Source organism: Acipenser ruthenus, chromosome 29, assembly GCF_902713425.1.
Source record: "Acipenser ruthenus chromosome 29, fAciRut3.2 maternal haplotype, whole genome shotgun sequence".
In the NCBI taxonomy this organism is placed as follows: Eukaryota; Metazoa; Chordata; class Actinopteri; order Acipenseriformes; family Acipenseridae; genus Acipenser; species Acipenser ruthenus.
The window spans coordinates 8,208,521-8,347,410 of NC_081217.1; the positions used below are offsets into that span (position 1 = coordinate 8,208,521).

A 138,890-nucleotide genomic window follows, 5' to 3' on the forward strand; every position below is an offset into this window, starting at 1 on the left:
AGCTGTTTCCCTGTCTTAAATCTAGTTTATCAATTTAATCACTCTGCACTTACGTTCTCCACATTCAACACTCCTGCCACCTCCTTCTTACACTAAGAACAAAAGGACAGTTTATATAGCACAGATAATTGCAAACACTCAGACAATCAACACCCTATCTACCCAATTAGCCAGGTGTTTCCCTTTTCTGGCTGAATGCCATCAGCCCTAAAGGCTTCTGGGAAATGTAGTTTCCCCAGCTACTTCGGCCATGACGCCTATCATGAACTACAAGTTTTTCACCTTAACAGGGGAACATAGATCTTGTCAGCCTCAGACTGACATACTTATTAGCCCTCACTGCCCCACAATATATATATATATATATATATATATATATATATATATATATATATATATATATATATATTATTATTATTATTATTATTATTTATTTCTTAGCAGACGCCCTTATCCAGGGCGACTTACAATTGTTACAAGATACCACATTATACATTATTTCACATTATACAGATATCACATTATTTTACATACAATTACCCATTTATACAGTTGGGTTTTTACTGGAGCAATCGAGGTAAAGTACCTTGCTCAAGGGTACAACAGCAGTGTCCCCCACTGGGGATTGAACCCACAACCCTCCGGTCAAGAGTCCAGAGCCCTAACCACTACTCCACACTGCTGCCCTTCATATATATATATATATATATATATATATATATATATATATATATATATATATATATATATATATATATATATATATATATATATATATATACACATACATATATATACAGTGCCTTGCATAAGTATTCACCCCCCTTGGACTTTTTCACATTTTGTAGTGTTACAACCTGGAATTAAAATTGATTTAATTAGGATTTTTTGTCACTGATCTACACTAAATAGTCCGTAATGTTGAAGTGGGGAAAAAAATCTACATAATTTTCAAAATTATTTACAAATAAAAAACTGAAAAGTCTTGATTGCATAAGTATTCATCCCTTTTGCTGTGACACCCCTAAATAAGCTCTGGTGCAACCAATTGCCTTCAGAAGTCACATAATTAGTTGAATGGAGTCCACCTGTGTGCAATTAAAGTGTTACATGATCTCAGATTAAATACCCCTGTTTCTGGAAGGCCCCAGAGTTTGTTAGAGAGCATTTCTAAACAAACAGCATCATGAAGACCAAGGAGCTATCAAAACAAGTCTGGGATGAAGCTCTGGAGAAGCACCAATCAGGGTTGGGTTATAAAAAAATATTCCAAATTTTGAACATCCCCCGGAGCACCGTTAAATCCATTATTAAAAAAATGGAAAGAATATGGCACAACCGCGACTCTGCCTAGAGAAGGCCGTCCACCAAAACTCAGTGACCAGGTAAGGAGGGCATTAGTCAGAGAAGCAACGAAGAGGCCAATGGTAACTCTGAGCTGGAGAGATCCACAGCTGAGATGGGAGAAACCATCCATGGGACAACTATAACCCGGACACTCCACAAAGATGGGCTTCATGGAAGAGTGGCGAGAAGAAAGCCATTGCTGAAAAAAACTCATATCAAATCCCGTTTGGATTTTGCCAAAAGGCATGTGGGAAACACAGCAAACATGTGGAAAAAGGTTCTCTGGTCTGATGATACCAAGATTGAACTTTTTGGCCTTAGCGCAAAACGCTATGTGTGGCGCAAAGCCAACACTGCTCATCACCCTGAGAACACCATCCCCACGGTGAAGCATGGTGGTGGCCGCATCATGTTATGGGGATGCTTTTCATCAGCAGGGACTGGGAAACTGGTCAGGATTGAGGGCAAGATGGATGGAGCCAAATACAGGGAAATTCTAGAGGAAAACCTGTTTCAGTCTGCAAGAGACCTGGGACTGGGGTGGAGGTTCACCTTCCAGCAGGATAATCACCCTAAACACACAACCAAAGCTACACTAGAGTGGTTTAAAAACAAGAACCTGAATGTCTTAGAATGGCCCAGTCAAAGCCCAGACCTCAATCCGATTGAGAATCTGTGGCAAGACTTGAAAATTGCTGTTCACCAACAGTCCCCATCCAACTTGACAGAGCTTGGGCAATTTTGCCAAGAAGAATGGGCAAAAATTGCAGGATCCAGATGTGCAAAGCTGGTAGAGACTTACCCAAAAAGACTTACAACTGTAATTGCTGCCAAAGGTGTTTCTACCAAGTATTGACAGGGGGGTGAATAATTATGCAAAATAAAAAATATTTTGCACCTTCAAAGTGTTAAGTATGTTGTGTAAATCAAATGGTAAAAATCTCAATTAAATCCATTTTAATTCCAGGTTGTAACACTACAAAATGCGGAAAAGTCCAAGGGGGGTGAATACTTATGCAAGGCACTGTATATATATATATATATATATATATATATATATATATATATTCACTACCATAATGGAAAGCTTCTTGACCGTAATTTAAGAGCGTCCACATGAAAACAAGGACATTGGATATGCAATTATGCATATATTATTATAAAAAATAAGCTTTTGCATACACTTCAGGATCAGCTTCATTTAAAAAGATGAGACGTGGGAGTTCAAGGCTTAGGATACAAACACTTACTGAGTAAAAATACGGTATGCGTTAGATCCATTTCTTTGGTTGCATTGCTTACAGTCCTTAACTATCTACTGTCTCAAGACACACTCTTTTATAATTAACAGTTTTTGGTGTTGTTTGGAGTCTGCATAGGATGCTTTACTCAATCATAGGATAGGTCAGTAATACTAAAACTAGCAAATGTGGATTTGTTTAACTTGTGTGATGCATTGCTGTTACTACTCTCTAACTGCTTTTAAGACTGGATCTTTTGTCCAGTGGTTAAAACATGCGGTCGTCTGTTCCTTGGCAATGTCTTAATTAAAGTAAAATAAATACTGTGTCTAATTTACTCATTTATATCAGTAACATACAATTTCCCCAAAATGGGCGTTTAGACGTTGGAAATGGGCATTTAATAGAACTACTGCAGCCGTCTGTTTGTTTTGTTTATTTGATGTATTTGTTCAATGAATAGATCAACTGGCAATGTTCAGGATGCAGTAGATGCCTTACTTCCACCAATGCAGACAACCTTATGAAATATGCAGTTTACAAACTCTACCTCTCCTGTACTACCCATTCCAGACTCACAAGGTGCTTCCAGAACCATTCTTCACTTTTAGAACAATGACACATTTTTAAACTGGCTGCCACCATAGACGTAACCACTGCAGAAATAGTATACTGCATTATAATATTATCCACTATATACAGTAGATGATAAAAAATGTACCCTTACATCTAATGTATGTAGCAACTAACTTAACTAATTTTTAGGTCATAGTGTTGAAAGACAAGTGTTAGTTTGTTTGAAATATTTTACAACAGCTTGTGTGGGTGTCTTTGGTTAACACAGATGAATCTCTCAAGTCTATTATTAAAAGGGCTGTCTTTCTGAGAGAGAGAATACAATGACAAATCGAGCTTGGAGCTTAAATAATGTGGTATAATTAAGAACCGCATACTGAGTGCTCTGAATAAATCAGTGAAACATTCACCCTTTGTCCTGGGCAAATGGAATGGTCTCTCCCCTGGTCTTCACTGTACCAAGAGAGGGATTCAGGTATACTAAAAAAATAATGATCTCAATGCAAAAATAAAATACTAAAGAATTGGTAAGAAGAAATAAAAATGCATCTGGTGTTTACTGACTAGGGAGTTCAGTGGATGCTTTCTTTGGTTATCCCACATTTGGGTTTCACTCTATGGATGACTTTCTAAAGCACCAGAAAATACAAGAAAATACTATTATTAAAAATAATACCATACAGTACATTCAGAACATTTCTGAACTGGAGGAAGTAATTTACTTTGAACTATAGCAGTAGCAGCAGCAGCCAAAAAATAAAGTGAGTTGGTGACAAACACTTATCATTAGTCAGCAGTTGGCTTAGAAATGCTAAGCAAAAAAAGACCATCTCATCATAATAATAATAATAATATTTTATTTGTACAATGAACACTTTGTGGACTTGGAAAACAATGACTAGACGTTAACTTTGTAATTACAGTATGCCATTTCATTTGAGACAATTTAAAACATTGTAGTCCTGCTTTTTTACTTTTTTCCCAGAATCTGCCTTTGAATCCATTGCCACATATGTAACAATAGAATGACAAACCTTCTGTGATCTTAAATGTAAAAGTATGCATGAAAAGACATTGGCTTTAAGATCATATCCTTTATAGGAACCCCAAGGAAATAAATTGCTTTGATTAAAAATAAAAATCAACATGTGGTCCCACCAGATAAATGAAACCCATCATGGAAAGGTCATAAGGTTGGCAGTTGTCTGCTTCTGTGTTACAGAAGACCATCTGCCTGTAATCTTTTCCGTCTTGAGAATAATATACCAAACAAAATCTGCCCCAGTACATAATTGCAATTCATCTACCAATGACTGATGCACCTCAGTAATAGGATTCCAATGCATTTGCTGTGTAAACGCTGCTAACTAGAGCTGGGTATGATAAGTGTGGATAAGTCCCATGGGTGATTCTTTGGCATGCAATTTCTTTGAATGAGATGGTCTGCAGATCTTGGGATACTTGCACACCTTAGCAGAACTTACCAGAAATGGATTTGGAACACATTTTTGGACAATGATCCTGATATTGCAGCACAACTGGCAGCATAGCATTGCAATAGATTAGTAGAGGTGCAAATCAGCCAGCAATCTCCTAATCAAATATCGGACAGGTAATACACGATAATAATCAATGTATTGATTATTATTCAAAAGCAAGAAGTGTCTTCACTCTTCACAAAAGCCTTCAAATACAACTGAAAACATGCACATGCTAGAAACATCATATATATATATATATATATATATATATATATATATATATATATATATATATATATATATATATATATGAGGCTCCGAATAGGGCACCAGTGCAATTTACTGACAATCAATGTTAATTTCAGACTCACAAAACACAAGCCTGACAATCAAGAATCGATTAATTCTTGCATCTCTACAGATTATCAGGGTCTATTGGTTCATAACATTGATATAACATATCATTGCCCCCAAGTACAGAACAATTGTAATGCAATGGCATTGTTAATGAAGATCAGTTAGTAAGGGTGTTGTAACCTACACCGTCCTGCAGGAAATGCCAGCTAAACTGCACAGCTTCACAAAGTATGTCTAGCTCTTCTATTGTAGTGGCTATAGTGCTTGTATTGTATATATTTCTCATTTATCCAGTATTGCAACAGTATGCTGCATTTATTTTAACAGGAAAGTATTCTTTTAAAATTGAATTATATATGTGAAGGAGTCTCCAGCTGTAATTCTCACTGAACTTGTTCTGAAGGGAAATTAAAGGTATTCCTTCAGCTCCTGGGTCAAACTCATACTTTACTGCATGTTTAATTATAATGGACAAATTAGTAAGAAGATGATACTATTATCATTTGTGAGGTCAACCAAATGTTTCAAATATTAATAGGCTTGGCAGTATTATTTAATTGTACAGGAAGATGAGAAGCTTTTATGTGGATTGTTTATTTTTTTCTGCCAGTACTGTATACTCTGACCCATTCTATTTATAATACAGGCAAACTAACATTTGGAGTTGTTTTGTAACATTTACATTTAAAATGGAAGTACAGTGCTACCCCATCAGGGTCCGTAATTGGAGGCCGTGTTATTTGTATTTCACCTTATAACGAATATTGGCATTTTTGTTCCCAAAATTATTTACAGTCGCCAAATTAATATTGTAGTGTACCGTGGAAAATGAAGGAAGGAGACACACACAATTTGCAGGTACTCGAATCCACGGTTTATTGGGACGATTATTCCCGGCCCCTGTCAGCCTGGGCCACACCAAAAACAACAAACAGTCTTGCACATTAACACAGCAGCTTGTCTGACTCAGCTGTCAACTCTGTCTGCATTGATGTGGGCTTTGATGTCCCCACCTACCCGGACATCAATCACTCCCGGCTGAGGCAAGCTTACTGCTTCCCTGCCTACACACACACACACACACACACACACACACACACACAGTCGTGTAACAGTATAAATCCCGGGTCTTACAATATGTACAGTATAATAGAAACTGCTATTCCACCAGTTTAAAGTTTACACCACGCTTATTTAAATTGTATATGTTTTATAATACATGTTGTAAACTGTAAATAAATAACACAGAATCCAAGGACATTTCTACACACTTGTATTGTTTCATACTTATTTTGTAACATTAACGGACAGTTTATTTTTACTTTTAGAAAAACAAATACAGAGCAATCACGGGAGGTTTATAAAAACTATGTAACAGTTTCAACTTAAATGGTTTTAAATACGGTAATGTAAAACAACAATAAAACCCGACGTTTGTGAGTCAAATTGCATTATGAGGGAAATGAGGGCCTGTTATAACCGATTCTGCACTATAAAGGGTCGCGTTATAATGGGGTAACACTGTATTAACTTAAAAAATGTAATTCAGCTGTATAATTGAGAGACTTTCAGTCAAGATCGTCAATTAGGAGGCTATTAATCCAGTTGTGGTATATCCCAACAGCGTATAGGTTGATCAAATCAACCCCTTAGTCAAGTAATTAAGTTTGAACAAGTCTTGCGTTGGCTCCACAGTTATCATGCATTAACCGTAATTTGCCCCACAGAAGCATGTGCAGCATGAGCCTGCACAGGTGAGAATGTGTCTGTGCATTATAACGGGATAGAGCTGTATATATTATATATCTGTATTATTCTACAGGCAAATAACTTTGGTAGAACTCAACAATATATTTACCAAACTTGTATGTTTCATTTCCAACAATCTTTTTCTTCCAAAACCACCAGTGTGTAGTTCTCAAATTCCACTGATCCATAGACCCTGGCTACAAACATCTTGACTGATTAGAGGTTATCTGCTAGCTGATCCAAACAAAGGTCATGATGAATGACTCAGTGGAGCAATGAATGTTGCCTGCCTCATCTTAACAGCTACCGGCTGTTCAGCTCTGCACTATGTAATATAATTAGTTTTGTGGCAGAAGTGTTTCTGCAGAGGTAAATTGAGATTTATGTCGCCAACATGGGAACATATAAGTAGTGGGGATTACAAAGAAACTATATGCCAGGCTATTATAACACTTAATTTATTGAGGGACTTTAATTAATGCATAACGAGAGCTATGTCACTTTCGAAGAGATTCTATTGGCTGTTCTGGATGGGAAACCAAACTGTGTCACATTATTCTAATTTAAATGAATGTTTTTGTACTAACAATGTCACGTCTAGCATTACAGTTCTGATACCTTTCAACTGAGTAACACAAATACATTGTACATGTACAAGCACATGTGTAAACATTGTGTAATTAATTAATTGTGTAATGAAGCATGGAGGACTTTCATTTGGCACCTACGTAACCATATGTGACATTCGCTTGCTATTACAGTATTATAACAGTGCAGTTAGAGACACTCATCGTAAAATGTTGAATTTCCTGTTTTGTTCTTCTATCCAACATCCATTCATTTCACTTCAAGTATGCTTCATATCCAGATTTCCAATTGCTCTGTGTATTAGTGATTTGTGTGAGCTCTTAGCAAGTGACCCTTGGAACTACTCCCTTTGGTACCCCCTAGCAACCACATAAACAGCAATATATACTATACTATACTACAAAAAAAACAGGTATGCAGTAGATTTTGTTTGTTTTATTTCTGTTTTTCAAGATGAACATCAATATACACAAGATTTAGATGCTATTCAGTAAATAGAAAATTAGCAAACAAATATATTTTGGAAGACGCAAATACAGTCCTTTCACAAAACAATATATAGGAAATAACGCACACAGTTAGACACCTTAGAAAATATGCAGAAGGTTGGATGTATGTAAGTCTACTGTAGCTTTGTTCAGCACTGTCGTTTAGCTCCCTTTTAAAATAACTCTGCTGCCCTACTAACCGTACTAACTGTATTTTCTGGTAGAAGCACTCACATATCAGTAATTTAAACAGGATAAAGGGAGTTGAATTTGCATCACTAGCAGCATAATTATTATTGTATATTCAACACCTTTTTATTCAGTGTCCTCTCTATAAAAAAATAAAAAAAGTGATTTGTTTCAAAACTGAACCTTTGTACAGGTTTAGGACAGACAACAACACTCAAAACTGAAGACCTCTTTAGAAGTGAAGGAAATTCCAATCCTAACAGCAGACAAGCAAACTAATATAATATTATAAATATCTCTACCAAGTTTTATTTATTATTAAGAGGTATTTAATTTGTTATAGTCAGGCAGTCTTTCTGTAGATTTACTTGCTGCTGAAAGGGTTAATATTACTGTATAACAGCTCATTTGTTAGTGATTTTAGTTGTTTTAACTTTTCAGATAAGTCTCACCAGTTATCTCCATTTTCATTTTAAAACATCCAGCTGATATGAACCTCAAAGCACTTACGAGAACGTTCATTGATCACAATTGTTGACACTTTAAACTCTGGCTGGCATGAAACATCTGACTCTGTGTGACAGAGAACGAATAAATCTTGGTTATAAATCTCCCTCCCGACCTGTGAGGGCGCTGTGTAAAGGGAACAGTTTGCCCTGGATTAATTCCAGGGAAAGGTGGAAGTTGGCCATCTAGAAAGGGGGTGGAGCCACAGTACACCAAGTCATCGCCCTAGACGGGAGGCAATCGCGAATTGGAGGAAAAGCGATTGCACTCGCTAACCAAGGGGGCGTGGCTGAAGGTAAAAAGGGGGATGTGGCCAAGCGAACTGCTCCTTTGTTATGGTTGCGAGAGAACCGCTTAAGGACTGTAAAAGTTACCATGAATGTTTAGTGTTTGTTTGTTTGCCTATGTACTTGTTTATCATTATTAGACGGCTAACACATTCTGGGAGCTGTCGCTAAATGCCAGCACTAACCTGGACAGTACTGAACTATTGTACATGAATAAATTGTAATTCACCACTTGCACCAAAGCACTCACTCTGGACTTGTGATCGTGTGTGTGTCTTTGTGTGTGTTTATACCATGTTTATTATTTCAGGACTGTACCCCGTGGTTTAAACTGTGCAGTACACATTGTTGTGTATTGCCAGGGATTATTATTTATGGTCGCCAAAATTACCTGGATTAAAACAAATAAATAATTGTTTGGACCGTGAGCTTTGTTGTTTGTCATCTGTTTACGCATTGCATCACCTCTACACCTGCGCACTGCAAACCATTTTGCCACACTCTGGCATCATTTAGACAAGCTATCGAATGGGAAGTCTTTTGTGTTTTGATAACAAATTCCAAAAGAAAACTTAATTGCTGTCGGATGAATTGTCTATTAAAAAATGATGTGATCTATTCAGTCATCTGTTGTGGTCCATCGGTGTTCTATTTCTATAGTGGTATCCTAAATTGATTCAATTGTAATGCATTGCTTTTTTAACTTAATATATTTTATTTCTAAGATGTAGCTTTTTATGTAGGACACAAAGCATGGACAAGAGTTCCATTTGCAGAACAATAAAAATGTGACACCTTATTTAAACAAAAGTAAAAATCGGTGCTAAAATCATACAGCACAGGAAACGGCTGTACAACATTAGGCTCATCCTAGATGAAGAATCATAGTGTCATCGTTTAGAGATCATTCAATACTTTGATTCTTCCTCTGAAATAATATATCTTATTTCATGCTGTTTAGAAAGTTTGTTTGAAGATTTAGCTGCAGGTTATTTGAAGACGAAGACGACTAATGGGTTTGTTTAACCTGTCAGAAGTTCTATTGACACACTGTCACCTCAACTGATATTTTACAGCTGCAATCTTTGGAATACATGGAGTGGTTCAGCTTGAATGGCTCACATCTCACACACCGATTTGTTTTCAGTTCTGCAATACCAATCCTGTTAACAGAACTGTCAGTGCCGCTGGCTGTATCTGCATGTCAGTGCTGTGTGCTGTCAGTTGACTGTGAAAGCAATCAGTCACTGAACATTGGCAATAAACAACAACACCTGTATCATTCGCTTACTCTTGCAAGGAATATTGTATTTTAAAAAAAAATAATGGTACCATGGGCTTTATTTAATGCATGCATTGTCAGATGATGGCAAAACAATGAACCTCTTTTTGTTTCCCTAGTTTGTTGTACGCTTATTTACTTAAAATCGATACTGAAATTTATCACAGTACATTATTTTTGTATTTAAATCATAAAAAAAGTTAATCTTGTATAATATTGTCCACATTCAATTTATGAAGCATGGCATATCAACATTGTAATATGACAGAACTATCTTTACTGAAATCGATTCCTCACTTTGCTTGGTGTTTATGCATCTAAGGCGACCTCACTAAAACTCCACCCTACTTGTGTTTTATTTGCAAAGCTTATCTGCCTCAAGGACAGGTGGTGTAGCAGATTAAATCACACGCTTTCTGTGCCTAGAGGCCTTTGTTCAAAGTCCTCTCAGGTCTCAAATTAAATTAGTTTGGAGACCTTAAAACCAACCATAGTGCACATTAGCTCAATCAAATATAACAGAAAAAAACCAGTAAAACCACTTTGTCATTTTTTTCTTTTAATTAAGCAAACATTTCAGCACAAAACCATGATCACAAAATATAACATAGTACTGAATTCTGCATAAACACATGGTCTGACTAAAGCAGAAGGTTATCAAAATGTTGCACATGATCAACACACAAACAAACCAAAGCTAAAGCATTTTTAAATAAAACCATATTGAGATATATAATCGTACATTAAATATGAAAATATACAACAGTTAATAGGTACAACATGTAGTTCTGTGAAGTTGACTTTTTCAGCTGTTTTACTCAGAATATACAGTATCATGAATGAAATGACAAGCACTTTGATGTTCACAAAAATATATATGCAGCTGCTATAATAAAACACATAACAAAATAAACACACCTTCTAAATGACATATAATAGACTGATGAACACTGTACATAACATTTGTGTTAAATCAATGAATTAAATCAAATTTACCAGCTGAAATGAACTAGTTTTCTACTACACCATAAATAGACAACTGCATAAGATACAGTTTTATTAATGTCACTTAAAATTAAATGTTACCAATTAATAAAGAGACTGAAAAGAAACATTTCGATAGCCTGGTATGTAACTTGTTTATAATAATACAGAACAGACTTTCATGTAAGTTCTGAAAACAGACGTTATTTATATTTCATTGATCATGTCAAAGAAGCTGTTGTGTCTGTTTTGGCAGATGGCGATCAGCATATGAATATGTCACTGTATTTATAGAGCTATATACAAATATTTGTTTAAACATTTTGGTTGTTAAGACCTACTGGGAATTGGAATATGTCGATACAGACAGGGATAACCTGCGGATACATCTTAAATTGAAGGATGCTTTGGAATATTGTGCAATACTCCAATTAGTGATACACATATAGTGACAGCTCAACTGAATTACTGATAAGTTGTAGCCTAGATAGCTAGTGTTACATCATAATAAAGGATATTAGACTATAAATATTACTTTCAAAAATCAAATACAGGTTTACTATTAAGTTGTACCTGTTACATACTTTCATTCACTGCTGTACACACTGTAGGTCTTAACGGTGCAGTTTTTAATAAACTTTTTTTTATAGCAAACATGTATTTCCATTTGTTGCACATCAAATACTGTACCGCACCCTGTCAAAGCCTTCTTTCTTGTCATTAACCAATCCTCTGCTTTCCTATTGGCTGACATGCTTTGCAGCCGATAACATGCTTTGGCCCTGAAGATACTGCTAAGGTTAAATGAACTAACTAGTGAGACAGTAACAGAGTCAGACAAGCAAACTGATAACTTTCTTTAAGTGCAAGACCATTGTAACGAATGTAACACAACAGGTAAGATTTATGAACTATGTTGTTCCCTGCAATCACTTCAGATTGACTACAGATGTAGAAGAACCTTCTCATTCCTGAACTGTATACTGACAAGATGAAAGGAACACGACTCACTTTTTATCTTGTGCCCGGCTAGATTCCTACTGTTCTTGGGTGCTGTATTCTGAAGCAGCAATATAGCTCTTGCATACATATTGCTGCATTGTCTTTCCACCGGCACCACCCAGGGCATACAAACTATATACTGTATATTGAAACTGACTGAACGTAAACTAGAGATACAAACACAATTACGTTCACAGAGTCAAATATGTTTTGAAGCAAAAATAGAGCAAAATATATACACTTTTGTACCTCATTTACATTGTAGTAGTTTACATTATTTTTCTCAATAACACTGCAACCGAGACTGAAGCGTGAACCTTAAAGAAGAAATGAATCATTGGTGTGCTGAACATTTCTAAAGAGAAGCTCAGTGGGGGCTCCCGAGAGGCGCATCCAGTAAAAGCACTCGCTAGAGTGCATGATGCACACTATAGCCTGGACGTCGCCGGTTCGAGTCCAGACTATTCCACAGCCGACCGTGGACGGGAGCTCGCAGGGGGTGGCGCTCAATTAGCCGAGCGTCGTCCGGGGGGAGGGAGGGTTAGGTCGGCCAGGGTGTCCTCGGCTCACCGCGCACCAGCGACCCCTGTAGTCTGGCCGGGCGCCTGCGGGCTTGCCTGTAAGCTGCCCAGAGCTGCGTTGTCCTCCGACGCTGTAGCTCTGAGGCGGCTGCATGGTGAGTCTGCAGAGTGTAAAGAAGCGGGAGGCTGACGGCACACGCTCAGAGGACAGCGTGTGTTCATCTTCGCCCCTCCCGAGTCAGCGCAGGGGTGGTAGCGGTGAGCTGAGCCTAAAAATAATTGGGCATTTCAAATTGGGGAGAAAATAATAAAAAAACGAATTGGCAACGACTAAATTAAAAAAAAAAAAAATTAAAAAAAAAAAAGAGAAGCTCAGTGAATATGTAAATGTTACCTGCAGACAGCGTTGGTTTTGAATTTCACTTTTGAGCATTTTAGAATTCTGTATCCTATATGCAAGCGCAGACATTGGTAAGCATAAGCCCTGTGTATGTCTTATCTAATCAGTAGCAGTTCATGTGCTGGCAGTAAAGCAATGGTTGTCAAGAATTTAGTTTGCACTTAAACATCTGATACTATTGCATCAAAGCTGGTCTATATACTGTATATATATATATATATTAACATAGTTATCAGAGCAACATTATTCTGTACAGCAGTGATTCCATGAGCAATATTTCCATATGCAATAGACACAACTAAAAAAAATGTAACTAAAATATCAATCTTACTTACTGTACTGTACAATATTTACACAGTAAATATTTTCTCCATTGATAATGTCAAGCGTGTCTGTCTTCATTTGAGTATAGATGCACCAATACTTTAAGTAACACTTGACATTCTCTAATTACTGTGTATTTACATAGTAGTGTGATAGTAAATACATGTGTACGCACACATAATCACAGTGTTATTATGCATTGTTACAATGTACTTAATGTGTAAATCTTTTTGCACAATATATGTAAGTACACAATTGTATCAGAAAAGGATTATGGTTAGCGATCCTATGGTTAGGTTTATATCTTGTAAAAAGATGTACACATTAAGTACATTGTAATCGTGCATAATAACATTTCAACCAATTGTAAGTACACATGTGTTTACTAAGTAACTACTATGTAAATACGCAGTGATTAGATGCACTTAAAAGTGGTACTTACTTTATCATGTCAATTTAGGTGCATTTGATATAACATTGATACACAATTTTCTTAAAACTGAGGGCACAGACTCACAGCCAAATTGAAAAAGGGGAGCAGTCTTTCAAAATCTTTTCCACTAATAAAATCCCTCAAACCAAGAATGCATGCTACAAACCTAATTACCCTTAATGAGAGAGACTTCCTTGATGGAGGGACTGTTCAGCTGTTTTCAAAATGAAGCTGAGGTATTAAAAACACAAACTAAAAAATCTTGTTATATTCACAAATGCTGTACAATTTGAAACCAACTGTGGAGAGAAAAACACATTGACTGTATTCACAAAGCATTTACCACCGTACTACATTTGCACCAAATACTAATGTTACAGAACCAGCAAAAAACAACTCAGGAGCTCTTAAATTAATCTCCTGAGTTGATTATCTGAAGCTTTTAGAAATTGATTTAGAAAAGTTCACCATAGTAAAAGTATAGCAAAGTGTAACAAAGCCCAGAGAGTTAGGGTAAGGCATATATAAAAACACATGGCACACCATGGCAAACTATTGTCAATTCATACTTGAACCATGGGGAAAGGAGGGAAAAGCTGCAGAAGTACATGCACATTTACTGTGGTAAACTTTTATAAGGCATAGCACAATGGGTTATATTTTATAAATGTGACCCTAACCTTTAAAAATCTAGTTTCAAGATGCAGTAAAATCTCTTTGTTGTCATGCTTGTGGAAATGCTCAGGCGATTAAAAACAAAACAAAGGAGCAACAACCTGACACATCTTTTTGAGAAACGACCCACTATGTGCATGGAACGCTTTATTTGAAGTGTCATAAATAAGCATTTCAGGCCACACTAAATGTTGTATTGGTGTCATTGCATTTGTCAGTAAAGTTGACTTTCCTGCTTGGCATTGGAAAGCCATTCATATCCTCCTGCTCTGTGACATCATGGTCAGGGCTTTCATGGGAGGAGTCCTTCATGACGCTGTAATAAACAGGCACGTTGTATTTGGTCACCTTCTCAGGCCTCTGCTGCTTACACTTACACAGTTTCTTGAAAGCAGCCCGAAACTTCTGGGACATCAGATTGTAGATGATGGGGTTGATGGCGCTGTTTGTGTAAACACACATCCTGCAGAAGAGCAAGAACCAGGTATTGAGATAAGGAGGGTCCATAAAGGAGTTGACCACCACCAGAGTGCGGTAGGGCATCCACAGGAGAGCGAACAGGATCACCACAACAGCCAGCATCTTTGTTACCTGCAGTAAAAATTACAATAGGGAAACGTTCAATTACATCTACTAGGTAATAATGCAGTAGGCAGTTCAAGATCTGAGAAACCATCCGCTACAGGAAGACAACACAAGATACCACAGAGCTCTGCACTGATGTAGCGTGCTTCTCTGAATCCCTAGGTCCTTGATGGTGTTTGTAACAGCGGTCAGGTAGTACCGTCTGAATAACAGTTTACCTGCTTCACCACTGACGCTAATCTGCTATTGTTAGAAACTAAAGGTAGCTATAAGTACCCAATAACCAGACTGTTTTAAAAGAACAACCCACCCATATATATTTTTGCTACCCTGCAATCAACTGTTCACGGTTTAACAGACAATTGCCACCAATTTGTTTCTAGCCTACTGTAGCAGTGGTTACACTTGGCAGTGAAAGCAGGGACTCTCATAACAGATCTTGTTTTTTTTTGTGATTATTTTAATGCTGAGTTCTACAAACCTATACAAATATAAAATACAGTAAAACTTCAAATAATTGCCAGGTCTCAAATAATCGCCGGTCTCCCATACGCGTCGGGTGTGCTGGGAACTATTGTAAATAAACGCCTGAGGCATTTAATTGAAGTTTTAAGGTAATGAATTAAAATAAATAACCCTTTTTTTTCAGAAAATTGCGTCGCCTTGGAATATACATGATACAAATTATGTGATTTTCTATATTATTTTGGTTTAATTTAGCAATATGCTAGTATATGGTATTTAATTTAACATTTAGTGAAAAAAAAAATGCTAGAACAGCAATTAGAAACCAATACCTAGAGCTAGAAAACAAATCCAGTAGCAACACAATTAACATTGAGCGCAAACAATGCTGCAGTATGCTGATGTGTTAAAAGGATCCAGCCCTTTAATGAAGCTAACATACAGATTCGTGGAAGCTGCCTGCTGGAGATGTAATAAAACTGTACATTAACACACATTCTTGCAACAGATCATGCAGTTCAGTGTGGCTCTGCCCAGCAACTAACAGTTGCAGTGGGCAGCCTAGTTATTCTGGTGCATGTATTGGTAATATGGTATATCATTGTTGTTAAATTAGTATTACACCACCAGTGTGTGTTTAAGGTATCGTTTCCTGAATTACATACAAATCAAGTAATTTTGTGTGCAGGAATTGGGTTGTAGAAATAATTCACTATCCTTTTTTCCCTTTTCAGTATCAATCACCTCCATACGTCTAGAAAAAAGAAACCTTGAGGCTTTAAAAATGTACTGTATATAGTTTCTGCAATTATCAAGGCAAGAGACTAGACCATCAGAGAAGCTGAAATAAATACCTTCCATGTATTTCAAATGGACTTGGCACAGATCAGAACCCTTAGTAATGAAGACATTTCAGTAGTAGTTATAGAAATTAATTAGCACCTACGCTGTGCATCTAAATGTGCATCTCAAACTAAATGTGCCACCATAAAAAGAACAATTTGGTGCTATAATCCCATGAAACTTCACAAGAACTGAAATGAAACAAGCATGTCAGTGACAATCATTCATCTGCCATGGCTGTAAATACAGAATAGAGCTACAGTACTGGTAACAGACAGATGGACAGATGCCTCAGTATACTGACAGACAGACAGTACGCCTCCCTATACACCCTGATTTAGATACTAGCAATAGCTTGTGCTATGCTCTCAGCAAGCTTTATCACAATTACAAGGTGTTCTCTAGATATATGTAACATCTGTATGTCTAAGTGACTCCATATACCCCCAGATTATGATGCACTCAAAAATGTGTGCAAAAGAAGGTTCTTAGCAAGTTTCAACACAATAGGACAAGTGATTAGCAGGTTTATAATTAGCTTAGAATAGACAAGTAACCCCTGAAGTATGCAGATTAAAGAGGTGTTATTTAAATGAGCCCGGATTTCTACCTACTTAGCCTAGCATGCTAATCTCAAGTCATTTTATAATTTAGACTATTTTTAATGGATTTTCAAACTGGCATTAAAAAAAATATTCAAACTGGCATAAGATGTAAACAGCCAAAACAATCAGGATGTACAGCATGCTTCATACCACAGAGATTTGAAAGGTGCATTTACCATTCTTCATTGATCTCACACTTACTCCAAATTGTAAGCATTGACAGAAATAAAATCCCTCAATCAATATAACAAGCACTGCATGTATTTCAAGTTTTCTGTGACGTTCAAAATATTAAATGGAATTTGGAACACCAAGAGTGTTTATGTTATGTGCCTCTATCATATGATGTCATTGTGAGATGGACTACACTAGTGCCGCACCTCTTTGATGATTTGTAAAATATAATAAAGAAAGCAAATGTATTCGAAAGAAATCGAAATATGAAAAGGTAACACATCCACTATTGCTAACCTTGGATGAGGAAAAACTATAGGAATCAAAGCCAAGTAGACAAGCATTTCCACCAATGCCTTCATCAGTGGTTGAACAGTCCAGTCTTCATATCAGAAGACACTGGAACACATTTCATTTTTCCAAACAGCCTCTTTAAAACATAAGTCAGATCCAGAATCTCACTGAGACCAGGCACAGTGGATTCATTAACCACTGTCTGGCTGAACAATAAACTTGGCGACAGAGCTTCAGAAATTGAAGCCCTCAGTCTTTAAACAAATTGTAAGTTTTGTCATGGCATTTCTAAAAATATACATGAAATATTCTTTATTGTATTTATGTTTAAATGTGTATACTGCAAGACAAATAAGTAAAATTGACCTTGGTTTTATTTTGTGTGGTGAAAATAAGTTGTTTTTTGTAAATACGTTGTTGTTTTTTTGGACTTGTAAGCGAGTGTGATTGTGTTCTGCTGCTGTCTTCAAGAACCTCTTCTGGGAATGAAATTCACTCCCCAAAGTTCAAACAATATATCATTTAATTGAATTGAAACACGGAGCGCATTGTAGGTTTAATGGCAAAGAATCAATCGATGAGTAGTTTAAAACATACATTTAAAGCAAACCAGGCAGACAAAATAGTACAAGAAAATACAGACTGTAAAAGCGCTGTACCTGCTTTCTTGACGATATGGCACCCTTGTTCGGTTTACAGGAGAGCTTCATGGCATTTTGAGATCTTCCTTGGTGAATCGAATCTGTGCCCACTCTGTCATGAGGGTTAGCAGGAAGGGGGTTCATGAACAAAATCCTGGCTATCAAACCATACAGCACAGTCGCTACGATGAGCGGTATAACATAGAACAAGGTAAAGTCCAGGAAATAGATGGGCATGTAGAGGTTCCTTGAGACACGGTAGCCGCATTTGACAACCACACCGTCAGCGTAGATGGTCTCGTTGGTGTCCACCAAGAAGAACCACATAATACAATAGACAGAGGTGAAAATCCACACGCAAGCTATGATCTTCTTTGCCCTGGAGACAGTGCAGATAAACTGGGCTTTGATGGAGTGGCAGATCGCTATGTATCTCTCGATGGTGAAAGCTGTTATTGAACACGAAGAGACGTTAATGCCCAGGTATTGTAGGTATGTAATGCAGAGGCAACCTGTATAGCCGTAAATCCAAGAGGCGACCACCTCAGAAATATTTGGAAGTCCTGCAGCCAAAAGGACAATAAGGTCAGCTATAGCTAAGCTGACCAGGTAGCAGTTTGTTGGGGTCATCATATGCTTGGTTCTGAGAACTACCAAGACTACCATGATGTTACCAGCTATACCAACTCCACATATTAACAGAGCCAGGAGAATAGTGACAACCTGGACTTCTATAGAGTCCTGGGGCATCTTCTTCAGTGCTTCACTTAGGGTGGCATTTAAATCCATCCCCTGGGCTACAGTGCTGTTCTCCATTCTCACTCTTCTACTGAAATGTGTTTGTCGGGTAAGACATTTGGTTAAAGAGTAATTTTATTTTCTAGATGTGTTGAAAACAGTTCTGCAGAAAAAAAATGTAATTGTTAGATTTTATGAAAGAGTGATTATTATTGAAATTAAATGTAAAGATTCTTTCTTAGGTTCCACCAGTGATTTTACAAGCACATCTATAAAAACTGTAACAAGGTAGTTTGATCAAAGAAATTAATAACCACATTCAAATACTTTTTTTTGTCAGAATAAAATAATGATGTGTTATTAATGAGGACATACTCCAAACTGTTGTAAATTGGAAAAGTAAATATGAGCTCTATACTTACCATAGTCAGTTCAGGTGTCTAATCTCTCATAGCGATCATAGTAAAATAATACCAGCCTCTTCAGTGAAAACAAGTGCATGAGGTATAAGCTCTTCCCTGTGCCTGTTTGATGCTTGTACAACGCCAGTGAGACTCAAAGGGATATGTTCAACAGCCCAACTGCATTTCAAGGGTCGGACTCTGCAACACATTCCCATTCAAATCATGGTCCTAGAGACTGCCCTTTAAACGGCAATGATAGAGCCTCTATCCACTGGATAAGATAATGATCTGATTATCAACAGCATTCTCCTGCCTATTTGTTCATTGGTTTCTTGAATTATGAATGTTGCAAGGTAAATATTTTTGTTTTGTTTTGTTTTGGTTAGGATAGCATGGATAATACGTACATCTAGTTTCATACTTTATATGCATTTATTAAAGATGTTTATTTAGACATGTATTTACTGCACTGATGCATAGTACACAAAGTCAATGGATGTATCAAATAAATCATTTCAGTTGTCTTGGGGTACATTATAAAAGTACCCCAAGACACACATAAATCACTTGAGAAAAAGTATTTTCCAAAAGTCATTAAGATATATGAGCCTGATTCCAAATGAATATTCTGATTTTAAATCAATTTGGCCATTCACGAGTATTTGATTAATAACTGAAAGTTTTTGATGGCTTGTAATTTATTAATGATGCCAGTATTGGTTTATAGAAAATTCTGAAAATGTATGTGTCTGGTGTTCAAAAATACACATTAATTTCCAGCAGCATCTGTGAAGGGATCTCAGTGATCAGTCTTTATTCCTTGCAGACACCAGCAGTTCCAGAACCATAACTCCAGGTGATCCTACAGAAAATAATGGACTGTAGTCCCTACAGGGCGATTTATACATACAGCATTATCAGGGCAGTGACTGACTGTGTCTGTGTCTGTGTGTATGAGGAAGATAAGTTGATCTGCCTTCCCCACACCTGCAAACTAAACAAGACGTTCTTAGCGTCCAGTAATTTAAAGCTTTAAAATACATTCAGTACTTAAATGTATAGTGTAGAGTATTTGTTGACGATATATTCAAGCTGTGTTTATTTAAAATACATACTGTATACAGTGTGGCAGAGTAGGGGTTTGCTGTAGGACTACATCCCCCAGAATGCCATAGGGTTGGAGCAGAGCCAGCAGTGGAATCCTCGGGCTCTAATTTAATGAGGAACAGCTGCCTGGGATTAGACAGGGAGGTATATAAAGCAGGTCAAAATGTTGGGTTTTGTCTGTGTGAAGGCTGCCGGGGGAGTTTGAGGAGTGAGGCCTGTGAGTATTGTGTTTTGGTGAATTGTGAGTGAAACAGTTTCTGGCTGATGACGAAGAAAGGATTTATTGACTTCTGCTTGTATGAAAACCACCTTTGTGTACCAACTTGTTTTGCTTGTGACCCTAACAATGAACTGTGCCACGTTAAAAATTAAACTGTTACAGGTCTTAAACCTGTTGAACAAAATCTTTTGAGTATTTCTCCCCTACAATACTGTGTGGAAGGTCCCGAAAGTAGCAAATCTACGCCACTTTACCACAAGAGGTAAAACATCCCATTGTGAAGATATATCTCTTAGGGATTCCTTGTCAATGGCAGCACGTAAAAATAAATAACATTAACTGCAAATAAACATACATTCAAATGTAATATGAAGTTTATATTAATGTGCCTCACTACTTACATTTTCCAGAAGGAGGGTACATGACAAAATAAATAAATAAATAAATAAATAAATAAATAAATAAATAAATACATTTTAATAGCAATAGTACCCTCTCGATGAAGGCTTGTAGTTGATTTTGAAATATAAGCTCTATAGAGTTCTTGGGAAGTATTATCAATATTTCTAATGTGTCTTGGTTTTGATTTTTTAAAGAAGATTGATTTGTTTTACTTCTGCATTAAAGAATACAGGGCAGACATGATCCAGCTTGCGATTTTGAATGTACCATATTCATCATAAAAAAATGAAGCCATTGTAAATGCCATTTAACACTGAACCAACAACTGCAGCAGAGAACATGACTTTACCACTGCTTCAACGTGACAGCTATGTAGTGGAACTAAAACTGTACTGCTTTATCAGGATATTGATTGGAGGCAGTAATTAGTTCTCATTTCATTATTATGGAACAAAATGTATCTAAGATAATGAATGTACAGGTTTTTTCTTGGCTGTTAGTTATAGTTAAGAGATCAAATAAGTGGTGCTGTGAACTTTTAAAATCAATACTACTTGATGCCCGTTGTACTGTACACTGAAAGGAAAAAAATTTAAAAAATCAGCCCATGAATGCACTAATGAACACTAATGCCAGCACTAAATCAAGTCTAATTTTGTTCAGTACTGTGTGGTCGTTCATGCTTTACAGGACAACACTTTGATGTACAAAACATTTTTTTTTTTTAAGCAGGGTATGTGCTGGAAGTGATTTCAGAGAATTTGATATACCGCCAGTCTCACTGTAACACCGTTTTCATTTCAAACAGAAAGTAGCTGTTTACCTCACTGTATTTTCTTATTGTATTTTAATTAGGTTTGTCACCGGCTGTCTTCCATATACTATTTAAATAGTCTTCACTTCACTGATCCGTGGAGAACCAAAGCTGATACTATCCTCTGAGACCCATCAGAAGAAAACAACCAGGAAAAACAATCATTTACTTGTCAGCTTTTTCTAATGCATATTCATAAAGTAATTTCTAGGCAAATACAGGGGCATACCACATTACACAATGGTTGTTTATCAGCATTACATGGGTGAATGCTTATGAAATGGTTGTCCATTAGGATCTTGATAAAAGTTTCTCTTTAAAGGTTTTCAAGGACTCTTTGAACCCATCATCAATGTGCTACTTCAGAATCTCTGAGAACATCCAGGACTCACTGTTAGAGTACATTTATAAAAACATAAGAACCTAAGAAAGTTTACAAACAAGAGGAGGCTATTCCGCCCATCTTGCTCAGTTGTTAGTAGCTTATTGATCCCAGAATCTCATCAAGCAGCTTTTTGAAGGATCCCAGGGTGTTAGCTTCAACAACATTACTGAGGAGTTGGTTCCAGACCCTCACAATTCTCTGTAAAAAAGTGCCTCATATTTTCTGTTCTGAATGCCCCTTTATCTAATCTCCATTTGTGACCCTTGGTCCTTGTTTCTTTTTTCAGGTCGAAAAAGTCCTCTGGGTCGACATTGTCAATACCTTTTAGAATTTTGAATGCTTGAATCAGATCAGTCTTCTTTGTTCAAGACTGAATAGATTCAATTCTTTTAGCCTGTCTGCATACAACATGCCTTTTAAACCCGGGATAATTCTGTCGAAAGGTTGATTGTGCAACAGCTTTTAGGGTCTACTTTTAATGTATTTTTTGCTTCTGACCAGCCGCTGACCAAAAGCAGCTGGGGCAGGGATATCTAAGCTAAGGAAAATCACAGCAAACGAACAGGCTGCAGATGCTTTCCTATTGTTGACTTTGGATACTAGTATCTCCGCCCCACTCAATCACAACGTGTTGTCAGCTCAGCTGTTCAGAACAGACATAAACTGTGGAAAATCCTGTTGTATAATTAGCAGGTTTCTTGATGAAGTATAATACAATCTTTGTAGCGTACAGAACATACACTGGCAATGTAGCAGGGAGGAGGCTGGCCGTGAACTGGCAACCCTGTGCACCTCAAGCAAGAAACTTAACCACAATGCAAAAGAGCCGGACTCATCTGCATTTGTGCGTTTAGAGCTTTCATGCTCATCTCATCTCACAAACTGGACAGAATCCGTGACTGCAGTGTATCACACAACACACTGCCCGTTACACCAACGCATATTAATTCTGTATGTATACCGTATGCCAAAACTCTTACAAGCTTTACAAGATTAGTACATGTACAGTTATAAAAAAAAGAATACTGAGCAGCTCACATGCTTATCACTGATAATAACTTGACAACCAACAATTTCATTTTCGTCAGATCATTTATATTACATTGAAAGTCGCTGATCATTATTTTATGCAAGGTGAATCTGAAATGGTGGGATTTCAAGTTTTTACAAGACAACCCTTTTCCAAATGTTTTGGATTTGATTGCACATTTAATAGGTATTCACAAATTCAATAAAAAAAAGCTTCTCCCAGTGAAATCAAACTTCCAAAGCAATGTCTTATAATATGTTTTTCTTTTTCATCTCTACTGAAGCAGAAAGCTGATATTAGGTTAACATTACCAGTTAACAGGCATTTTACACTGCAGGGGATAAAAGACATTGGACTAAAACCCAAGGAGTATGAATGGCATCAGATCACCCGTAGAACAGCTGTGCCCAGGGGCATCATTGAAAACAACATTAGATGGCTACTGCAAGAGTCGTGTTTTGGTGGGGGATTAGCAAATGGATTTCTTGGTAATGGACATCACAAAATTTGTATACCCCTTACCACTACTGTTTAATGTATATTTTTCTTTTTATTATCATTTTTGTATCAGCATCTAGCTTGCTCAGCCTGAGGTCCCCATTGCAGGCTTGTTTTCAGTGGTTCTGAAGAGTGAGAAACAGAGAATAATGGTCCTACACATCTAAGAAGAGATTTAGAGCTGACAAACAAAGATTACAAAATAACAAATTCAGGTAGATGAATAAACATGGACATCTGGATGCCCTACTGAGGGTGAAGCAAGAGTAAGGTCCTGAATTTGTGGATGTGGTCTTATGATCGCTATTGTCTATAAAAACCAACATAAGTGAGGCGCCTTTTGGGATCCCAAATCACTCCAAAAAAATATATATAAAACATGCATTAAAAAATGTTTGAATAATCAGATATTTCTCTCAGCACTACTTCTAAGTCAATAAAGTAATTGGATTGCCTCATGTGCAGTCTGTTGTGAAATTAAATATGGCAGTTGTGATAATGTATACAGTAGCTACGTATTAACATACAAATCATTGTTTTATTGTTCAAATTGAATGTCTAAAAACGTACATTGTATTCTACTGAAAATGTGACTTCCATCTGTAACATGTAATTTGTGAAACACTGTGGCATAGCTTGGAGAATCCATCTTTGACTTTAAGCGGTGTGTTTTCTACAGTCGCCACCACTCGCTTTGCATCTGTGAATGGTTGAGTGGGACGTGCCTTTTGGTAGTGTGGAATATACTCACATATGTACACTGCACGATTAAACATGTAATTATCCATGTGTGTGTGTGTGTGTGCATAGATACAATGATATTATTGGTAGACATGGCAAAAGCCAGTTCCTTTCAATACTAATTTGGTTGTCAGATAGGCCAGCTTTATATGATACCTGAGGTATCATATCCAACCCCAGCCACTCTGCTGGATTCCTCCCTCTCCTTCACTCCTTCGACTTCTGTCTCTCTCCGTCCCCTCCTACCCACAAAGCTGGCTGTCAACTGGACCTCACCTTCTCCAGGGCCTGCTGCCCCTCCACCCTCTCTGTCACCCCCCGGACCTCTCTGATCACTATTTAATCTCTTTTTCTCTGTCTCTCCCCCCTCTCCCTGCTCCTCCTACCCCCACTATCACCTCTCGCCGTAACCTCCGCTCTCTCTCCCCCTCTGTCCTTGCCTCCACTGCTCTCTCTCACCTCCCTCCTATCGACTCCTTTTCACAACTCTCCGTAGACTCTGCTACCTCCACCCTCTTCTCCTCACTCACCTCCTCCCTCGACTCCCTCTGTCCCCTCACCTCCCGACCTGCTCGCCCCTCCCCTCCCCATCCCTGGCTCTCCTCTGCTCTCCGCTCGGCAAGAATCACACTGCGATCTGCTGAAAAGAAATGGAAGAGAACCAAACTCCCTGCTGCCCTAGACCTTTACCGCACTCTCCTCTCCTCCTTCTCCTCTACTCTCTCCTCTGCTAAATGTGCTTATTTCCAATCTGTAATCCAAGTCTCCAATAACAACCCACATAAACTATTCTCTACCTTCTCCTCCCTCCTAAACCCTCCCCCCTCCTCCTCCCTCCTCTATCTCCCCTGATGACTTTGCCTCCTTCTTCTCTTCTAAAATCTCAGATATCCGCAAACTCTTTAACACCTCTCCCTCCCCCGCACCCCCTCCTGCTCCAACCCCTACACCCACTACACCCCCTACTAACTCGCCCTCCTTCTCCACCTTCTTGCCCCTCTCAGACTCTGACCTCTCCTCCCTGCTCCAGGGTTACAAACCCACCACGTGTGCCTTGGACCCCCTCCCCACTCACCTCTTTCAAGCTGCTGCACCTGCTCTACTCCCCTTCATCTCCTCCCTCCTCAACACCTCTCTACTTTCTGGTATCTTTCCCTCTGCCTTCAAAAAAGCATCTATCACTCTCCTCCCCAAAAAACCTACCCTCGACCCCACCTCCCTCCAGAGCTACCGTCCTGTCTCCCTCCTACCCTTCCTCTCCAAAACCCTCGAGCGGAATGTACACCGCCAGCTCTCTGCTTTCCTGTCCAACCACTCTCTGCTTGACCCTCTCCAATCTGGCTTCCGCTCTGCCCACTCCACTGAAACCGCCCTCCTGTCTGTCACCAACTCACTTAAGTGTGCCCGAGCTGCCTCTCTCTCCTCTGTCCTAATTCTCCTCGACCTCTCTGCTGCCTTTGACACTGTTGATCACTCTATTCTACTATCATCTCTTGCTGACCTGGGGATCTCTGGCACTGCTCTGGCCTGGTTCTCCTCCTACCTCTCCAACCGCACTTACCAGGTAACCTGGCGTGGAGCAACCTCCACACCTCACCCTCTCTTAACTGGAGTCCCCCAAGGGTCAGTCTTGGGTCCTCTCCTGTTCTCTCTCTACACCCGCTCCCTGGGCCCCCTCATCGCATCCTATGGTTTCTCATACCATTTCTATGCTGATGATGCTCAGATTTTCCTCTCCTTCCCCACCTCTGACTCCACCATCTCCTCCCGTATCTCTACCTGTCTGTCTGCTATTTCCTCCTGGATGCACTCGCATCACCTCAAACTCAACCTCTCTAAATCTGACCTCCTTTTCTTTCCCTCCTCCTCCCCCTCCTCTGATCTCTCTATCTCTGTTCCTCTGGAATCTACCACACTCTCTCCCTCTTCCTCAGCTAAGAACCTTGGAGTCACCCTGGACCCCTGCCTCTCTTATTCCCAGCACATCTCCACTCTGGCACACACTTGCCGATTCTTCCCGAGCAACATCCGAAGAATCCGACCCTTCCTCACCAACTATGCTACCCAGCTCCTGGTCCAGGCCCTGGTACTCTCCCGCCTAGACTACTGCAACTCCCTCCTGGCTGGCCTCCCTGCGTCCGCCACCCGTCCGCTCCAGCTCATCCAGAACTCTGCTGCCCGCCTGGTGTTCTCTCTGCCTAGCTTTGCCCACGCTACTCCACTACTCCGCTCGCTCCACTGGCTCCCGATCACCGCTCGCATCCAGTTCAAGACTCTTGTACTAGCCTACAGATGCCTTGACCAGACTGCACCCAGCTACCTCCAGACCCTCATCTCTCCCTACACCCCCACTCGACCTCTCCGCTCCGCCTGCACTAGAAGACTAGCTCTACCTCCGCTACGCTCTCCTGTCTCCAGAGCCTGCTCCTTCTCCACCCTTGCTCCGCAGTGGTGGAATGACCTTCCTACAGATGTCAGGACTGCCCAGTCCCTGACCACATTCCGGCGCCTCCTTAAGACTCACCTCTTCAAACAGCACCTGTAGAACTCCTCTGTTTGTATCCTGGGACACTATCACCCTTCATGTAAATGTGCTTTATTTTGCTCTTATCTGCCCCCTATTTTACTGCATTTAATCCTGTACTTCAGAATACTGTAATCTGCCAAGTGTTTAACCTGTAGTACTTTGTATTTAATCATATTCTGATGTAACTATCACTATTTAATCATATCCTGATGTCACTATCACTATTATCTGCTGTATTATTGAATTGTGGTTTGTCACACTTGTACTTTGCTTGAACAAAAGTTATTGTATTTCTTGCTCTTATTGTATTACTTGTATTGTAACACTTGAAATGAATTTGCTTACGATTGTAAGTCGCCCTGGATAACGGCGTCTGCTAAGAAATAAATAATAATAATAATAATAATTGTGGACAGTCAGAGCATAAATTGTACGTTACTCCAGACAAAACGGAATTACAAACACACAAGGAGCATGGACTCACCTGCTCTCAAAAGCTAAGCCAAGTTGGGCAACCATCAAGGCCAATAGTACAGTTAGTAAAGGGGCATGCTGCAGTAGATGTTGTCCTTCGGATGAGATGTTAAATTGAGGCCTTAAAGATCCCATTGACATCTTTGGAGGAATATCAGTGGTATCACGGACCATTTCCAAGAGATCTCAATGGATTTCTGGTCTAGCTGAATTCCACCCCTGCAGGTTATCGCCGGAAACTGTTGGGTTTACAAAGTGACTGATTTATGCAGGACTTAAGCATAAGGTAGCACTGAACTGAGCATAATCCAAACCCAGCATCTCCATGGCAACCCGAAGAACAATGACTGGAAACAATACTGTACCTTTGTTTACAGGATTCCTTTTAGATTCTAATTGTTATGCAAAGATTTACTTGCTGTGTTCTGTAACAAGTGTAGTCGCTCGGAGTGGTACTTGTGCCAAAGTACATAGCAACCTGCCTAACCTAATCATGCAACTTGAGATGTAATAAAATAAAAGGTAAGTACAAAATTAAATAAATAACAAAGATCAAAGGACTATTTGTATTGTATTTTTTTGTTCATGGAGAGAGTCGGTTATAGACTTCCGTAACATCAAGTAATAAAGGACGAGATGAACGCTTTGAAAATATGACCCGCCATTTCTGCACACAACTGTACCCTCTTTTATTTCAGTGCTTTCATTCGGATCTCCTGCACCAATGAAGTGGCAATGGTGTTTTGAATCTTTCAGAGAACGCATAGCATGTAATCAAATTACTGCTGATAAATTTGGCAGTAGATTGATGATGCAGTGTCATCAAATCATTACTTCCATCTTATTATTATTGAGATTCCATCAGTGTTAAATCAATAAGTAACACATCATTACAATTATAGAGATAGCAATGTGTAGTTTGACAAACCAAGACAAATTCAGCTTATGCAGAAAAGTGGTTCATAGGAAACTGATTTAATGTACTGCATGCATGAAGCATGGAAAACAAATTTTTCTGCTTGTATTTCTGCTTTTTAACACCAAAAGGCTGCATTGGAAGAAATATAAACTGCAAGGTATTAAACAGATGTACTATGCTGCCTATAATGTTCCAGCGAATGATACATGTGAATATAAAAACTTGTTTTCACATAAAAAATACATACCTTTGTGTTTCATCTCAAAACTAGCATTTTTAAAATGGGTCATTAGACATTAACATAGTCCCTGCTGTCTTTACAAATGTTCATCTAACCTACCTTAAGAAACCACCCTCTGCCCCTCCAACACACACAAAATTAGTCTCAAGAAAATGTGCATCTGTAATTTGGTGTCCCCACTTCACAATCCAAATCCAGTGCCATTTTATTAGCATTTACTCCTGCCTGCAACTGCTCTTCAGTGACAAAACAACAAAGACGATCTTTCCTCAGGAACTGCATCAAGGAACATCAGTTTAAGATGCCAAGTACTGTAGTAGCTCCACTCCACTCTAAACAACAGACATAATACTCCTTCAGTGAATAAATGTTCTTACAGAAGTGCTATTTTTCATGGGTTACTCTTTGAGTGCCAGAGCGTAATGATGTAAAAATGAAATGAAGATCTAGCTAACACAGCGATTTCCCTTAAAGAAGTTTACCATGGTTAATCTGCACAGTTATGTTGCTTTCCCTACAGTTATACAAGCCATTAACTATAGTTTATCATGGTTTGTCATGTTTAATATGCTTTACCATATCTTTCTGGGCTTCACAGTGCTTAGCTAAGATTGACCAGGCTTTTACTATTTTGTATTTCACTTTGCTATGCTTTTGGGTAAGATCATTTATTTTGTCCCTTTGTGTACCTGGGGTATGAAAAACAACAAAAAATATAAACATAATTAATATTGTACTATACAGTTAGACAGTATGATGTATGCAGCATGAACAGTGAACACTGAATGGCATGGCAGAAAATGCTTCACAGAGAGAGAGAGAGAGAGAGAGAGAGAGAGAGAGAGAGAGAGAGAGAGAGAGAGAGAGAAACCAGCATCACAATATATTTCTTTGGTTTCAGTTCCTAAATTCCAGTCAGCTACAAAGCTCAAGTCGCTCACGTTCATTATTCAACACCGGCATTGTCTAGTCCATTTCACTCTCTCTTACTTGCCATTCCAAACTCCAAATGCTGCGTTCCCACTCCTGCACAGACAGACAGACAGACAGACAGACAGACAGGCAGGCAGGCAGACAGACAGACAGACAGAAAGACAGGCAGGCAGACAGACAGACAGGCAGGCAGGCAGGCAGACAGACAGACAGACAGACACAAACCCCAGGATGAACATCTCTTTTGCAAGAGATGTGTGCTATTTATATTCAGGTGCGTAAATGTATCAATGATTCAATTAGTCGGTGCCCAGTAAGACAAAACAAGGAAACCGAGTGGAGAAGCCAACATAACGCGATACAAATCAATTATAAAGTGGCAGGCAATATAAAACGTGCACTGATCAAATCAATGAATAAAATTATGAAAATAATAATAATATATCAAGTGTAAAATAAATGTAAACAGGGCATTCTTGACCCTGTTACAAACCTACGTTTTTTCTAGTGATCTCTAATCTGGCCAGACTCAAAGCTGACATCTCTTACCTGTTATTATTTATTGGTACAGAAGCACATACAGCTGTGTACATGTGTGCGAAGCAAGCATAGTGAAGTCATTCCAGTTATCTGGAATTAGTGATTTTATAAAATCGCTTAGCATGATGCAGGGGAGAAGTCCAGGTAATTTCCTTTTGAATTGATGATAGGGTTAGCTATCTCTAATTTAATCTGAAGGTTTTACACAGACCAAGCTAATTCACTTTTTTTTCCCCCCGCAAAAAGCACATTTGACATTGAGACCACAACATTCAGATAATTCAAGGAACTTTAATGATTTACTCTAAACAATGGCATCCAGGTAATCCCCCAATAAGGCTTGTCAAACAGATCTAAAACTATATTTTGAACGTGTTGGAAAAGCAGAGAAGGCTGCATGTTTAAGATGCCATGTGGCGGAGTGTCCCGCCCCTATTTATTATTATTTGTATTTTTGTTTGCGGCGCGGGTAAAAGCGCCGCGTCTTTTATTATTATATTTAAAAACCCCGTGAGGATGCATGGCTGATCAGCTACTGATTATTTAACTAGCTGACAGTCATGCATCCTTACCAAACGCGTGCAGACTCTGGCCGAGGGATAATAAGATAATTACCAACTAGTTAATCCCTCGGCCAGAGTATATAAACCTGCAGCTCTCTGCATTCGAGGTTGAGAGTGTAGAGGAGAGTACGGGAGAGCGGAGAGAGAAAGCCACATTTGAAAAACAATTGCTAAAACGTGCTGGATTACCCAGCACATCACTTACTTGTTTGTTTGTTCATTCGTTTGGCCCTCGTGCCCTTTTGTTTTGTGTTTTGTTGGTTTGTTTAATATTTTGTTTATTAATAAATATGCTGAGTGCCGTTGCACTCAGCTTTAACCGCCCAACCATTGTTTTGGTTTCTACTTCCTGGTCCGTGACGTCACCACTGCGAGCCAGTCTGCCACATATGGTGTCAGAAGTGGGATAAACAACGCCTCCAACAGCCAAACCAGGAAAGGAAAGGACGTTTTTTTTGTTTTTTTCAAAGTGTTTTTTTGTGTGTTGTGTTTGAAAAAAAAAAAGAGAAAAAAAATGGATAAAGTTGATGCATACATGGAGAGGTGGCATGAGCATCAGAGGGAGTTGAAGGAAGGAGGGGCTACGTGGTGCCTCGCCTGCCTGGAGTATGGGCACCTTCCTGAGGTGTGCCCATATGAAGACCCCCTCTTTGTACAGGCCTTTGATCGAGGTGAGGTGGAGACTGCGGAGGAGTGGATCCACCTGAAGGCCATACCATCGCCGCAGGTGGATCAGGAAACCTGTCTCACCTGCCTCAAAGGGGAGGAGTGGTGCTTTGCCGTCGGCAAGGTCGGGCACAAAGCACCCGACCAACCCCCTCCATGGCAGGAGGTGGAACTGCTGGTCCCGAAGAAGGGAAGGAGGGGCGGTGCTAAGAAGGCAAAGAAGCCCGCACGTCCTGCGCCTGAGTGGGAGGAGCCCGAACGTCCTGCGCCTGAGTGGGAGGAGCCCGAACGTCCTGCGCCTGAATGGGAGGAGCCCGAACGTCCTGCGCCTGAGTGGGAGGAGCCCGAACATCCTGCGCCTGAGTGGGAGGAGCCCGAACGTCCTAAGCCCAAGAGGGGGGAGTCGGTGCATCCACAGCCCAAAAGGGAGGAGTCGGTGCGTCCACAGCCCAAAAGGGAGGAGTCGATGTGTCCACGGCCCGAAGAGAGGGAAGTCGGGGCTTCCACAGCCCTAGGACCCAAGCTGCAGTCCCAAGAGCCAGAAGGGGAGGAGTTACAGGCTCAAACCCCTGAATTTTTCTGGGGGGGAGAAGGGCAGGATGCTGGTGTTCCCCAGCAGCCTCTATTTATGCTGCTGAAGGGAGCACGGCACACACCAGCCCAGCCGCCACAACAGAGGGAGCCAGCACCGCCACAGCCTCCCTCTGAGTGGCCAGCATCCGCCCCATCGCCTCTGCCTCCACCACCACCAGGAGCAGAGCAGCAGGAGCTGCCTCTGTCTCCACCACCACCAGGAGCAGAGCAGCAGGAGCTGCTTCTGTCTCCACCATCACCAGGAGCAGAGCAGCAAGAGCTGCCTCTGCCTCCGCCACCTCCACCAGCAGAGGGTGAATGCCTGCTGGTTCCGCCTCCACCGTCGTGGGAGGACTGCTTGCCCCTCCCTCCTCCACCAGCAGAGGGTGAATGCCTGCTGGTTCTGCCTCAACCGCCGTGGGAGGACTGCTTGCCCCTCCCACCTCCACCAGCAGAGGGTGAATGCCTGCTGGTTCCGCCTCCACCGTCGTGGGAGGACTGCTTGCCCCTCCCACCTCCACCAGCAGAGGGTGAATGCCTGCTGGTTCTGCCTCAACCACCATGGGAGGACTGCTTGCCACTCCCAGCTCCACCAGCAGAGGGTGAATACCTGCTGGTTCCGTCTCAGCCGCTGTGGGAGGACTGCTTTCCCCTCCCACCTCTACCAGCAGAGGGTGAATACCTGCTGGTTCCACATCCACCGTCATGGGAAGGACTGCTCCTCGCACCACCCAGGGATGCCTGCCTCGCATCGCCTGGGGCTGCCTGTTGCTCCGCATCACCTGGGGCTGCCTGTTGCTCCACATCGCCTGGAGAGCCACCAGCTACAGGGAACGAGGGAGAAGTGGAGCTCCCGCTGCCGCCTCCATGGCCAGGGGCTCCCCTCCCGAGTTCACCTCCCGAGGGTCCGCCGCTGCCGTCGCCTCCCGAGGGTCCGCTGCCGCTGCCATTGCCTCCCGAGGGTCCGCTGCCGCTGCCGTCGCCTCCCGAGGGTCCGCTGCCGCTGCCGTCGCCTCCCGAGGGTTCGCTGCCGTCGCCTGGGGTCGCCAGGGATCCTGCTTCGCCTGGGGTCGCCAGGGATCCTGCTTCGCCTGGGGTCACTACACTATGGCCGGAGCCCTACGGAGGGGAACGGACGGCCATGAAGAAAGGGGGAGAGGTCCGGAGACCAGCTCCCCCAGCCGCACTTTCGCGGCCGGAGATCATGTGGTCGGAGCCCCACGGAGGGGAGCTGCCGGCCATGAAGAAAGGGGGGGAGGTCAGGAGACCAGCTCCCCCAGCCGCACTTTCGCGGCCGGAGATCATGTGGTCGGAGCCCCACGGAGGGGAACTGCCGGCCTTGAAGAAGGGGGGGGAGGTCAGGAGACCAGCTCCCCCAGCCGCACTTTCGCGGCAGGAGATTGTGTGGTCAAAGCCCCACGGAGGGGAAATGCTGGCCGTGAAGAGGAGGGGGAAGGTCAGGAGACCAGCTCCCCCAGCCGCACTTTCGCGGCAGGATAGAGTGTGGAGGGAGCCCCGGAAGAGGGAACTGCCGGCCACGAAGAATTGGGGGGTGCCAGAAATTCCACCATGGCCACCCCCCAGAAGCAACTTGCTTCCCCCTCTTCCAGGACATTGAGACTGAGGGGGGAGGTGGCCGTTGGGGCCATGTGTGCTGCGCACAAGGGGGGGCATGTGTGGCGGAGTGTCCCGCCCCTATTTATTATTATTTGTATTTTTGTTTGCGGCGCGGGTAAAAGCGCCGCGTCTTTTATTATTATATTTAAAAACCCCGTGAGGATGCATGGCTGATCAGCTACTGATTATTTAACTAGCTGACAGTCATGCATCCTTACCAAACGCGTGCAGACTCTGGCCGAGGGATAATAAGATAATTACCAACTAGTTAATCCCTCGGCCAGAGTATATAAACCTGCAGCTCTCTGCATTCGAGGTTGAGAGTGTAGAGGAGAGTACGGGAGAGCGGAGAGAGAAAGCCACATTTGAAAAACAATTGCTAAAACATGCTGGATTACCCAGCACATCACTTACTTGTTTGTTTGTTCATTCGTTTGGCCCTCGTGCCCTTTTGTTTTGTGTTTTGTTGGTTTGTTTAATATTTTGTTTATTAATAAATACGCTGAGTGCCGTTGCACTCAGCTTTAACCGCCCAACCATTGTTTTGGTTTCTACTTCCTGGTCCGTGACGTCACCACTGCGAGCCAGTCTGCCACATGCCAGAATAGCTTTGAGTTCAGTAACTGATCAACAGGCACCTCTCACACAAATTAAACAGTCGTAACCATCTGCTTGTATGGGCACCGTTTATTAAGATTTACGGCAGGCTGCAATGTTTCATGCAGATAATATGCTCTATTCATGGTTATCCAATAATCTCCCTGCTCGCTTATTTATTTATTTTTTGTTATTGTTACCTTTTATTCTTTTTATTTAGTGGAGAGTGTTCTTTATCAAATTATTTTTATTTATTTTTTGTCCCTGCACCTCCACGTGGATGCTTCCGTTAAGACAATGATGTCTAATTAATTCATCTAAGCAACCATTAACATAATTAAAATACACCAAAGCTGCTGATCTGATTGATATTAGCTCGTACTTAATGAATAGAGTATGAACATAAGAACATAAGAACATAAGACAGTTTACTATTATGGTCCCATTTGTTTCAGCCACTAGCTGCATGTACAGCTGGTTGTTATCAATTTGTGTAAGTGATTAATAATGCAAGAAAATCAATTACTTTAAAATCCACCAAAATGTGCACAGCACTCACAGCATCACTCAACACTGGTGAAAGGCATAAGCCAAAATACCCTTTTCTAACATTACAGATACATTACATCAGCCCTGCTACAGATATCTTACAGTGAAATTCAGCAAGTCAAGCATGCTGTCCCTTTGTCTGAAGTAAAATGCTTCAGGAAACGTCCACACTTCCCGTCGTCACATAACCCGAACCCTAACCTTGAATCCCACTTCTGTTGGGGCAGCGGCTCATGAGGTTCTTCCTATGCACATGCATTCTTGCGCTTGTCAGTTTCAACAATAAGTCAATTCATAGGGGAATGTTATGTTTGCTGGTTGATTCTAGTAGTTTGTAAGCGGTGCCTTTCTGTTTTAGGATGCCTGTGGATACACACAGATCTATTGCATTAATCTAGACAGGTTGAATTGTACACAGTAGGCAATTAGACATCTGTTGTCATCCGTTTTTTGACTGAAGGTCAATATAAGACAATCATTTATAATGAACAGCGATGGCTGCTCTAGGGGGTGTTAATCTTTTTTAAAAAATAGTTTGGCAGCTCTAATTTGATTCAGGGGAAGGTATAAATGAAGCCTCTTTAACGGCTTTAAACACATTATACTGTGAGGCTCCAGAGGTGGGCAATCACAGCCCTGGAGAGTCATTCCATTCCAGGTTTAACAGATAAAAAGGGAACAATCAGACAAACAATCAAACAAAACAAGGTGACACAAAAGGAAATGATCTTCCCACAAGCACTGAACTAACAGGGTGGTTGCACTCTGTGTGTGTGCTGCAGCTTCACCCTGTGCTTTTATTGTAATTTAAGCACCGCTTTGGGTTCCAAAGCTGATTAAAGCTCCAGAAGCACTGAAACTACATTTTCTTTTTCTGGGAAACACCAGGGGAAAATAATCAATTGTTTTTCTTACAAAATAATAGATACAAAAAAACAACAACACATAAAAGCCACAAAAAAATGCCCCCAAAAAACTAAAATATATAAAAACTATTTTAAAATGAATTCAGAAAGAAACACCACAATACCTAACTCACGTCTATATCTTTACATACTCAAAATAAATATTTGAGTTCTGTTCTTTATTAGTAATCCAGTCGGCTACAAGTCTAAAAAAAAAAAAAAAACCCACCTTAGTAGGCAAATGTAGCAGGCCTCCAGAAATAGGTTCAATATGTTGGATAAAATGACTTGCCCTCAAATGTGTGAATATTAGAGGCAGTGTTAAGAGCATCTGCAGTATTTCTCAGTTAGTGCTGTGGCCCTGACCTTGTTCTGAATGATATATCAGTATGGCTTTAGGGTCACACAGAAAGAGGTCAGTGCTTTCAGTAATTGAAAAGGCTTGGGACAGTGACTGGGCTGATCTATAGTCAGCACTGTACCTTCTAGAAAAGCCTTGGTGTTAGTAGGTCGTTTCTTATCACTAGATTTTATTTTTTACTATCTTTTCCCTCCGAAGTAAATGGGAAACATGTTAGCTGTCTGTACCATATGTACATATGTGTATAGATAAAATCATATAATCATTTTGCCTTTCATTTTCATCCGAAATGACATATTTCCATTAGCTAGCTATTTATTCAATTACTTTACTCAAAAGGTAAACCTAAAAGGTCAAATACCCACAGGCACAAAAAATAGTCAATAGACAATTTATACACGCTCCCGTAAGTAATATGTTTCAATGGATGAAGTGGACCTTCAAGTAAGTACACTGTACAAGATACCTTATAGGTGTATAGGCTGCTAAATTGTTAAAGTACTAGCTTGTTAAAATAAATACATTTTTGTTATGTTCAATTCGTATCACATTTCCGCACTGCTTACAATGAATTATTATCTTTATATAATGATAATTTACGAAGGAATGTATTATTTTTAATCATATTACTTTTATCCAAGCCCCAACTTAAACATAATAATTACCAACTACAACTGTGCCATAATTGCAGATAATGCCCTTATTAATTACACTGTAATCGCTTGTCCAGTTATTATAAAGCATATCTCTCTAAATTATGTTAAAAGTAAATCTTTTCCCATTAAACTCAGTCATGTACGTTTATGGAATACAAGTGCATAATTACATTCAGTATGCATTTCAGGTAATTATAATAATAAGAAGAAAATATGCAGTGTTATAAAAGCTCATTTGGAGTTGCACAATTATCTATGTTTCTTTTAATTATTTTTGTATTGAACTTAAAGGAGATGGCTATTTTCTCATGAACTCAAAATGTCCCTCTTTGTCTGGTTTGGATCAAGCTTGTTAGTCATTTGAAAAGTCTTTTGAAAAAAGGGGTGGTATTTAGGAGCTAATAAGGTCTTTTGTACTGTATTCAAACAAACCCTCAGTGCTTTCAGAGTGTGTTACAAAGATAGGTAAGAATCTGAATATGATCCATTATTTAAATCAGTAACTCACACATCAAATAAGACATAATGAACTCAAAATACAACTGAAGGTATATCACTCCCATGTCATCAGAAATGTAATATTCAATTCAAACCTGAAAACCCTCTGTAATTCAGTCCTGCGCCACTGCCAATGCAGAGACAACAACAACAACAACAACAACAACAACAACAACAACGACAACAACGTTTAAAAGCCTTTTGTGACACCTAAAAGTGCTGTACATATTGAACACAAAACTACTGTTATAACACAGGCCCAAACAGTTGCAGAGGCCAAATTACAATATAAATAAAATAAGCCTACTATAACATGGGCCAAAGACCAAACATTAAAAAAGGGCTAATTTTGAAAATGTGAACAGTATTTAAGGTTTATTTATTTTTGTTATTTTAAAATACCAGCTGAGGCAATTGTGTTGAATGGTGTGGTGGTTTGTGTGATGTGAATTACATTGAGACCAGCAAATGCATTCCAGTTGTGACCTCACTAGAATTTGAACCCAAGCCCTCAGAGGTAAGAATAGACCCATTTGAGCACAAAATGTGAAAATGGCATTTTAATGAAGTTTTTTTTCTTAAGAGCTTTTAGGATTTGCATAGGTGGGTTGTGAAATTGTCCAGTAAAAGCAAATTAACATCATACTAATTAGCCAATTTGAATATTTTGCAAATCAAATGCAAACCCATAAACTAAATTCACTTTTTTTTCTTTTTTAATTACCGTATGTGAAGTATTGACTATATTATTTTAACTGTTAAATGACCATTGGAAACAGGGCTCCTTACAAAATACATTGCACTTAAAATTTTTAACTGTATTAGTGAAAGATGCTACTGAACTCAAAAGAGTTTAAAGAGCCCCCCCCCCCACACACACACACACACACACGCACACACACGCACACACACACATGTATCAGTCAAAACTCCACCCAGGGTGAAAGTCGACAACAAACTAAACATTTTGGCACTTTTTTTTTTTTTTTTGAAGGCATATTTAGTTCTTAAAAAGGTGTTTTACAAAGTGGGGGCGACCCCTCAACATCATTTTTTCAGGAGTTAATCTTTGTGGGGACATTTTCCCCGCACATTGATAGTAATACCTGCCCCCCCCACACACACACACACAGGCACACACTTATTGTGAGTATTGATAAACCCCTGTGAAATGTCACTCTCCTCTGCAGGAGTCTTCTTTCGCTATCAATCACTTTAACCAGCATATAGGGCAATAATTTAGTCTTTTGGTGCATTTGCCACTGCTTAAAGACACTGGGCTAGATTCTCAAAGCTATTTACTAATAAACAGCTTAGATACTATATTCAATTTAGGGTCCTGTGAGTAGTCTTAAGTAGTTTCATTTTGAATTGTTAATGACAATTTGGAGTAGACAGCTTTGAGAAACTGTCCCATTCATATCCTTGTTGAAGTTTGGGCTTGAAATACACTCTGAATCTTTGGGATCCACCTAATGTAACCCTTTCAAACTGATACATTTTGGTTCTAACTACAGCAAACCGCTCTAAACTGTATGTACTGCATGGTCGCCTGGGACACAGCTTTCAAGCGGTATGTAAAGCAACGCAGTGAGAGGGAAAACAAAGTTGTGTCTAATGTAATTAAATCCCAATGTTACAGAATGAGTGTCTGCAAGCTGCGGGCAGATATCTTACAGGAGCAGCCCATTTCATTGTTTCTGGGAGATTGGTCAGCAGTATTCTAGCTGGTTTGCTGCAAACCTGTTACATTATGCCATAGAAAGAAAGAAAATCAATTGGAATACAACACAAAGGTAGCTGATACTAGAAAAAAGAAGAAAAAAAAGCATGCTCGGAGATATGTCTCTTCTATTTAATGCCAAGCCTTATTAACTAAACCGGGTAATGAAATTTCACAGGGCAAGAAAGATTAGAAGTGTCTGGAAAAGGTAAAAGGGTAATTATTGCCATTTTACATGTCTAAATTGCACAGATAATGGTAATTAGGCTTCACTGGGATGAGAAGTGAACAGATTTGGTGCTTGCTGGTGTCTCTAAGAGGGTTCATTGTTTGCATAATGTTTTGGCATCCTTGCATTGGCTGCCTGCCTAGTCTAGGATTGATTTTAAAATTCTGCTGATTACCTATAAAGCTCTAAATGGATTTTCTCCATGTTATATAAAAGATTTAGTACACAGCTATATTCCTTCACTGAATTTGCAGTCAGTTGACTGGTCTTTTAATTATTCCGAAAACAAGGCTACATTCAACGGGTGACAGAGCATTCTGCAGTTCTGCACCAAGATTGTGGAAAGCTCTTTCTGGAGCGATCAAAGGCTCTGAGACTTTGGGTATTTTTAAATCACGTCTTAAAATGTGCTTTTGTACACTAGCATTTCCTAATTTACATATCTCTAACTTTTAGTATCTGCTATGTTTTTTTTGTTTGTTTTATTGAACTGTACAGTGCTTTGTGATATCTGTACATGATAGGCGCTATAGAAAATAAAGATTATTATTATCATGTGTTAGCTAAAACCATACATTTATTTACACAGCATGCAAATGTCAGAAGGTTCCTTTCAATTTTACTTATGCGGGGGACAGAAAGATCTTTTGATGGTTTAGTTGACAAATCTTTTGGCTAATGCCTTTACTCTAAAATGTTTATCATATAGCTTTAGTGGTTTAATGATCGTCTATGGCATTTTGCAATGATATTTTGAATGTATACCAGATAAATCAGTTGGCTAAACAACTCAAAGTGTTGAATCCATGTTCAATAATCTTGTTTTATATGCCTAAAAGTGTATACCTTATTGAAGTGTTTTTTTTTTATCCACTAAACGGAAGTAACACGGATGCACCAGTCGAAATGTTTGAGTGTTTTCACTTACACTAATAAAAACCACAACATGCTACCTGTAAATATCCACCTGATGAAGCACACATACATACATCCTGTGGTGTACAAGGAGTTAATACTGAGTAACAAGCAAATCCATGGAGAAGATATCACAGAGCCTGGAGAAAATGCTGTCGGACAACCTCCCTGTTTACTTAGCAGACTTTATGTGTTGAGTGAAGCATGAAATTCGTGGGCTGGTTAGATTGCCATTTATTCTTCACAAGGTCACAGTAAAAGTTTCTAGAGAGTAGGTTTTAATTAGCATCAAACTGTGAGGTTTACTTGAGACAAACTTATGGACTACTGGATTACTAATAAAAAATAGGACTCACAAATATGTGTTTTATTTCCCTGTAAAGGTTGTTGTTTGGTTGTTGACAATGCATTTTGAAAGTTTAATCCCATACTATCTCCAATGACCTGACTGAAATTAGAATGGTAGCCACAGTACTATACATCAGTATGCATCGTCTCTTGCAGCTTTCTGCATAAAAAACAATCCCAGGGGTTGAAATTGACCTTTTCGTGCTGGATGTTGATATGAAGCTCTTAGAATCGTGAAGAAAACTAAAATCGATACTGCTGGAAGGTCAACGGTTTGCAAACACACGCTTTATCTTGTGTGGAATACAGTATAACATTTTAAATATGTGACCACTAACTGTTTGCAAATCCCCTACGTTTTATTTTCAATGGCATTTCCAGCTCCTGTGCAAAACTGTATCATGCTTTATTTTAAGATGCACTTTTATTTAGTTGTTTTACCTGCTAAAGATCACTAACACGATAACACATTAACATTACATGTTGCCCAGTTTCGATTTTTAGGTAATAAGTAGTAACCAACTTAAAAACAAAAAACAAAAGTATATAAATTTTATAAACTACTTTCTATTGACCAGCTGTAATAAAGTATAGAGTGCAGGCACCAGAATCGTTTCTGTTGTGTTGGAGGAGCTGCGGTTTAAAATGGGTGTTTGCTTTACATTTATTTACAGCTGTAGGATCTTCCTGTCAGTCTATGAGCTTGCTTTACTTTTGTGACAGACCCCCACCCCCACCCTCCCTCATTGTATAAGCATAGAAGGATTTAAGTGGACCAACCCTGGGCTGTCCAACTTTTTGTCTAAAAGAGTCTGATCACCAGGAAGTCCTTTAAAGAACCACACTGTAAAAACAAAACAAAAACAAAAAAACACCAAACAATCAAATGAAATGTATGTTCAATAAGTAAGTTTCATACACACTCCTCGTTTATTCTTACTTGCTTCTACCAAACATTCCGGAACTTCCAGCCTCCAACTCTAAATGAAGTTCAGTCCATTGAGCCATACATTGAACAGCCTTAACCGAAAGCCCTGTGTATTTCTTGGTTTGATTAATGCTGAACGACCTTTTGCAATAATGAAGAACAAACGATGGTGGTACTGTTAGAGAGGCTTGGTCCTTCTAGTCCATGGTCTTTTTGAAATGGTTTTTATCTTCAATTATTATAACAAAGCATGGAACAGAAATTTAGAATAATACTGTGCCTTTCCATAAAGTGAGAAAGGAAATATAATTTATTATTATTATTATTATTATTATTATTATTATTGTTTTTCTTTAAAAATGTAGTGTGTCCAATTATAATTCCCCACACCCACCCCCCCGATTTTCTCCCAATTTGGAATGCCCAATCGCTTTTCTCCCCACCGCAGCCATAGCCCCACTTGGTTCAGGAGACCCGAAGATTCAGTGTGCGTCCTCCGATCAGATGACCAAACCAGCTTCCTTTTTCAACTTGAGAGCAGATGTCAGCGAGCTACTGACCTCTGGAGGACAAAGGCCAGCCCTGCAGGTGTCTTCTCTGAGCTCACGGGGCACCTGGCCAGCAGGGTTCGCTGTAGAGCGATGAGGAGAAAACAGTCCCTGCCGGTTTTACCTCCCTAACCCACGGGAGCGCCTGGGCCAATGCGAAGCTCTCTTTGGAGTCCCCAAGGAAGACAGGCCCTCGCATAGCCAGGACTCAAACCTGCACTGTATGACACACCCTGCGCACCATGTGGCTGTGCTTCTACCACGTGAGCCACTTGGGGACCCTGAATTGTTATTTTTTTGTTATTTTTTGGCACTACAATAAAGTGGGGAGTAGGAAGAGCTATGTGATGCATTACTGTGCATTCAAAGCTTCCTAGGCAACACTTTAAGACTCTGCGACGTATTTTTAAGTGTTTTTCTATGAGAGTACATAATGGATTCAATACAGCTGTTTTTAGATAAACTAAAGTAGGCTTCATTGACATGAAAAGGTACTAATTATAGGTAGCTGTAATTTCCCCCAGACTGATTCAGAAGCTTTTGAACATTTGGGTAACAGTTTATTTTAATTCTCAACAACCTTAAATTACGAGACGTACATGTAAATTGAAAGACTGGACAGATTTGTTTAATATAATTATAGGAAATGGCCATTTATGCTCCCTCTTTAAAACCTATTAAACATACATATTTGTTTTACTCTTACTGTTAAGTGCCCTTAAAACCATTTAAATGTTAATGTCATGTTGAGTGAGGCCACAGCCTTATAATGGAGTCTATTCCTGTTTGTCTTTCAAATGCTGAGTTCTGAGTTAGTAAATTTCATTATAAGAGTTTGTAAAAGCTATAAAACAAATACAATATGAAACTGTAGGAGGTATTCCTGGTAAACTGATTCATTATTGTCAACCTGATTAATTAATAAGTAGAAATAAGTATAGACACACTATATTGGAATAATTGTGAAAGTGTTATAGCTCCAAGGTACGAGAGACCCAGGAGAGAACAGCAACTGTCAGGAAACAGAGATTGAGATTCCTGTGCTTTAATATTTCTGTAGTCAATAAACTGATATATTAATTGAACTTTACAATACAATGCAATACAATAATTAAATAAATGAATGAGGTTAAAAAATATATCCAGGAATGTAAAAGAGTTCATTAAACACACGCCAGCACCCCGTTCCAAACACCTCCTTCCTTCAGCCCCTTCCCAACACCACTAACTGCACAGCCCAGCCTAGCAGGACTAAACTCTGCCAGTGCATGCTGGGAATGCTTCTAGGTCCATCTCCTCCTTTAGGCCTAAATGTTTATATTGTCTTTTTTTGTGCTCAAATGCAGGTATGGCATGGAACTGCTGAAATGCAAACATTCAAGGGAGCTGAGGAATTAAAAAAACATTTGAATTAAATCAACAGGGCAGGGTGAGTTAAAGAACTTATTTAACATGTTATGCTCCATCCATGGCTGTTTGTTTGGTTGGAAGCAGTCAGTTTTCTGAATCAGGATCAATCAGGATCACTTTCATTTGTTCACCCACAGTTAGAGCTAAAAGATTGATAATAGCAAGTATTTTGGGAAGTCATTGAAACGTGGAACGGTAGCTTCTCTGTTACAATATAGTTCCTCATAAAATCCCCTGGATCAGCTTTGAGCACAAACAGATCTGCATTGCAATATGTTGCAAGCATCTTTGATTATGAAATCATTATTGAACACGGCTGTCACTTCTGTGATGTGTATTCATTTTTATTGGCATTTTGGGAAGTGAATAATCTGGATTACATAGTTGAGGAATATCACAACATTCACATTTAATTAAAATCTGCCAGAAAAATCGATAAGTGACTAATGCTGTATAACGCAGCAATTTTTCAATCAGCAGATTCTGAGAGACAAAACTCCTGCAGAGTCCACAAACTCATTGTCATTTACCGTATAGTAAAGCCTAATAAATCAGAATTAAAGTATGGTAAAGCAAAGGCAAGCAGGGATGCACAGGGATGAACAGTTAGCTCGCTAAAAACATAAAGCTAGAACAATCAACAGAATATTTAAAATCCACAGTGGACTTTTTATATGGCGCCATATAGAGGAGACAGAGAGGATCGTTCTAAAGTCAATAGGTAATGGAAGTCCTTAGATTATATTTTGAGCCACCATGTTTTGTATAAGTCAAAGAACAATACTGTAACTTAACCACCACCGGATGTACTTCAAAATAATAATAAAAAAGGACATCATGAATCAAGGAGGCTGCCGCAGTACTCACAGACCTGCTGTGTAGTGCCTCTACCTGGGCACTTTTACAATCAGAGCATAGACCTGACTCCCCACTCTTTCCTATGGTGGAGAGCTTGACCAGAGTTAATACAGACACACTCCCTTTAGCCTTAATGCATTAATTAGTCGCAGTTAGTTTATTTCGTCTTTGGAATCTCAAACCAGAGCTTTGTTTGTTATAAAGAGTGTTGTCCTCACTCTTAAACATGCTGTATTTTGTAGGAAATGCCTTGCTAAAGCCTTGGTGTGCATTGAATCTGTTTTGAGGCATGTACTGGCTCATCTCCCTGTCCTAAACAAATATGATTGTACAACTTCTTATGAAATACAGTATCCTTTTCTAAATACAGGTTCACAAAGTAGTGTTCCAACGTCCGTGCTTTTAATTAGCTAGTGTGCCTTCTGTACCATATACTATAAAAACAAATACTTAGCTATGTCTTTGCAGGCAATATGACAAGGTCAAAAAGTGTCATTGTACTTCAGGTGATGCATGCTGATGTTGCCTCTCTACTCCTTATGAGTGTTGCTGTGCATGGGCAGTGATCTTGTTGATCAGTCTCATTTTGTTTTTGATGTTCTGTAGAACCAATGCTTCTGACAGCAACATCTCAACAGCTTACTTCTGTCGTATGACGTCTTTTGATGAAGAGCAAGTCATATTTTATTTCAGCTTTGTCAAGTTTATAGAAAGCAAACAGTGCAAGTTCATTCTCACAAGCTAGGATCTATACCAGTCAGTTTCAATCATTTCTATTTGTTTTTCAGACAGATGGAGTGGGGTATTGGTTAACTTGCTGTGATAATTGGTGCAGTTGTGAATGGGAAATAAAGCCAGACTGGAATCTTACTGCTGCCTACGTTGTATTTGTTTGGGGAACTGACTGGGAGGAGAAGTTGGCTTCTGACTAGCTGTTTGCCTCACAGATTTTAAAAAGGGGGCCTATTTGGGAAATCGTATCTACATAATCATTTGCATTTGGATAATCATTTGCAATTTTTCAGTACCATTAGGCTCAGTTTAAAATGGCCTCAAAGACACGTACATGTAAACTGTATAAATAAGATGTTCAGATCCTTTTCAAGTGGAGGCTCATCTGCATTTTGCTTCAAATGGCAGTATTAAATGTTGTTATGATGCAAATAACTACCCACCACCAGCAGAATTGTACTGTTTCTCATTACTTTTTAATATGTCTTAAAATGTTACACTGTTGGAAAATATGACCTGACCCCCAATTGTTTTTTTTTCCAGAGCATCAGGCTGTGCTTGCATATTTACAAAAGAATTACAGGACTGTTTTAAAAATTAATTTTATAGCTCTCAGTAATATAGTTACCTAATCCAAAACTGTGTCAAAAAATGAATAAATCAGCTGAAAAGTTATTTTCAATGACCCTGTCTGAGGGTCAAACACAATAACCTGTGTTTGTATTTGAATAGCATTTTGCAGCAGTCATTTACAGTAGCAGCAGTCTTTTTCTAGGTAGCCTCACCTTTAGTGACATTAATGCATAACCAGCCCAGCACATTCAATCAGGAGGGAAACATTCACAGGGGCTGAACAGTACTTTCATTACTATATGGGAAGGGAACAACCTGTACTCTGCAATGTACAACAGAAAGCCACACAGTTCAAGCACACTACAGTTCAAATCAAACCCTGATTAATAACCAGCAAGTGATTCGGTGCGTCAGCACCTAACAGCTCAAGTGGGCTTAGCCACAGAACCAGAAATTCACAAGGACAGCCTAACTATTTAGTATTGGTCTCAATTTGCAACACCTTCAGCTGCAATCTCAAAGGAGCTACTCTACTTCATACTTATTTTTAAGTCGCTTTTTCTGAATCCTTGGCCATTCTTGACTATTTTTTGTTGCTATTTTTTACCCGCTCCCCCCCTGCACAGAGATCCTGGCACAATATTATACTGTAAGTTCATGCGTCATTTGCAGGGTGCCATCTTGTGCATTTTGAGTAAGGTGGACTGCAAAGCTAAACTATGCGAGACCACAGATAACCGGTGTGTATTGGCTCCTATCAGTATAATACCATGGATTACCAGTATGTTGCAATATTAAAGTGGTACTACCATAGGACTGTTCTTCCATTATAACTAACCCTGTGCTCCCATTTCCCAATCCACTGCTTTGCTTTGTATTTCCACTGCATTGTCATTGAAGATATTTTGGTACATTTGTTCTCATAGTGGCTTCTCATTATACCATAATTTTACTTAAGCATGAAGTACAATAAATACACATTTTAATATTCATTTGCTTTTTCACTGTATGCATTTTAGGATATCTCTATAAAGAGTTGTAACAAATATTTTTAGTATTTTGTGTCATTTGGGAGGAGAAGCTCAAAAATGTCTTTGTCATGCAGCAACGTGACAGTATGACAACCACACACTTTTTTTTTTTTTTAGCAACCCTTGAGCATTTATACAATCAGGATGCTTTTCAAAATCTCCAAGTGTAAGCCTAGAACCCTGGTTCTCAATTGAGAGCAATTAGAAAATAAATATAATTCTTCTGAGTAATACCAAAAGACTGGAAGTCTCCAAAGCTGCAGTCTAGAAAATAGCTCTACCAGTTTGGAACGATTACAAGAGACAGATGGACTGCAGGGATTTCTTGAACAAAACAGAAAGAGCTCTTAATGTTTGATTTCATTTGCATTTTTAGTACTCATCACCTGCTTGCTTTTCTTTTTGGTGCATTCTAGTCATTAAACTGACAGGGGATCGGTATGAGCTGATCAGTGGGCAATTAACAACACGCAACTGCAATAATACCCTTTAAGATGAAAACAGAAAAGAAAATGTTGCATAATTATTGATGCTATTATTGGAATTATATTGTTTGTGTTTTTTCAACCAAATTTAGCCTCATTTCACTGCAATATGGTGCTGTGGATTGTTGAATAGCACATGAGGAAAACCTCTCCGACATAATTACTTTTCCTCTATAATATAATTATATGCCAGTTGATGTTTTAAGAAATAATTATAGGTGTCCCCCTATGAATAATCTGCCCTTTTGCTTCACCATCCTGACAGGAGTATTATTTAATGGACCAAATTCATGCTTTAATGATAATAGAAGAGGAACTCCCATATCCGTTGTAAATGTGCAGCACGCAGAATGCAAACATCTGCACTTTCCTTTGAACCACATATAAAATACATTACTAGAGTGGCCTTCTATCATTTAAGAAACATTGCGAAAGTTAGATCATTCTTGTCCTTGGATGATGCAAAGAAATTAGTACATGCTTTTATTTTTTCTAGGTTAGATAACTGTAACGCTTTATTCTCTGGACTTACAAGTGATGCTATATCATGTCTACAGCTAGTGCAAAATGCTGCTACTAGAATGCTAACTAGAACAAAAAAAAGGGCTCACATTACACCTGTGTTGGCATCATTGCATTGGCTTCCTGTGCATTACAGAATTGATTTTAAAATTCTATTACTAGTTTTTAAAGCACTGAATGGACTATCTCCACAATATCTAAATGATATGCCAATTCCTTATCAGCCTGAACACACTCTAAGATCTGCAAATGCTAGCCTTTTATGTATTCTGAGGGTGAATGGTAAAAGGATGGGAGAGGCTGCTTTCTGTTTTAATGCCCCCACACTCTGGAACTCCTTACCCCCTTTTATCAGAGATTCACCTTCAATTGCAATCTTCAAATCTCGATTAAAAATATACCTTTTTAATTTAGCTTTTCCATAACATTTTTAAGTTTTATTGTTGTTTTTAATAACTGTACTCTTTTCTTACTGTTTATTATTGTATTTTTGTATTTTTTTCTTCTGTATGTAAAGCACTTTGAATTGTATTGTACATGAATTGCGCTATATAAATAAAGGTTTATTATTATTATTATTATTATTATTATTATTATTATTATTATTATTATTATTATTATTATCTCTTGAGCCAGGCTTGTACAGTGATTCGCAAGTACAGTGATTCACTTTGAGGATACAAAATGGTGCTGTCTTGCTTTGAAATGATCTTCCTTTGTGTTTGCAGTTTGAATTAAATTATTTGGTGTGGTTTGGCAACATTAGTGTGCGTTTAATACAGTATATACCAGTACTAAAACAACCTTTTCACAAAAACTGAAGGCTGGTCTGGAAGTCATTAAAGAGCTTTAAATGACATGTTACTGTTCTGTTGCCATGTTATGATGTTTTCTACGTGTTTGCTATCATCATTGAAGATTCTCTGCGTCAAGGTGAATAAGTTCAGGAGCAGCTCAAGTTGCAAGATTTTTTCACCACGTAAAGATGAGACTTTTATTATTTGAGCTCATCCTGTGAAAATGGTATCACTAAAAACACCTTTTTCATAGCCATATGTAATGCAGGCTGAATCAGCAAGTGTCTGTTTATGTTGCCTCAGACTAGATCTCCTGGTCTCAAGACACTGTTCCTGAAAAAGTGACTTTGTGTTCCCTCAGTTTAAGACATTATTTTTTTTTTTTTTTTAGTAAGGTAAAAAAATATATAATTACACTTTTTTTACTTATATCTGTTTCATATTGTCCCTTTATTTTCATGTCCCTTAAATGAAGGTGCATTTTCAACACAACTAAATAAGGGGAAGTGTAAAATCCAGGACATTATTTCCTATTAATATGCCCCTTTTGAGATTATCTTGTTGCATTTAAAGACCAGTAATTTTAGTTAATGACGAGAATGTTTTTTCCCCCACTCAGTGACCAGCAGTGACCTCCTAGACGTGGACAAAGGGGAATTGCACACAGGGAAGTTCACATGCATGTCTGTTATGACAGGGGGCCTGTCGGGATCCAGCCTCCAGAGACTTGGCAGCTTTCTCCCAGATGACTGCAGGACATTTTCTAGATGACAAGGTGCCAAAGCACTGGCCACAGCATGTCATGCATTAGATCAATGGACATGAGCAAGACATGCTCTGCCTCGGGAAATAAATGTGTTCCATACTCATAATAAAGGCCTTTTTAAGCAGGTAGCCATTAAAAACACTTGCCTTTCACTAAGGTGGTGTCATGAACTAATAATAAGTTACATTAAATTCAGGGTTCTGTGTTTCTTGCTCCCTCATGCACCAGCACTGATGGTCCGATTGACTTGCAGGATCACATTCATTTAGATTTTATGCAATACCCATCAGACTGAATGAATAATAAGAATACGAATGATATAAAAGTTCCCTTATGCTTATCTGAAGTCTCAGATACTGTCATTAATCACAGCTGTACTTGTTAACACGTTTTGCATATCTGTGATACCTAAATGTCTGGGGTAGAGAATGTGTATATGTGTATTTTTTTTTTATCATGAATTGTATGCTTCTCACATCGACCCTAAACTAGATTTACAGCAGACAGTAAACAGGATATAAGAGACCTCAAAGGAAACAGTCACTTCACTGCAAAACGTTACAAAATAAAAATAAAATAAAAAAAGATTGTAAGCACTGGAAGTTTAGGTGAATAACAGTGCCTCTGTTCTTCACACTTATCTAAACCCATTTTGAAGAACACAACACCATGACTATGCTTTGTGTTTGCGTGTTTAGAAAGAGACATTTAAAACGTTTTAAATATCACTTTTGAGAATCCTTGTGACAGAGTGAATGTCCCGTAGCTACCAAAGCTGCTGCTAAAAGTAGTTTTCTTAGAAAAACAAGTCCTTTACCAGGTCTCAAAGGATCATTCAAAAATGCTTTTCAACCACGCTGGTCACATCTTGCCAGTGAATATACAAAAGAAAACATGTCATGTGTACACATGTATCCAAAAGAACAAACAAACATGCAAGTAATACTAGAAGGAAAACGATATACTCTTGACGCTGAAGTGGAGATTCCACCATTCACTATAGACCCAGGGTACGTTTAAAATCAAGCTTTATGGTACAACAGGTTGTGCTATATCAACTGAATCGACAAATCTGTCAAAAACATATGTTAAGATATCTAAATTTAACCAAGTTTGAACAGTGAAAAGCATGTGCTGTATATTTGTATTATTATTATTATTATTATTATTATTATTATTATTATTATTATTATATATTTTTTTAATAATCCTCTCATGTTCAGTTATAGAACACCACATAATCAAAATAAAAATTGTCTTTAAAGACAGGTCTTTAATTTGTATTTCACTTTAGTAAAGAAGATGTGTACAGCTTATCTTCAAACTGAGGCTTTTCAACAGCAGCTTATCAGTCATGCAACAGGTCTGAACTTGAGAAAAACTAACCACAGCCTGAATACAAGAAACCACATGCAGTATGAAATTACAGTTTTAAGCTTATCTAAACATGACATGCATCTACCTATTAATAACAATCATAATTAAATGAATAGTTAGGCTACTGATCTCTGTAACCTTTACGTAAATAGTAATGTTGTGGACCAGAATCATCTTTTTTCATTATTATTTATATCTTAACAGACACCCTTATCCAGGGCAACTTACTTGTTACAAGATATGACATTATTTTTATATACAATTATATTATTATTTATTTATTTACCTTGCTCAAGGGTACAGCAGCAGTGTCTCCCACCTGGGATTTTTTATTATTATTATTTATTTCTTAGCAGATGCCATTATCCAGGGTGACTTACAATTGTTACAAGATATCACATTATTTTTTACATACAATTACCCATTTATACAGTTGGGTTTTTACTGGCGCAATCTAGGTAAAGTACCTTGCTCGAGGGTACAGCAGCAGCCTCCCCCACCTGGGATTGAACCCACGACCCTCCAGTCAAGAGTCCAGAGCCCTAACCACTACTCCACACTGCTTTTCATGCATTTGGAGTGAGTACTCAAATCAGAAAGAGTGAGTGGTACAAACATATTTAAGCAAAGTGTATGTCACATGTATTTGGGATTGAGCAACTACCCTGAAAAAAAAGTTTATCACAGTACATTTGCACAGTAACATGCTTATATCAGAAAGGAGAATCCACAATTGATGCAGAATGACCATTTATTGATTTCCAGAAAAGAAAACATACAGATGTATAAAAACTTGCCCCTGTGCCAGCAGAATATGTGATACCTAAAAAAAAGTATTTAACTAACTAACGAATGCTGGCGAGCAGGACAAGTGGCTTCGAGCCACCTTCCCCTAAACAAAGCTGCTGCAAGTTGGAGGCAAGGGAGTGGAGGCCAGACAGTATAAAAAACTACAGGCGGGCGTAGACAAACAGGGCTTTTATAGGGCTGATGATTACATTATTGATTTATGTGTGGATTCTCTTATTCAGAAAGTTTCCAAAGTATGCATTTTTCCATTGTTTACAATGGTCTGCCATGTTTGTTTGTTTTTTATAAATGCTTTACCATACCTCTTTGGGCTTTACAATGCTTTCCTATGCTTTGCCATGCTTTCCATATTTTTAAATAAGGCACACCTTTATAAGGGTATCATGCAAACTGCAGTCTCTGAACGTACTGTATAAAAGATCTCCCTGCTCTCTCGACGCGGCTGCTTTTTCCCAGCACAAAACACACCACAGACAATATGTTTTCTAAAAGAATTTTTCAGAATCATAAAAATGCCTATATTTGTATTCCTACTTTATGGCTTGTCTTCAGCATATCATTTTAATTTGAATGTGGTTTATTGAATAGATTTTTTTTTTTAATTGTTAAATTCAGTGGTGTTTATTGCACATATAAAAATATACACAAAACACAAACAATAACAAAGGCCAACAGCCTTACTGTCAACTTTGAAAAGGACTCTGGTCAGAAAGCTTAACACCCAGCTGACAGAAAACCCACAGAGAGACGTTTTGTTTAAGGGAAAGAATATACTTAATTCCAGTCTCTCAGTGTGAGGCTGATCATTTTTCTAATCTATTTATAAACGGACAAACATTTTTCGTCTTTGGTTCTAAAAATGCATTTGACACAACAAAAACAAAAACTACATTTTGTAACAGAACTGCTGTGTTCATTCCATTTCCTTTTCTAATCTAATCTGATCTTCTGAAACAGGTAGTTCACTCTCTCCTCTTCCCGTTGCTTGTAAAAGCTGGCTGAAATCTTTCTGCGTGCACGTCTGGCATAAACCTCCCCGACCAGCATGACAAAGGCAACAAGGTGCAGGACTCCAACCGTGACAGCTATGGAGCTGCGTGGTGGCGAGAGTTTCTTTAAACAGTTTTCACTGAGAAGGGGGATGCCGAACTTGTAGTTTTTATCCATTTTGTGTGTTTCTGTAGGGATTTGAGCCTTGGAACCGTCTCCTCCAAGAAAATTGACAACATCGTTAACAGCGTTGTTAATTTCATTCACACCTCGTACTCCAATCTTAACCTGTAAAATATATTAAGACTTTTTAAGGGTTTTTTTTTGTATGCTCCCAATGATGTATGCTCCCAATGATATCCACCCAAATACATTTTCTTAAAAAAAAAAAAAAGAAAAAAAAAAGCATAACACAAATATGTAAAATATTGAGAGTTTCTAGTTTGGTTCCAGTTTGCAGTAGACTTAATAGTTGATTGACCTCAGATCTGAACCACACCATTATGACAAAATGCAATCTGAAAACAGATAGGGAAACTGAAATTAAAAACAGATTAATTTTAATATTATTTTATTATAGAAATGATTGTATTCTTCAAATAATGAAATTACAAAAAAAAAAAACATTATAATTGCCCCTATATGTTTTCCAAAGGTGTTTTGCACACACACACATATATATATATATATATATATATATATATATATATATATATATATATATATTAACCATACACATATTTTGGAGGCTGTCTGCATTATAAATAAAACATAAAAACACAGACAAACAAAAAATGTATATATTTCAAAATGTGCGTTTACTTACTGACAGCTTGGCTGAAATAGAAAACTCTACTTCTGGAAAGTCATGTGCCCATTCTAGGATACTCCCCAGGAGGAAGAAGACAAAGTGATCAAGTCCTATTATTACTGCAGCGATCACCCAGCTATACCACGCAGGGCTCTCAAGACCTCATGACGAGACATTCTTAAACCAGTCGACTTGACTAGCTTTTTATCATAGGATAGCAGGGCATCAGTCCTCCCGTGCTCCTCAGCTAAGCTACGCAGTTTCTCTGTCACATACAAGTTGTCGTATTTTATGTCTGTCAGATAGCCTATTAAATACCACACAGACCCTGCCAGCAAATACAAGAGGAGCAATCCAGCAACAACCTTTTTTATCACCTCCAACGATGTTCTCAGAATCAATTCAACCGAGTGGAATTCTTGTTTCACTCCTTCAGAAATGACGTCCAGCTTTTTGTTAATCTCAGAAATATCAATATTTCCCGTAAAGTTCAAATAATTTTGCTCTTTTGAAAGAACTCCTTAAAATCACTTATCGCAGAATTCAAAATGATGGTGGAATTTAAAGTTTTTTCAGTTGTTGTTTGGGTTGAACATTTTATTATGTCGAATATGGTTTTAATGTTGGTGACAATGTTTGGGATACAATGTAAGACTAGCAACATCATGGCTGTTGAAATAATCAGCTTTCGGCCTTGCTTGGTACCCAGGGAAGGTATTATCATGGTAAACATACACCGAACAGGATGCACAAGAAACAGAATGAAAAGACACACAGAAGCATACATCCCTGCCACAACACAAGATGCCTGGTATTTGTATTTTAAAGTGAGATACATCCATGTAAACAGAAGCCCTCCAGTTAACACTGCAATGAACAAGCACTGTAGGAGAAGAGCAAGACACTCCAGTGCGCTGCGGGGAGCTGGTTTGGAATAGATAGACCACAGAAACTTGAAGGTCTTCTGAGCTTTCTCAAGAAGGGACCTGAACAAGAAAAAGGAAGCACGTATTACCAATTCCGTTAAAACAAAATTAGTGAGATTTGGAAAAAAAAAAAAAAGAAATCGGAGGGAGGTTTGGATATAAATTGATGCCAAAAAATGTTCTTAAATAAAACGAGTGAGTCCTTGACAAGTCTGCATTTACACTTATTATGAAAACACTTTATTATCTTACTAAACACAGTCAGCAGCTGGTTTAAGAAACATCTCCTTTTCTGGGTGTTTTACACCGCTGAAGTCATTTGAATCTGCATTAACAAGTACTTGATATTTTAAGGTTTAAAACTTGATTACTTATTTAGTAAACGTATAGCAATCACATTGCATGATTTCAATGTTAACATAGATATTTCTATTCTGTATGTGTGCCTTGTTTCATACATCATTTTAGGTTAACTGAGCCAAACCATTTGTGTAAATAAAATGAATTGCACAAACCAGAAACTGCGAACTCGCTCCATTCCTCAGCTAGCAGAGGCAAACTTCAAGAAGAAAGGCTTTTGGTAGCTTAACGTTTTTGCAGTTCCCTGTTTGTTTTTACAGAATAACTTCAAATGTAAAAGGAGGAGCCAAAACAACCCAAATATATATTCAAAATGAGATTGGAGAGCAAGGTGGGAACTGAATGGTCATGCTGTGCTGTGGTTTGAAAAGAAAAAAAAAACAAAACATGTTGATTTGTGCAACTCTGTGCAATATTTGTACATTGTGTTGTATTATAGTGGTATGCTATGGTATTTTCCTCTAGAATAACAGAATATGGTTCTCCACAGACACATATTCTTTTCTACTGACTTTTTTCACTTAAAAATAGGCACACTATTACACTGTAGCTGCGCTGTATGTATTTTTTTATACATTACAGCAATATGATCAGGAAAATAACTGTGTTGTTAATGTTAAGTGTACAAAGTAAAACTTAGTAAAAGGGAACTAGCACTAAGTTATGTACCTGTATTCCATACACTTTGTATATAGACTATATTTTTAATGAGAAGACTGTGCTGGTAACGACACCTGCATGCTGGTAATAACAGTAATATGATCAATTAGTATTATGTACTTTTAAAAGATTCTTGTGAATTATGCTAATTACATTTTAAATTTTAAAATACACTTGTTTAATATATTTTATATGTATTTGATTTTTTTTATTTTAAAGGTAAATGGGACCAAAGTCATCTGCTCAAAGGTCAAAGAAATACAGAGAAGAAATGAAGTCTGATCCTGTGAAATAACAGGAGCATTTTAAAAAGAAAAAGAAAGATACCTAAAAAGAAAGAGGAAAGTTAAAGAATATCGAACAGTTATCAAAAAAAAAAGGAACCAAAACACAAAAGACGACAATGGAATAAAGAAGTACAACACTCCACCAGAGTCACCACAACATGAGCGGCCTGCCCATCAAGAAGCTGGGGGAAGTGAAGAAAATGTAAAAATATAAAAAGAGATGACAGAGAATGGCAGCAAGATTTAGAAACACCACTTCTCCAAAAACAAAAGCTACCCAGCAGTTTAGATCTAACCCTGACACGATCAGGAGAGTTCATCTTTTCCACAATGCCCTTGTTTCTGAGTTACGTGCAAATATATTGGCAAACTAAATCAGAAAAAGAAAGGCAAGTCGCTTCAAAGATCATCAGTGGGAAGATCTTGAAGAAATAAAAGCTAAGTAGCAAGCCTCAGAATAGTTTATTCTATCAGTTCTGTTTTTAAAACATTAAAATGTGCATTACTAACATTATAGATAACTGTACTTTTTGTTCTTCTACAAATTCCAATTTTAGTAAAACATTTTATTTCATTTTATAAAATTTTATGTTAAAGGTGATTATATATTTTTTCAATTAATTTGCAACTTGTTCTTTGAACTACAGCACCTACATACATTTGGTTGTACAAATAAACAATAAGTTTGCATAGAAAAGTTTGTGTGTCATTACCAGAACACTCTTGTCATTACCAAAAACAGCAGTGTCATTAGTGTCATATATATATATAGTAGATTAAAATAATAGATTAAAATAATTTATCAAACCGCTTGTTAGTGGATACAGCAAGCCAAAGCAAGGCCTGGTTTTCCCCTTGAAGCTGTGGTTTCGCTTTGAAGACAAATGGGGTTTATTTGATGTTGATTAACAATAGGGAGAGCATGGGGAATTACAAAGTGTATTAACATATACAATAAAAAGCACACTGTCCAGTATAACTGTGAATATTAATTCAGGCGGTCACAAAACTAATGTGTGGAAAACAACAACATATTGTGGTTTAAATTAACAGAAAATATTACTACTCTACAACAACTAGGCATGTTGTTTTAAACAAGATAGAGGGTTTTGTTTGTCAGTGTAGGTTGGTTGAATAATTACTTTTTTTAGTAAAATAATTATGACATAATTGCATGTACATTTCAGCAGCAATTTGATTAGCTCACATATTTTACTATTGCTACATATAAAGTACATCTACAGTTGTAAAACTGTTTTGAATGAAAGTCTTTTTGACTATGTATGTGAGTGCACTGTAGTTGTATCTTATTTGCATGGCAGAGATGTGTTGTATTTGTACTGTAGTTATTTGTGCGTAACTTGTATTGTTAACTGATAATTGCGCAGGTCATTTTAAATGCTGTTTAAAAGTGTGATTGAAGTTGGGACCATCTTGGAAGTGAGACATTGTACTCAGGTTGGCTTCAAAGAATGAATGTCTCCCTCCACACTGGTCCCTTTACAAATTCATCAGATTCCTATGATTCCCCCAAAAGGCTGAACATGTCCCGGGTAAAAGATAACAATGCAATCTTCCACCACGTCTGTCTCAATCGAACTGAGCACTGTCCAACAAAACTCTACTTTCAATTGCTCTTGTAATGAATATAGTACAGAGGATACAGTGTATTCAGCTCGTACAAACGCACCTTTATCTTAAAACAACAACGTGGCTCTTTTAGTGAAACTAAAAGCCAGCATCTTTCTCGTTCTTATTAATACAGGTCAGTACATCTTAATTATATGGGTCAGTTTAAATGTAAGTAAACTGTGAGATAATAATACACTAAAGCAACTGAGCAAGTGAACTTAAAGCCTGCATCCTTCTCGTTCCTAATTATACTGTTGCATGGACTTGACTGATGTGTACTCACTACTAATAGTGCCCAGAAAGCGCATGCACATGAGTATATAAACTGTAAGCCTCCAACATACGATAAACGCTAACAAGCAATGTAAAAAATCCACCTGACAGCCAAAGGAATACGCTAGAAGAAAAGAAAAGACTCCTCAGGTGACAGGTCATTGCAACAGATCTTTTACAGGCCTGAAGCTTTGCATTACATTCAAAACACAGAACTTCCAAACAGCAGAACATATCTTTTAACATTGTGATCGAAAACAGTAGGCATTAGTTATATTTTTTATCATAATTTACAATAGATTATGACAACAATAGCATCTGGTTCTTAACACAAGCGGCTATGACACCACGTGTCAACGGTAAGCACACTCAGAAAGAAAAGAAGATGGCCCCTGTGGTTCTATACACACCTATCACAGACATTCCCATCTATTAAAGTGCTTGTAGCTCACACTATCATTGTTCACATCCATTTGCTACATAAGTCTTAAATGTGCAGTTTGGAAAGAAACCCATGTTGTAGAAAACATATCTGGTACTTCACCTACTCTATCGTTGGAAGTCTGTAACTACACTACTCTTTTCTAGACTTTAGTCTTAAGAAGTCTGATACTGCTTCACTTAACTCAGCTGGGTCTTCTGGATTGAAGAATGTTACTGGCTGAAAGCTTGTCAGTCAATAGGGAAGCTGTTGGTTGGCTAAAGACAGCAAAGAAGGCATTAAAGGGGTGGGGAGAATTTCACTCTTCACATGATAAGGCAAAGGAATATGCAATCCTACCTGAGCATGGTATGCAAACAGACATGTCTTTTACCAAGTGTAGTACCCGATAGGTTTTAAAAATAAAATATTTTATTATAGCACGTGGTTCTTTCAAAACTAAACTACTGTCTAAACTACCTTAATCTAATTGCATTAAATCTGTACTAGTCTCCAGTAAGGAACCAGACTCTCGCTGGTCACCAGTTCATCAGTAGTTGCTTGTAGTTTCAACAGAGAGTAAAAACAAACAATATATATATATATATATATATATATATATATATATATATATATATATATATATATATATATATATATATATGCATTAAACTTTTCTAAACTCAAACCAACAACAGCTTCAAACTGTTTCAAAATGTAAAAGACCAACATGTAGTCCATAGTGCTCTCTTGTGGCAGGGAAATGCAGTTTCCACAGAGAAAGAGAAAAATCAAGCTTAAAAAGGCTTAACACACACACAGTTATTCTTATTTTGTACTTTTGAGTGTATCAGTTTGCCTCTGACTTGTAGAAGCTGTTACTTGTTGCATGGATTCAGAGCTCTTCAGTTTGTCTTTTCATTTTGCAAGCATCTGGTTATAAGTAACACATAAAACAATGCCTGTCAAAATGAGTCTCAAAAGACCGAAACCAGCACAAGCTCTCCAGACTCGACTGAAATGTCAGATTTTAAAAGATAGTAGTACTGGGAACCAACCAAGACGTAGCTTTGCTATAATATGTGTCTTCAGCGTTTTTCCTCCGCCAGGTAGTGTGGATTTCCTGTTGGGCTGGTGTTGACGGCTGAAGTGTAGTCCTGGCTCCAGGGATCAACCAAAGTGCGGCCTCCTTAGCGCCTCAGCATGGCTACCGTCTGGAATAGGCTGGGTGGGGCACTGCGCAGACCTCAGTTGCCTCCTTTTTCTAACCAGGCGTTCAATCTCCAGCTGCCATCTAGACTTTCCTGGAATCACACTTCTTCGTTGCTTCCTATCATCTACTCCAAACCTCTCACTCCCGTACGCATAGATGATAGGTATCCCCAAATGGATCCAGCTTCCTTTCTACTGCTCCACTTACCTTCTCCAACAACAAGCACAGGTCTGTGTCAACCATGTGCCAAGCCATTTACTCAGAGGCTTTCGGCTACTTACCCTTTGGTTTGCACCCATTAAGGTTCCTTTCTCTCCTAATTTGGCTCATCTGACTAGGCTCACAGGATCATTGGTTTCATCACTAGCTGTGCTTCTATCGGAGCTGCTCTTATCTATAACAGGGGTGCTGATATCTTGTGAACTGTGCTGTGCATCCTGTCGCTGGATTTCACTCGCCTGAGAAGTACTGATCAATGCGCCGCCCCTGCCCCAGAAAACAATGTGTGACATGGAATGACTTAGGAAGATTTAATGGGGATGGGGCAAGATATTCTGAGAGAATCAAACCAAAAAATTGAAATATCGGATCGTTATACACCTAGATTCGGTATGTTTCAGGATTTGGGCTTCAGTATCAAGCACGTTTAGCTTGCTTCCAAACCAAATGTAACCTTTTTATGGTGCAATTCATTTTGCAATGACACTTTGATACTTGACTGGTGTAACCTACATTATATATGTCTATGCTAACCAACTAAAACTGAAGAGCAGCTCCTTAACAAAGATTAACAATTACAATATTATGTAATCTTTGGTTTGATCCACGCATTGAGTTAATGTATCAATATTTTAACCAAACACCAAATTAAAGTGCTTACATGTTTGTTTATACCTGCATTTAGTCACAAATTGACCCTCCTCAGTAAAATGAGGGTTAGCACTTCTGGTTCCTATTCAATAAAATACAAAGCCTTTATTTTTTAAGCAATAAAATGCTAACAGAGTGGTTTTGTTGCTGCAAAACAGTCCCAGTGTAAAGTTGAGCCCTAGTCACAAAACTGTAAGCACTGTGCTATCATAGACACAGGGATCCTGCAATTCTAGCACAACCAGCAAAAAAAAAGAACAGCTCTGACCAGTAACATCCGTACTTACAATTACCACATTTTCTGTCATTCTGGTAGGTAATAACTAGTTCACATACTATAACAGCGTCACTGATATGACTCTGAGTTGACAATAATTAAGTTAGTAGTGTCAGAATACTATGGATCCGTAAAGCAGATAAAGATAAAAGACAGAAAGTATTTTGAAAGTCTTTGAGTAAAAAAAAAATGTTTTGAAATCTGAAAGGGATCCATTAAGTGTCTTTTCCTAATGCAGTAACCACTGCCACCTGGTGGCAATGTGTGGCTAATACAGTTTTCATAAAGAAAACCACTGAAGAAAGAAAGGCTTCAGAAATGTCAATGGGGCAAGCTGGGCACGGGCTGCTCTTGTTAGGCTTTTGTGTATCACTAGAAATATGACTGTGAAAATATTGGAATATTGTACCAGCCATCTCAAACTAATGCATCTAATAAACCTTTTCAGAGTCTGTACATATGTTGAGCAGATTTAGTGCTCATGATATTTTAAAATGATTAAGGAACTAGAGAATTCAATACAAGAAATATCAACAAAAATCATCTGACAGCCTTTTCAATTGCACCAAAGGTTTTTCATTTTATTTAAGTAATCAAACACTGCTAGGATAGCAATGCTACCAAATTATTAACATACCTTTATTAAAATACCTTCAAGGACTGTTTTTTTTTTGTTTGTTTGTTTGTTTTGTTAGATACTGCTTTGAAAAACGAGAATACACTAACAAATCACCTGTAAAACATCTGAAAATTGATTCAAGAAACTTGATAGAATTAATCAAAATGGGTTTTTAAATTACAGTCCTTAAAGTTGTGTCTCAGTAGCAATTGTATTTGCATTGCAGTATCCAAATTGTCCAGCAGAGGTCCCTTGGCACTTTTACCCTAAAATGCATGGGTCATCATAATCAAGTTTCTTAATACCGGGAAACATCTTGCAACATTGATATTTGAACTAACTTGAAATTACATTTACTTTACTCACCATCTTACTAACATTTTTTTTAAATGGTGTTTTTAATCATTTTGAGACATTCTCACTGCAATTATACGAATGCTGTGTTTTTTCACTTTCTGATACAGCCTGTTTTTTAAGTACCTTCACTCAAATTGAGGAGCATCTCTTACTCTCTACAGTATAATCCTGCAAATAGGCACATATGCTTATGAGTACAAGGGTCCTTATATGGATTATTATTATTATTATTATTATTATTATTATTAATAATTAGTCATTTAGCATACACTTTTATCCAAAGCAACTTAGAGAGACTAAAGGGTGAACTATGCATCAACAACTGCTGCTGCTGAGCCACTTCCAATAGGACCTTGTTTGTTTTACGTCTCATCCGAAGGACAGAGCACAAGTGACGTTAAGTGACTTGCTCAGGGTCACACACAGTGAGTCAGTGGCTGAGCCAAGATTTTATATAACGCCTCTTGTTTGTTAAAATATATTCTACAGCTTGGTTCCAAATGTTTTTATATTCAAGAGGCATCTTATTATAGTTATATAATTGTTGTTATCCATCATTAAATTCCATCATATATAATGAGTTTTCTCCTTTTCAATATAATATATATGTTTTTAACTTTCAATTAGTAAAGAGGACAATATCATTCTAAATTGTGCCTTATCAGTTGAAAAGACAGGAATGACAAACTGGTAGTAGTTGCTATTTGAACTAGGACAACCACATCCCTTTAGAGCAGAGATAAGACCTGTATGATGCTGCAGAGTAACACACCTTGTATATGTAACCCTTTAAAAATAAATATTCAATATTTATTTTTGTGTTTGAACCAATTGCCAATAACATTTACATTATTAAAACTAATAAATGTCGGGCGGCCTTGCTAAATGAATCCCTGTAGTGTGCTTTGTGTTGCTGGGGGTCACTCTCGTGCCTGCACACATGTGGGGAGGGTTTAGGATGTAACACCCCTGACAGCTGGGCCGTGACGTTGATCATTAACGTAGAGAGGATAGGAATGGAATAGCAGAACCAAGCAGGAGGGTTGGTAAAACACTGTTATTGTTTTAGTCTTGCTAGTTATTCAATAGTTAATATGGAGAGTTAAGATGACTGTTTAACAGGTAAGTTATTATTATTATTATTATTTATTTCTTAGCAGACGCCCTTATCCAGGGCGACTTACAATTGTTACAAGATATCACATTATACATTATACAGATATCACATTATTTTTACATGCAATTACCCATTTATACAGTTGGGTTTTTACTGGAGCAATCTAGGTAAAGTACCTTGCTCAAGGGTACAACGGCAGTGTCCCCCACTGGGGATTGAACCCACAACCCTCCGGTCAAGAGTCCAGAGCCCTAACCACTACTCCACACTGCTGCCCATAAGTTCGCTACAATAAATCTTTTGACATTTCAGCTTCCAGATATACCTTAGACATAGTGCTAGAGCAGTGGTTTTCAATCTCTTCATCTCAAGTACCAGTGTTTCCAGCAGACTCCACCAGGTGTACCACTAACTATGTGCAATCTTAAACGGCTGTTGTAAAACAGAGACCTACCCCATTACAACCGGTTTTCTCACTGAAAATGTGCCAGCATCATCTAATTATTTAACAAGAGTTCACCACAATCAACAACACAGTGTGGTTCCCCATCAGTAACTCTGAAAGTTCACAACAAGGTAGTATTCTGGTTGAGGAATCATACCGTCATAAAACTACTGCCAGTGCGTACCAGTTGCAGGCCTGTCACATACCAGTACTGCGTAGCACAGGTTGAAAACCACTGTGCTAGAGGGTGTTATCACCTGTTCTCCATATCTTAGGATTTTAGTGTGGCTTGCATGCCTTTCCCATTGGAATTTGGTCAACTTTTTTCTTTGATTTTAAAATTAATAGACAAAAACTATTAAGACAACAGTAAATACCTTAGACTTCTTTCTTATTTGCTTTGAAATTCTGCAACAAGTTCATAACCAACCACAATTATTCCTTCCTTATTTCTAAAAGTTAGACCAACAGAGAGTGGTTCTAGTGAATTTATTTGTTGTCTGACGTTTTTATAATATACACTGGAAGGTCATTCTTGTTTCGTTCCTCTTTGGCTATTATTTTTTGATATAGAAAATGAACCCTTTTCTCTTCCTGTTTCTTGAAGAAGGAAGCAGAAATCTTTCTGCGTATGCGCGTTGCGTAGATTTCACAGATGACCATGATGTAGGCGAGAAGGTAAAGGGCTCCCACCAGGATGGCGATGTCTCTGTCAGGTTCGGATGGTTCCGTTATGCAGTGTCTGGAGGTAAGGGTAAAGTTCCAGTGATAATCCTTTTGGAAACTATATTTTTTGATGGTAATAAAACCCAATATCAATTCAGCCTGTAAGAAAAATAGAGAAAACACGAATCTTAAAGGTGTTGTGCCCCATTTCTTTCTTTATTTTGTAGTTTTGCACCCTTGGGCTTAAGCAGTTCAGTCTATGTGGCCCTTTAAGCAGTTCAGTCTATGTGGCCCTTTAACCCTTTGACTGCCACTCAAATAGAACGATTGGGTTCTGTTTAATCAATAACATTGCATTGTTAATATAACCCCAGAGGGTATTTTAAACCTGCATCCATTAAGCACAGGTTAAGGCAGAGTGTATAGAGCTATATAGCTGATATAATTTATAATTCTTTAGCAAGTTTGAATATGCATGAGGGAAGTCTAGGGACAAATATTTAGCTTCTGGACGCACCCATCTAATCTTTCATTACCTGAAACAGGTAAATCCCCCTGGTCTTCTTGTCACTTGAAATCGCTTGCAGGTAGGGTTGCCACCTGGACGATTTTTGTGCTGCCTTGCTGGTTGCCAGTGTAAAGAGTTACTGTAATGTGCTTTTATTTTTTTTTATTTTAAGCACAGTGATCACTGTACATTTTTTTGTCTGATAAAGCTTACAGCAATTTGACCTATACGCAACAGTGGATGCCAGTCATCAGCATCTATCAATCAATGTGCTGTTTCACTGCGTCACTACTGTGAATCCTCCCCCACACACATAAGGTTAGAAAAAAGATAAAATAACATACAAAAATACACGTGTTTTTTTTTTTTTAAATGGTTCGCTAAAACATTAGTAACAATTAGCTATAGTTGGCAATAGGACCCTTTGTTGGTGTTGGATTCCAATCCCAGCACTTCTGTAGTGGTACCTGCTGCTACAACTCAAGAAAGACACAGAATGACATCACAAATGAAATAGCCAATAACAGACCTTGTTGCCACGGACGCTACAGCACATCATATATAAATAATTCTTTCTGAATTATACCTCACAAGATACTTCAAGTACCTGAAGGGAACATTGCCTGTAGAGTGTTTTGCAAACGCTGCAGTTTCTGATATTGGCAAGCCTTGAAAAAAATCTAAACACATATTTTTCCTAAGGTTTCCTCAATCGTATGGGGAACTGTAAGGCTGAACCAACATTAAATAGGTTATTAGTAGTGATTATGAAATGTGCTAAATGAATGTTTACAATTGTGTAATGTTTATTATGATACAGTTGGGATGTTTGGTTTTTGTCTGGGTTTTGCACAGTGCTGTTGGACAGTGTCAGTGTTATATGCAATCCATACACTGGATGGCTTTGTTCTTAAGATATGAGGTAATAAGAAGAAATTTAAAAAAGAAATGCTTACCGAGTATGTGACTCTAATGGTCATGGGTATCACTGGGAAGTCATAAAGCCAGGGGGCACTGGTTACAATAAAACTGAAGACAATCCGGTCTGCCACGATGACACTTATAATCAGGAGCAGATATAAAGTGATGACTGCCAGACGAACCAGACATCTAAAACTTTCACGACGGGACATTTTGAAACCTCTGGAGTTGATTAATCCTGCGGTAGGCATGATACGTCTTCCATTCTCTCTGGCTAAGTGCTCCAGTTGCTTAGTGATGTAGACGTTATCAAACTTCATATCGGTAAGGTAGCCTTTTAAATACCAGGATGAACCTATAAGCAGACATAGGACAAAAAGGCCAGCGAGAAGTCTACTGGTAACGAGTTTGGTTTCTTCAAGCACCATTTTAGCCAACAAGAAGTCATTAGCGACCTGTTGGCTGACAACGTGAAACTCCTTTCTGATTTCAGAAACATTGACATTTGCAGCTAAGTCAAAATCTCCCAGACTGGCTTTAAACACATTTTGCATTTCTTTATTAATTTTGAGAACTTCCTGGCCTATTTCCTTTGTGGCATTGTTCAACAACTCAGTTGAGTTGATCACATTTTCAGCTGAAGTACTCGCACTGCATTTCAAAGTGTACATTATAACATTAATGTTAGTGACCATGTTTGGAATAACCTTAAGTGCTATGAGCATCACTGATGTTGAAATTATTAATTTGCTGCCTTGCTTGGTGCCCAATGTGGGGATTATCATTGTAAACATACAGCGCACAGGGTGTACAAAAAACAGGAGAAGAAAGGCCATGATACTGTAAATCCCTGCAGTCACACCAGAAGCGCAGTACTCTAACCCTAAAGTGTAAAACATCCAGTTGAACGAAAGACCCCCAGTTATGACAGCAATGCTAAAACACAGTAGAAGTAGCGTGAGAAATTCAGCAGTGTTGTTTGGAGTTGGTTTTGAATAGGCAGACCAGGTAAATTCCAGGGTCTTCTTTACTTTGAGAAAGTATTGCTTCCATGGCCTGTAAAAAGCATATGCATCAGTCAGGATTTTTCCTAGAGGAGCTGTTAAATATTTAAGCGATAATGAGGGCTGGTCGAATGTACGAGGAAATAAACTCTTGAAACAAACAAACCTCAGTGATTGCTGTTTATTCTAGCGAGGGAGGTGTTGACTTTCAAGTTCCCACAACCAGACCTAAATTTATAGCAATTATGCAACAATTGTTTTCAACCTACATCCTGTGTCAATTGTGTTGATTTGGGACATGATTCAAGTCAGCACCATTCAGCAATAGAATCTGTGACTAAACTGTTTTTAGTTTTTAAAAAATTAACCAAAGACCAGTGAAGTGAAGAGTAAATGACTAATTTTGTTTTTCAAAAAGAGAAAAACACCAGTTAAAGTTACAAATCTAAAAATAAACACAACTAGTATATAATTTGTCAGTTTAAGTAAGTTAGCTTTTTTGTTTTTTTCTCATTTTGTAACTTGAAAAGTAGTTTTTTACCTTTTGAAAAAGGTTTGTTTGTTTCATGTCTTAAAATAAACACAAAGTCACAAAATCTTGTTTTTGAACAAGCATAGACGAATATAAAATTAAAGTATGGTAAGTTACAGTTGATTAAAATGGTTGTCAGGCCCTTTGACAATACAGGTTGGTTTGTCATTTTTATTCAGAGGAGAATGGAGGCTGAGCTGTGATTTCAAACGCAAAGACGTTAGGTGTATTGGGAGACAGAGCCATTCTTTACTTTGTTGGTATAACATATGATATCATACTGTAGGATACACTGTCTTGGAATTCCTATAGAAGATTGTGGGGGAGTCATTTCCATTATATATATCATGTACAGTTTTATAGTAAAATACTATACCCTGGTAAATGCTTACTAATTTAGTAAGAGTCAAAGCTGATGCTGATGTTGCCTAACACTTTCTAACAATTTCTAATTTAAACTATTTTCCTACCTCAACATACAATATGTTTAATAACACATACAATCAATGGCCAGACTTGAGGTGATAATGATGATTAACATTGGTAACAGTTAACATGCTTTTTTCTGCTCAGTGACAGACTTGTCTTATAATAGCTATAACTACAGAATGCGTCAAGTCTACCTCACAAGCTAAAAAAAAAAGTCTCTGATTTTAATCACTCGGAAAAAAAGGCTTGATAACTAAGGTTGCTTGTTATACCTCCGTCGCAGTCATCTCTAATTGGCAACGCATTTATGGTTGTATTATTATTTATAAAGGATCTCTAGACTAACTTGTTTTAAATAACTCTTTATATAAAAGTTGGATGAAATTATTCAATATTTTATAAACAGCACCCTCATGTTTTACTTTTTACAACAGAACCATGGCTAAGTAAATTACTACAAATAAAAGTTTTTATTTAGCACAATATAAAAAGGTATCCACACTACACTACAGTGCATACAGTACTTGTCTGTTATTTAATATTTGATTAAAATCGTACATACCTGAATTCACGAGCAAAACAAATATGTTTATGAAGCAAGTCCATGCCTAAGATCCAGTTTCATGAAAAAGGGAACTTTAGTGTGCATTGACAAAGCTAAAATCAGCTGGTGTTGTGTCAGTGTGGTTTTAAGATTTCAGTCTGGAAAAAACAACATAGGTTGCTGAAATCAATAATTTGCATATGTGATGAACAGTTTGAACACACCCTTGTGGGGTCTCAATTTATCTAAACAGTGGCAGATCTAACGGCTGTCCTAAAATGAGGTCCTTTGTGCACCAAGCACCTAACTGTGACTGGGAGTTCATTTAGTATATTTATAAATATGAAGGTCCTACATCAATGATTTAATAAATGGCTCTGCCTCTATTAAGACCAAATGAATTGACCCCTTTGTCTAAATTGAAGTCACACACTCACTGTCCACTCTATCTAGACACTAGTTTCTATAAGCATTATTTCCCCACTTATCTATGTATTTAGTTCATCTGAATTCTTTCTGAGGTACGTAGGATTTATTTTGCAATTAGTAACTGGTATTTCCACATTATGTATGACAAGGAAGTCTAAATATAGAAGTAATGGATATAACTCATTTTAACTTTACTCTTTCCACAGAATCCAAATGATCTGTGCTTATAGGGACCAGCTGGTGTTTTTAGGTGACCAGAGGAAATAAAATGCATTTCACAGCGGTTTCAAATATGGAAGTTAAAGTAAATAGAACTAACCTATTATCGTAAATGTAACCTAATATTGAAACTCTTAATTTCGCTATCTGACTTTAAAAAAAGTGAAATATTGAGTGAAGGGCTTACTGTCAAAATGAATGTGAAATATCATAGGATCGCTAAATGAATGGGCTCCATGTTCTATATAACAAGTAAACACACAGCAGATGTTGGTGATGGTATCCTTAAATGGAAAAGCTGCTCCCACAATGCTGTTCATACATCAAGTTTGGATCTTTTGTAGAATCTTTAGTTGCTCACGGTTTGCTTCTCGAATCATCTACAATCTGCGTGGTGCAACATATTTTGCAATCAAATTGAAGCAAAGATTTTAAAACCATGTTTGTGTGCCTGTTAATCATTAAGGCTGAAGTACACAACACAAGTATTTACAGAGTGCATCAACTTTAAACTGTTCCCCTCTATGCCACTATACAAAATGTAATCTTTGTTTAACCAATTTCCAACCACATGAAATCTACTACCAGGAGAGATAGCATATCGGCAAACAAACAGTACTGCTGGAGTTTCAGAGTGCAGAAACGCTCACACTCTCTCTGGAGTCCTGAAGCTGACTGCGAGGGCTCCTTCTCACCCATTTCCAGTATATTGCAGTGTCAGCAACGTCAGTAACCAATTGAATCGTTCACATTTTCCCATGGTTTTGAAGACCTGGTAAATCCCTTCCTCTCAGGCACTTCCACTTGCCAGAGTTCTGTGCAAATTCGGAGTTTTGTAGGAGAGCGCTAAACCCCGCACAGTGTTCATGCCCTCTGCCCCTGTCACATTCAGGATATCAGCTTTGGACAATTATAGAATCTCAGTTTCAGTAACAGCACTGGCAAATCTGAACCACTTAATTTGCCGTAACATGGTTACAACTTCTTAACAAGATCAAAATGGGATCCCACGAGACCAGAAAAAGGCAGTGTAGGTAAAATGACTTTTTCATTGCCGCTGTTTCTGTTCGACCAGTTCAAGTGTTCCCTACATTGTAGTAATACACTGACATTAATTTTAGCTAATTGCGCTGCGTAACCTAATTTGATTCCAATTGCACAGTACTGTATCTTATGAAATACGTTAAAACTGATGCCATGAAAACGAGAAGACATCTAGAAAGATTTCTCATTGAAACTTTGTCTGAGGTTTTACTAAGATTTCAAAATGCAGGTATGTTGCCTAAATGAAATGACACTACCATGTACTGAACACACAACAATGTGATTGTGAGGATGGAACTCCATACATTTCTAAAATGTATTTAACATGTACATGTATGTAGTTATTTTCCCAATTAAATAATCTCTTTGTATTTACACACATGAATGAATGAATCAATCAATCAATTAAATAATGTATCAAAAGCGTCAGAAGAGTGTTGATAAACGTACTTGTATTTTGTAGTCTGTTTAAGGTTTATTTTTTTGTTATTTTATTTTAGATCCATACTTTTCAATAATTGTGCAAACAAAAAAAAAGCTGCTTCACGGCCATGACTTGCACAAATATTAAAACCGGCTTCTTTGCTTGTACTGTAAGTTAATGAAAGATTGCTTGCTATCTTTGTTTAATTTTTCTTTTTCAGTGCGTAAAATACACAATTTAGTCGTCAAACCTGGGTTTTGATAAGATGCTGTGTAACCTTAATGAGTAACCTAAGCTTTTCAAACAGTGTTTGAGGGTTAAGCACATCTACGTTATTTCTATCAGTAAACCATTACAGGTTTCAAGTCCAACTGCCGTTAACTGAAAGGTCTGTTTAACATAGAAACATGTTATCAGCTGTATGCAATCATTCAATACCATTCTTGGGACATACTTTGAGGATAATAAAATCAGCTTCCAGACAATGCTCCTAATATATGGATTGAAATATCAAACAAATTCTGCAATGTAACATGTACTGTACATATTCAGCCAATAAAATGTACCACCGCAGAAAAAGCTTTTTTGTACTTTGAAATATATTGAAATTTGGTTGAAAGCGCTTATCTCAAATGTTCATGTTTAACTTTCAGCCATGTCTTATGATAAATCATTTAAAAAAAAAAGATTGTGGAAGACTGCAGCTTTAAGCTACAGAGTAGGTCAGAGGGTTACTGAGGTATTTAAGGAGGCTTAAATGCCAGACAGGTTTACATTTCTTACAGACCTACGTGGAAGGAATTGTACAAAGACTGCAGAGTTGCACAGTGTTCTTTATTTTATTTTAGATTGTATTTCCCTCTGGAAAATGAATTAAGAAAGTAAACCTAAGTCACTTAACTGGTAAATGTATCTGTACAGTCTGGTCTTAATTTTACCAGAGCCGATATTAAAATTAACAATAATTTAACCACAAATCTGAAAACTGGGGTGACAACATATGATTGTACATTTTATGACAAGCTTTCTCAATAATACACACACACACTTTTTGACAGTATATGGTAATATAATTTAGGTTGTATCTAGCACTTTTATCTTTCAGTTTTGCTATCTGTTAAAATGACTGTCCAGAAAAACAGCAAATTCATACTTTGATTTATTATATTTAATACAATTTTACACACATACAAACATACTGTACATACACATAAATATATCAACATATTTATATCAATATAAAAACTAACAATGTGACATGAACCAGTTATCCTGATCAGGCGCTAACACTGAAGTCACTTTAAAATACAATTGAACCGCTTATCTTTGTAGTTTGATGGTAATAGCAGCAAATTGAGACTGTAAAAAAGTGTTCTTAATTGTGAAGCTGTTTATACTGAGGAGGCCTATAAAGAGAGAGTTTACTGTTCTTTAAAACAGCGGGCCTTTTACCTATCCATACAGAAGAGCTGTGTGAGGGGCATATATATTATATATATATATATATATATATATATATATATATATATATATATATATATATACTGTTTTGGTCCTTCCTCAAATGCATATGTCACTGTAAAATAATATGATTTGTTCAGATTTGAGTGTAAGCAATCTTTAAAATGTACCTTCAGATTTGTCTTTTGATTCACTTATTCCACTGTTAATGCATACTATTGCTCAATACATTTCTGTGCAAGCTATAACGTAAAATTGAGAGGTTTCACGGTGTGGTCGTATATGTCTGGCAGAGCTCTGGTTGCGTTGGCGCTGTGTACAATAGCCCAGTCCGGGTACGTGGAAAGATCAAAGATGTACTGACCCCAAGTGTTCATCGCCAGGGACAGAACAAGGACCCCTATAATGTTCATCACCACTCCCGTTCTCACCTGCAGAACGAAGACATAGTTCAGTATACCTGGCTGCACGCTTCACCTGCTCAAACTGCTGCTCTATGTACCACACACCCTCATATGCACAGAGATTCCTGCACAGCACACCGCAGGAAAACCACCGAACAATCCTGTGTCATTTCCTTATGTAGCACCAAGACACAAAGCACTTGTAATGCAGCAGAGGCCTTCCATAAAAAGTATGCAGACAGGCCAAATAGTAATAATGCTTGAATCACCCTGTGTTTTTCACGTAGCCACTAATGAATTGGGAGAACAACATGCAGTGTGGCACAGACCTACTCTTATCCTAATATGTAATGGCCTTAATGAGCTCTATAATCCTATAAGCCAGCACGTTATTATTATTGAGTTCAATTGGACCCCCACAAAACTGGAGTGATTGAGAATGAATATGCAGAATACATTGTTCATGTAATTTGGATACAAACTGTAATTCTACTGCTTCTGTGACCTTACATACCTCTACAGTATACCAGAGACCCATCACATGGCAAACATGGTAAAAATGCTCTTAGAAACAAAGCATGGATAGGAAAGTTTAATACATGGACATTCTTTTTATAATTTAAAGGCTACATACCATATCTTTAACCACTAGATGCCCCGAAGCAAAAGCAATGGCGTTGGGTGGTGTGGAAACCGGTAGCATAAAGGCATATGAGCAGCTCACCGTCCCAGGGATCATTAAATACAAAGGGTTTACTTGTAGACGCATTGCCTGCAGAGTAAAAACACAAAACAATTACTCAATTATTTTTCCATTTTTTTGTGCTACATAATTCTAAATCACGTATGAAAAATCTACCTATTATCGTTAAGGATTTGCTGTGATTTCAGTCCATCTGATCTTGTGTACAGATGTCATCCAGTGCATAGAAAAAGCTGCAAAATTCTGAAGTTATGCTTAGTACTAGTTCCTGAGTACACTTATTTTTTTGTAATTATTGCTGGCTGTCTTTGTTGTCTTATTTCCTGCAAGAGGTAGAACAAATCAAAGGATCAAATGTGTTGATAACGCTCTACTTGCTTTTTCAGCAGTTAAAGATTTCCATTCAGGAGATGAAGCCCTTGTTAATACTTTGTGAGACAGGTGTCTTTCAAAAATAAGACATAATTTTGCAGTTTGAACTGCACAAGGTGACATCTTATGTAATCAGAGACACTACACGCAACTTGCTAATTTATAGTATTTAATTCAGCTCAAGAAAAGGCATTATTCTGACCGCAGTTCTCATTTTGATGGGTCTAAACTAATGTGCATTCAGCGTGAGCAACAGTCCCTAGTAATACAATTGTGAAATGTGTGTTCATTTTACAGAAGTGGTGGATTCAGTATGGATGGCTGAATGACATAGCAGATACAGTTCCTTGATTGTGTTTCACAAAAACCCAGTAATAATGTATCTCTAAATCATTGAATCCGTCAGCCAAGAAAAACACCCTGTCCCGGACATCAATTCACTGTAAGTTGTGCATGCATAGCAATCAACTGACATATATTTTGCTGATTGACTCCACTTGACAGTATCATTTAAATAGCTGTTTGGTTAACAAATATCATTTATTATTAAGTTAACACAATATAGTATGTACAATCAATCCTAATATAAGATCATATTCTTGAGTTACGCTGACAGAAAAGCAGTTTTAAAGATAAAGGGTACATTTTAATAATTGTTTTTTTTATTTATTTAGTAGCCGCCATTTTTTTTTTTATTATTATTATTTTTGCCCAATTTTGAATATACAACTAATATTTAAGCTCGGCTCACCGCTACCACCCCTGCGGTGACTCAGGAGTGGCGAAGACGAACACACGCTGTCCTCTGAAGCGTGTGCCGTCAGCCGACCACTTCTTTTCACACTGCAGACTCACCATGCAGCCACCTCAGATCTACAGTGTTGGAGGACAACGCAGCTCCAGGCAGCTTACAGGCAAGCCCGCATGCGCCTGGCCAGACTACAGGGGTCGCTGGTGTGCGGTGAGCCGAGGACACCCTGGCTGACCTTTAACCCATCTTCCGAGTAAGCTTTTGTTTCTTTTAAACAGTGACGGGTTTCCGTCACATATGGGAACAAGTTAAGCTTACCAGTTCTGCTAAAATGGGCAGGAATATTATAATCGTGGCTGTGTTGCTGGCGAGTTCCGTGAAGGAGGCCACAACCACTGTGATGAGCAGGACCGCCACTACAGGGGACACACTCTCCAGAGGCTGCAGCTGGCCTCCAATCCAGCTGGACAATCCCGACTCCTGCAGGACAGCGAGCAATGGAACAGGACACACAAACACAATGGTCATCCATAATGCTTCTAGCTAACAAAATACTTTCATAAATTATACCTCACTTCTATTCACTATATGGGTCACAAATGTGCTGTTTAAAAAAAAAATATATGCTATTGCTAACATATATTTACTGTACTTAAAGAAAGTTATCAGTTTGCTTGTCTTGACCTACAGGAAATCTATTACACTTGTACTTCCTAGGTCATTTCACCTCAGCAGTGTTGGGTCAAGCATCTTACTGGCTGCAAAGCTTGACTGCCATTAGGGGAAGCAGATGGCTGGTAACTGACAGGAAATAAAGGGATGGGGACACACTGAAATGAAAGTGCAAGACTATCTGAAAGCAAGGCCTGCAGAAACAGATTTCTTTAATCTAATGTAGTACCAAATACAATGTTGTGAATACATAGATGTCTTCAAAACTACATAGGAAAGGGATGTGCAACAATTTATTAAATTGAAGGAATTACTTATTTGTTTGTTTTTTCCTTGCATTGATTTTTACATTTTTTCAATAAGGTCATATAGTATGTTGATGCATTATAAACCACACCAAATGTAAACGTTTAAGAAATCAAACAGAACTGACCACCCCTCATCGTAATTAAATAATTGTTCTTTACTGCAAAGAAATGCAGTGCTTTTGTAATGTGACTCTAGGGGCACACTGTGTGTGTACCTGCATGGTGAGACTTATTCTAGTCACATAGACATCCTCGGTGTTGTCCTATATGACGTTATGTTTGACCTCACTTGTTTTTAGTGGTCTTTTGCAGGTCTTGCAGGCCGGGTTATCCAGCACTGTCCTTGGGCATGTAAATAGAGGGTTCTTTAGTAAACTGACCAAAGCCTTCAGTAATTAGGCTAAAGGCAGTAAAAAAAATGTGGCTCTAAACTATAGTTAAGACTTCTAACAGTTGATACTGGGTGATAGAACATAATTAGGGCTTCTGATTTTTCCCCACCTTTTCTACTAAAATCAATTGATACCTGTTAAGTCTTTCGTGTATCTCAATCACAACTGTTAATAGTAAATTTGATTTAATTTAACTAAATGGGCTTTTAAAGGGTATATAAGGACCTTTTTATTTTATTGTGTTACATGTTCCCATGTGTTGCTAACTTTTTTAAAACTTTTAAATTGCATTCCCTGCCTCAAGATGTCCCATGTACCTGCATGGACCTCTCAGAACTACATTTCCCATCATCCTCCTGCTCACATATGTAACTGAGATGGATTTACCACTGAGCAAAAGGATGATGGGAAATATAGTTCTGAGAGGTATAGTTAAACTAGATTTTACAGTCTTAACCACAAACCTTAATAGAAATGCATTACATTTCTGATAGCAATCATATTCTTTACAATAATGGAATGGCCGTTTATTTTTTTTCCAGATTTTACAAATGTTCTTAAATGGGTCTAAATAAAGTGTAAGTTATTGTATTTCTGAACTATTTTGTGAGTATATGAAGATACTACATCTTTAAAACCTTCCCAACATCATTATTAGTTAAAGAGTTTATTATTTAAGCATTTTTAATAGAATACCTCACAGCCCTTAGCCATTGCAAAACCTCCTCCGAGCAACAAGATTATGTTCCAAGGCACACTTTCTTGGGCTTTCTTCCAAGACAACAGCGGTGGACTCGGAGTATTTGGTGCTGAGAAAACACGATTTAAAAGAAAATGTGAAAATTACAATGGCACCAAATAAAAGACCACAGTTCAGATTACACAACACAGACTCATTACTGAACTATTATAAACTGCAGTGTTTGCAGGGCAGTTATGGTCCCCTCCCTGTTAAAATCCAGGTAGTGGCCACAGTTTGTAAACTATATCTAACTGATATAGCTGGCACTACGGTAGATCTTATATAACAGGCACAAGGACTTAATCTCCAGACTGGAAATCTTTAACTGCTGAAAGCTCTAAGTAAAGGGCTATGAACAGATGTTGTTTTTTCTCTCATACACACTTGAATAATGTTTTCCTACAACACAAAATGTGTGTCCTTTGATCTCTGCTGCGTATTACAGGAAAACAGCTAGCAATTTGTTTTTTCAACATGCTGCTAAGGGCTCATGACACTGCTAGCTATTTTTTTGTTTGCAGAACAAGTGTTGCAATGTGGCAATCAGCATGCTTTTGAATGATTAGTATAATCCTATAAACCAAGAGAGTGCAGAGCTACTGTTCCATAGGAAACTCACAAACTGATGCTCTTTAATCTCAACACATACCGGTAACCCTGAATATTTCAACTGCTTAGAATCATTGGGCTCGAACAAATCCCACTTCAACACGGTAACTTGTAAGATCTTCAAACCAAAAAAAATACATACTGTATACAGTACATACAGCTGTGCCCAAATGTTTTGCATCACCTAGCATTTTAGTATTGAGACAAAACATCTTTTATTTAACATTAATCAAATAAACTACAAAATGATATCGCAAAAGTTTACTGGAAGCCATAATAGTAGTACAATATTTCATGTTCGAAATGTCACATTTTTCAATTTTTGTCAGTTTTCCCTTAAGTATACGGAAAACTGAAAGCGGTATGTGATTCATTATGTTAACGTAACATTATTCAGCATGTTTAATTCGACTTTATGAAGCTAAATTTGTTAATTCCATAGGGTGATGCAAAACTTTTGGCCACAGCTGTAGATTGTATATTGTGTGTTTTGAAAGGGTTTTAGGGTTACAATCTGTAATGAATCTTATTATATACTACTGTTACCCCTTTAATAGTTAAAGGGGTAACAGTAGACAGAGATAAATATGTACTTACCCTGCTTATCAAACCACCATTTAATTGAAGGTTTTTGCGACGGGAAGAAGAACAATATTGTTACTATGGTAACACCGGTAACAGCATCTGAGAGAAACCTACAAAGAGATCAATAATGTAAAGAGGGAAGCTATTCAAATTCTTTTCAAGTAAATACTAACAGTGAAATCATTGTACACTGAATTCAAGTAGCTGCTTGCCATTTATTACAGTAAACAGGAAACAGAACAAAATAATGCTCTTATGTCCAGAAACCCAAAGGCAAAACAATGTATGAAATTGCAAAACCACACTTGTTTCATATGCCATTGCAACTAGCATTAATTTACTATTTATTAAGTGCTTACGCCAGTCTTTAATTTCACTAACGTGTACCCTTTGAAAGGAGAACATTCCATATTAATGGGACAGAATGAGAAACTAGCAACCTGCCATTGCTTCAGTGTCCTTGAATTACAATGTATTACTTGGGCGTTTTGGTTCTGACACTGTACAAATGACTGCCGTTTTCCTCCTTTTAAAAAAATAGAATAAACGTGTTGAAAATACTGAATGCCGTGTTTGTTCCATTCTATAAAAAAAGAAAAAAAAACTGGAATGGAAATCTTTGCTTAAAAACAGTGATTGAAAAAAGGTGTATTGTCCTCTGTTGATTAATCATCAGTGATGCTCAATGGAAAAGCAATGTGAGGAATGTTAGAATTCGACAAGACTACCTCTGCTATTTTGATTGTGTTTACACACTGTCCTACTCTTTCAATGGGATGGTGGCCAAAATAACCACGATATACCACATGAAACAGACAGTTGAGTACAGAGGATGGTGACATATACTCGATCTGTATAATTTCGATCTGTATAAATTAGTGTACACAAACACGTCTCCCACCTTAATTTCCTTCAAAATGCAGCAGCCAACAACATTATGTGACATATTAGAAAGCAATGAAGCCTTCAGGTGATCTGAAAATAAACCCCCATTGTGTCTATTCATATACACATTCTCAGATATACCTTGGCATACACTCACAGTCATTCTAGGCATACTGTTAAAAGTGACATCTCCTGGACATATTGAAACAGCAAAAAAAAACATCTGAAGATAAATATAGATTTGCAGGGAAGCTGTGAAGATTGCCAGCTAACTGTCTTGACTTTTTAATTTGAAATGCTCATCAGATCTTTGCAGTGTTATTGGTCTGTTACAAGTGTGTAACTGGGGCTCATTGGCAAGTTACCTCCAGGTTGCAATATTCACTGGCTTTTCAATCACACATTCCTGACTGAGACATTCATCATCGCAGGTCTCTTTCATTACCAAAGTAATCCAATTGTGTCTTTCAGGTGTGTGCTGCATAAAATAACCTTCTTGTGTTTCATACTTTAAGGAGAGGCTTGGTTGTCAGCATCCTTTAAAATCATCAAGTCATCCCCATAGGCATTGTTTTCAGGTATGCAGTCTATACATGTGCCATGATAATATAGCATGTATGTATATTGTATGTAAGTACTGAATTCTGAGAATACAATACACTATTAGGATCTGTCTACCTGATTGGATTAGGTACTATATAGTATGATGTATTATTGATGTAATACAGCCATCTGAAACTTCTTTGTGACAGCTAGTTTGTATCAGATGGCTTGTATAAGATTAGATAGAAATTACATCACATTACGATCATCAATACAATCAATACTGTTTCATTTTTAGCCCCCTCAAGGTCAGAGTAGCCAAGTGGACAGCAATCCCACCCACAGTGAAGTCACACCTTGGTGGGTGGAGATCAGCATTCTCTCTGTACAGTTAAAAAAGGGGTTGATCTTCTTACCCAGCTTTAAAAAGCTTCGACCAACCAGGAAAGAATTTCGGATCTCTTGTGAAAAGAAGAGCAGCAAACAAAAAGAAAAGACATGCAATTGCTCCTTCAGCAAACCTGCAGGGCAATTGAAACCACAATTAGAAGCTGTTGAATGAAGACTACACTGATACAGCAGCAGATTTAAACACCCTCGCTTTAATGTTCTTCCCACTGTCTTCAAGTAGAATTAATATGAGGGTGAAGTCATTCAAATAAGTAAACCTTGCATGTTGTAAAGGTAGCAATTTTCATTTGTATGTTTGTTGATTATTATCATTATAAGTATGATTACATTTTGATCTACTAAATCAAGCAGCACAAACAGATTCCAGTTTCTGCTACCCATAGTGACATCATGAGTACAAAGGATATATTTCTCTATTGTGCAACCAGAACAATCACATATTAAGTTGTAGAAGCATTAGGGGCTATACATACTGGATAGGCCCCAGCTTTTCATAGTCTGCCTTTATCACTGCTCGTGCTCTCGCCTCTGCCTCTGCTCTGAAATCTTTCTTCTTCAGACACAATCTTAAAAAAATAAAATATTTGTTACTACAAAAATTACCTCTAACATAAAGTTTAAAAGTAGGTTTTACATATTAAAGACCTCACAGGTCCACATTTAACATATTAGCTATTGGTGTTTATTTTTTTTATTTTGCTTCTTGGAGCCAAAACAGAGGCTACACGTGGCATTCATAACCCCCAGCTGCTGAAGTTAGTAACAGGTTGATGGCTTGTTAGTTCACTCAGTGACAGAGTGGCCAGAAGGCTTCAAGGTGGGAGCCAGCAAGATGTGTGCCACAGCTAAGACTAACTTTCTGATTACGTACAAACAGATACTGTAGTCAACAAATCCCATTTGAATATCTACAGTATACAATACCAGAGAATTAACCTGAAGGATATATATATATACACTGGAAATTAATTCCCATGCAGTAGTTTTTTAAAGACTGGACTACATCAATGTGTTGGGTTCTCACAGTCATCTGCTGCATGTGCACAACTGTTCATAGTTTAAAAGCAGTTGAAGATGAATACAGCCCTTAGCATTACCTTGTATTGAGCCCCCCGTAAAGGAAAGATATCCATAGCCAGCCGAGCAACAGAAAAAGCAGCATTAGAGGGCATGCGAAGACAAACCAGGACCCGAAGTTGATCAGATCACAGGCTGGAAAAAAACTTAAAACAACAGGATTGTGACTTTAATCCTGTAGACTTTGAACATTCATAGGTTGCCAAAAATATGCATGTGACCAAAAATGTTGAAGTAATTTATACATTAAAGAGGAAAGGACATCTCGTGTTTATACATGTGGCTTGTTAGACAAAATAATGTGATATCTGTATAATGTGAGATCTTGTAACAATTGTAAGTCACCCTGGATAAGGGCGTCTGCTAAGAAATAAATAATAATAATACCTGTGGTCATAATCCATCAGCTCTTACAATGAGGCATTTTTTTAAGACCCACGCCAAAAAATACTGTGCTACACTTTTACCAAAAACAAAAATGTCTTTAAAATGCAATATTAACACTGTAAATGGCACGACGTGATTAGGCGATCGCATGAGTGATCATTATCTTCTCAGTAGGAACTTGTGTAAAAATGGATTGATGTAGTTGTCTGAAATTGTTGAGGGACCACCTGGGGTTTACCGCAGGTTCTTACTGTATTGAAATTGAGTGTAAATATTATTCAGCAGCTTACTTTTTCAGGCTCCCCACCAGAAGCAGGTTTGGTGCTGTCCCTGTAAGGGTAGCCGTGCCTCCAATGCTAGCAGAGTAGGGGATGGCAATGAGAAAACCTTTCCACACATTCTTCTGGTATTCAGCTTCTTTCCTGATTTCTGCAGGAGTCAGGCTTTCAAACTTGTCTGGCACATCCTGCCTTTAAGCAAAGCAAGTTAGAATCTCAGAAGGTCCACAGAAAAAAGGATCACAGTGCAATATTTTGTCTCAAAATATATAAGAAGTTGGCCAGCATTTTGTTCCTGGCAGCTTTTCCATTCGTAGTTTAGTTTACCAGGTTGTAGCTGTGCATTGCTGTGGTCAACGTTTCTAAGGGATCTTATAATATTCGTCTTCTGAAATGTTTCAGTGTTTACCTAGAATAGGAAGATTCTTGCTGGTTCACACAAGAGAAATAAACCACAAAGGTCTACTCTTTAGGTGAGAACTGAGGTATACAGTGTTTACGTAGACAAAGTTTGTCTCATAAGACTACGTTAATCACAAAGCTGTAAATTAGATATGAATGGGGTTTGATACAGAGAAGAATTGAAATCACTATGTAGAAATCATTTTGTAATTGTTTTGTGTACCTTTCTTCCAGTGTCAAGATCTGCATTTCAGTTGGAACAGTGTGCATCTTCCTCTGGGATTCACCTAATGAATGTAAAAGCATGTTGTTAAGAAATGTAATAGGGCACTGTATATTGCTTTGTTTTCCATTCTATAACTATGGGCATTGCATGCCATAGGGATGTGTGACTTTAGAATGAAAGCACACATTTAGATATTTTATTTAACATCATGTAATCAAAGGAACTAAAAAATGATGTTGCAAAAGTTTACCAGAAGCCATAATAGTAGTACAGTATTTCATGTTAGATTTTGAAATGATTAGATTTTGAACACATTTTTAAATTTTTGTCAGTTTTTCAATAAGTAATGTATATGGAAAACTACAAAGCGGTATGTAAGTAAATATTTTAACAGAAGATTCACAGGCAGGAGGAATGTAGCTTAGTATTTAGAGGCTTAGCCTCGAGGGAATGGTGATGGCCTGCGGGCCAGGAGTGCTTGTTTTGAACTGGTAGTGGCCTATTGGCCAGGGAAGGTTTGAGCTGTTAGTGGCATGCGGGCCAGGGCAAAGGACGGGGTCCGGGCATTATACCGCAAGAACCTCCTACTGCAGAGGTCTGCCCCATTGGCCTCCGGGACCCTCTGAAAAACAGAAAAATCCTCTGACTCTGCGGAGAATCCTAGAGGTGCTGCCTCGTGGACCGGGCCATGCCCCTAGAGGATGGAAAGGTTCATAACCTGGAAAGAAGGAAGGAAAGAGAATCCCTGCCTCCAGGAGCCAGCCTCTAAGAGGTGAGGCAAGTCCTTTAAGACCAGGCACTGGAGTGCGCCTGCTGGGGTACCTGAAAGATAGAATTAGTATTTGGACTTTAAGGATTGTAGATGACTACAGCTCTTACTGGTACAGTGAGAGAGAAACAATAGAGTCTCTGGGTGAGACAAGAAAATAGCGCATGAGTCTTGAAAGAACAGCGTGGCCAGTGGTCCCCTCTGACTTGCTGTGGAGAGGACCCCCGTTTTTGAACGAAGGCATTAGTAGCTGTAAATAGAACTCGAGGCTTGGGAAGTGAGATTCACTAACCCCCCATAGAGGAGACCGGCGCAGAGGCAAAGCAGCAAGTGAAATATAGAGGAGGAGGAGGAGGGAGGAGGAAAAAAGCAAACGCAAGAGAAAGAACATAGATTGTGACGAGGTTTAAATAGGCAGGTAGGTTTGATAGGCAGGAGAAAATAGGAGGAGACATTTTTGCCTTCTCATGTGTTGTCACAAGCTTTATAATTTGAGAAGCCTGAGTTGAATAAGAAAGGTGATGGAACATCTTGTTGTCCAAAGTTTATATTTTGGTTTACATATTACAAGTAAACATTACTGGAAAGCATGCTTCTGTTCTGTAACCGTTGCTGAACAAGAACATCCAGTTTAAAAGTCTAGGTAGATATTAACGACAGATGAGTTTGAATTCTGGAAGTGCATCAAAGGAATTGCCTGCTGTGTCTCAACCATGCCCTGTTCTTTTCACTTGGCTACACATTGCAAAACTTAAGTTCACAGTGTCTTTTTGCAGCAGCATTTCCACATCTTTAAGCCTGTGTAGTACACACGAAAATAATGTATTTGCTGTAAAATACTGCCATATTTATGTATATGGGTCAGAATATATTATCACAAAATAACACAGTACCACAAGTGCATTGCTAGTCCAAAACCAACATCTACACATAATCAAGTAATACCCATAGCTCATATACCATTAGAGGTTGTCCATACATCACCACCATAGAGAATGGACCACCCATTGACTAACCTTGCTTTGAGCTTAGTCAAATGAGACACATCTTAACAAAGGAAGATGGGCACAGAGTAAAGTATCCTTGGTAAAACTGAACTCACCAGTTGGCTTGTCTTTTATTTTGCAGTTTTCCTTCAGCGTATCTAAGTCTCCAAAGAGACTTATGAGAATGGCATGTGCGATGGGTAGCATCATGGCCGTGGTGGCAGTGTTGCTCAGCCACATGGACAGGAATGATGTTGTTAACATAATTCCCAGGATCAGCCTAAAAATGAAATAAAATGAAATAAGGAAAATGCTAAATACAAACAATTCTGAGCTTTCATTAAATGCCTTGCATTCAAATTTGCGAATGCCTTTATAGCTGCCTCTGCCTCTATCTTTAACACAAGTTCCTGAGTGCAATATTTTGTAATTTCTTGTAAGTTCATACATAGTGTACAGAGTGTCACTTATTATAAGAGACATCATTTCGCCCCACTTGAGTTGCCAGAACGGTTTAGCATCACTTTCTTTCTTCTCAACCAAAACTTAACGAGATGGCACCTCTTATCCAATAGGAGACACTCTGCACACAATGTATTATCTTAAAGCATAGGGCCCCTGCCATGTATTTTTGGAACTGTGTGCACTCATTTTACCATCACTAATTTCTCAATACAACAGTTGCGTGGAATACAAAGGAAACGTGGAGAGTGAACAGTCCTGATGGCCACATTCCCTTCTCCACCACAAGCAGTGGATAGCTGAGAGGATAGCCCCACAGTGCCCTACTATACTATCCCATATATTTCCCTATCATATAACATTCCTGTTTGTCTTAGTGTAACAACACAGTGCTGACATAACTGGAATTCCAGGGCTTTGGATTACAGATGCTCCACACGTGATGGATGTACACACTCCGTTTGGAAAGACACTCATTCTACTGTACAGAAGAGCATTTAACACTGCTTTCTTTAATAGATCATTTCATAGTGTGCCAGCGTTTGGGTTTTTAAAAAAATATATTTTACTGTAGGCATGAATTTAACTTGTTGTCCAGTTAACTTGAAATTGAACAAATATCAAACATGAACAATTGTCCCTGACCTATTATTATTATTATTATTATTATTATTATTATTATTATTATTATTATTATTATTATTATTATTAGTGTGGAGTAGTGGTTAGGGCTCTGGATTCTTGACCGGAGAGTTGTGGGTTCAATCCCAGGTGGGGGACACTGCTGCTGTAAGCTTGAGCAAGGTACTTTACCTAGATTACTCCAGTAAAAACCCAACTGTATAAATGGGTAATTGTATGTAAAAATAATGTGATATCTTGTAACAATTGTAAGTCGCCCTGGGTAAGGGTGTCTGCTAAGAAATAAATAATTAATAATAATAATAATAATAATAATAATTATAATAATGTTTGCTCAGTTACCTAGCTCAGTTATCTTTTACACAATTCTAAGCTGTATGCCAGAAGCTTGCCAACCAGTAGATGGTACTACAAACAGATAGGGATGTTCTCACCAGGCTGGCTTCACGCCCATGATCAGGAGGATCCTCAGAGCAATTCTCCGATGCAGGTTCCACTCCTCAATGGCCGACGCCATCACAAGGCCACTCAAGAAGAGGAAGTTGGTGTCCAGGAAGTACTGCGGGCAGACTTTGTTGGAGGGCAAGACTCCAAGAAGGGGGAACAGGAAGACAGGGAACAATGCCGTCACAGCAAGGGGCAGCGCTTCTGTACACCAGAATACAGCCATCAGAAGAACTATGTAAAGGCATTTCCCTTCCTGGAAAGAACAAGTCCAATAATGAAACCAATGTTCATTTCAATAGGGTTTACACCCGTGTTTCATAGAGCCAGGGAGTCCGTGTATCGCCTGTTCAGTTATTCAGGTAGGCAGATGGCATCAACTGTCCTGAACTCCACATGGCTCAGAGATGAAAACTATCTTTTATATTTCCATTTATAAAGATGCTTTCAGGCACTGCAACTAGTCCATGAAAAAAAACGACCATTATATGTTCAGTGATAGTGGTGCTACAGTAATTTGCATTTTATTGTTTGCTGTATTCGTGGTTTTGTGATGTGGACCGGTTCACTAAGTCCCCCGGCTGGATTTTTGCCAAGTGGTAGAGGTGAGGTCAGGTGCCCTGAGTGGGGATATTTATTTTGTGAGGCCATGGTCAGGTAACTTGCTATAGGGATCTGCAGGAATGCTGATATCACCCTGGTTATCTTGCTAAACATGGACCACATATTATAGAGGATAATTTGTGCCAACATTAAAAAACAAATAAACAAATAAACAAATAAATAAATAAATAAATAAATAAATAAATAAATAAATAAATAATGAGATACATACATAAATAAATACAGAAAAAAACCCCGAAATAAACAAATACAAATCGAAATTCATTGAATAGAAAATGTATTTATTTATTCTATTTTTTTCATTTTGGCACAATCTTTTCGCTCTAGTATTTATCATTAGCGTCATTCTGAAAGGGCGGGACAATACGGTAAGTGAATCGATGATCTACTAACTTTGCCTTTGGGTTATGCAGGGTCGTGCAATCAAGGGACGACGCCAACTAGAACGATGCATTTTCTAGCAAAAATCTTTTTTTTCTTCTGTGTGTTACAAATCCGTGCAATACAATGACTTCTAGGAATCTTATCCGACAACAGATTAATGTGCTTTAAGTCAAGTTGAATAGGGGTCGGTAAAACCAGGCTGAAGTTGTTTTGATATTGGACATTCGCAGTAATACAATACAATTATAATAATACAATTATAGTGCCAGCTTCAACCGCTCCTACTCAGACAACTAAACGCAGGAATGGTTTGCAATTTACAAGGCGCAAAGGACCCCATAATCACTGTGAATAAATGAGGTGTAGATAAAATAAAAAGTTTAATGTAACAAATATGCAAATAGACCCCATTGATATAACTTAGATCCCATTGATATAACTACTTGAGTCTTGGTTGATTCTAGACACTGTTTAATGTTCCACAGGCGTGCCCTTTGGTGGCTTCACTGTGGAGATGGCTCCATGCTACAGGCTGGGATGTTGACAGTGTGTTTACATTATCGATTTTTATTTTTATTGTTTAGTTGGTATGCAGGGGCCAGTTCATTACAGCCGAAGGGTTGTTATAATGAAGGGCGTTACAGTGAAGGTGGATTATTGCATCTTTTCGAGTCTACGCGGACTCAAACCTGGCAGACCAGTTTGTAGATAATTGAACGCACCAACGGTATTGTCCCGCCCTTCCAGTATGATTGACGCTAATGAGAAATACCAGAGTGAAAAGAGTGTGCCAAAAATTTTAAAAAAATAAAAATAAATAAGTAGTTATCTATGTAATGTATTTTGTTTATTTATTTCGTTTATTTATGTATGTATTTATTTGGTTTGTTATGTATTTATTTATTTGTGTATTTATTTCGTTTTTTATTTATTTATCGATGGATGGATGTATTTAGTTCGTTTTTTTTATGTATTTATGTATTTATTTATTTATTTTGGCACACATTATCCTCCAGAACATATGACCCTCATTGGTGTTTTTCAGGCACTAGAGGACAGTGACAAAGTACCCAGTGCAAGCAACCGCAATACAAGTATATCTTAAACTGGGCTGTTTAAATTAATATGCAAGGGATTGACATTTTCTTAAACTTAAAAAAAAGTATGTCTTGCTAATAATGTAGTAAAGTGGGGTAGAGATACTGCAGAGCACTGCTTTTTTCTTTTCTTAGGAAAATAAACTATAAATGGTTTAAAGCCTGGTTCTTGTCTCAATCAGCATTATAAATTGTGATCTGGGTTTAACAACTGTTTCTAGAGATATAGTGAAATACACATCTAAACGAACTAACTAAATTCATAGATAGATTGATAGATAAAACAGCGCCAAAACATTATAAAATACATTATAACCTCAAGTAGAATTTTAAAGTCAAATGCACGTTTCAGGTGTTTGTGAAACAAATTTTCTCTGTTGTACACCTGAGTGCATCATAAACCCATATGAAAAAAAAAATCACAATAAAAAAAAGAATACAAAATAAATAATACTCACCCTGAGTGGAAGAGCAAACAGCAGCGGAAGAAGGAGTAGGGGCGTTACAATTAAAATAATGAATCTCTTTACGCACCAAAGTTTCTTAGCAAACGATAAAACGGCTTCCATCTCAAGCTTGCAACTTCCAACTAGTGAAGTCAATTCTGAACGAGCATGCGTTACTGCCGGCTGCAGCAGATAAAGTTTGGAGCAACTTTTGCTCCCTTATCAGTTCGTTTAAGGCTGTGGAGAAGATTAACAAAGTGTGTGAGGAGATGTAACTGGTTAACACTTCTGAAGAAATTAACTGAGACAATCACTGCTTTGTATTGGTTTACAGTACAAGTTGACTTACCAGAAAGGGATTAATGTGAAGTACCCACCGACTCGGATGATTTACATAAACAAGTACGAGCCCTGAAGGTGGGGTCGTAATATTTTTTCGATACTGTACAGGAACCTGTTGAAACAGCTTTAAAACTTCTGCAGTGTACAAAAATAATAAAAAAAAAGCGGTTTACTTAGACAAGCCGTTCTTCAACTGTGTAGAAAGAAGGGCACACAGGTGAAGAAAAGCTTGTCTGAACGACCTGAAATAAATAAACTGATAAACATCAACGCATCAATAAGTCATTGTCCCCCCAGTGTTTGTACTTTGGTGCTCAATTATATTACTCTCCGATTAATGAGGAAAGACATGTAGCACTGCTTACACAGGACAGATCAAACAGGGTGCTCTGACAAGCACTCGTGATAATACAGATGGGCAGACAGAAAGACATAGCAGATACGGTTAGCTTTAGTATGTACTAATAACATGTATCACACAAGTGTGTGTTGACTGACAACCCACGAGTTAATGACATTATAAATAAATACACTTATATTGAAGGCAATTAATCAATTTAACTAAAACAAACAAACAAAAGAAAAACATTGGAGAGCATTTGAATGAACTTTACCAAATCATAAAAGCAGCTGACAAACCAGGGCTAGGGACACAGCGGGAAATTAAGTGGAGATAGATCTAAGACAGAGGGTAGTAAACCGTTCTTTACACAGTGAGGGTATGACATGGATTGCCTTTAAGTCCTGACTTGACACAGTTTTAAGATAAACCAGCTACTAGGAACCAGAGGAGCATTGATGGGCCAATGGCTCCTCTCGTTCATACATTTCCTTCTGTTCTTATCTTCTCCTGTAGCCTCAGTAGCTTCCAGCTTTTGCCGGATAACATCTAATCACCTGTGCTGTAGTCAACTCAAGAAAGATGATATCTCTGAAGGAATATAGTGGCCAGGATAAGACAGTACACTGTAGTACAGAACAACACATGGAAACAATAGGCACCCAAGCAAGCAAACATTAGTATCATGGCAAAGTATGTTATAAAATAACACATTCATGGTGGTTGTACTTAAATATGAGATGATTTGTTCCAGGGTATACCAAGATATCTGATAAGCAAGGGATGTGACTGGGGTAAAATGGATATAAAATGTCCCACACCAATAGTGTGGATTTCTTTCAGCTTCAGTGTTCTTGATGTCAGATTGGGGTTCTAATCCATATATAAATTTCCTCATACATAGACAAGGACCACTGCACCCTGGGTTGTAGGCTTGGATTACACCCAGCAGATCTTTGATTATATCTGTCTCACTCTATGCTGTCACAGAAAAGGATCACTAGCCCCCTCTTCTGGCAAACAGCATGTTGAACAGCGTAGTGCAATTACCACTTAGAGGTACAGTACATGGAATACCACTCAAATCAAGCCCAATTTGAAATCCAGTTTATATTAACAATTTCAGTAAGTATGGTACCACAAAACAGCTTGTATAATCTTAATACATGTGTTGCACTCTGTTTTAAGCAAATGATGTGATCCGCCTTTTAACTAATTTGACATATTTATTTTTCAGAAATGACATTTCAATTGCCCATAATGAATGACTACAAATAAAGACATGGCTTTTTACATGGTTTTTATATAAAACCATATACAACTTTGGTTGTCAGATAGATCTATTATACTTGTTTTATATTATTTATATTATATTTGCATTTGGATCTGAACCTAATATTAACATAAATAGTTCCCGCTGTATCTCATTAATGCACTTATTTCTGATCTTAAAAGCATAACAAAACATGCGCAGGAAATCACTTAGCAATCTTTATCCAGAGTAATTTTTTTTTTAAAGAGATAAACAAAATGTTCCTAATGTTCCTTTACAGTTTTAATCCAGTTGTTTGTTCTGAATCAGGCCTGCTATATACAGCAACACTTTTGCATGTATATATCTGATTAATTTGTTATGCAAATGTTTTACAGTTTTACAGGTCTTTAAAGTGATGGCTATATGGGTCATGCTTATCTGGAGAACAATGTGCAAGACTTCAAACACCAAGTTCCGGCTGTCCATGGTGGCCTCACTATTGATTGACAGTGCTATGGCGGGTATTTTTATACAGTACAACTTCAGTTGACAAGATGAAGCCTGTATGATCTCTCTTCACAGCTAGTTAAAGCGCTGTGTTCAACGATACACTTGATCACACTGCCGTGATCGTCCCTTGTCGGAGTTAGCTTCAGGAAGCTGTAAAGCGAATACCGTCCGTTGGTATCGAGAATTGATGGGGAACTAGAAACTCCATTATCTACCTGGAGGTTATTTTTCAACCATTTTACAGTGATGGTGTCAGGGCAGAAGTTATTCATGTGACAGTTTAATGTACATTCTTTCCCCACTTCTGGTTGTGCGGGGTCGGAGGTGATCCATAACACTTCAGGAGGCATTCCTAAGAACAAGGGGAAAAAATGATACAATATGTACAGTAAGGGATGCAAAATGATTGTTTTGACAGTTTAGATCATTAAAAAGCTGTCCTTGTGCTATAAGGTTAAAAAACATTCTCAATCACAAATTCGTAGATGAAACTATAAAAATGAAATGTCAGTTCTGGCAGCTCAAAAGTTATTATAACCCATATTAAAAGAAACTTACAGTAGAAATTGACATTAATATTTATTAAGGGAGTATTCTCGTGGTATGAGGTAAAAACCACTAATATTGGTTTTCACTCTTCCTTTTAATTGGTGACTCATAACTCCACAGCCCACACAAATTACAAGACATATATCCAAATTAAAAATAAGTGCTGCCTATCTGGTATCTGTACACATCATACATTATAACGTTCCAGGAAGTAAAACACCCACCGATTTTTAGAATTCATCATGTTTTACACCAAGGAAGGTCAAAATTGATAACCTCACCAGATTCGCTTCCTAGAAATGCAATTACTTCTGAATCTCAGAATTGCTTCCGTAAATGTGTAAACTGAACAGAGCTGTCAATTGCAAGTAAAAATGTGCAAATAGACGTTTGGGTAGGAAAGGGGCTGTCGAAAGTTCATGCAACACCAGGAAACTTTCAAGCAATTTTGTCTGGCAAGTCTTGAGGAAACTTTCATTAAAAGTAACATTTTCAAGCAATTTTCACTATGTTCAAAGTTCAATCGAAACGGTCTTGGTGGAAATTGTTTGAAAATGTCTCCTACAATTTCCTGTTGCGGGTCATTCCAGCTTAAGTGGACCCAGAAGTTGCTCCCCTCTGCATCGATGGCTTATGTGGTGGAAACAAGCTTTTAAATCATATTACTATTATTAGCCTGCTATATCCCCCCCATAAGGAGAACAATTAAGACAAGCTTCAGGCATGTTCTCACCATTTATGCATCTTTTCAAAGTTAAGGAATGGAAAGTTGAACTCTACAAAAATAAGGGAAGCAGTGAAAATGTCAAGTTAACACAATTTAGGAACAATTCTTGAAAGAAGAGGTACTGTGCAATTCGTGTTGCTACACTTTACCTTGCAGATTAATGCGATAGGAGAGTTCCTTAAAGCCAGTAAAGCTTTCATGGTATACTCGACAGGTGTAGACAACTTTGTGGTCGTTCTTTGAAACGGTCAGCTCTATTTGATTCCAAACACTGTAGAGTCCGCCTCTGTCCTGGAAGGGACCGAACTGAGTGAACTGCTCCACCAGGAGCTCATCTCGGAACCACTTCAAAGTAATGGCTCGGGGGTAAAACTGCTCTGTTCGACAGCACAGAACCAATTGTTTTCCTGGTTCAGGAATGTGAGGCAAACTAGTTATTTGGCAATAGGATGGTCGAACTAAGGAGTAAGAAGAAAGATTATGAAATAATAATAATAATAATTTGAGCACAGAAACCTCATTTATCTAACCCTATACAAATCCTAAAATGGCCCAAATGGATGGAACAAATACCTACTGCTGTATTTCTTACATCCACTAGGGGCAGCATGTTGCAGGGGGGCAGGTTAACTTGGAGATTAGATACGAGGACTATATTGAAGCCACAGGGGTGCTTTAAGCTTATTTTTAAAAAGTCACCAGAAAATGAATATTAAAAGGATAAAAAAAAACATCACCTTTCACCCTAAGAGTTGTGCTTTTAATGACTGGTTTACTCTTTCCATGCTGCACTCTGCATCGGTATTTTCTGTTATCGTCATCTAGTGTTGGGACAATACGGAGGCAGGACACAGTGCTGTACAGTCTCCCGTGCTTTAAGGGTTTATTCACAGCCATGTCACTTAAATCTTCACCATCCTCTTGTAAAGGAATGCGTTCTGAGCTGCTGCAGTGTTCCTTCTCTTGCAGAGACTGGTTGTGAGACAGTCGTAACCACTTCACTTGGACTTGTTTAGGTCTGAACGCGCTGATGTTGCAGATCAGTGTAACTGTCTCATTCCCGAATATCATTTCAGGGACTAGAATTTCAGAGACCTTGGGAGGAACTGATAAAAATTCATAAGCAGCCCGTCCGACTGCATGTCACGCTAACATCTCTACATGTTTCTTGAGAATCGCTGATCTAATTTTGGTGTAACATAAAATTGGGCATAACTACAATCTAGGAGACATATAAAGGTGTACTGTACATCCGTTCATACATATGTCACATTATCCTGGGGATCCCTATTAAGGAAACTTTGCATTGCCATTTCATATCATAAGCTACTTAATACATGATTTATCACATCGATAGCACTTATTTTGAATGTGCAGCTGTGGTGGGTGGGATGTACGTAGTAACTGACATACTTGTTATATATATACAACATATACAGACATTGTATTATAGAAAATAGGCTTTCACTACTTTGGAAAATATTGTATTCCCATGAATACACTTTGCCTTGACATTCAGTTTAAAAAAGAATAAGACTTTTATAACACAAATATCAAATGTCATGATCAATCAATACCAGAATGAGTCATAATCAAACTTTAAACATCTTTCTTCATCTTTGACAAATCCCTACAGTTTAAAATGTTACTCAATAGTTAAAAATGATTTCACAATATTGTTTCTGTGTATTTACCTATGGGATATTTATAGATAAATGTATAGCAATTGTAATGGCATGAATAGTCCGGCTTACCTTTCTGTAGATACTTGAAATGTATAAACACAGCTCCCAGCACAGCTACAGTGACAAGGATACTAGCGGCAGCAGTCCCCGCTATCACTGTGGGGCTTCTGTAAGCAGGTTCTGGTTCTGGTAAATAAGCAAGGTCACATTGGCAATGAATTGATGTACAAGTTAACTTTTCTGTTTCAACTGAAACTATCTTGCAACAGGGAGATGTAGCTTTTATATGCTGCGACTGCGACAAAAAAGAAACATGACAATCAATTTACACAAGTGTGTGCACAATTAAAAATGCATGAGTCACAATAAATGTATGCATTTGCCCTTGTTTTTTTTAAATGTTTTTGTAGTTTTACAGTTTTTTAAAAAAAAATGCTATCACTAGTTTTGTGATTTTATGATTGAATGTACTGATAAATGACCCTGTTATCTCTAAAAAATAAAACAGAACTGGCGTACCTATGACTGTTAATGTGGTATTTGTTCTGAAAGCCATTTTGTAAGACTTATGCCTTACTTGACAGGTGTACACAGCATCGCTTTCTTTAGCAGTAGCCCACAGTGTGATACGGCTTTGAACACTGAATGTCTCATCTCCATTTGGAAGCGGGATTCCTGTACAGACGTCTCGCGAGACAGCTTCTTGCTCTGGGTTGAAGTCTTTCTTAATGAACCACACAACATCTATTGGCTTTGGGTAAAACCTGTTTATTTCACACAACAGCGTCCTCTCTTCCCCGACTGTAATGGTTGGAAGTTCAGGCAGCAAAGTTACGGACGGCTGGACTGTAGAGGAAAAAAAAAAAAAAAAGTATAAGGTTTTTCTTTTTACACACTGCCTGGTCACTTTATTAGGAACACTGTTCAAGTTCATCCCAGATATGCTCAATTCGATTAATACAGAGATTGTGGTGAACACAAGAAGTCTCTGCCATGCTTCTCAAACCATTCACGCACAATTCTGACATGAGAAATGTATTATTGTCTTGAAAGTAGTCATTTCCACCAGGGTACAGGCGCAGCATTGTGGGGTGGACCTGCAACGATGCTGAAATAAACCATGAAATTCACACGTCCTTTCAGAGTAATCAAGAGACCAAGAGTATATATATATATATATAAATCCTACACTGAACTATGCCAACAATACATCACCCTGAGCTTACTAAAGATCAACTCAGCAGAGCTAAAGATCAATTATCAATAAGAGCAGAAAATCTGAACCGTCTACATTTAAATTCAAACACCAGTTTCTTGAATTATTTTACTGAAACCTGAGATGTTTGAGGCCTTGAAAGCTGTAACAGCGAATCTTATAAACACTATTAACTCTTCAATGCAGTTATCCCAATATAAATGTGAGATAGTTATTACAAACTATGTTCTGCTTGACAAATAGGCTACTGTACTAATTGTATTCTTAATTCAAAGGCATTTTTGTAAATGGCTTCTAATTATGTGTCCAACCCCTGAACTTGATGCAGCAATCCCAGCATGACACTTATTTCCAAGCCATGCAATTTATGACCACCTATTGCTGCAATTATCCGTTGGAGCATTCAGGTAGCTACAGAGGTAAGAAGGTTTCTTGTAACCCTTATCCTGTATATCAAGCCCATATATATACTGTTTGATTTGCATTACCTGACACATCCAGCTGAGTTGTGCCAAACGCCATTTCTGGAGTTATCAAGACTGTACAGGTATAGAGTCCCTCGTCGCCAACTGTCACGTTTCTTAAATGTAATGATGCATCTCCCAGAACGAGTCTCCTCTGACTTACTTCAGACCCGTTTCGATTGTATACTTCTTTCCTCCCATCAAAGGAGTACACCATCATCTGCCCATCCCGAGTGTCTGCTTTCCATTCCACTGCTATGTCTGTCAGCTGAGGAGTCAGGGAGCTTGAAAACGTGCAGGTTAACTCAACATCTGATCCAGCCAGGCTATACACTGGGAAGGTACTGCTCGTCAGCTTCAGTGTGCCTTCAGGGTCAAACAACACAGTGGGGACTATAGTATTAATCTAAGAGACTGGCAGATCCTAAAAGATATTCACTTTCACAACTCCTTCCAGAATATTTTTCATTGCATTTTGCTATCACCGGGGGTTACCAGCAGGATATGGAGCTAAAGGGTGGAAAGATTTAAAACCACCACTGTTTAGATCATTTCAAACAGAACCATTTGCAGCCTTACATATGAATACTTCAAATGAGCCTGGCTGGTCAGCTCTAATCTATAGTTTAAACTAAATACTTTGAGCTTCTTGGGTTACAGTGCAGTTTTTACGGCATTTTTTTTTAAATCCATTCTGTCCTATACTCCCATTAGCTCTACAACACCATGACAGCGTTCTGGTGTTTTTTGAGTTGTTGTTTTTTTTTTTGTACAGATACTAAAACAAATGGAACCCTTATTGAGAGCTCTTGACAGCCCTGCGTTACTGCCATTCAGTGTTTAGAAAAATATCCACAGCCTTTAGTTTAGAGGTATATAATTGCAAAAAACTGCAAAGTATGGTCAAGGGGAAAAGTCTTAGGGTTAACTATAATGTTAAAACAGGATTGGAAAAGAAAGCAGTTTAAACAACCCTGAAATAGTTTCAAAAGGACTCTCATTATAACTCACTGCGGAAGTCAGTTTATTTCCATGTAGTATTTTCTTTTCACTGATTTGAATAGCATTTATTTTATGCCCCGCATTTCGAAGATCAATTGAATCGACCCCAATATGCACATAAAAAGACTTACCACAAACCTTTCAAACTAAATCATTTCAAACTAGTTACGATCTACAGTACATTTGTAAAGCTTGACCTTTGTACCTTTGATGTCGTGACTTTGCCACGTAAAGTATATGAAACAGAGATCCATGCAAAAATATAAATTGAAATCCCCATACCTCCATAGACTATGAATTGCAGGCCAATGTATAGTAACTGAATTGAGCCTTTGCCATGCAGAAAAAATGTTCTCATTCTGCAATTCTTTGGGTTGCGAAGGAAGTGAAAGTATTAACGTCTTACTCATACAGTTCAGTAGGCTTAGATACTGTATGACACACCCCCTTGCAGTACCAGTCACACTCTTGGCCATAAGGGTACTCTTAAAGCTGCAGTGTCCCACAACCATGTTCAATTTTACACGGCAATATGCATTGGTTTCTATTTACTACATAGACTGCACTACGGGCAGTCCAGGTTGTTTGCAGATATTAGCTGTAGACAAATCATCTTCACCCAGCTAACCAACGGCTGCATGTTATACAACTAGTATAAGTTAAATAGCTATACTATGGCTACTACGACTACTAGAAATAGGGTGTTATAAATGACATGTCCAGGTACTTATAGATCAGTAAGAAACTAAAGCACAATAATAATAATAATAATAATAATAATAATAATAATAATAATAATAATAATAATAAATGTTGCGCCAAAATGGTGTTATTTTTAAAATTGTATTTAACAGAATAATGGCAGTGCCATAAGAGATAATTTTACATTTAACAAAAGTTATTTATTTATTTAAAATGTTTGTGGAATCCGGGACCGCAGCTCTATTATTAGAAGCGCGGCACACATTACACAAATACTCTAGCAAGCGTGTAAATGCACGGCAGGCACTGAACAAGCCCACTGTGTTTGGACAACTTGCTTCGATAAACTTTTTCCTACCACGGGATTCGAACTCGAGACTTTCCTGACTTTCTACACCAGCGCGTGCGAAGCCATCCGCTACACCACAACACAAGCACCGCCTACTTCTATTTCAGAAGGCGCACGTATTCATGATACAAAAAAAATAAAATAATTTACACAATTTCTCTTGTATGTCACTTAGTATGAAATGCTATTAAATGTGTTTTGCTAATTTGTAACGGAATATCAGTCATGGTGGAGCTACATCAAAACCTGCAAAGAAATAGATAGGCCCTACAGAGCACAAGCTGCATTAAAAAAAATAAAAAAAAAAAACTCCATGGCAACCGAAGGTTAGGATGCTTTAAAAAAAAAATCTATTGTATTATGGATTAATTGGTAAACTAGAAAGCAACATATTGAAAATTAGGTTGGAAAAATGAGTTCAACGACCCATTCTAACTACGTTTGCCTGAACTCATAATAGGTGTTTCTTAATTTCATTTAGTCACGAAATGTGTGTAATTCAACTTCTAGCTGGTGGAAATGCTTATTTGGAGTTGTGTGCTGACTGAAATAATTACAATGTGCACTAAGCTCTATAAAACTGGAAGAAAAAAAAGGGTCAGTGCAAAAAAAAAAAATTATAAGGAAGGCTTTTAAGCCTACCTCAGTGCTGTGTCACATAACCAGTTTGCAGACAGACAAATTTCGCAAAAACTGCATATTTTTTTCTGTAATTGGCAACATTAGGACAAAATTATCTGCAAACAGTTACCAGTGAGTGTTCTCGGTGATGACAGTGGAAAATAGAACCTTACATTTTCGAAAAGAGAGAAATATTCAAACAAGTGCATTTGCATGGTCTCTTTTAAAAGAAAACATGTTTTGTATACACCTTTACTTTATCAATTTTATTTCTATGAGATAAGATTGGTTTTAGTTGACCAGTTGCATAAGACATGGTGCTCAAATGTTGGCTAAGGTGTGATACATGGCAATACATTCCATCCAAATGAAACAGTACTTAAATCCTGGTCCAAACGTAATTCCTATATAATCAACATGGACTTTTATCATTCTAGAGTTTAAAGATGATCCCCTACTCATATCAGTCTCATTGCTGGTATCCAGGATACAGGATCAAGTTGAATGGAACATGTTGTGTAAGACAGTTGAATGTACTATGCTGTATAAATACACACCCACCTGTTACTGCTATAAAAGTTGCATAAAGCAACTATTGCATTAAGATGCAATTTAATTTAATCACCCTCAATATTCCAAGAAACACAGCAGGAACAACAAACACACAAAATAAAATGTTTTTTATTGTCAAAGACAAGGTTCACAATATAAACAGTGCTCCTAAATCTCATCCCAGCTGTCTCAGTTTCTGATCAGGTTACAACTTTTTCAAACCATTAGTGACACCAGTCTTCGAATCTTCTTCAGCCCACCATTGATCTTTTCCTTCCTCTCAGTCTCACTTCATCCAGTTTTTTAATCACAGGTGCAGACTTCTTTGATGAGACTGTGTAGCTTTTAAGTAAGGTTTCAAACACTGACTCTGTGTTTGGGTGGGTGCTAAGGAATGCCTTTTCCAGAACGTAAAGGTCCACTCCTTTATCCTCAGGCAAAGCTGAGATGTAACTTAGTCCAAAGTCAATAAGCACCAAATCCAAGCTGCCACCCTCCACAGCAGTCCTCAAAAGCATGTTGGATGTTGTGAGATCCCCGTGGATGACGTCTTCTTCATGCATCTTTGCCAGGATCTGCCCCATCCTCTCGGCTAAGCTGTGAAGTTTTTCCGTGTCTGTTTTGGGTGTAGAGTGGATGTAGTCACGGACTGTAACAGATCCTGCAATTTCTTCAAGAAAAATGCAGTGTGTTGTATAGTCAACAAAATAAACTACAGGAGCAGCGATACCTGCAATGAAAAAGGGCACACATACAGAATATTAAAACCAAATGTTTAACACAAATGTAAGACTAGCTAAATCTATAAATAAATTGTGTGCATACCAAAAAAATATATTACTACAAGTTAACAAAAGTTGTTTATGTAGTTTGGATGACAAAATATAGATGAAAGTAAAGATACTACTGTCATATAGTTCAATACTCTGTGTGTTTGGTTAATGGTCCAGTCCTCTTGCAGTCAGACATGAAAATGATTCAATTCCATGGGCTGATCAGCTAGACAAGTGGCTTGACTTGCAAGGGCAGAATGTTCGGAGTGAAGGTTTCAGATCACAATTGAAGCTCTTCAGAGCACTGTACTACAGGCGCTGGACATACTGTAGCTGTGAAACAGCCAAGCAAACCGTTTACAAAACGACCTTCATATTTCTGAAAGCATGCTGTCAAACACCACGGCTGGCTTTTTGAAAAGGGGTTTTGCAACCTTGTTCAATACAATTCCATTAGTTGTCATGTGTGGTTTAATGCTACATGCAATATTTTTTGTAATCTGGTGAGCACATTTTTCCTGCCAGAGTTCTCTGAAGTTCTATGTTGTTTGTTGTGGGGTCTTAGTCCACTTCAGTGAGTTATTAGCTCGCGCACTGTTGCTGGTGATCTGGTGTTAATGAGCGATATATCAACTGGATGAGCCTATTGAAATAATAATAACATTAAAAAAATAAAATAAAATAAATAATAACATAGCTCCTGCTCACCAGATACTATCTCCTGCCCACGAGTTAATATCTTGCTGACTAAACACCGCGTTGTTGGCTTAACAACACTGCAAAACTGGTGTGGTTTTAGACATGCTAATATAGTGTTTATTGTATCCTCTTACTGTCTGGATCATTTAATCCGGTTACAAAAGAAAATGATAAAGGAATAATCCGATTCATGATTCAGGATTTGCGACTTAATTATCTTGATTTATCATGAATTATCCCATTATTATTGCGACCGACACATTGACGAGCGAGCCTAATCCTGCTTTTGCTCTCAGAAAGTGGGTGCAACTGCAACGCAAAACTCATCTCATCTACCAAAATGACAGTATTGCAAAGACAGAAAGAGAAATAACACAATAAGAGAAAACCAGGCTACCACAATCTCTTACAAATTAAGTACGCACTATTCGCGTGGATTTTGATTTTACCATGTCCCTTTAGAAGTTCCGTAGAACAGCGTCACTTTACTAGGAAAAAATAACACGTTTTCAAAGTGTCCAGTCAATGAAAAGAGTAAACAAAAGACACTTGCGAGAACATTATCAGTTGTTTGAATTGGTTTTCTAATGTGATTTCGCTTTGTTACTATATTATATTTTGAATGTTTTAACTGCATGATGAAATGCCACTGGGTCTGTGAAATCAGTCAAAAAAAAAAAAGACCGCGGCCCAACTGCTATAACTAAGTGTATACGGGTATATTTTGTTTTTGATGCGTTACTTTTTAAGTTGGCAAAGTCTGTTTGCCGCTTTACAATGCTTTCCCTACTGAGTCGTCTGAACGGACCTGCTTTCCTGCACCGGAGTATGGAGCGGACCTCCTGGGCCGTCCTACGGTGTGTGAGTTTTTCATCCAGGGTCGGGTGTCTGTATCGCCTGGGGAACCTCTCCTTCATGACCGCCGCTTTCCCCAGGAACTGCCCCCGGTAAACCCGAGCCTCGGCCCCCTGTTTTAGCAACTCCATCCCGCTGAGGAACTGCCGGGTCGAGCTGTTCTCTTTTTTGATATCCATCTTTTGCAGAGAAACGCGACAGTTACAATTTTTCTTGTTTTACTTTCCCCGTGTGAAAACGTGACGTGGATTCTTAAATATCAGCAACAAGAAGATGTTCCGCAACCAGCGTAGGGAGTAAAGTTGCGCATGCGCAATTCTGTTCAGTCAGTGCGTTGAAATGTTGCGTTTCATCCGTGTCTTATGCAGTGCACAATGTTTAAGATTGGACCGTACGTAGGGTAATCAATTGCCAATTTAAATACAGTATGGCACAATGCACCTTTAACTACAAATGCATATTCATGAGAATAGTAGTACTGTATACAACATTTGATGCATCTAAACAAATATCTGATATGTACTAAAATGTAGTGCACAAACAGAAGTTGATCATGGTCAGCCAAAAATTATATTACAAATCGATATTATATATATATAATCCTTTTATGTTTATTTTGTATATATGTGTTTGTTTTGTATTTTATTGCCTGTAACATATAGTTTTGTTGTTTTTTGGTTTTTTTAATATATATATATATTTTGTTTAATTATGTATAGTAATATATATAGTGTTCGGTATTTTTTTCAATTCATTTGTGAAATATAATCTCAATACTATATTTCATAAATGTACTTCTAACACGCCCCCCAAAGTTGAAGTCAGCCCTCTTGTGGTGGGTATTTAGTATTACACAGAACATGGAACTCGAGAACTACTAAGCAAGAACTTTTTGATGGGGGTACTGCCACGTTGGAGCAATTTCCTGGCGTCTTAAATAATAATAAGCTGATAGTGGGGTCTGTTCAGGTCTGTTCAGTTATGTTACAAAAACTTATAACGTCCAAGATGAAAAATACCATGTAAGCTAGTTAGCAGTGAATTTCTACGTGTTTTTTTTTTTATAAACAACACCCAACTGGTGTCCTGGGATATACAAAAAAAGGTGCGGTACATTCTTATAAAATGCAACTGCATATCCCGCAATCGTAACTGTTTACAAAACCTGTTCATATTTTGTTGTTATTCTTGATTTGTGGATGGGATACCTATAGCATTTAGAAGAGAACACTACGGTGACTGAGCTGGTTTAATGAGCCTGTATGATTTACTATAGGAAAAGCGTGTGTTGTGTTCTTTTGTTTAGTTTGAAGTATATTTTGGTACCGCGTTGGGAAATGTATATCCCGTACCAGTTCGGGTTTATGAACGGTTCATTTTCACTGTTTATTTTCTTTTAGGAGACATCATGGCAGCGGTTATGTGATTTGAAAACAGTCCACTGTAACATCATACCGTTATTCGATTCTTAACTACATACGTTAATTAATTAATCAAATTGAGTCTACACCCGTGCTGCACCGCAAGGAAACCCACTTTTGTCTCAGTTCCCAGATTTTGCCGGTACTGGTCACTGTGCAATTTGCTGGAATTTGTAGGGCGGTAGTTACAAGTATTCTTTCTATGGTGTTTACAAACAAACCGCTTGATCTTTGCTTTAATTCCTTCAAAAGGTAATTTATTTGTGGATTACACAATATGAATTTGTATTATTTATTTATGTTACTAAAACTATATAATAAAACAGTTATGCCATTTGGGCTGTTGTTTGTTGGGCCTTTACTGGCTTGAAATAAATAAATAATACCAATCCATGATTTTTGTGAATAGATCATTCAAAACCACAAGGGCACTTTTAGTCAATTGTGTACCTACATGGTGAATGACGTTGTTGTACATAAACAAACCGTCCACATTAATTCATATCTACCTGTTGAAACTTACATGAGTGTTGGGCGTCCTTCAGAAGACATGAGTTTATAGCCATTACAGTCGTAGACGTATAAGACAATTAAAGAAAACAAGTTAAATACAAGCATTTGTAATCAAAGAAATTCATCATGTTTTTTATATATAAAGATTATTTGATAGATTACTAGAAATTGCAGTGACTTTTGTCTGCGACTGTATATTGTACGACTGACAGCCTTTCTGTCATATTAGAACACCAAAATATAAAATAAAATACAATTACATAGTAATCCGTGCTGTCAGTTTTATTTGCCCTTTCTGCATGAAAATATGTTGTTGTTGCTGAAAAGACACATTTACCCAAATATCTATATGTATATTTGACAGAGGGGTACATTAAATACACCACTTCTTTCCCAGCGGCTGTGAAATTAAGTAGTTTTAAAACGCTGTTGAAACAGACGAGATCCATCTATATTTAGTACACTACAGTGCTGTTTTCAGCATGATGCTGGAACTGAATACTCTATTGCTATGGTAACCAGACTGTACAACCTGGAAGGGACACAGCATTTTTTCTATAGCACACGTTTGTATAATTTTAAGCTTTGATTGTAAGCCGGTTTTGTTCCTCTAGTGGTAAAGAACAGGGTCTCATTAAATTATAAGCATTAACAATTGATGGTTGCCATAGTTGCACATATCTCCTTAATATTTTTTTTTCACAGACCCTTTGTTGTTTTTTAATCTGAGAGTCGCCTTGCACTTTCATTTCTGTAGACTGATTTTGATCTTCTTTTCCTATTCGAGAAGTCCACACACGTGTGGAGTGCAATATCAGTAAATTATTAATTGTAGACTAATTACGTTGTGTTTTGCAATTATGTTATTATAGGCCTACCACGACTGACCTCTATTTCCATTCAAGACTTCACTCGAAATGCTTTAAAAGTGGCCTAGTTCTCAAACTCACAGAGCAACATGGGTAAGTGGCTTGAGTTTGCTGAATACTAAAATACAACAACAAAAAAACACACCAAACGAACAATACAGTGACAGGTCATTTTCACTGGATATTTTGCTTTTAAATTGACTGATAAAACAGTCGTGTGTTTGTTGGTTATGCAAAATACTATTTTATTAGGGCAGCTTTTGCTTTGTTTTTGTTACAGTAACATGTAATTATTATAGAGTTGGCTGTTCTTAATTCATGGTCTTTGTTCTACTGTTGATAGTGAAATAATTGTAATTTGCATGTAATTTGATTACAAGATGGTATCTTGCACCATGAGCACAGTACAAGCAGACTAGACTGGTGCAGAAATAAAATGAGCTGTTTTTCTTTACCACAGTAGGCTATCTCTTGCTGAAGGACAATTAGCAAAGTGCACATGGTACTGTACATATTAAACAACTGACTTGCAAACAAATATAATTGTTCACCATCTCATACATTGCAAATAATTGTAAGCAGATCTAAAATGGTAGTCTGATGTGCACAAAACAATCCCTATACCTGCAGTTTTTTAGTGAGAGTTGTTCAATATGTGCTTTGAAAAACAATGCTGATACAGAAAATACAGTCTCTCAATTCATCTAAACAGTGGTGGAGATAATTGAAGTTTGATAACCAAGGTCATGACAGTCTGCATTGCATTCTCTTTAGTACATTTCAATGTAAAAAATATCTAAAATACCCAAGAGGGGCCTTGTTAGTCAATGACAGTGGTATGCAGATATAACAAGGTTTATATCCTATAGACAACTAGGGATACTGTACTTGTTAGACAATTAAGGTTGAGGACCACAAACCTAAAACAATATCTAATTAATAAACACAGTTGCAGTGTATTCCTGAACACCTTATATCAAAACTGAAAATAATAATGTGAGCCCTTTTTTTATAATGAATTGGCACACTCAATGTTTTCAATAGTATTGCCCTGCAATACATGTTGATTACACTGTAAAAGAGCCAAAGAAGAATAATGATGCGCTGAATGGTTTTCAGCAGTTTTGAGAAACTTTTTCTCTAATTTGTTCTCAAACTTATTGTTGACTGTTCAGTTGCCCTTGTGTTAATTTCTTTGTATTGATATATCAAATGATGTAGTAATATGTTCAAACAGCCTAATGACTGAGTCATATCTGAAGCCGCAGGGTGTCAGTAATTGTGTTTTTATTTTTGTTTTGTTTTTTTAAGGTGGTACCGTCCTGGTTCTGTCCTCAACGGTTTCTGTGTTGGGCGGATTGGTATTCGGGTATGAACTGGGTATCATCTCGGGGGCTCTGCTTCAACTGCAAAAGGAATTCCACCTCGGCTGTTTCCAACAGGAAGTTGTTGTGAGTGCCCTTCTCTTTGGAGCTCTTTCAGCCTCTCTGATTGGTGGAGTCCTTATTGACAGTTATGGCCGAAGGAATTCCATACTGTTCAGTAACCTGCTGGTACTGGGAGGCAGCTTGACGCTTGTATTTTCCGGCTCCCTTGTTTCCTTGGTAGTTGGACGGATCACTGTTGGCTTCGCCATGTCCATTTCCTCCATGTCCTGCTGCATTTTCGTCTCGGAGATGGTAAACTCCCAGCGCAGAGGAATGCTGGTGTCTCTGTATGAAGCTGGGATCACGGTTGGCATTCTCACATCTTATTCCCTGAATTATGTTTTTGCTGATACCACAGGCGGGTGGAAATACATGTTTGGATTGGCCATCGCGCCTTCTTTAATTCAATTCATCTGTATTCTCTTCCTACCCCCCAGTTCTGAGACCCCCAAAAGTGTTAAAGTGGAGGAACCTGCCCACAGCGGACTCATGCAATTAACTAGAGTAGAAGAGTCGGAGGACCCTGTAACACTTGTGGACACTGGGCAACAATACAGCTTCTTGGATCTCTTTCAGACTAAAGATAACATGAGGACCAGGACACTAATTGGGTTGGGTCTTGTACTTTTTCAGCAGTTTACTGGCCAACCCAACGTGCTGTTCTATGCTTCAACTATCTTTCATTCAGTGGGTTTTCAAAGCACTGCTTCAGCGGTTTTGGCCTCTGTTGGGCTTGGAATTGTCAAGGTTGTGGCCACGTTGGTTGCCATGAGCTGTGCAGACAAAGTTGGCCGGAGAGCGCTCCTGATTGGCGGATGCATTGTGATGTCAGTGTCGGTGACTGCTATTGGCCTTTTAAGCCAGCATGCTTTGCTTCATGTCAAGAAGACCTGCGATGCTGCTGATCATTTTAAAAGCAATCTTTCTTCAAAGACTTCTCTCAGTGACCCCACAAGTTTAAATACTTCTTTTTATCCCATTATGAATCCGAGCATTAACAGCTTTAAATGGATGAGCAGCGGTGAGAATATCAGTTCTTTGAGTTTGGGGTCTCCAGATGGCTCACAGCCTCATGCTGTGCCTCCGTCTGCCCTGCTGGAAGCTCAAGTAGAGCCTGTAACTCCAAAGCATGGCATTGCTGGAGATCATGGGGTATTAAACTGGATCACCTTGTTAAGCATGATGGCATTTGTAAGTGCATATTCGGTTGGCTTTGGACCAAGTAAGTATTTCACTTAGGTAGTTCACATTCCCTAGCTAGTTATACTATTCACAGTTTACATTCCTTAGCTAGCTATTCTATTCAGTTATACTGTACACGTAGACAAGTTCACCAGCCAATCAGCTTGCAAATAGCAATGTAGTTATCTAATGGCAAACATGCTTTACAATGCTAATATTTGCCCTATTGTGGGGGGAATAAACACGATAAACCTCAATTTATTGAAAACAGATGATCCCAATCAAACTTGTTGATTTCTTATGGCTAAGAGCTTGCAGGGCTTGGCTGTCTAACAACCTTGTAAACAGGCTATAGATCTGTAAAGAGGGAAGGATTTATGATACCATTTGAAACATGCTTTGCCGTTTTCTTTCAGTTTTGTATAACAATGAAAGGTTTATAATAAAACAGGTTAATAAGCTTTCAGGGCGTTCAGTGTTTACCTTCAGAGAATATTAGCAAACAAAATCTAGGTGTGTTTTACTCCTTAAGCAAACTGACAAGCCTGATAGGTGCCCAGTAAGATTCTAGAAGCTTGCAAAACTTTTCAACTAAAATCCCTTGCAAGACAGAAACTTTAGGACTTACACAAAATTGCTTAAATCGTGTTTCAACAACTGGCAAGCAAGCATGCAAAATCTGCTTATGAATCGAAAGATAACGACAAATCACACGCTGCAGTACCTCTTCTTGTCACACTGATCTAACCAGGTCTGGAACTTTTTCCTTGTATTGGGAGTGAATCAAGGAAACATTCTGCAAGTGTTTGCTTTTCTTAAAGATTATATTATCCGGATAGCTGTGTTGTTGTTTAATCAGACCAGACACTTGCTTTATGATCAATAAAGCCTGCAGGTAGCCCTTATGAGTCAGTCTTCTGTGCACTGTGTTACATTTGAACACTGCAAACTAATTATGTCCTGAATTTCTTTCCTGGAACCTCAAGGTAGTGAGTCAGACACAGAAACCAGTCATGTTGCTCTCAGATCGATTTTACCCTGTGTAGGGGGTATCGGTGGGTGGGCACTGTTTTGGAAGTGGCAATGCACAAGGAATTGGGGATCATTTTGTAGGGGGTAATTTTCTTTTAAAATTACACATTATGCTGCTGCACTAGGGCATTATAGAGCACTATATAAGATCAGTCATTCCACTCAAAACAACACAAACTGAATGAAAATTGATTTTTTAGTATTCAACCATTGATACCGATCCGTTATGCTTACAGAATGTAAATGAAGCACATTATGAAGACCTTTCTGACATTACCATGTGAAAGAAAAGTACAAAAACCAAGACTTCTGAAGCAGAATTCCACCGGGAAGAATAACCTTGGTGACCTTGATAGAGATGGCTGCAGATAGACTTCACAAGCACCAAACAGTGCACTGCAGATACCTTCAACAGCACCAGTCCCTTCTAACTATGGCTTTCTCTCTCTTTCTGTGTTCTGATCTAGTGACCTGGTTAGTATTGAGTGAGATATTCCCTGCTGGATTAAGAGGGAGAGCATTTGCATTCACCAACTGTTTTAACTGGGCAGCCAATCTGATTGTCACGTTAACTTTCCTGGATGTAATTGGTAAGTTTACTGTACGGTTATAAACAACCTTCTCGGATTCTAAGCCCAATTTAGCCTTTTCAGTACCTTTAACAAGAGTTTTTGTCATTTTACGGTCTTTCCTAATGTTGTTAAAACTGTTAACGGTATGTAAAATTGTGGTCACTGGACATGATTGGGGAAAACCAAACCTTTTTCAATTTGAATATTTGTATTTAAATATATATTATGAACTCATCAAGCTATTTTCATACCCATGCATAAATATACCATCCAAACCTGGAATGATGTAGCAGTATTACATAGCAAATACAAATACAGGAAGACCTGATAATAGGGAAACTTGATATTTAAAATACTGAAAAAGGTCACTGGACGTGTTACTGAAAAAATCTATTGTTAAATAATGGAAAGGAGAGAAATGTCAAATCTTGGTCACATTTTTTGTAATAATGGAGTGAGTAAAATATATTTAGGAAAAAAGTAATTGATAAACGGAAAACGCACTATTTTAATAATTAGCTACAATGTTTGATAGTGAGTTTTCAGTTTATCAGTTGCTTTTCTTTATTAAGTGTTTCTAGTGATTGATGAGCATCCTGTTGGATCCCGACTCTCCTTGCATATAGAGTTGTTTGTGTGTATTATATGTAATATACGCTATGTGTGTGTGTCTGTGTTTGGTTCCATAGATGCATTGAGTCTGTCTTGGACGTTCCTGTTGTATGGAGTGATCGCAGTAGCTGCTGTTGTGTTCATTTACCTCTTGCTTCCTGAAACCAAGGGAAAGTCACTTGAAGAAATAGACAAAGAGCTTTCTGGAAAAAGGTAAGTATCTCCTGTATAAAATACCACAAGGTGTGTGTCTGCTGGTTTAAAGGTGCTGTGCTTTATACAGGCTGGGGAAACTGAAACAAAGAGACCTGGGGTTTTGTGTGTTGCTTGCAAATTTATCAAATCAGTACTCTCTCTTCATCCTGGTATAATCTGAACAGTGTGGACATTGCAGTAGCTATAGAAACCATCACAATTCTATTAGTAGCATGTAAGGCATTATTGCTGGGTTTTCATTAAATATGAAACAAAGACAAACAAGGTTTATTTAGTATAGTACAGATTCCGATCAGCACAGTATAAATAATTCATCCCAGATTTTTTCAGTGGGAACTTGGTCAGCAATCATTTTACATCTGCAGTATCTAATGGTTAGCAATGTCAAAGGGTCCTACTGTATTAACATTTAGGAAGACCAATGTACATTATATACAAAAATCTGAGATCAGTAAAAAAAAAAAGCTAGTATTTACTGCATGGTTAAAATGTTTTGGGGTGCAGTGTTCATAGGATTGAAGTGCTTTTCGTTGCTGTTTCCATGTTTTCTGTTTTTATTAAAACAGAATTCCTGGTTCAGCTTGTATGTGCTTCAGGGTTTTTTTTTAAATGCTAATTATTTTATTCTATTCAGTCAGTTCTCAGTGCAGCTAAGTGGTATTACCCTACATGTATTTTATCAAGCTAGTTAATGCACATTTTCTGTCTCGTTTAAGAGCTTAGTAATTGGGGGTCAGGAATAGCACTCTTTAAAGAAACCTTTATTTTCTGGAAAGGTTAATTGATAGTTCTGTTTATCTTGCAGGTTGTTTCAAAGAGGAGTTTTTTGGAAATGTTTTAGCAGGAAAGTAATTTCTTCAGCAGGATATCAAAGAGTTGAACTGTCAATGGAGTAGAAGCCACAAGCTGGCTTTGGCTGATTTGTACTCTTTTTTTTTTTTTTAAACGTGCAATTATTTTAAATACATAAATGTCTACAAATAGTATTTGTATGTGGTGTTCTGACTAACTTTTTTTTTTTTTTTAAATATTGAAATGTGTTTTCTTGTTTGTATAATGAATATTGTACAATATATTTGAATTTGTGCAGATGTCATGTCAGGACCACAAAATAAAAGTTTTCATGCAAAATGTCACTTGCTACGGTTTTACAAACAGAATACAACCAAATCATATACAGTACTGTGCAAAAGTTTTAGGCAGGTGTGAAAAAATGCTGTAAAGTAAGAATGCTTTCAAAAATAGACATGTTAATAGTTTACATTTATCAATTAACAAAATGCAAAGTGAGTGAACAGAAGAAAAATCTACATCAAATCAATATTTGGTGTGACCACCCTTTGCCTTCAAAACAGCATCAATTCTTCTAGGTTCACTTGCACACAGTTTTTGAAGGAACTCGGCAGGTAGGTTGGCCCAAACATCTTGGAGAACTAACCACAGTTCTTCTGTGGATTTAGGCAGCCTCAGTTGCTTCTCTCTCTTCATGTAATCCCAGACAGACTCGATGATGTTGAGATCAGGGCTCTGTGGGGGCCATACCATCACTTCCAGGACTCCTTGTTCTTCTTTACGCTGAAGATAGTTCTTAATGACTTTCGCTGTATGTTTGGGGTCGTTGTCATGCTGCAGAATAAATTTGGGGCCAATCAGATGCCTCCCTGATGGTATTGCATGATGGATAAGTATCTGCCTGTACTTCTCAGCATTGAGGAGACCATTAATTCTGACCAAATCCCCAACTCCATTTGCAGAAATGCAGCCCCAAACTTGTTGCCTGTAGACACTCATTCGTGTACCGCTCTCCAGCCCTTCGGCGAACAAACTGCCTTCTGCTACAGCCAAATATTTCAAATTTTGACTCATCAGTCCAGAGCACCTGCTGCCATTTTTTGGCACCCCAGTTCCTGTGTTTTCGTGCATAGTTGAGTCGCTTGGCCTTGTTTCCACGTCGGAGGTATGGCTTTTTGGCCGCAAGTCTTCCATGAAGACCACTTCTGACCAGACTTCTCCGGACAGTAGATGGGTGTACCAGGGTCCCACTGTTTCCTGCCAATTCTGAGCTGATGGCACTGCTGGACATCTTCTGATTGCGAAGGGAAGTAAGCATGATGTGTCTTTCATCTGCTGCAGTAAGTTTCCTTGGCCGACCACTGCGTCTACGGTCCTCAACGTTGCCCGTTTCTTTGTGCTTCTTCAAAAGAGCTTGGACAGCACATCTGGAAACCCCTGTCTGCCTTGAAATTTCTGCCTGGGAGAGACCTTGCTGATGCAGTATAAATATCTTGTGTCTTTTTGCTGTGCTCAGTCTTGCCATGGTGTATGACTTTTGACAGTAAACTGTCTTCAGCAACCTCACCTTGTTAGCTGAGTTTGGTTGTTCCTCACCCAGTTTTATTCCTCCTACACAGCTGTTTCTGTTTCAGTTAATGATTGTGTTTCAACCTACATATTAAATTGATGATCATTAGCACCTGTTTGGTATAATTGTTTAATCATACACCTGACTATATGCCTACAAAATCCCTGACTTTGTGCAAGTGTACCTAGAAGAATTGATGCTGTTTTGAAGGCAAAGGGTGGTCACACCAAATATGGATTTGATTTAGATTTTTCTTCTGTTCACTCACTTTGCATTTAGTTAATTCATAAATATAATTTATTAACATGTCTATTTTTGAAAGCATTCTTACTTTACAGCATTTTTCACACCTGCCTAAAACTTTTGCACAGTACTGTATATTATAACAATTTGTGACAAACCACAAAAAGCACTGACAAACCTCACTATGATAATAACAAAAAGAATCAAAGAAAAAAGAGAAATAATTAAAAAAAAAAAAAAATACACCAAAAGTGAAGCTCACCAATAAATTCCACCTGCCCTAGTGGGGCACCTGACCAGTAGGGGTCGCTAAAGTACAATAAGGTGATTACTGGCTGCACAGTATGGTCCCACAGGTGTGATCAGCAACTGTGCACACACAGGACTGAAACCAGCCATGCATTCCTCACCCTGCACTTCAAGGGGCAGTGTTTTCACAAGGGAGCCCCCTACAGAACTGTTTTTGATGTCTATGTTTTAAAATCAATAATAGTTCATAATATGGTTTGGTTTGAAATAAACAATTCTGCAACAGTAAGATAGTGTTTGTCACGATGCTACCAAATGTCAAATTGGATTTTACTCTTCAATTACATATTGTTATTTCTAATTGTCCTCATGCTGTATAACATAGTGATGTGTATTATGATGACAAAGGAAAAGAAAAATGTCAGATACCACCAGTTTTCACTGCCATTGTTAATACATACAAGGCCGGAGACTCACTGTTCTTACTCCGTACTATAGGAATGTTGTGGTAATGGGGCAGTGTACACATTTCTTTAAGCGGTTTCATTAATTTTCATTTCTATTTTAAAGGTCCGTCCATTTCTCAAGAATAGGAAATGGGCATTGCAAGAGAAGGCACAATTGTAAAATGCAGTGGTTCATCCATTTAGTCACAGTGTAGTCCTTTAAGACAGACACCCTTGAGGCTGCTGTAAATAGATTAATTGGTAGGCATGTAATGAATGAGAGCGGACTGCAATAATAAGTTTATCGTGAAGTGCAGCCTGTGTGGAGCATCTGGGGATGGAGAACATATCCGTTTTGAAATAGAAATCCAATTTCTTCACACACTTGAACATAAGAAGCACAAAACAGCAACAAGTAATGCAAGGAACTCTGGAGAGCAGGTGTATGAATGTGTAGGTGAACCCATTTCCTAGTGAAGACATTCTTACAGATTGTCTTAATGATTTCACTCAGAACTGCACACTGCATACTGATTCAACAACCATGTGCATTAATGCAGGCATGTCACAGGCATGTAACTTCCAGCAATACCATTTTTAATGTTGAATTTGAAATTCTAAATTAAAACTTGCTCTGGAATTGTGTAGGATTTTCTTTTATTAAGAATTTGTACTCGCTGGTTTTGATGTCTATTTCGCGCAAAAGTTATCTGTAACCCAAATTGAGTTAATTGTCTCACAGGAAAACTACAGCAGGTGATATACAAGAACTGTGTACTCCTCTCACCTTTTGAGATACCAGTACACAATCCTCTTTTGTCTTGAAGCAGAATCAATGCAAAGTGAATGTTAATTTCAATGCCTTCGTCCCACTGTCCCACTTACTGTCTAACCAGAACATCTGCAGGCAGATCAGAGGATTCATTTAGGTTAATTCAAACGATTTATTTATCCAGAGGAGAGTTTTTATTAACACATATAAAGCTGCAGCAAGGAGTAACATTTACAGTTGTAAAATATTTAAAGTCTTAAACAATAGGTGGCTACCTATTGCAATAAAAAAATATTGCTAAGTACTATATTTACCATGTACTATTATTACTACTTTTCTGTGACTGATTACATTAAAAACTACTTTGACTGTAAGTCAGTTTTACTGTCACAATTTACCCTGGTGTACAGTAAAACATTCATAGCTCTAGCTTGCATTTGCACTTACCTTCAGCTGTGGGGTCCTTTAAACTCAAAACAGGTGCATGTGCTAATATATGAAACTCAAGGGGTTACTACATTTTCACAGAAAAGAAAACAGTGTAGCCAATAATGTACCACTGTAACAGTAAGAATAAGGGAGGTGGAAATGTTATTGGTACATACAGTATGACAGGCAGCTTTTCATGTAAATCACAATACTTATACTGTATAAAAATGAAACCTCTAAAGTTATATTGTCAGGCCCTTGCTGAATTGTTAAATACCGGGTACAAAAACAAGCTATATTAGCAAAGAAACATTTTGACAAGTGCATTAAATGTTAAAAAATAGGTGGAACAATGAACTGTTTAATAATATTTGAAGAGGAAATACGAGTATCTACTCAGACAGCTTATATAACAGCTTTTAAAAGTGTTATGTAAAACTTTGATTATGTAGCTTTCACTAACTGCTGAAAAAAAACTGCCTGTTAGCAATACATGAACTTTTCTATTGATTAGGTAAACTAGGAGTAACCTTCTGAGCAAACACTGCCCATTAGCTGCATATATTGAAAACACTAAAACATATCTACAGAGCAGAACATGCCTCTGAATAATAGCCAACATTTTCAACTGACGCTTACCGAAATGAGAATATGCAATGAAGGTCTTGTAAAAACAACCTCTTGAATTGGAGACAGGACTGTTAATGAGCTTCCAGTCCCTTTTATGTTCTAAAAAAAAAAAAAAAAAAAAATAGGTAATGGACTAAAAGCTAGCTGCAATGTTTTTAATTGAAAACAATATTTTGCATATTCTACAGTGATTATTATTATTATTATTATTATTATTATTATTATTATTATTATTATTATTATTATTATTTTGGTAAACACTGCTGGGAGAGGTTCATCATAATCACACAATTCATGAAAGGTAACAGCAACATGTTTCTAATATCTAATTTATAACAAGTGTAATATTGTTAATGTTGTTCAGCCAGGTGAAGCAGAGACCAGCAACAGCAGTCTGAATGCAAAGCAAAGGTAAGAACAGGAAAGAGTTTATCGGATTGCAGCCACATGCAATCCCAGTCATCTATATATGAGACTCTGATAACAGTTTATAGATGACTGGAGCACAATCAAGGCAGTTATCATGTTCACCATGCAAAGTGTGACTGACAGACCGGAGCGCAATTGGCACTAGACCCAAATTTTTTGAATGTGGGTCTTAAAATAATGATCATGTGTTGATACATTTTAAATGTTGTTGTACAGTGTGTTGAGCACTCTTGGAATAGAGGCTTTTCATGTAGACATCTAGATTTTCCTTATAAAGCTGTGTTATAAACGCCCCATCATCCCAGTTTAAGCCCCAATTTATGTAACTTTAGAGCAAGAGAAATGTGAAGCAGGTTCAATTGCAGGAAGTGTGATTATTGGATCATTTTCTGTTTCTCAATTAAATGAATAAATATAGTACAACATAAAGTAACAAGACTAAGGGGGTGAAAGTAGTCTGGTTGCAGATTTTCTGCATAATTGACCCAAAAATCTGCTAATTTACTACCAGCATTAGCTTTGCCTGCTTTGACATATCACATGCACAATGAACAGAGTTTAGTTTTATATTTCCAGTTAATACGGTTTCAATATTCTTTAAAGGGCCATTACAAACTAGTGTTGATAGGGAACAAATAGAGACAGTAACTTGTGACCTGTGACTGGTCATACTGATATGGTATGATGCAAGTCACAGCTGCAATTTTCAAGCAGCACACTGAAGCACACACATCTAAAGAGCAAAGCAGCAAGAATTTGCATCACAAACAAAAAACACTCTTCTATCACAATCCATGAATGTTTTATTGAGGCTAATTTGTCATGTTTTCCACGAATATAAATGTAATTACTCGCAGCAGTTCCTCACTATGAAGTGCTGAAAATATTGTCTACGTGACAAAGTAGATGCACAAATTCTAAACGATATACTAAATAATGTGTCATACCAAGTCATTTTATTTAAACCCCGTTGAGGTCAAAGAACTGGCAAGGGGACCAACAGCACTCAGTAGAAGTTACACATCATTTGCTGCACACATCTCTTCTCAGAGGAACTTGAAACACAGGTGTAGAACTGGTAGGAAGCCTATTACAGTTTTGCACAGTGTGAAATTAAATATGGTTGTGGGATACTGCATTGATTAAACTTTCTAAAACAAGTTTGTTGTGCTGTAACTTTTCTGTTGGATTCAAGTTAATTCAAATTGACAGGTAACCTTGTAAATGCTACATCTTGACCACAGGGTTCTGATCTAGCAGCTCAGTATAGACAAGGCTTCTTGTTGTGAGCGAGACATCTCTGGATCAATGGGAATCTGTGTGTTATATCACATTTTATCCTGTGGTTTTCTCATCATCTCATGTGAAATACATCATGTGTCAAATTCAGTAAAAGTGAGTGTGAATTATTCATAGGAATAACAGGAAAGGAGAAAACAAGTGTATTTATTTATTTGTTTGTTTGCTAGTTTGATTTATTAGGATAGGCCATTTAAAGAATGTTGTTTACAAAAGATCACACATTATAAAGGACATAATGTAAGCCTATGTACAGTATTTATATTTATTTGTGGGGTGCAGTAGTTAAACTACATAATGGTTATTAAAGATAACCAGGACATAATTAGCTTCTTTAAACTAAAGTTCAGAAGTTCCACCACTGACACATTTACTGTGGAAATGTGTCCAATGTGTCATCTTTAAACGACTTTGGTGTTCAGTATCTTCTGCGACGTGATACAAACTGTACATATATAGATGGTGTTCACAAGTATTACATATGGAATGTAGGAAAATTAAATTAAAATGAGAGAAGCTGCACAAGGGAGCCAAGGTAAGATTTGATACACATGGTATGGTAGATCCATTAAAGGTGAAACAGCTTTGTTGCATACAGTATATTGTTAAGTCATCTTTTGTAGACAACATTCCCATCTTATAAACCCTTGTCCATTGCACACATTATAATAATTTACCAGAAAGTTTTTTTATTGCAAAACTTTTATCAGTTAACAGCTTTAAGCCCATATGAATTCTATTACACATACAAGCAGGTCTGTCAATACCATTTCACTTGTATCTCCCCTGGAGCTGAATTACACTGACCTTTTTTGTTTCTCTATTGATTGAAAGAAGGTTGATAAGGCTTTGGGATTGATCAAACTCTAATTAATGCATTTTCAAACCTCTTATGTGTGGTAGATGTTCCATATTGCAGACCTAATTTCCCAGTGATGGCTCCTTAAAAGCTGTATTAATTTGAGTACAGAGGAAAATGCAATAAATAGAAAAGCATGATGACGAATTGCAGGGGAATGAATCACAGACTTATAAATAGAAGGGAGAAACTATAATTAAGCTACAGTCTGAGGAATGTAAGATAGCAGCAATTGTAAAGAAGGGTAGAAGAAGAATATATGAAATATGATGTTATTTAACCCAAAACGTACAATACATACATTTTAAATAAATCCATATTATTTACAATTTTACATATACACACCAGGAAACCCTCAGTAAGTTGGCATATCCAGCTTGTTTTCAAGAGGGACTCAGGAGCCAAAGTAGAAAATATACATTTAACATCATCCATTCTCACACCCATTTCTCAGTAATCAGAGATTGCATGTACTTTGAGCAAGAAAGTAATTGTGAATCAAGTATTTAACTTTACCCAGTGAAGCTACATTTCGAATGCCAATCTGTAAGAATTCAGGAGTGCTGTACAGAAAAGCTGTCTGGCCTGTCTTTGTTCTCATATTCCGTTTGCATTCAGTGATTTAGATAATAGTGGTTTAGGGAATAGGGCACAAAAACTGGTACAAACAGCTTAGTCATGCCTTTGGTGCTGCTTGTTAACTAGTTTTGTAACATTTTAATTTGCTTTCATTCTGGAATGCAATGCGACCTTGTGAAGTTTGTGTAAAGCAATTAACCAGACCAGTGATGGATACACTTCAGCAACCTCAACTGGAGTAGAACAGAAGCATTGGCAGACATTTTAAGTAAACGTGGTGACCTTTTAAGCAGTTTAGAATGTCACAGCCTTCATTAGCTTGTGCTTGGCATGCGCTTTTTTCTGAAGGATTAACACAAATTAGAGGAACACATTTAATTAAAAAAGGGACAGCAATTGAAAAGCTGTTAAACAAAGAGAATAAAATCTTGTTTTTTAAGGAATATATAACTTTTCTTTATTGCATTGCATCCCACACAGCGGATATTGAAAAAAGGTGGTTCTTGTAGCATTCATTTTTCAAAGTCTATAGAATAACCTGTTCTTAGTCTCCTTATTTATTTATTTTTTCTTCATATGTTTCTCCTTCAATAAATAAGCAATTCATACATTAGTACTTCCTGCTTGAAGCAGACCTTTACTTACTGTACATTACCGTATTCCTTCGAATTTAAGACACTCCTTAACCATTTTTTTCTTCTAGAAAATGGACTGCGTCTTAAATTTGTACACAACGCGTGTATTAAAATTGGCAACAATTTGCTCAGTGTTCACCGTGGTGCAGCAGCCTCAAACTGGCGCTGCTGTGTTAAGCCTGGGACACAGAGATGCGGCGCGGTGTGGCACGCGAGGCATTTTGCTGCCTGTATCGCTGCCATTGCTTTCATATGGTGTTGGACATCAACGTGGGACCATACCGCTAGTCCCTCTGTGACACTGGTGCCACTCAAATTGAATCCAGAGTGATTTTTTTCTGGCTGCCGCGTAGTACCATCGTGGGTTAACCAATCACAGCCAAGTGGTGACAACACGTACTTGCCAGGAAAAATCATGAATGAAACTGTTGTCTACGGAGGTGTCCAAGCACCCTGAAGTGTTGGATCTCTCCCATGTTTCAAACAAGGACAGGCAAGTCAGTATTTTATACATCGCCCCTGATAGGCATCCTTCCTGTAGCCAATTTGATACTTTTATCACATTTTTCCTTTTTTTATTATTATTTCTGTAGTTCGCTACTATTATTTACTAAATAACTGGCTGTAAAAGGATATATTTTGTAACAGTTTAGTAGTAGGCTACTTGTTGTCAGCAACGTATTGTATGTTTCTTTGCTAAGTTGATCGCTCATTTCATACACCTGCATATTGATAGTTTTGCATCACTTCTTGTTTACCACAGCAGCATCGTTGCGTTATTAGACTGAGTTCTAATCAGACCCCCGTATTTTTCTACTTGCTAAGCAATACCACAGTTCACAAAAAGGGAGAAGCAGCGCATAACTGTAATGCTCTGTGTGACAGCCGACGGCTGCAAACTGCCTCCATAAGTCACTTTCTTATATGAGTAGATGCATCTTTGTAAATACATCTTTATTAGATTTTTTTTTTCCTCAAGTTGAGGGTGGGAAATTTGAGCTGCATCTTAAATTCGAGGGTGACTTATATTCGAAGGAATATGATCAGTCCTGCAGTATACTGTAGGTAAAAATCGTTCTCTTTAAAAAGTTTTAGGACTGTTGGTCTTCATCAAACTCTGATGGAGGAAGTTACAAAAAGAGCAACCTTTGCAAAACACACTATTATTAATGAGTCATTTAGCAGACGCTTTTGTCCAAAGCAACTTACAGAGACTAGGGGGATGAACTATGCATCACTACTGCTGCTGGAGAGTCACTTACAATAGGACCTTGATTTTACACCAGGAGGTTAAGTGACTTGCTTAGGGTCATACACAGTGGCTGAGCTGGAACTGAACCAGGAACTGGTAACAAGCCCCTTTCTTTACCCCTGGACCACCAAGCCTCCATTAGCGGGTACGATTGGAGACAGGTGAATAAATGATGCTTAACTTTGAACTCCACATCCGACTGAAGATGGAACCGGTTAGTCAGCACTAGTTTGGTATTGGAACAAGGTGTTTGTCCGGATTTAAATTTGTGTCATTCTTTTGAACACGCTAGCATTCCTTTCTCAGGATTATTGTTGTCTGACGTAATAGATGAATAGCTTTCCAGTTTACCGCAATTCAAGCTCTGATTCAAGATTCAGGTTCAGCACAAGGTTGTTGTCAAGCAGTGCCACACGGCTTGTTAGAGTACAGCTCATTCTAGGCTTTTCCAGGGTATACACTTTGCCGCACTAGTGATGAGAAAATGGTGCCACTTAAAACTAGAGATGTTTTTACAAGCCATTACAATGTTCTACCTCTTGTCAAAATGGGATTTTTTCAATAAAATTCAACAACAATATCTCATAATCAGTCATTTGCTCTGAGTGGCTTCATCTAGGAAATATGCACTCCAGTTTTTAATTAGAATTTGTAGATGTCCCCTTAATCCTTTAATTAGCACTTTAAAGCAACATACCGACTAAAGAGATAGTTAGCAAAAACATATTTGTAAATGTTACCATTCTAATATATTAAAACTGACAAGAGTTCTATCTATTTAACTCTTTATAAGACAATAATTATTTAGGTTGAGAAAATAAACAAGAAAGATAGGGAATAAGGAGATACGTCTATAACTGCAAAATAATAATTTACCTTACCTAGCTGGGATTCAAGTTGCAGAATTAGAACACCTAATGAGCATTTTTATCAAGTGTGCCAGAAAAGAAGTGCCAAGTGTCCGGACAGAAGTCATAAAGTACATTTCATAGTAGTACTGTTTACTAGTTGGCATTTCCACAGCTTGTCAGTATCTTTTTTTTCAGTGCTGTTAAAAAATTTATAACTTGGAATATAAATTAAAAATTGACACTTATTATTATTATTATTATTATTATTATTATTATTATTATTATTATTATTATTATTACTGTTTGAGATTTCCATTGAAATAAAATACTCTTCTGTTTCCTCCATTATATTACATTTGTGATATTGAGGGGGTTTTTTTTGTCAGTGTTCTAGGAAAACTGCTTCTAGTTATATCTGCCTATTTCTATTCTATAAAATACATTAAGTAATATGTTTATTAATTGATTGAAACCGTGCCTCCATACTTACTGACTAGGAATCGTACAGTGGGGGTAATGTGTTTTGAGTAGTATATTTGAGTATATTGGCCTACATACAGACATTTTCACATACATTACAATGTGTCTGTCTGTCTGTCTGTCTGTCTGTCTGTCTGTCTGTCTGTCTGTCTGTCTGTCTGTCTGTCTGTCTGTCTGTCTGTCTGTCTGTCTGTCTGTCTGTCTGTCTGTAGGAGGCTCTGTGGTCCAGTGGTTAAAGAAAAGGGCTTGTAACCAGGAGGCCCCTGGTTCACATCCCACCTCAGCCACTGACTCATTGTATGGCCCTGAACAAGTCACTTAACCTCCTTGTGCTCCTTCTTTCGGGTGAGACGTAAATGTAAGTGACTCTGCAGCTGATGCATAGTTCACACACCCTAATCTTTGTAAGTTGCCTTGGATAAAGGCGTCTGCTAAATAAACAAATAATATATATATATATATATATATATATATATATATATATATATATATATATATTTATTTATTTTTTTCATGGTGCGGCCCACAAAGTGAACAGTCAACTTAAATGGCCAGATTTTTTCGTTCAAACAAATTTTCATAACCAAGTTTTTCAGCAAGATGTATTTATTTCAAGTTAGTGAATCAGTGAATCAAATGAACAAATCTAAACTGAATGAATCAAACGAATCGAGTCAGTAAAAATAATCAAACTGCACATCACTAATTTTCAGGCCAGAAAAATAGCACGTCTATCAGTGGTTGAAGCCTGGTTCCCATACGCACTAATAAATGATCACTTTAATGCGCGCATTAAAATTTACGCTTTTAGTAAATACCATGCGAATACAGCGCATCTCATTATTCTGAGCTGGATGCTCATTTAAATCCATTATCATACAAATCACATATTCATTCTGATTATAGTATGGCACAATAAAATTAGCGTGCACCATAATATGCCTACTATTTCACGCGATAATGAATACAATTGCAATAGTAAATATGGAAAGCATTAGCATGCACAGTAATTGCAGTAATTATCACACACCATACAGTTTAGTGCCCTGTAGTGCCATGAGTACTGCTAGTTACAAAGGCAATTAGATCTAGCCACAAATGCATGTCCTTTGTGAATCCAGAGAATGACTGGTCGTTTTGAAGCTGAAGCTGATAGTAATTTCAATGTCTAAATTATTAATAACACTGTTCAGAAATATCAGTTCTTTATTTGCATTTACTACTGAGCACATGATAATCTCTCCAACAACTGGTCTTAACGTGTGCCAGTGAAACATGCTGCTACGAAAATAATAGAAAGCCTTGTTATGAAGAAAATATACAAAAGGTAAAAAAAAAAAAAAAAAAAATTGTAATGACAGCAATGCTGCTGCTGCTGTTGGGTTTTTTTTACATTGAGTGCTGATGCACTCAAACCCTTATGTACAGTCTAACCATTTTACATTAGGATCCTTACTTTAAACCCATAGGTTTGAGCAAAATGCAGAATGTTTTACATATTATGTATTTAATTAGCATGCTGTCGATCGGTCCACATCTGACAGGAAAATTCACGCATCCAAGACCATATAAATCCCAATCTTAAATCTATATTTTTACCACATACCTTTACAACCTCAATGTCCATGTGCAACTAATGCTTTTCAAAGTGTGTGCGTTCTCGGATGTGCTTAGTATGGGATGAATCGACATCCTACATATAAAAATTCCACAGAAGAGTCATAGTGTACACTGTAAACCAATGTGCTCAGCACAGTTGGAATTCCAAGATTAAATATACAGTTTAGCTATTCTGTATAATTAGAGTTTCCAGATTTTGGTGTTTATTTTTAAAATATGAAATTATTTGCATCATTTTGTTCGTTTTAGGTACAATAATTGTGTGTCTCTCGCTAACTGTACATCGTAGTGTTGTAAAATCGAACCCTGACGTTGACATTGATTATCGTGCAAATTCTAATGACGATTATCAATCATTGTCAAGTTAAAATGCTTACAAAAATAAATACATAAATACATTCCCTCACAGCAACAGTTTAAAGTAACAATAAGTGCTCTTTTTATAAAGCATGATATAACAAACTCATTCAAACAAATCCCGATGTTTTAAGACACGTTTGATAAATACATTGACATTTAAATATAGCACTCTCCAGTTTTCATATTCCTGCCATCACTAGCCTTTGCCTTGTTTGTGTAAAATCTGACATATTTCCATTGTAAACATAATCACTGTCCACAGGAGAAAAAACTACATTAACATTATGGCCTATTCACATGGAAATAAGCTGAAATCTCATTTTGTAACCAATTAATGAATGACTATTTCCATTGAAAAGCTATCTGAAAGTAGTATTATTTTTGAAAATTACCAGGACAAAAAGCCATTCACAGCACGCTGACAATACCACTGTGATACAGACCTTAATTAAAGCACCAGCTTTGTGTTTCTGCTTTTTAACATTTTAAAATTCTCTATTCTCCATATGTAAATGTTTTTTTTTTAATAGTCTTTGCAGTCATTCTGAGTGGTGCTGAGTTCTCCACCTTGATCTGGCTTTAAGATAGAAGCTTTCTGCTTGTATGACCATTGTATTTCGTGATGTAAAACAGTACCATTATTAATAAACTCTGTTGGCTTCCACTGCTTCCTTTAATGTTTAATGCTTCAAATAACAGCAGAGATGGAATCACAATTCTGTCCCTCGTGTTCTTTAACAACACGCTTTAAATTAGCTTTAAAAAAGCTAATTTGGGAATGGCCACATGTATATAAAGGGAAACAAACAAACTTTGTTTGGTGGTGTCATGAAGATAGTTCAATGAAGACGAATGCCCAGCCTGATCTGTGTGTTTGTATTGTATCCTTGTTGTGTTTTTTTTAACTCTCTATTCTTCTGTTTGGCTTGTTTTTGTTTGTGTTTCATGAATCAATGTGCGCTCTAGCGATTTCACCACAGCTTCCCTTTCTCAGAGTCTCCCTTCCTGACGGTAACATCTTGGGCCACAACTCTAACCTTCTACAGGGACCTAACACCATTGGTGGCTGGGCTGTGATGTTGGTCACTAAGGAGGCTTGGTGGTCCAGTGGCAGGCACGGCTGGTGTACTGGGGCATCGCCCCACCAGTTTGAACTCAATAATAATGTGCTATTTTGTCATTGCCGGTTCCCCAAAGATACATAATTGTTAAATAATTGACATTGATGTGCAAAGCTGGTAGAGACTTATCCAAATAGACTCATGGCTGTAATTGCTGCCAAAGGTGCCTCTAACAAATATTGACTCAAGGGGGTGAATACTTATGCAATCAATTATTTTCTGTTTTGTATTTGTAATTATTTTAGAACAATTTGTAGATTTTATTTTACACTTTGACATTATGGGCTTTTTTCGTGTTGATCCGTGGCAAAACCTCCTAATTAAATCCATTTTGATTCCATGTTGTAACACAATAAAATGTGGAAAAGTCCAAGGGGGGTGAATACTTTTGAAAACCACTGTGTGTGTATATATATATATATATATATATATATATATATATATATATATATATATATATATATATATATATATATATATATATTGTTTACTGGAACAAGTAATGCCAAAAAAACTACTTTAACAATGGAGATAAAGCTGCCAGAGGATTTCTTATTTTCTGAGTCAGCTTCACATAACAATGATGACAGCAAGTATAACCCTAATTAATATATGCAAAATAATTTGTTCTGTACTTATTTGGCAGTGCTGTTTCTGAAATTAGTCACAATAAAATCTCAAGAAACTCTTTCTTACATCCAACCCAAAATGTATATTTGTTCAAGTGTCTTATTTTAGATTATATACATATTTTGCTAACAGTTTTGTTTAGGGACTCATTTTAGGTGTTCATATGTATACATTGTTGAATAAATATACATTTTAAAAGCTTATAACATGTAGCAAAATAATATTTCTAAAGTGCATTTTAATCTGGTGTTATTATTTTTAATGATAAAGTGATGGCTCCTATCACTGTTAAAAGAATAATTAATGACTCGGTCATGGTTAGAGATTTGATCCACTTAACCATTTATAACGGATCCCTACAGGAAATTATCACACATTTATTGCTATTTGGGTGTAAAATGCTTAAATGAACTAACCCATGGCACAGCAGGAGACAGATCATTATAAAAATAACATTAACATCGTCATTTCTTGTTCTGTATCTCTAAGATTTTTATCATTTTAATTCAGCTGGTATATGGAATCGTGCCTGAATAACATATGCACTTCCAATAATGTAAAGGAAGTATTTTTTGTTTCAAATCCTTTGGCTGTGCTTCAGTTAATATTATATTCACAGCTGAAGAGGGCATCAAATACAGCTCCACTGTTTTACAGGAATGAAAGACAAACCTGTGCTGAGAAAAAAAAAACACATTTGCTGTGCAAGTCTTTAAAGCCAATCAAACAAACTCCTTCACTGGAGCTACGTGGAGGAGCTCCCTCCCCCTGGACCACAACTGCATGTCTCTTCTGTATCTCTCATCACATTTCACATTCTGTTGCGCTATTGGGGAAATGAAACAGCTCCTGCTTGAGGTAATGCTGTTGTTGCCGTTTCAACATGAAAGTTTCTCAGATTAAAGAAGTGAAGACTAGCAATACTGGTGTTTTCAAGCAATTGTTTTAAAGAGATGCTGCCTATCCGGACCGGTTCTGAGAAGAATTTGATGTAACACTAATCCCATCTGAACATCATCTGGCGCTTGCTAGTGTTGAACCTTCTCAAAGATGAACTCGACTCAGCAGATATTCCTCTTGCATGGGGGTCTTCTTAACAGCACGATGGACTATAATGAGACCAGCCTGGCAAGCAACAGGAGTGTGCCTAGCTTTTGTGAGCAAGTTCTCATCAAGGCAGAGATCTTTCTGACACTGGGGATCATCAGTTTGCTGGAAAACATCTTGGTCATCCTCGCTATCATTAAGAACAAAAACCTGCATTCTCCAATGTATATTTTTGTTTGCAGCCTTGCAGCAGCCGATATGCTGGTGAGTGTCTCAAACTCCCTTGAGACAATTGTGATTGCCATTCTGGACAACCACTACCTGATTGTGGACGACAGATTCATCCAGCTCATGGACAATATCTTTGACTCCATGATCTGCATTTCACTGGTGGCATCCATTTGCAACTTGTTGATTATTGCAATCGACAGGTACATTACCATTTTCTATGCGCTGCGTTACCACAGCATCATGACTCTGAAGAAAGCCCTGAGCCTGATTTGTGTCATATGGGTTGCTTGCATTTTCTGTGGCATCATTTTCATTGTGTATTCCGAGAGCAAGACTGTGATTGTTTGTCTCATTATCATGTTCTTTACCATGCTAGTCCTCATGGCCACTCTCTATGTGCATATGTTTATGCTTGCCCGGCTGCACATCAAAAAAATCGCGGCACTGCCTGCTGAAGGTGCCGTGCAGCCCAGAACATGCATGAAAGGCGCCATCACCATTACTATTCTCCTTGGTGTGTTCATTTGCTGCTGGGCTCCTTTCTTTCTTCACCTCATCCTTCTAATCACATGCCCCAGGAACCCTTACTGTGCTTGTTACATGTCACACTTCACTACCTACTTGGCCCTGATCATGTGCAATTCTGTCATTGATCCCATTATTTATGCTTTTCGCAGTCTGGAAATGCGCAAAACGTTCAAAGAGATAATATGTTGCTATGGAATGAGCTTCTGCATTCATTGTAAAAATTAGCTTCGACAAGCTACCCCCACTTACAATTGCAACAAGACTGTGCCGTTTAAGCTATGATATTCTGTATTACACTGGTTCAGTTACTTCTGAAGCAAGCTTCATTACAAGCATATGATGGTTTAATTTACAGGGACATGACAGTCATGCTTTCTTATCTAAGTATCTTTTAAGAGGAGTTTATTAGCTTACTAACACATGCTGCAAATGTTAATGGTTAGTTAATAGTTTGATAATAAACAGCAACCTTTATAAACCTTTATAAAAGGCTTTTCCACCCCTAAATACCACTAAGGATTTAATTTAAACCATGGTACATTTGTTCAGAGGTACTTGAACACAATGCTAATGTGATATTGTTTTGCTATTGAGAAATAGTTGAACATGAATGTACATTGTTTATTAAAAATGCTAATAGATGATTATATATTAACTACAATGTTTTGTCAATATGTTAGTAAGCTAGTTATTAAACTAAAACAAGTCCCCCTTAGAACAAGGCATAGCTGAAATGAATTTGAATTTAAATGGCACCATCTTGCAAGGTAAATGACAAACATCATAACCCTTTCAGTGAAGCTCATCCATCCTAGATTGCATTGGGCAAACACTGCTTGATTTCTAATAACATTCACATTTCAGTTAACTGGGGCACTTTCCATACTGGGTTGTTTTTTTTTGCCTTTTATGAAAATAGTTATAACTGTGAAATGTCAACTAGCAAAGTGCTACAAACCAATACAAATATGGGGTGTTGCATTGGGAGATCACTTTAATAATCTGTGTACACTTGTAAAATTGGTTTGCTATTTTTTTTTTCTTTCCAAGTTTATACTATGATTTGCAAAATTGCTAAATGAAAGTTACAATGTATTTCACAGTGGCTCATAAAGACCAGGGGGAAAAAAAGCAGTGGTTGAGATCACAAGATAAATGAATTTTTGATCTCGACATAAATGCACAATTTTGTTTCCCATGCCCTGAATAAGCCGCTGTCCGTGGATCTCAATCTAACTGAGCATGTTTGGAATGAACTTAAACAACACATCTATCATCATGCTCCTCTGCCTACCTCTCTGCACCAGCTGTGAACAATATCAAGGACTGAATGGATTAACATCCATAAAAACAGCTTGTGAAGGATATGACCTGGGAAAACAGTTAGCTAAGGAACCTACTAAAGCAGTAGTATACAAAATACAGTGGCCAAACGGTCCATGACAGAAAGGTTTAGGTTATGGTTTGTGAGAGACCACTTTGCTGTATACTTCTTCTGGTCACATTTTACACTGATGAAGTGGCCAAGGTTTATCTAGTGTCTTAAAAGTTTTACCTTGACCACAATATTTAATCTGTAAAAGTAATGTTTTTTGATGATTATTAATGTGGAAGAATACTTTATTACAATAATATTTTAATGACACATTAACAGTTGAAAGAACTAGACACCTTTATTTATGTATTTTTTTTATTTTTTTACGCTACCTTAAATTAATTGACCAAAAAGATTCTGTTGAATGTACAGATCATTTCAATAACTGTGGCAACAGTGGGGTAATGCTTGGAAGATGACAATCAACGATTTTGTAAACTGTATTTGTTTCAACATGTGATAAACAGGGTCCTGTAACACCAGTATTGATGTGCTGTATAGAAGTTTATCTATTTCGTAATTCATGCTTGTCAGAGTTGCAGCTTCAAAAGTACGTTAAGAAATGCAAAAATAAAATTATTCAAAAAAAGTTGACCCTTTACTGCATGTTTTTCAGAGATATCAATTTACAATTCACACGGTCTTCAGACAAAAAGTAACCTGGTTTTCTTCTTAACTAAACATATACATTTCCTAAATGTAACAATCAAACACATACATATAGAAGCTGTGCGACAAGTCAATAAACTAAGTAGGGGGTCTGTCACCCGGATGGCTTGTGGCTGATGTCAGACCAGGAAATACAGACAACAACCCTGCGGGTGGAAGAGCTGGCGCGTAGATTTAATAAATGAAAAGGTGGAAACAAAACAAAACACTGAAAACGAAATAAACAGAATAAACAATTAGGTACAGTGCTGGTCGAAATCCAGCATGAATAGCAATTGTAGTTATTCTCTTTGTATATTTACTCACATCTCATTCTTACTCCCTGGACATCCAATCACGAGCGAGAGATCCTTGCCTCTTTTATGCAGCTGTGCCAGGGCTTGATTGCTTGTTAATCATTCAGAGTGGGAGGGAAGGCAATCAATCCCTTCCCTGCCGACCTAAAACACCCGTGCACAAATACATACATACATTTAAATCATAAAACAACAGGGTCCCTGAGGGACTTCACTAGTAAAGACACGACAGTGTGGTGTGCAGGGCGATTCATATAGTCTGGACAGCGTAAGTTCGATCTTTGCTGGAGATTCCACAGGGGTTTATCAGTCACATAAAAAGAAGTGTTTCATTTCCTACAATGTGTTGGGTTGGTATTCCTAAAATGTTTTTTGAAATCATTTAAAAATAAATAATAATAATAATTTTAGAGTTTGTATCCAACCACTTGGATTTTTATTTTATTTACACATTGACGGTATGCTGGGAAGACTTTCCTTTGGCAGTTGACGGCAGGTTCAGATTGCTTCACAATCAGAATTGGTCATTGTTTTTTTTAATCTTTAATGACAATGCTGTGGCAAAACAATGCCATTCTAAGGGACAAAATAACACAAGGACAGCTGCAGTGTGAGCCATTGGTAGAATGATACCACAGTGGTAACATTTTCAATAACAATGGTATAACAATGGTATGAAACACTACAATGGAATCCACTGAAGTGACATGTTATTACTAGAGTGTGCTACCATATCAGCAGCACAGTGCAATCTCAATTTATACTGTTTTGAGGCTAATGCTGGTAAGGTGTTCTCCATGGCAATAGACTTGTATAACAATGGGCTTTTTTATAAGCAGGTTTGAACTACTTTTATAGTATGAATTACATTAGAGACAACTACAGACTTCATGACAGACACTGTAACAGCCTAGTACTAGAGGGAGGAGGCTCAGTGAACTCAACAGCTTACATCGAGAGGAAACTTCTTATACTATAATATTATTAATATTGGCTGCAAACTACCTATTTTGCTGTGCGAAGAAGTGAGGTTTAATCAGCCCTCCCCAGTTATGAATTACATCTGATTTCTTCAATATACTGACTATAGCACCACCAGTAGACGCAATTTACTACTCCCCCCATGACATCATGAAATGGCTTTGTGTTAGAAATGTAGTAATATATTACTGACTTCTATCACAATTAAAAATGAGTTCCCTCACTTACCAAATTATACATCTAAAAAATAAAACGTCTCAATCTAGGAGTTCTCTGGCCCCTACTGGTCTACAGGTAGTAGAATAGTTTTTTCTCATTTAAAGTGACCAGTTGCTTTACCCCTGATTTTCTCCTCAATTTAGAATATCCAATTATTTTTCCCCTCACTGCAACAATTCCCCACACAGCTCAGGAGAACTGAAGGTCCAGTGGGCGTCCTCTGATCCGACAACCAACCCAGTTACCTCTTTACCCCCATACATACATACCGGCCTCTGGAGCCCTGCATGTTTCTACCTCAGCTCACTGGGTGCCTGGCCAGTAGGAGAAAAAAAAACTTCAGTTTTTGCCTTCTAACCCGTGGGAGCACCACAGTCAATCAGATTCACCCTCCAGAATCCCCAGCCAATAGTGGTGAATTTGCACAGCCAGGACACAAACCTGCGCTCCCCTGACTCTGTGACTCAATCTGCACACCATGTGGCTGTGCTTTTACCAGGTGAGCCACTCAGGGAGCCCCAGGTATTAGGATTTTGAGTAGCTGAGCACTGTTTATGTATTTGTTTAATTGTCCCCAAGTCTTAATAAAGCAGGATGCACACTCTGCGTTAAATAGGTCAAAGCACGGGGGACTAACAAGGAGAGGATTCTTAAACAGTGTTTTATTTGATTTTTTTTTCTTTGAATTGCATTTGGGAATGTGTAAGTGTACTGAAGAAAACAGGTATTTAAAAATATACACATTAGTAAAGACAAGTTCAACTACACAAAAATAAAGGGCGCAGTGACAATGATAATCTAATAATGAGAAGGCAGCTCCTTAAGGACAATGCCTTTAAAGGGATCTAACTGGAACCAGAAGGCCATCAGCGACACTGGAGAGAAGTTTATATACAGCCTAAAGGTCAGACAGAAACTACTGATTCATTTCTTTGAGTAAAGCCACTTTCTGCACAGTGTTCAATTAAGAGCTCTTTGTCAGTGCCTGGCCTTCTCTTTTGACACTGCATGCATGTGGGCGTGCAAAGACAAATCTGAAATGATCAAAGAGAGAAATTCTCAAGGCATAAGTTCACCAAGACAATGTTATAATAGCAGCAACTCTACAGCTATGGCCAAACGTTTTGCATCACCTAAAATTTTAGGATTGAGCCATAATAATACTAAAAAAACATAATTTAGATCTTTTGTTTAACATCATGTATTCAAAGAAAGTACAAAATGATACTGCCGGAAGCCATAATAGTAGTACAGTATTTCATGTTAGATTTCTAAATGATATTTTTCCATTTTTGTCAGTTTTCCATTAAGTAAATGGAAAACTACAAAGCGGTATGTAATTCAATATGTTAAGGTAACATTATTCAGCAGGTTTAATTGAATCTTATGAAGCAAAATGTGTTAATTCTATAGGGTATGGCTGTATTGGATATGTTTTCATCCAAAATACTGCAGTAATTTTTTTGTAAAGGTCATTTAGGCTGTGCTTACCTAACGTTTATGTTCCCTTGGGGAAAGTTTAAGACCCTTGCTCTTGCCTATTGCTCTATTCATCATACCGCCCCTCCCTATCTCCAATCCCTCGTGTCTCCTTACATTTCCTCTCCACTCATCCTCTACTGGCCTACTTGTTATGCCTTCTCTTCACTCTCCTTCCTCCCGTGCTCGCTCCTTCTCTTCACTCTCCTTCCTCCCATACTCGCTCCTTCTCTTCACTCTCCTTCCTCCCGCGCTCGCTCCTTCTCTTCACTCTCCTTCCTCCCGCGCTCGCTCCTTCTCTTCACTCTCCTTCCTCCCGCGCTGCTCCTTCTCTTCACTCTCCTTCCTCCCACGCTCGCTCCTTCTCTTCACTCTCCTTCCTCCCATACTCGCTCCTTCTCTTCACTCTCCTTCCTCCCGCGCTGCTCCTTCTCTTCACTCTCCTTCCTCCCGCGCTCGCTCCTTCTCTTCACTCTCCTTCCTCCCGTGCTCGCTCCTTCTCTTCACTCTCCTTCCTGGAAAATTGTCAAAATAGGCAAATTAGTGACTGTCTAATTTATTTATTATTATTTATTTCTTAGGAGACGCCCATATCCAGGGTGACTTACAATTGTTACAAGATATCACATTATTTTTACATACAATTACCCATTTATACAGTTGGGTTTTTACTGGAGCAATCTAGGTAAAGTACCTTGCTCAAGGGTACAGCAGCAGTGTCCCCCCACCTGGGATTGAACCCACGACCCTCTGGTCAAGAGTCCAGAGCCCTAACCACTACTCCACTACAAAGGAGCACAGAGCCACACATGGTAAAGTAGCTTTGGATAAAAGCGTCTGCTAAATAATTATAATAATAATAATAATAATAATAATAATAATAATAATAATAATAATAATAATAATAGTGAGAGAAAAAGGCAGTGTGCCTATTTTCATATTTGGACGCAGTTTGCCCTGATTATTGCCTAGATCGATGTCTTGGAGCAGCCAACCAACACCACTGCCCTTGCTACTGTGATACCTGCAGCTCAGAGCATGCCTCTTTTAAATGAGGTTGAAGCTTTCCCCATTCCAGGTAGACTGGTTGCAATTGTGCTGTTTTCACATCATTATAATGGCACATGGATCACATGTCACAGTACCTGATCAATCCAATTAGCATTTTTTATATTTCAGGGTAGTGCAAAAATGTAATTGGGTAGGCAGGTCCAAAAATGTATACTGTATACAGTACATCATGTAATAATGTAGGAAAACATGTAATAATACATACATACAATTATTTCAAACCTGTATTTGCATTCAGTGTTGTTATTTCTAATCAGAATCTATAACTGCATGAAAAATAACATGTATATAGGTTGTATAGAACCACTTATAACTGATCCTTAAAGTAGTTTTTATCAATATTTCATAATGAAAATTGAAGTTTGTGTGTTGTGTAAAATGTCTAGTTAGTTTTAGTTTATAATCCAGATTAGGCAGTTGGGCTTCTGAGACATCTGAAAGGAAGGTTTATTCTGCCAGTGTGCAACAACTAATTGGAAAGGCAAGTGCTCCTAGCTAGTGCTCCCTTGGCAGCACCTTTCAATGCAAGGTTACAGTTGAATTGGTTCATCTGCCTCACAGGTTATTCGGGACCCCTGCAAACATCCTTGTTTTGGTATTAAGAACCAAAGCACAGTTTGCTCTGCAATATTAACACTGCTGTTTTCAGTTAGTTTGCAGTACCAGAATTAATACATTGTTAAAATCTAATTTCCAGTCTAAAGCTAGTGTCCCATTGAAATAGCAGCATCTTTTCAATAGCACAATAAAGAGTGAATATAAATTACCTCGACTAAGATACTTCTATCTTATAGTGTGGATGGGGTTATGGGGGGGATGCTCACTCTTTATAGTCCAAAAAGAAAATGTTCAATGTATAGAAAGAAGGAAGTCCACACTGGACACTTCAGCTGTACCCGCACAGTTTGGTAACACTTTGCATGAAGTGTCTCTAATTACTGTGAATTTACATAGTAGCTACATATTAAATTACAATGTTATTATGCATAGTTACAATGTACTTAGCGTGTACATCTTTTTGTCATTTATATTCTTTATATACCTACCCCCATGAAAAATCTTAAAGAACTTCTAACGTCTCCTGCATTTTACAATGTGTGGCTCTGTGCTCCTTTTCTCATGCTATTTTAAATGAATTGCATGTGTGGCCTATTAAAGTCATCAATAAATTAGACAGTCGCTATTTTGCCTATTTTGACAATTTTCCAAGATTTTCAGTGACAGTGGTTTGATTTCATACACACAACAAATCAGAACTACAGCAGTAATGGGGTGTTGTAATACATGTGCACACTGCTGTATTATATACAGAAGCAATGGGGTGTTCTAATACATGTGTACATAACTGTACTGCATGTGCATCTACTGATTTTGTTTATTATCCTTTGAAGACACACAATGTGATGCTGGATTTTTTTTAGAAATTCAGCTGTGAAGATAACAAATAAGACCATGCTTGCTATTTTGAATGCTAATCAGCTGGTTTAGCTAATGTCTACAATAAGAAACAGGACACAAAAGAGCAAATGCTATTCAACTGTGTAACCTCTGGAAGATTTACTAACACATGTTTAAAAAAAATTCTTATGGCACTGCCTTTCTAAACTCACTTGTATATTGCCTATATATGACAACACCCCTTAATGTTAATGGTAAAAATAGGGACAGATCTGTATATCATCTCAGGGTTAAAGAGTGGTAAATATATCCATCATTGATCGGATTATTAAAATAAATTGTATAAAATAATACTGGACAATTTTTCCAAGCACGACAAAAAAGCAATCCAATGGAGGAGATCACAATAAATAAAAATAAATAAATATCTACCCAGAAGCAGTCAGGCTTTGAGTACACATTGTACAGCTAAAAAGCTTCAAAGCTCATTTCTAGGATTGGGATACAGGAAAATCAGAGAATTTTGCAGTTGTTTTAAAAGCATTGTGCCCTTTCCTTTTATTTTGGAACCAATTTTATAAGAATGGTCCTCATTAGAATAAAAGGATGTAATGGTTGTATGATTCAGGAAACCTTTTTAAAGCCTTTATTAATATAATGGCGGTCAAATAGCTGAAAAGCCTTTCACTGCTTAGCTATTTTTTTTTTTAATCAGCCCCACCGATTAGCTACATACAAGAGCCAATGGCTCAAGGAAAGGAAAGAAACACCATGCCAGCATGAGTAAATGGTTTCAAAGCCCAATTGAGATATCTGCAATTGAACCAGTCCATAGTCAAGATAACTCAGCTCAAGTCAAGCTAGTGAATTAATTTATAATACCTTACTGATTAGGGCAAGGGAGCTGCAGTTATATCTCCAAGAAGTTTTTGGAACTCCTTTCCAAGGCTATGGTTTAATATGTACCACCCCTCATGATTTCACCAGGACGAACACAAGACTGTTTTTAAAATAAATGATGAAAAAAACAAGCAAAAGCAAATGAACCCCTTTCTTATAAGCGTAGTGAAGGGCGCTGCGGCCAAGGCAGGATTCTTGAGCTTTGTTTTCTAAGCCCCCGGTGATTTCTGTGATTAACCTAAGTGAAGAGTTAATCATTACACTTCACAGAGAAAGGAATATTGATCCATGACAGTGTAGATACAATTTCATTATCTCCCATTGAACTGGAAACAGAGATGCTGTAAGCATTTTCCATTCTCATTTTCCAAACACCAATGTAAAGTCACTTAATAGGGCGTTGGGCCACTATGGTATCCCACTCTGGAGTTCTCGGAGGACCGTTTTTGATGAAACTGGTTGCTCGTGCCCCAGGTTGAAATTTGCAGTCAATTGATCTGCAGTTGCTCGCCTATTTTGCCTTGCACTTTGAATTAATGCACGGATATCACAATCCTGGAGTATGTGCTTCTGCCCACTGTTGACCTTTACTGATGATGTCTTTCCCTAGGAGTTCCATGCCGACATCACCTTAGACACCATTGCTCGTGAAACATCAGCAAGTTGAGCTCTCTTGGTCACTGAAGCTCCTGCCAAGCGCACCCCAACAATCCCCTCTTTCAAAGTCACTAAGGTCTCCTCTTGCAGTCATGCTAGCCATAATTATAGGCAACCAGGCCTGTCCAACATTTTTATACATGACCCTGGGATGCGATTTGCTTAATTAACGCATGAGCCACACCTGTGTGGAAGCCCTTGCTTTCAATATACTTGGGGTCCCTCATTTACCCAGGTGTTTCCATTTTTCTGTCCACTACCTGTACATATTGGTTATTAACTATTTTTCTGCTTTAAGCTAACTTGTTTAATAAACGTGTTACAGTAAAACCTTGATTATCTGTTATGCAAATAACCTCTTGGTAACCTGTCTTGTTGTGTGCTGGACTCCTGTTCTCAAGCTCTAGTATTTACAGAACAATTCAGTACTGTATGTTACATACATGCCCATAAAGAGGTTGAATTATATCTTTTTAGGAGGTTTCTTTATTGGGAAAATCATATAAACAAGTTCACAGTTTTAATTAGAACACCACATGGTCCCAAGTAGTCAAAATCGGCAAATTATTGATTGTCTAATTTAATTGACTGACTTTAATAGGCCACACATGCAATTCATTTAAAATACAGTAGTAAGAGAAAAGGGAACATGACTTTTAGAAGTTGTTTAAGATGCCTAATTAAAGCACAAAGTGGTCTGACATTTTCACACGAGTGCCTTTCTATATCACTGATTACTGAGCACAAATTGAAATTCTCACACCCAGTGGTTTTCATGCAGGTAGGTATATAAAGGATATTCATGACAATTCTTGCAGTGTTCTAATACATTTACACACTACTGTATTCACAATGTTATATATTTTAGACAATATTGTTTTCCTAACGTGTTCCTTTCTGTTTCCTGATAACCGATCGCCAAAGGATACAAAATGTGGTACCTTTATATTTTTGTCGCTGGTTCTGCAGACTTCTAATGACCATGATTATTGCCAATTATTTGCTTTTAAACTAAAAATATTTTTATCTTCATTTATATAGGGCGGAACATCCTTTGGAGTACTTATTGTACCTTTAAATGAAAAACAGCAACAGCATCAACAATAAGTCATGTTACTGGGCATAATAAAAAACTTCAGACAGCTATTTCAAATTTAAATCTTAAAAAAGGCCCGTTGTAAAACAGACAGCAGTTTAAAGATGTCCTTACCATATATATAACAAATTAGAAACTTGACAATTGTGTCCCAATACTGGAGGGGTGAGCATGTCCTTTATGTACAACATCCTTGAAATAGTATTGGTGTTTGGGTGTTGCCCCAATAGGACTGTCAGCTTACTGAATATCATCCACGTAATACATTCAAATTGTTTAAGTGAGCAAGCTGTATCACAAGAGCACTCGTAACCCCAAAAATGTATCCATTTACTAGGAATAGAGAATATTCCTGAAAAATATGAATGACTAGGAAATGGGTAATTTCTTAGTAGTGCTCAATAAAACCATTAGTTATTTGAAAAGTGGACAATTATCTGTTCAGAGAAACCAAGATATTTATAAACAAGTGTAAACAGGATGGCTTGTGGGTGACGTCAGACTAGGAAGAAACACACCAGTACTGCCAGAAGAAGCTCTGAGTGTGTATTTATTGAATTAAAGGTTTACACAAAACAAAACATTGAATAAAATAAAAGGCATGATGGCCTAAACAAATGGGCATAATTAAAGCAAACAAGTATCATCGAGTAGCAATTATGTCTTTTCACTTACGTTCCTCTTCTGAACAACCCAACCCAGACTGAGAGGTTCCTGCCTCTTATGCAGCTGTGCCTGAGCTTGATTGCTTGTTAATCATTCAAATCGGGCTCAGGCACATTCTGCACGTGAACTGACTTGGCAGGGAAGGTAATTAACCCTTCCCTGCTCGACCTAAAACAACAGTGCAAAATAAAATAGATTCAAATCATAGTACAAATACAAAATACGCACAGGAGCGGGGTGTACCCATCACAGCAAGCAATCTGAGAGCAACAAATATCTCCACCCATTCATTTTTTGTTTATATTAATTTAAATGTATTAATTTCCGCAGCCTTGTAATCTTAGCAATTTAGCAACAACTAATTTGAGTCTCGCAGCACTGCGAATATATGCAAGATATTCACAATTCAAGCAGAGTTGCATAAAAGATGCATACATTCGCAAAATCTTTGAATATCTGGCCCATAGTTTTCTATATTGTAGACAAGAGTTGCTCATTATACATGCAAAATATGTATATGGATTGTGATATATGAGACTGGTTTCACACTCGATTAGCACTAATATACAGTGGACTAGCCCAAGATTTGTGCTACTTTTGGTCTGTGGAACCAGCCGGTAGTGAATCTGTAATGATCAAGGTGCTTTGAGGTTTAAGCTGAATACTAGATTTTGTTTCTTCCATACTTGTTTCTATACTGTACATTTTTGAGGAGAGTGGAACGGCAGAGAAATTGATCCTGCCATTATCATTTTTTATCCAAGTCACTTTGATGAGGACGTATGTTTAAAGTTTTAAGTTTCATCACCCATCCATGCATTTATGAAAGAGGACACCTTCCTGGGCATTTCTACAGGGTATTTTTTAACTTCCATCGCATTTTGTTATATGTACAAATCCTGTAGTAGTTCTAGAATTGAAAATAGCACTGGGACTGTGTTTGTGGAGAACTGTGAAATCCCTAGTGGCCCCTGAGGCTGCAGTGGTATCGCAGATATAAGCCTTGCAGAAGTCGTACTTTGACCTTTTTCAAATTTCTGCAGTATTATTCCATTTACATGAATGTGGGCTGTGATGTCTACACATATTATATCAAGTTGGCTGTAGAAAAGCACTGGTTCACTAATACCATCACATCTTGTTGAAGTTCATCTTTAAAAAAAATAAAAATAAACAACATTATAAGGCAATGATTGTTATCAGAGTGGAGCATTACCAAGGAATATCAGTAGCGCTGACAGGACATGACTAGTGCTGGCATTTATAAGGCAGAGCTTGGTGGGCAGCATTTTGTGAATGCCAAGTTGCAAAGCTCAAACAATCAAAAAGGTCAGGGCTTATTGGGCATGTTATTTGCTCTAACAAGAATGGAATTCTTTAGGTCACATAATAAACTACTGAACTCTGAGAAGAAGAAACCAGGTTCTTGGTATTCATGGGCCACATATTGAAAGATTTAGCAAATGTATGCACAACTATCTTGCATATATTTGCAAGCCTCTGCGATTCAAAGGAGTTGCAGGGGAATTGTTAATTTTGCTAGGCTGCGGAAATGAATACATTTATGTAATGGTGATGTAATTATAAGCGCAGTGCAAAGAATTGTGAATGCAAAATTCAAATTGCATTGCAGCCAGGCAAATATAGAAGCTTAAGAGCAATGCAAATTACTCAACATGCACAAATAATGATCTGTAATTATGATAATGAGGGTCTCAGTGAGCACATCTGTCTCTTTAGAGGCCACACTTGCAGAGTTAGGAGTACATAGCAGTAGTCGCTGTATGGCATTTGTGGAGCACAAAAATACGAACCAAAACAAATATGTCAGAGGAAGGATGGTAAAGTCCTCTGGCACATGGCAAAGAAAAGAAAAGTTTGAGAAGGAGCTGAGACAGGGTTGCCAACTGGCTCCAGAATTTACAGACACTTTAAGCCACTTCAAGCCACTAAATCAACAAGTAAAGTGGGTGTTTAATTGCAGTGGCAATTCTATCCGGAGAGAATCATAACATGTATTAAAATCATATTGCTTGAAATGTTATATGGTAAACAATATGTATCAAAATAGTGCAATTTCGTCGTAATAGAGAATTATGCACTCACCCACACTCTTTCTCGTTTAAGGGGTTAAGTTTCTATTAATGTAATACTTATTTCTGCTACGCACAGTCCTGCCCCAATCAGACAACTACAGCAAATCAGCAAGCTGTATAGGTCTGATTGATGGAAATGATCCTCATAGGCATTAATTCCCGCCCCCAGACAGGTGTGTGCTTTTAGTAATAGTTAGCAAAACAATTCCTTTAGCGACAGCTCACACAATTTACACTCACGTTACATGTTCAATAAAATCAATTAAATTGCGGTTAGGGAGGCGAGTTAAAAGACCTGCCCTGGCTTAAAGTGTCCGTAAATTCTGGAGCCAGTTGGCAACCCTGAGCTGACGACTGAGGTCACTCAGCATGAAACAGAGTTGTCAGGAAAAGCCTCAGCCAACATCAGTTATGCTAGTATCCTTAGGAAATGTATTGTCCTGCCCTTTTTAGCATGACAGCCAGAAATGTGTAGCACTCTGGAAAAGGTGGATTGGGCTATCCCTCCAGACATACCAACTGTGGTCTAAAGAGAACACAGCACTTTCACATGTGCAGGGATCAATGCTGGGGTCTAGCTCATCCCTCAATTCAGCTATAGGTCAAGGATGACCCGTGGAGTGAGACGATAACGCTTTAGCACAGCATCCTCCGGCATCCCAAACAAAGTGACCCTGAGATTGAATATGCAGGGTCGTCTTTGTCTTGCTCTTCTCCTCTGAACGTGTTCCTTCCTCTCCTCAACAAGAGCCAAGTGTTGCTGCATCAGGAAGTGTACCACAGCATTTAGACAACAATTTATCAATGAACTAGCGATAATAACATTAGGGTAATTGGTCAAAACAACTTCTATAGATTTCACTGTAACATCTAATTGCTTATCTTTAAAAACTGTATGTTGCATACTCCTTCATAGCGTACCATACACAAAATAAACACATACACATTTAAGGTTTTGGTTCTTCAAAAGCAATGCTCCATTAGTGAAATATCTGATTCCATATCATAAGATATTCTCCACAGCAAAGAATAACAGAGCTCCTTGCAAGGTGATAATGGGATTCCTGAGTCAAAGCCAGAGATTGGAATGCCATTATTACAGAGGAACACAGCACAGCTCTGCCACTCCCTCTAAAATGAAATGCATTTGATTATACCTTGGTCTGGGTGAATCATTGAAGTCCACCGACACTGTTCACTGTTTGAGAGCCAGGCCCAATTTTCTGTGTGAAGCACTTCACCAGTAAGCATTGATTATAGAGCAAGTGTCATTAACTAGTGTCACCTCATTGTCGTTCTGTTATTGAGTTAAAACAGACTGGCTGGCCTCCATAGAAAACAATGGGTGAAAGTGTATGGTTGTTGTACAATTTGTCACAAAGCATTACTGTACTGTAACAAATGTGCTACAGTATAAGTGCAGTTTAATTAGACACACTTAATGTAAAGTGTTACCAAAAAAATGTAACAGTATCCTTATTTTTAGCCTGTGACTAGTAATGAAAGGTGCTATATAAAATAAAGATTGATTGATTGATTGATTGAGCATCTTATGTGTTTAGTATTTGTATTAATAATGGCTTCGAAAAATCGAAATCAAGTGAACATAACCATATCAAACAATGAATGGGTTAAGTACTTTTTATCAGTAAAATCTTTAGAAACTCTCAAACAAAAGCAACACATCGCACACTAGACTTCTTATTGGGTCACATTTTCAAACCCTTAACTCCAGTCTTTAATGCACTCCAACTTTTTGAAGGAGACAAACTATCTCGAGCTCATGGAAGACAATTAGGACTATTATACTCAATCCTTTTGAGGCTTTTAGTAGGACGCAGGATCTCTGCATAAACCGTGTTTAAATTAGTGAAAAAACAACTCAATGTGGAGTAGATTTTATGACTGAACTGGCTGATCAGGGTTAGACTTCAGATGCATTGCAGTGTAAAGCGCATGTGTAGAGTGTGTGCACCCCCTACAGTACCTACATGCTGATTTGAATTGTGCTGGCTAAACATTGAAATGCTGCTTATTTAGGCTCTGTACAGGTGAAACAGCATCCTAATAACCAGAATACTCTACAGCAACACTGTTTCGCTCAAAACAAATGAGTTTATTCACGTGTCACGTATGGCAGTGGTTCTCAAAGTGTGGGTGGTGAGTAGGTTTCTGGGGGAGCCACAACAACACATATGCCAATTGACAAAGCAATGCTTAGATTTACAGTGCTGTTAAAAGCCTGTTTGTTTTTATGTTCTGTTAGAAGGGCTAAAGTTAATATTTCAAAGGATGCCTTGAGTGGGGTCCTCAATCAGGATGCCTAATTTGGAGACATCTGATATAGGTGACACACCAACCT

The 138,890-nt window shown here is 37.9% G+C and overlaps 6 protein-coding genes and 1 pseudogene across 10 annotated transcripts; 2 read left to right on the plus strand and 5 right to left on the minus strand.

Moving 5' to 3' along the window:
- Positions 1 to 10,454: 10,454 nt before the first annotated feature.
- On the minus strand, positions 10,455 to 19,321 carry LOC117429724 (thyrotropin-releasing hormone receptor-like). The gene is made up of 3 exons (XM_034049544.3): positions 19,199 to 19,321; positions 18,057 to 18,939; positions 10,455 to 15,022 (listed from the first exon to the last, which is right to left on the minus strand). The coding sequence occupies exons 2-3, from the start codon at positions 18,852 to 18,854 to the stop codon at positions 14,606 to 14,608; spliced, it is 1,215 nt and encodes a 404-aa protein (XP_033905435.2). The 5' UTR covers positions 18,855 to 18,939; positions 19,199 to 19,321; the 3' UTR covers positions 10,455 to 14,605.
- Positions 19,322 to 51,011: 31,690 nt separating this feature from the next.
- On the minus strand, positions 51,012 to 54,238 carry LOC131702026 (osteoclast stimulatory transmembrane protein-like; annotated as a pseudogene).
- A 7,064-nt stretch (positions 54,239 to 61,302) lies between these two features.
- On the minus strand, positions 61,303 to 67,187 carry LOC117432400 (osteoclast stimulatory transmembrane protein). Its single transcript, XM_059003988.1, has 3 exons — positions 66,929 to 67,187; positions 64,437 to 65,457; positions 61,303 to 63,131 (listed from the first exon to the last, which is right to left on the minus strand). Exons 1-3 carry the CDS (start codon positions 66,970 to 66,972, stop codon positions 62,796 to 62,798), a joined length of 1,401 nt encoding a protein of 466 aa, XP_058859971.1. The 5' UTR covers positions 66,973 to 67,187; the 3' UTR covers positions 61,303 to 62,795.
- Positions 67,188 to 69,853: 2,666 nt separating this feature from the next.
- Positions 69,854 to 94,919, minus strand: LOC117432393 (Na(+)/dicarboxylate cotransporter 3). Of its 3 annotated transcripts, XM_059003986.1 has the most exons (14): positions 86,438 to 86,701; positions 86,101 to 86,325; positions 83,528 to 83,793; positions 82,106 to 82,269; positions 80,232 to 80,295; positions 79,619 to 79,798; positions 78,962 to 79,087; positions 78,338 to 78,430; positions 77,870 to 77,974; positions 76,038 to 76,135; positions 74,786 to 74,898; positions 73,036 to 73,197; positions 71,526 to 71,663; positions 69,854 to 70,918 (listed from the first exon to the last, which is right to left on the minus strand). In XM_059003986.1, the coding sequence occupies exons 2-14, from the start codon at positions 86,209 to 86,211 to the stop codon at positions 70,730 to 70,732; spliced, it is 1,809 nt and encodes a 602-aa protein (XP_058859969.1). In that variant the 5' UTR covers positions 86,212 to 86,325; positions 86,438 to 86,701; the 3' UTR covers positions 69,854 to 70,729. The 3 variants fall into 3 exon arrangements, 2 of the variants coding, with proteins under 2 accessions (XP_058859969.1, XP_058859970.1); XM_059003987.1 differs by lacking the exon at positions 78,962 to 79,087; XR_009309280.1 differs by lacking the exons at positions 69,854 to 70,918; positions 71,526 to 71,663; positions 73,036 to 73,197; ... (7 more) ...; positions 82,106 to 82,269; positions 83,528 to 83,793 and adding exons at positions 89,961 to 90,269; positions 90,549 to 90,917; positions 91,566 to 91,682; ... (1 more) ...; positions 93,201 to 93,542; positions 94,461 to 94,919 and having other exon boundaries at positions 86,216 to 86,325; positions 86,438 to 88,887.
- Positions 94,920 to 96,513: 1,594 nt separating this feature from the next.
- On the minus strand, positions 96,514 to 99,106 carry LOC117433442 (EKC/KEOPS complex subunit TP53RK-like). Its single transcript, XM_034055709.3, has 2 exons — positions 98,683 to 99,106; positions 96,514 to 97,132 (listed from the first exon to the last, which is right to left on the minus strand). The coding sequence occupies exons 1-2, from the start codon at positions 98,906 to 98,908 to the stop codon at positions 96,654 to 96,656; spliced, it is 705 nt and encodes a 234-aa protein (XP_033911600.2). The 5' UTR covers positions 98,909 to 99,106; the 3' UTR covers positions 96,514 to 96,653.
- A 425-nt stretch (positions 99,107 to 99,531) lies between these two features.
- On the plus strand, positions 99,532 to 107,762 carry LOC117434165 (solute carrier family 2, facilitated glucose transporter member 10-like). 3 transcript variants are annotated; one of them, XM_034056778.3, is made up of 6 exons: positions 99,532 to 99,834; positions 101,536 to 101,625; positions 102,844 to 104,181; positions 105,641 to 105,763; positions 106,435 to 106,570; positions 107,379 to 107,762. In XM_034056778.3, exons 2-6 carry the CDS (start codon positions 101,622 to 101,624, stop codon positions 107,467 to 107,469), a joined length of 1,692 nt encoding a protein of 563 aa, XP_033912669.2. In that variant the 5' UTR covers positions 99,532 to 99,834; positions 101,536 to 101,621; the 3' UTR covers positions 107,470 to 107,762. The 3 variants fall into 3 exon arrangements, with proteins under 3 accessions (XP_033912669.2, XP_058860169.1, XP_058860170.1); XM_059004186.1 differs by having other exon boundaries at positions 99,532 to 99,698; XM_059004187.1 differs by lacking the exon at positions 99,532 to 99,834 and adding an exon at positions 100,379 to 100,402.
- Positions 107,763 to 122,657: 14,895 nt separating this feature from the next.
- LOC117425914 (melanocortin receptor 3-like) lies at positions 122,658 to 125,549 on the plus strand. Its single transcript, XM_059004396.1, has one exon. The coding sequence runs from the start codon at positions 122,870 to 122,872 to the stop codon at positions 123,848 to 123,850; it is 981 nt and encodes a 326-aa protein (XP_058860379.1). The 5' UTR covers positions 122,658 to 122,869; the 3' UTR covers positions 123,851 to 125,549.
- The last annotated feature ends 13,341 nt before the right edge of the window (positions 125,550 to 138,890 follow it).

Bases quoted from the DNA above. Each gene is read 5' to 3' on its own strand.
- LOC117429724 (XM_034049544.3), bottom strand. From the start codon at position 18,854: ATGGAGAACAGCACTGTAGCCCAGGGGATGGATTTAAATGCCACCCTA. The intron at 15,023-18,056 runs GTACAGCGCTTT...TTTTTACTGCAG, and splicing joins CCATATCGTCAAGAAAGCAG to GTAACAAAGATGCTGGCTGT.
- LOC117432400 (XM_059003988.1), bottom strand. From the start codon at position 66,972: ATGGACTTGCTTCATAAACATATTTGTTTTGCTCGTGAATTCAG. The intron at 65,458-66,928 runs GTATGTACGATT...TGCTTTTTACAG, and splicing joins TGTTTTGCTCGTGAATTCAG to GCCATGGAAGCAATACTTTC. The intron at 63,132-64,436 runs GTAAGCATTTCT...TTTTTCTTACAG, and splicing joins CCATTAGAGTCACATACTCG to GCTGAATTGATATTGGGTTT.
- LOC117432393 (XM_059003986.1), bottom strand. From the start codon at position 86,211: ATGGAAGCCGTTTTATCGTTTGCTAAGAAACTTTGGTGCGTAAAGAGA. The intron at 79,088-79,618 runs GTAAGCTGCTGA...TGTTGTTTTAAG, and splicing joins CTGGTGGGGAGCCTGAAAAA to TTTTTTTCCAGCCTGTGATC. The intron at 71,664-73,035 runs GTAAGCTTAACT...TTTACTCTGCAG, and splicing joins TGCCCATTTTAGCAGAACTG to GCAATGCGTCTACAAGTAAA.
- LOC117434165 (XM_034056778.3), top strand. The intron at 104,182-105,640 runs GTAAGTATTTCA...GTTCTGATCTAG, and splicing joins TTCGGTTGGCTTTGGACCAA to TGACCTGGTTAGTATTGAGT. The intron at 106,571-107,378 runs GTAAGTATCTCC...TTTATCTTGCAG, and splicing joins AAAGAGCTTTCTGGAAAAAG to GTTGTTTCAAAGAGGAGTTT.
- LOC117425914 (XM_059004396.1), top strand. From the start codon at position 122,870: ATGAACTCGACTCAGCAGATATTCCTCTTGCATGGGGGTCTTCTTAAC.
- LOC117433442 (XM_034055709.3), bottom strand. From the start codon at position 98,908: ATGGATATCAAAAAAGAGAACAGCTCGACCCGGCAGTTCCTCAGCGGG. The intron at 97,133-98,682 runs GTCCGTTCAGAC...TTTTCATTGCAG, and splicing joins ACTCCGGTGCAGGAAAGCAG to GTATCGCTGCTCCTGTAGTT.